Consider the following 122,607-nt stretch of genomic DNA (forward strand, 5'->3'; position numbering starts at 1 on the left):
CATGTTAGGAAGGTCCCAAAAAAGGCCATTTCAAGCAGAACATTGTAAATGGGCCTATGGTGAAATATGTGCTTAAGTCAGTTGATGTTCACATGCGAAATGAGTAGGATAGAGTGTTGGGTTACATTTCGGTTTAGGAATATTTAAAACTAAATTTTCGACAAATTTCACAAAAAAAAACATTTTAATTTAATAAAAAATCAGAACTCTGTTATACCCGATTTGAGTTGAGTTGCATAAGGACATTGATTAGCTATAATTTGCAGGAAAGATTGTTTGGTATTCGAGAAATAAAAACGGAATAAATAACTTTTTCACTAATTCAGGGACTTTCTTTCATTTTAATTTTAAAACTAAGGTTTTTTTTTGTAGAAGAAAAAACAAGCTTGTGTATTTATTGATGATATATTATCTTAGAGAGGTTTATCAATTCAACGAATTTCGATCAACGTTTTTTTATTTCGAAAAAATGATAACACGTGCAAAGAGCTCCTGCAGGTTGGCATCTTTCTGTAACGAGCTTCACAGCTGATCTTGAACGGTAGTAACAGTTGCAATTTAGCTTACAAATATTTTAAGTACAGTAGAAATTAGAATTCACTGCAGAATCCGGTTGGCTTTCAAACGTGTTTGGCTTTAAACACGTACAATATTTCCGAATTTATCATTGATGTTCAAAAATACAAAATTCAAATTAAATGATTTTGTAGCAAATATAATGAGTTGTGTACAAAAGACTTGAATATTTTTTTTAAACTGATAAAACTGCTGCACTTTAACCTAGGCATTAAAGATGTGTAAAAATGTGTGTTTGTGTGTTTGTGCCAAACTGATACACGTGTTTATTTTTTCGTAAAATCTAGAGTTACTTAATACAAAAGTGGTCTTTAAAAAACTTAACTTCCATCACGGAGGAATCCGGCTTTCATTACTTCCTCGCACAAGTACAAATCATGGATGCAGTTAGTTGCGTAAATTACGTAAATGTTAATAATTAGAATAAAAATGATTACAATACAAAATTTTTTAATGAAAATACAGACCGAATGTGGGTGTAACAAAATTGATTTTTTTCATGATGGTGAATTTATTTCTCCTGACTAGCGTACTTTTTTTTACGAACATCAAAACTGTGAACTTTTTGAAGAACGGTAAATTAAGGCGAAACGTCAGTTTGATCGGGGAGAACCAACACTCCGTTGGCCATTTTCGCTACAAACACTACTGATTAGGGCGGCCATTTTGTTTCGGCTGGTTTCCACCGCGTGACGTCGTCGGAGGATTGTGCTTGTCTCTGATTGGTTGCTGAATGTAGTTGTAGGATTTAGTGTGTGTGTATGTGTGTTTTTTGTTCTTTTATAGTCTATTTACACGTGACGCCACTAAAAGGTTTGTCATTGTCGAATCACTTTTTCAACTTTTCCCTGAAAGTAAAGAAACAAAGGTGGGTTAGTTGTGTGGAATTTTTTACGACAAGTTTTACATTGATCTTTTGTTAAAAATATTTTCCCTGAAAGCAATACAAAGATTTCGCATTATTTTAAATCAACTGTTCACTTTTTATTGGTCAAACATTATACATAATAACAATATCTGTAGTTTCTCATTTCTTTTTTCTCAGTTTCTTTAAATATTCTATGATTTTCTGCTTGTTTTCTGTGTCGGCGTATCTTGGTTGTTTTGTTTTTTTCTTTGCTGTTTATCTGCAATATTCCTTAGAATTGTGTTCTTACGCTGCTTGTATGTGTTTTGTTTGTTTTTTTGCTGTCCTACTTTCGCATTGAATTTTGGTTATTTTCAAACAAAACTAACGAACAATACCAATAAGACGAAATTAACAATCAACTGATGGCATTTTTGCTTCAACAAACGGGGGTTAGTGTTCAAGATTATTGTTTTTGTGGCTATTTCCTTTAGTATCCGGAAATAAGTTCAATCTGTTCTCGTCACTTTTTATTTTGGAAAAGTTTAATATGGTGATTTGTGAAAAGAACATCTTTTTTTGAGTTGTTGTTTACTCAATTGTAAATGATTTTTTTCTTAAGTTTTTGCACGATTCTTTTCATTCAATAAGCAGTCAGTGTTACTTTCTGTTTCATGGTTGTTTTAAAGTTCTTGTATGTTTCTTGTTACTCAGAATAAATAAACAAAAGGTCACACGCTGCTGGTATTTGTTAGTAGGGTTTGTCGAGTTTTGCTGCTTGATGGTGAAAGTTTTTTTTTGTTTTGTGTTCATTTTAAGTATTTTGTTGATCAACTTCGTGCATCTAAAAATGTGTTTTCAAATTTCTCTTTACTTTTTTTCTTCGAATGTTTTTTTAAGTTCTTTTCTCTTTTTGTTTAACTCGTTCTGCTGACATTTTTTTTATTTGCTGAGATTGAAAAGTGCTTATTTCATTATGTGGGACTTTGTTTTTGCTTCAGTATTTTGCAAATACCATTTTACGCCTATCGAATGTGTGGTTATCTTGATTGAAACATTTTGCTGATGTTATTTGAAATGTGGTTCCGTGTGTGTGTGTGGGTGAGATTTTAGTGAGTAATGCTATTGGTGGTGAGAATATGTGTGTGAGTGTGAGTCTTACGCTTCCATCAAATTTATTTTATCCATTAGTTCTGCGCAGGGAAACTGCCAAATTTGGTAGGCTTGTTGAATGTTTTTTTTATTTGTTTAATATTTACACTATGTATATTCTCATTGCCCTTGGCGTCAAGAGAACCAAAATGCTTTGTTTTTTTTGTTTGTATTCAGAGCATTTCAAACAGGAAAAATGTTTCGCTTGTTTTTTCATTCATTTAATTTTCAAAGTATTGTAAAATCAATACTTTTGCTTTTCGTAGAAGAGGAACATTGGAGTTTTCGTGTTTTTTTTGTTTTGTGTGTATAATAATTTCAGTGATTTCCACAATTCAAATTGATGTAAAATGAAGTATTTTTGCCCCCTTTTTCAAAGAGTAAAACTGATTTATTTGTTGCAAGTTAAAGTGAAGGTAATGTTAGCCCACACTTCAAAATGATCCACATATCTTTTTTTTTTGTATGTTGGTGCCGATGGAAAGTTTCGAGGTTCATCAACAGAATGCTGTGTGGTGAAAAACGCAGAATTTTCGTGCATTCTGCCAGAACGAGTCCCTAAAACTAAATTGATTCATGCATTCGATTTCTGCAAAAAAAAATTAGCGAAACTGCGACCACAATTTTTCAAAATTTTGGCTTTTGTTCCACAATTTTAAAAATATAATTTTACTCGATATTCCTATTAGCTCTAAGGTTTGTTTGCCTTCTAAATTCATAATATCTTTTTTCTTGCTTTAACCTTACTTAATTTTAATTAGTCAAAGATACCTACTGTAACTATTTTTTTTATTCACTTTTGTGTTTTTTTTTGTGTTTTCAAGGTTGCGATCAATTCAACTGTTTTATACCGTTATTTAGAGGTCTGTAACCTAACATTGCTTTGTCCATGTGTGAAGAATTTTAGTAAAATTATATATTTTTTTCAATGCTGGTAGAAAGATCCCATTTGAAAACAAATCTAAATGCATCTTTTATTTTAAATTCAAACAAAAGAAAATCATCAAAACTTTTGTTTTCTCAAATTAAGAAAAAACTTGATCAAACGATGTTTGGAGTCTGTGTTAGTGAGTAGCTTCGTGTTTGTGTAAGGTTTTCAAACGTGTACGTTTTTTTAAAATCTCAACTAGGTAAAGCGTATTTTTAGTATTAGTTTATAATTTTATTTTCCTTCCACCCCGCGTTCGCGACACGTTTCCAACGCAGTACTGACTAATACTTTTTTTCTTTATTTTATATTTTTAACTAAATCGTCTACAATACCACTTCTTTATACTTAATATTTCGCTAGGTAACGATTCGAAATTATTATTTTTGTTGCCTACCCAAAACTGTATCACCTCTAGCTGAAACAACGAAAGAACGATAAAAGTACACTGAGAGAAAAATGAAGTGGTGAAATTGTTTGCTTAAACCACGCTTCTGTTTTCGATTTTATTTATTTTTTAATTGTTTATCTCTGTTAAATTACTTTTTTATAATACAATATTTACAGTTGAAGATTTCCAACGATCTTCTGTTATGCCTTCTTCATTCTATTTTATGTGTTTTTTTTCTTATTCTCACACACAGTGAATTCAAAAATTTATTTTTTCAACGTGTAAAAAAATAAGAATGTGCAAAACGAAGGCTTCTTTAGGCTTTCGTTTTTTTTAAAAACATTTTTTGGGTCCACAAATCAACTCTGGTTTATGAATTAAGAATAAATACTCAAAGCCAAATTGCTTCCTACCGATTACACGGAGAAAAAAGAGTTCCCAAAATCTTGAACAGGCGTTCATGAAAATGGGAACCACGAACAAAGTGTTCAAATTTCAGGTACTTTTTCAAAATCGTACCATGGGATTTGAACACTTTGTTCGAGGTTTTCATTTTCATGAACGCTTGTTCACGATTTTGGGAACTCTTTTCTCTCCGTGTAGAGTTGGATTTCTGGTTATCATCACTTAAAGCTTCTCTAAATACTGCTCGAATCAAACGAGCTTTACTGTAGCTTTTCAGGAGTTTTGCTAGAAATAAACTCAAAAAGGAATCAATTTTTTGATAAAAGTACAGTCGAATCTCTGGTTTTCAATATCCAAGGGATCATCGAGAAAGAGAAGTACTAGTTTGCAGAAATGAAGGTTCGATTGAACATATATTTTTGTTGATACCCAGCTATGGAAGAGAACATTCACAATGTCCAGCAAACAAAAAGAAAAATGAAAAATCCTTCGAAGCTTCGTTTTATAAAGAAAAAAGCTCTGAAAGCCACGAGAAAGATGAAATATTATAATCCAAGGAACCATCCAGGAAGAAGCAAGAGAATATAGAGGAAAGAAGAGCATCGAAGTAAGCGGTTTGGAGGGACTCATAAAACCATCGACAGATGAAGCAATATTAAGATAGCGAAGATCGACTACCAGAGAGTTGACTGTACACCCAAAGAGGGCCTGGCTGACGTAAATCGTCGCATGCTGTGGGCAACGAACGATGCGAAGACCAATGGCAAGGTGCGCGCACAGCCAACGAAGTATCGTTAGAGCTGTCACTAATACTTTAACCAACAAGTACACAACACAATGCTCACTACCACTTCTGTCTACCGTCTTGGAACGCACCCAAGACTGGTAAATTTATCGCGTGTTTTTGTTTACTTGTAATGTTCGCTATGTGATATTTTGGTTAGTCTTTGTTTTTCGTCTAGTTGCACGAACTAGTTTGCATTTGCTTTGATGTTCTCTGGCATTGTTTTGGTTTTGCGTTTTATTTATTTTTTTCATATAAAAGAGTGCTCCTGCGATGATCGTTTGATTTATCCTACGCAAATCGGCTTTTTTAAGCTACTACCTTAGTTTGATCATGCCTTTGCTAAACTATCACTAAGATGATGGCGTTTTTTTTAATTCATGATCGCAAACGCATTTCTTCAGTGATGTTTTTTACCTACTTGGATTGGAAAAATATCTTACAATGGTCAACCCTTGAGAGATTTCCGACAAGATTTTTTTTTCTGAAATTCTATTTCACGATTCCTTCTTATCAGAAAAAAATCATCAAAGATCGATCAACGTGAGACAAACGTTTTGTACGGGCAGCTGTGGTATAATGTATGGGTTATCTGAATCAATTTCACAAAACTACATCTCACACGCGCGCAAAAATGGGGGTTTTCTCGTTATGCCTAAACTGCCGCATTTTGTAGGTCTCGCTTTTTCTGTATTTTTTTGTGTTTAGTAACTCCGGTCGTTTTCACCTCCAAAGAATGCACGAGATTAACTTTGTTACGCAGTGATTTCCGTCCTTCTTTCTCCCTGTCAGGATTTCGTTCGAACGTGGAAAGAAGTCTAAATTTGTTTAGTTTGTTCAGCGCTAGGATAAGTTCTCTGGTGGGTTTAAAGTTTTTTTCTTCTCATGATCAACGTTCCTGTTCGAAGCGGGCAGGATTCGCTAGGCTAGCCATTTGTTTTTTGTTGTTGTAAATTCTATCGTTTTTTTATCGAATCTGGAGCTAGCTTTCAACGTTGTTAGGTGTTTGGGTCCAAAGTATAAACCAATTTTTAATATGGAAATTCAGGTTTTTCTTCTGTTGCTGTGATTTTTTTTTAAATCGTAAAGTACTTTTTACCGGCATTTTCCATCGTAGTCTAGGTTATCATAATAATCCTTCTCGTTACTTCATGTATCACTACGTTATAACTAAGCTTTATTTAACAATGTCTTAAAGAGTTTTTCTTTAGCAGTACAATAGAATTTATTATTAGTTATAGTTTCGTGAACTTTTTCTCCTTCTCCTGGCAAGTTTCATGTGGCAGCGTAAGATAGAGAAGAAAGATACAAAATGGTTAGGGGTAAGAATGCTAACGATGGTGGCGGATCCTACATAAATACGCTGGAGTGTGTGAGCTGTAATCAATCTACTGTACAGAGCAAACTAAAACGTATGATTGTAATGTTTGACCAACAAAAGAACTTACCAAAATACCAATAGAAAAAAAATGCTTTCTAACGAAATGATGACTATTTGTAAATATACACAGTAAAATCAAATATGCAAAACTGATGATTTTAGCGAGAAATAGCACCGTCAACTGGGGTGAATCAGGACAATGTTATAGAGACTGAAATCTCAAATCATTGGTAGTTTATGGATTCGGACCTATTTTTATTTATTAGCTGATTTTTTCCGTATAAACAAATTATTTAGCAAATTTTTCAATAGAAATTTGCTTTCTCACCGCCTTTCAAGCTATGTTTTACTTAATTTCAGTTGAAAACACTTTTAGATGCTGTAATCACACGTCAAGTGATCATGTGCATTTAAAGGGAATTTGAACTGTTTAACACCTAAACTCCCAAGCTCGAGAAAAAGGGGGAGTTTCCATACAAATTCCCCCTTTTTCTCGAGCTTGTTAATATAGGTGTCAATGACATAAAAAGTTATTCGGACTTTTTGGAAATTGTGTTCACATAAAAATTAATTTTGTTGCATGAATCATACATTTAACAAATATACTTTGAAACTTGAAGAGAATTCCTTTCAATCTGAAGAAAATTTAAAGCTATGATTCAATAACGCTTAAAAATTTATAACTAAGAAATTTAAACTTTGTCGAAAATTTACTTTTTTCAAATAATCCTATTTATAAAGTTTTTCTTAATTTTATTTAATCAACATTTTAAAACGTGAGCAATTCTCCACAAAATCGGAAATGGATTTTATTTGAATGATTGGGTTCAAACTTTGTGGGGGCCTTCCCTATGACCAAAGAAGCAATTTTTTTTATCCTTGTTTCACCCATACAAGTCTCCATACAACTTTTGCAGATGATCATACCAAAATGGTACGTAAATATTCGAAAATCTGTAACTTTTGGTATTGGTACACAGAATTAGTTTTGTCGATCTTGCCGAATAAACTTGAAAAAAATAAAATAAAAATTTTACTGACAAAAAATTTGCCACCGAGACCACTTTTTTGGAAATCTTAATCGGGGACAATTTGCATTCAAAAGATATCTTTTTTGTAGGGAGCGTGGAAAACTGCCAACCCCCTTTTCCCTCGCCTAAAGTTTCCGCGTGGTTTATGGATGGTCCCAAATGTGTTTCTTGTAAAAAATATAAATTTCAGACAAACAAATTTGTTGACTTCAATTTTTAATGTAAAATCATATTTGCAATCGGAATGTACTACTACTACAATTTTTTTGATAAAGGAAACCGTTTTCAAGATATAGCTACTTAAAGTAAAACTTCAATTGAAAAAAATTGAAACACTGCGATTGAAAGAAACAGAAACAAGAAATTGATGTTTTAAAGTCTCATCCAAATATTCCCATATTTTCTAATGCCATTTAATGCCAAACAAAAAATATAGTTTCGAAACAAATATTTAAAAAAAATGAAATTAAGATAAACATTTCTAAAGGGCAAACAATCAATTTTTTGCCCATTTGAAATGTTAGTCTTGACTCCAAAAAAATAAAAAAATAAAATATGCTTTTCGAAAAGATACTAAAACTTATTTTTTTATATTTTTCAGCTTTGAAAATTAGACCATAAATTGCTGAGATATTGGCATAAGAATATATGTGGGATTGTGTGGATGAGACTTAAAAAATCCTCAATGTCTCTTAGGCAATTTAATTGGAAATTTTTTGAAAAAATATTTTCAGGAATGGACACTATTTTGAACAATTGAAAAACGGTAATTTTCAGTTAAAATTAAACTTTAAGTGGCTATATTTCATTTTTCAGCTCACCATCTCACACCAATATTTACTAAAAATTGCATTGTCCAGAAAGCTGTAACTGGCCAGGAACCCAACAAGGTTGGTTTTGGGCTCAATTGTCAAAACTACAATTTATGTATTTTTTGACGGTTGTCCTGGGTTGCTGCATCGTCATTAGTACAATAAGGTCCTCAGCAACGTTGCCAGATTATTTTGTGGGAGATCTGCATTTTCTTGAAAATAAATCAGTATTTTATCTGTATCTTGTCGAATTCAAAACCATAGAAGACATTTTAAAAATTTTAACAGGAGATTTAAGCTTTTGTATCATATTAAAGCATAAATTATTTACTAAATTGTTGAAACATTCAACTATAACCTTTTAAAAAAAATCTGTACATACAGATTTTTGAGATTTTTGGGATCGAAAAATCTGTAAAATACAGATTTATCTGTATATCTGGCATGGCTGGTCCTCAGTCCAGGTGTAGGAGTCGTCTCCCTGGGAAAACAACCTGTCTCGGTAGAGTCGCTGGTTGGCAATTGGACTCATATTCCAAAAGTCATGAGTTTGAATCCCGGGGTGGATGGGAGCTTCGGTGTAAAAAGAGGTAATAGGGAACGCCAAGGTAATGGTGTACACAATAAAAAATAATGTAAATTTGGAAGCTGTAATTTTGGAAGGTTGAATATTACCTCTTTTATGATGTAATTTTACCTCAATTTAGACTGAAAAAGTGACATTACACCAGAAAAGTGGTAAAATTACACATTTCCAGAGGTAAAATTACACCATTTTTCTGACATAAAAGATGTACCCCTTCCCAGATGTAATATTACCATGATTTTTTTTTCTGTGTAGAGCGAACAATTTGATTTGATTTTGACAGTATGGTAGCCCCACACAGAAAAAAAATGATGGTAATATTAAACAGTGAATGGTGACAGATTGTGTGACTTTTGATGTGTATTTGTATTAGAAAGTGTTGAATTTTCATCAGTTTTTGGTAAATTTTCATCAAGTTCACATTTTTACATATTTTTTTGACGAAGAACTTCGTCTTAGGGCTCTATACAGGGTAGCAATCCAAAATTTCGCGAAGCGAAATGAAACCGAAAAATGAAACACCTTCCCCAAGTAGAGGGGAAAATCACAGAAGCAGCGCGGCCGACGGTTTTGATATAAATATAAACGCCACTCCCTCCACAGCATTAGTTTAGTCGGTGGTCTACCACCGAAGCGAGAGGAACTCAGCTCTTCTCGCGAGCGCCAGCCTTCTCTCTTCCCTACAAAACCACGGGAAATTTGAAGGCAGGCTTCAGTCGGTGGTCTACCACCGAAACGAGAGGAGCTCTGCTCCTCTCGCGAGCGCCACCAGGTGGCGTTTTCAGGAACTAGCCTTCCCGCTTCCCTACAAAACCATGGGAAATCTGAAGGCTGGCTTCAGTCGGTGGTCTACCACCGAAGCGAGAGGAGCTCAGCTCCTCTCGCAAGCGCCACCAAGCGCTTGGCAGTAGTGACCACCACCTAGAGTGGCCGGAGGCCCCGGGGATGTTCCGATAAGGGGACATTTGCGGAACCATAAGAGTGGGGGCAATATGGGTATCAAACTTTAGGGATTTTGATACTGGACATGAAATTTGACATTTTGGCAGTATCAAACTTCAGGATTTTTGATACTGGACATGAAATTTGTAGTGACCGCAATCCGGAGTGACCGGAGCCCTCGGGGGTGTTCCGATGAGGGGACATTTGCGGAACCATAAGAGTTGGGGCAATATGGGTATCAAACTTCAGGGTTACTGGACATGAAATTTGAAATTGGCGGAACCATAAGAGTTGGGGCAATAAAGGTATCAAAATGTAGCTGCTCCTCTGTGATGTTGCTGCACGGTTACGCAAAACGGAAATGAAATTAAATCCAGCCTCGGAATCAGAATCACCTCGAAATTTACGAGCGATTACATATGTGTGTGTGTGAGTGTAAGCGCGTGCAGTCCAAAAATCTGAGCCTGCTGCGCTGCCAAATTGTTGGCCGATGCGCCAAACGCAAAACAAGAATCACCGTGTTGGTGTCGTTTCGTTCGAATCCAGATGAATACAACCACATCAGCAGATTTACCCTTCGATGCGAAAGCAAATACGTGTGTATGTACGAGGGCGCGCGCAGTGACAAAAAGAGGGGAAAAGAGGGGAAGTAATAGCGAAGTAGAAGTATAAAAATGCGTTCTACCCTTTCCACTCCACTTAGTTGCCACCGAGATGCTGAACAAGTCGGGTCGGCTCATATCTGAGCCGCAGACGGGTGAAGCAGCAGCAGCAGGGAGAGAGAGAGCCCTAGCAACGCAAATTCTCTCTTCCGGAGAAGGATTTCTTCTGAAAAATTACCTTTATTTTCTAGAGAGAGAGAGAGAGAATCGGAGAGCAGCACCGAAGAGGGCAATTTGTGTGCGAATGCCGTAGAATGACACACCAAATGCCGTAGGATAGCAGATTCAAGAAAATTGCCAAATGCGCGTTCACACACACATACACACACACTCCCGTTTCATGGTACACGCTGATTGGGTTCGATGCGTCGAGTTTCCCTTCCACGGATGTTCGATTGATGTATCTAAATTCGTCACCTGAAAAGGCCATCAAAGACTGCGACCAACTACAGATACACCCGGGGACGAGCAAAACCGCCAGCGGAGGCAACTTTTAGGCAGGGGAGTAAAATCGCTTAACCTAGTAGACTGTGTGAAAATTGTTGTAGCCCTGTTGTATGGGTTAGTACAACGAATCTACTACGAGCTCGTGTAATTGGTCACGGCCCCGGGATGCACAGCTGGATCAGTCAGGAAGCTTCCCCCAATTCGTTCGAAGATTTCGTTCAGCCAGTGGTGGCCAAAACCTGGAGTGGCCGGTGCCCTCAAAGAAGGTTCCCCCGGGGCCTAAGGGGACATTTACAGAACCATACGAGTTGTGGCAATATGGGTATCAAACTTTAGGGATTTTGATACTGGACATGAAATTTGACATTTTGGCATTAGTGGCCACCACCTGGAGTGGCCGGAGGCCCCGGGGATGTTCCAATAAGGGGACATTTGCGGAACCATAAGAGTTGGGGCAATATGGGTATCAAACTTTAGGGATTTTGATACTGGACATGAAATTTGACATTTTGGCAGTAATGGCCACCACCTGGAGTGGCCGGAGGCCCCGGGGGATGTTCCAATAAGGGAACATTTGCGGAACCATAATATTTGGGGCAATATGGGTATCAAACTTTAGGGATTTTGATACTGGACATGCAATTTGACATTTGGGCAGTAATGGCCACCACCTGGAGTGGCCGGAGGCCCCGGGGGTATTCCGATAAGGGAACATTTGCGGAACCATAATATTTGGGGCAATATGGGTATCAAACTTTAGGGATTTTGATACTGGACATGCAATTTGACATTTGGGCAGTAATGGCCACCACCTGGAGTGGCCGAAGGCCCCGGGGATATTCCGATAAGGGGACATTTGCAGAACCATAAGAGTTGGGGCAATATGGGTATCAAGCTCTAGGGTTTGTGTGTTGTGTCTTTAACACATGGTTCAGAATGACTCTTTGTAATAAATTTTATTGTTTGCAAAATATTTCTTGAAAATTGTTCAATGCCGAAAGTTTAACAGAGAATTGATGAAATGATTTCATATAAACTGGCTCGAAAATTTTGCTATTACGATTAGCTGAAGAAGCGTTTGAAAGTTTTAATTGTTATCAAACGTCAAAATACCATCTTTGAGCAAAAATAAATAGATCTTACGAAATAACTTTTTCTTGATTGATTTTGTGGCCAAGAAACGCAAATATTAAAAACTCTAAAAATTTCATTTACTTTTGTGTCCGAAGTTCTTCGTCATGATGGTTATGCCTGTAGGATTACCACTGCACCTTTTTAGGTAAAATTACTCAAAAAGAGGTAATATTCAACCAACCAAATTTTTAACATTCAATAGTTCAATCTTTTGTTTGAGTATGTTAATTTTTACGTTCAACAACAAAAAACACGATTAAAAGTTGTTTCGGATAACTTGTCTTTGATTTTGATGCAAAAAATAAAAAAAAAATGGCAAGACAACATTGGATCAACTATGGTTCCCTTGAAGCGAGCTGTCAGGTAAGATACTTTTTTACAAGAAAGGCCACGAAGTTATTTCTCAAAATTAAATTAAAATCCATTTTAAACGCTTTGTGTTTGTTTATAAATTCCTTGTGCTCAGAAAAGAAAAAAATATTGTTGTGAACAATAATATCAGCAATTTAAGCTTCATTTTAGGACCAATTACACTCAAACCCGATGGTTCATTGCTCCGGCAGAAGTCTCAGCGGTTAGTCGTGTTTTTTCGCGGTGTGTTTGGCGCGTTTTTCACGGCGATTCCGAGGCGTGTGCGAGCGGACAAGCCCGTTCCGGTGGTCAGAGAGGCCACAATCTGGTCGTCGTGGACACGGCGGCGGTGCAGCAGCGGAAGAGGAACGAGTTCCTGCATCCGAGCAGCAGCAGCAGGAGGAGTGAGCAGCAGCGGCCGCGGAGGCAGCTGAGGCGAGAGACGGTCGTTGGTCGGTGGAATCGGCCCCGGAGAGTCGACTGCGGTCGGCGGACCAGTTTTCGGCCAGGCCAGGTCGGAGACAACCCCGTTGTTTACGTGGCTGGCAGCAGGCAGCACAACAACAACAACAAGCGCGCGCAAACGAGCTTCCCGCGCATCCCGCTGCGGGCGGCAGCCAGTGCGGCCAGTTCGGCGGTGAGTGCGAAAGGCGAGTTTTTTGTTTGCTTTTAGTTTTTTTTTTTTTCTCATAGTTTTTTTTTTTCCTGTTAGATTTTTTTTCTCATTTCTTCTGCGTTATTTTAGTCTTATTTTTGGTTTGATTAGTTTTCTTCCGTTTTTTCCTCAATCATGGATCCGACCGAGTCGGAACACGAGGAATCTGATTTCGATTCATCCATTGATGGTGACGAGGACGTGGAAATGAAGGACTCTGTCTCGGGAGTTCCTTCAAACACCACCAACAGGGACCACTTCCTGAAGGATAAGGATGCTGACGGTAAAGGGGGATCCACGGACGGGTCTAAGAGGAAGAAGCGAAAGCGTCCTAAATCAGATCCGAATCCGGTTCCCCCTCAACCACCGATTCCTCCCTTGACTCCAGACCCGATTCCCCCCTTGACTCCAAACCCAATTCCTTCTCCCAATCCAGATCCAATTCCTCCTAAAACACCGGTGCCGAATCCGGATCCAAATCCCCCACCGCTCCTGAATCCTCATTCCCAAAAACCGATTCCTCGTCCTCGTCAGTATCAAGAGGGATCGCAAACGGAATGGGTGGTCTTCTTCCGGCCCAAACAGAAGCCGTTAAACTTTGTACAGATCACCAAGGATTTGCAGAAGCACTATCCTGGGGTGGTCGAATGTACCAAGCTGAACAAGAGCAAGCTCCGCGTGATCGTGAACTCCGCGGTGCAAGCTAATCAGATCGTAACTGATCTGCGGTTCAGCATTGAGTACCGTGTTTGGATTCCGGCCCACAAAGTCGAGATCGACGGCGTGGTGACCGATGACAGTCTGTCGCTTGTCGACCTCTCAAGGGCGGTGGGACGCTTCAAGAACCCTAAACTTCCAGCTGTGGAGGTACTCGAGTGCCGGCAACTGGGCAACGTCACCACCGAGGGTGGCCAGAAGAAGTTCATTCCTTCTGCCTCGTTCCGGGTGACTTTTGCAGGGTCAGCTCTGCCGGACTACATTGAGCTGTACAAGCTTCGGCTTCCAGTTCGATTGTACGTTCCGCGAGTGATGAGCTGCGAAAACTGCCAGCAGTTGGGACACACCAAGACCTACTGCAGCAACAAGAGCAAGTGCTCAAAGTGCGCCGGCCCCCACAAGGACGTGGATTGCCAAAAGCAGGCTGAAAAATGCCTGCTTTGTGGCGGGGAACCGCACAAAACTCGACAGTGCCCAAAGTACAAGGAGCGCGAGGACAAGATGAAGCGATCCTTGAGGGAACGCTCCAAGAAGTCCTTCGCGGAAATCCTTAGTCAGGTGACCCACCCCAATCGCTTCGCTCCTTTGGCGGACGAAGATTCGGGGGACGAAGATTCCGATGTGGAGGTCCTCTTCCAGAGAGACGAGGAAAGTGACTCTTCCGGGCCAAACCCGAAGCGCAACAAGGCTTCCAAGTCCAGAAAAGCCGCTGGCGGCAAGGGTAAGGAAAGTGACTCGTTGAACTTCGAGGAGGATTTTCCTTTCGGTCCGTCGGGTAAGCCCGCTCCGAAACCGACACCGAAGCCGGCACCGATTCCTCTCAAGCCGCTGAAGCCCGTTCCCAAGCTGCCAAAGATCCCCCTAAAACCGGTTCCTCAACCGAATCCGATCACCGATGCCTTCAAAGGAGTCCTTCCTTTTTCCACAATCGTGGAATGGCTGTGCTCTTTCGTGAGTGAACCGACGCGTTTAATCATAAAGCGGTTTGAGCCTCTCGCTAGACACATCGGAAAACAGCTTGCTAGCACGATGCCCCTCTTGTCGTTCATTTCCTTTGATGGGTAATACACCAAAAACGAAAAATGGCATCTCCTTCCTACAATGGAATTGTAGAAGTTTAACCCCCAAGTTAAACGATTTTCAACAATTCGCATTCGAACGGGACTGTGATGTGTTTGCGCTGAGCGAAACGTTTCTTATCGGAGATGAGACGCCAGCTTTCCGGGGGTACAACATCATCACAGAGAGCAGGGCAGGACCAAATAGAGGTGGAGGCGTACTGATTGGGGTCAGGAAATGCCACACTTTTAGAAAGGTCACGCTCCCGAAGCTAGGAGGAATCGAAGCAGTCGCAGTACAGGCCAGGATCAGAGGACTGGACATTTGCATTGTGTCCGTCTACGTTCCCCCACAGGTGTCGTTAACTCGACAAAAGTTGTGGGGTATTGTTGAGCTGTTGCAGGCACCGCGACTGGTTCTGGGTGACTTTAATCTTCACAGCACCGAGTGGGGAAGTCACAAGACAGACCCTCAAGCATATCTGATTCATGAACTGTGCGACGACTTCCAGATGACCCTCCTAAATAGGGACAAGCAAGTTACGCGGATTGCAACACCACCAACGCCAACCACGTCCGGCACGAAGGCGAGTGCCATCGACTTGTCGCTCTGTTCCAACAGTCTGGCAGTTCTCTGTGACTGGAACGTGCTTCGAGATCCTCGTGGCAGTGATCATTTGCCGATCGCTATTCTGGTTAGCCATGGCCCACAGCAATCGACAACGGTGGAGATGCCTTACGATCTGACGCGAAATATCGACTGGAAACAGTACGCGGAGGCAGTCTCCATTGGAGTTGAGTTGCGAGCTGGGTTGGCACCGCTTGAAGAATATGCGTATCTGGCTAATTTGATCTATGACAGTGCGTTACAAGCTCAGACGAAACCCGTCCCGGGACCGTACATCCGAACGCGCCCTCCACTCCCCTGGTGGGACAAGGAGTGTACGGATCTCTCGGCGGCCAGGTCTGAAGCTTATGTGGACTTCTGCAAGTGTGGAACCCGAGTGAACTTCCAAAAGTACAGAGCTCTCGACCGCAGGTACAGTAATACTCTGAAGCGGAAGAAGCGAATGTACTGGCGGGAGTTCGTTGAAGGACTACCAGCAGATACGTCCATGAGCACTCTGTGGCGCGTTGCGAGGGCCATGCGTAGAGGTTCGGTTCCGAACGAGAGTGTGGAAAAATCGGACAAGTGGATATTGGATTTCGCCAAGAAGGTGTGCCCGGACTCGGTGCCGACACAACCATCATTCGACGTTGTTGATGGGAGCGATTCTAATCCTCCCTTCTCGATGGTAGAGCTCTCCATAGCACTATTGACGGGCAACAACACTGCTCCTGGTCCGGACAAGATCAAGTTCAGCTTGCTGAAGAATCTTCCGGACGTCGCCAAGCAGCGTCTGTTGAATCTGTTCAACACGTTGGTGGAGCAGAACATAATTCCGCACGAATGGCGACAGGTCCGGGTGGTTGCCATTCAAAAGCCCGGTAAGCCGGCGTCCGACCACAACTCGTATCGTCCAATCAGCTTGCTGTCGTGTCTACGCAAGCTGCTGGAGAAGATGATCCTCGACCGCCTCGAACCATGGATGGAACGAGAGCACTTACTGTCTGACACGCAGTATGGCTTCCGGAGAGGCAAGGGAACAAGCGACTGTCTAGCCTTGCTGGCCACAGGGATCGACATAGCCCGTGGTAAAAAACAGCAAATGGCTTCTGTCTTTCTAGACATCAAGGGTGCTTTCGATTCAGTCTCCATCGATGTGTTGGGAGTAAAGCTGCGGCGGAGCGGTCTCAATCCGACGATGTGCAACTTCCTCATCAACCTGTTGTCAGAAAAACACATGCACTTTGTGCAAGGTGATCTGGCAATCACCCGGATAAGTTACATGGGTTTGGCACAAGGCTCACGCCTTAGTCCATCCATTTATAACTTTTACGTCAGCGATATCGACGATTGCTTGACCGGAGACTGCACCCTTATACAGTACGCAGATGACGCAGTGGTTTCAATCGCTGCCAAGAAGGAAGTCGATCTGCTAGAACCCTTGCAAGATACCCTGAACAACTTGGCCCATTGGGCAGTTGGAAAGGGTATTGAATTCTCTCCGGCGAAGACGGAACTGGTCGTTTTTACGGGGAAGCATGAACCGCCGCAGCTCAATCTTTCTCTCTCGGGAAAGACTATCGAGCAGTCGGACCACTTCATGTACATGGGTACCATCTTTGATCAGAAGGGAACATGGGGGAAGCACATTAACTACCTGAAGCAAAAGTGCCTGCAAAGAACTAATTTTCTGCGTAGCGTCTCTGGCAACCGGTGGGGTGCTCATCCTTCTGACCTGCTTCGACTGTACAAGACAACGATACTCTCGGTGCTGGAATATGGTAGTTTCTGCTTCCAAACAGCTGCGAAATCACGCTTGTTGGTTCTCCAGCGGATACAGTACCGAAGTCTTCGCATTGTCTTGGGATGCATGCACTCAACTCACAACATGACCCTCGAGGTCTTGGCGGGAGTGTTGCCTCTGCGAACTCGTTACTACGAACTGTCTTACCGGTTCCTGATCCGGTGTGATTACAGGAATAAACTGGTAATTGACAACTTTGAAACGCTGCTGAACCTTCACGTTGAGTCTCGGCGCATGCTTCTATATTATGACTTTATGTCATCGTGGGAGTGGAGCCCGAGCACAACGGTACAGCGCACGCCTCCGTTAACCAGCAGCACCCTGATTGGCTTCGACACGTCCATGAAAGCCGATACTCGCGGTATCCCAGACCATCTTCTGCGGGGAGTTGTGCCGTCGATCTTCGCATCAAAGTACAACCATGTTCCTCCAAACAACAGATTCTTCACCGATGGCTCCAAGCTCGACGGCTGTACGGGCTTCGGTGTTTATCATGAATCTTATCAGCTGTTCTTTAAGCTGAAGGACCCGAGTTCGGTTTACGTCGCAGAGTTAGCCGCGGTTTACTGCGCACTGCGAATCATCGAGACCATGCCACCTGACCACTACTTCATCTTCACCGATAGCTTTAGCTCTGTTGAGGCTATCCGGTCTCTGAAGCCGACCAGGGAGTCTGCGTTTTTCCTCACGGAAATACGCAAGACTTTAAACAACCTGGCGGCTCAGTCCTTCAGCATCACGGTGGTGTGGGTCCGCGCTCATTGCTCGATTCCGGGTAATGAGAAAGCGGACTTGCTCGCCAAGAAGGGTGCTGAGAGTGGAGACATTTTTGAAAGGCCAATTAGCCTACAAGAATGTTACGGTTTTCCGAGGCAGCGTGCGCTTCTGGATTGGCAAACACAATGGGACGGCGACACCAAAGGACGTTGGATGTATTCCATACGACCTAAGGTGCAAAGAAAAGCCTGGTTCAAGGGAATGGACTTGACGCGTGGATTCATCAGAACGATGTCCCGCCTTATGTCGAACCATTACTCGTCCAAGGCTCATCTGTACCGTATCAACATGAGTGATACGAACTTATGCGACTGTGGGCAGGGTTATCAGGACATCGACCATCTCGTATGGGCGTGTCCAGATCATCAGGCTCACAGAATTAAGTTGAAAGTTACCCTCAGGGCCCGAGGAAGACCACCAGAAATTCCGATGCGAGACGCGTTATCTCAACTAGACCTTGATGTTCTCTATCCGATCTATCAGTTCCTCTTAGATTCCAATATATCTATTTAGTTTTTCTTCCAGTTAGTTTTCCTTCAGCTAGTTTTCCTTCAGTTAGTATAACTCGCCTTCCCACAAAGCCGTCGTTTCTGGTTGCACCGGAAGCAAAGCAAGATCGCCCCAGCAGCTGGACACCGAGTTGCGGCTGAGGACAAAACGCAAAGGCCAGCAGAGCCAACCAAGACCCCTACACAATCCCCCTTCCCTTCCCACGCCTTGTCTTTAACATCAATCCCTTCCCTACTAACCCCGAGTAGGCCGCGGGTAATCGGCTCCCCTCCCACTAACATTTACACACAAGATCCTCTGTAATTATTAAGTCAAATGTAATTACAAAAGCCGACTCGGTCCTAACCAGGTCCCAGTACCGAAAAGGACCTAATAAAAATAATTTTATGAAGAAAAAAAAAACCCGATGGTTGGCGACTTTTTCGTTTGACACTTTTTAGTTTGTACCCCGATTGTTTGACAAAGTCAATTTAAAAAGTGACGAAATATCATATACTACTCGGAACTCGGAGTCGCATTTGAAAACTCCCTTCTCTGTTTGTGGGCATTTCCAGTTTCTAAGGCAGGGGGAAAGGGGCGGGGGGTGTACTTTATGGCGTTGGCTGGTGTATTCGAAACCAAACAGGATCATTTCATGCAGGATAAATAAAACAAGGCTAGATAAAACGCGTTTTTTTTCTCAGTGTCCAAAAGTTTATTAGCTTACAAATTTCAACTGGGTCTTCACAAGAGGGAGAGCGCGATGAAAAAGGGGCTGTGAAACTGTGGGTGTGTGACTGACTAAAATGCGAACGTCGTAACCTACTATCTAAATATACGTTTTTAAATGGGTTTTTGTATTGAGTAATAAGGTGTGCAAAAGTTTAACAATGGTTGAGATTTATTTGTTTGTTTGTATTAATACAAAGAACCAAGATGGCACCTAAAGGCACAGCTCTTATATTTACGCAATGTTACAGTCTAACTAGATTTTAGTGTTTTTTTTTGTTTTGTTTATTACAGATTAGATAAAAGTTTGTAAATTTACCATAAAGATGCACATATTGTTCTCTGATACTTGCTAACAGGGTTAATGTTCGTGTGTAATACCATCTAATTGCTAGTATGAACTCACTACTTGGGGATGGCGTGAGGATAGTTTTGGATGAATCGTGCATCTTAAAGGATAGGAGAAGGACACAAGGGCGCGACGAAACTTAACTCCGATAGGTAAAACAAGTTAATTCGGTAAACTCAAAGTGCTTTTTTTAGCAATTTTTTTTTATCAAATAATTTTGTTCTTTGATGGACTCGAGGAAGAGGGAGGAGAAAGGGGTGGTTTGGTTCAAAAAAGAAAACATTTTCAACGAATTTTCATTTGCACGCGGGGACGAATCTAGGATTTTCTTTGACGCAGCTCGGAAGCATTTCCGTTGTGGCCGTTCTTGTGTCTGCAAAAAAGCGGAGAAAAAACAAGGAAGAAAAGAACAAGAAAAGGGTCGGTGTTGGATTTAAATTGGTTTACATTTTTTGAGTGGGGTTGGAGGGGGGGCTCTCAGTGTATGTGAGCGTGTGTGTGCGTGCGCGCGTGAGGACGTATGTGTGCAGCACTACAACACATCACAATTTGAATGGTAACACACGACATACAAGAAGTTAGTTGTTTCACGAAAATTTGTATTAGTTGAGGCAACATCGATTGCAAGTTACTTCAAATCAATTCTTTAAGGGTTAAATTTGGGTTAAAACATAAACATGCAACGACATTGTTAAATTGCTAGCCTGGTTATTCAATTTTATAGCAACTACTGTTAGCTAGCTATAATAAGGTGCACATTGAGAAGGGAAGAGGGAGAAGAGATAAATGCCCAAAACAGAGATCCGGACGAGTAGAGAGGGTTTATAGCTAAACGATAACGACGTCGAAGGTACAACATGACCTCTGCAGGCCGTTCCACGAACTGCGCTCACAGCTTTTGCTGCCAGTTCAAGAGTGTTTGTGTGGAGTAATTTATGGCATAACTCAGAACTAGAGTGTAGTGACTGTGTAATGCATGACTGAAGTAACAAAAAAAGGATGACACAATTTACCACGTTGATATAATAGCAGAACAGAGCAATTCAAGTACACGAACAAAAATGACGATGAAAGTTAAGTCTCGTCAAGAATTTGATCAGTGCCTTGTAGCAGCACTGGGCAAAAGCTTGACAAGACTTACATGGTGGTGTAATAAAGCTATGGTGGGGCATAACACTCTAGAATCGATACTTACTGGTCTGGACTCTGATCGGTGTCGCTCTCCTCGATTTCTGTCTTGTTACGTCTTCTTTCGCATATCAAAATAATGATACATAATACAACAACTTCGGCAATGATACCCACGAATACGTACAGCGCAGCGTATTTTCCTAAAAGTCATCAAAAAATTAGCATAATACATAAAAAATAAGCTACTCTCTCTCTCTCTTCCCGCAGTTACCTCTAATTCTAACGGTTATCGTGACATGGGCCGGCTTGCCGGAGATGTCCGTGGCGTTGTTCCGACCCTCGCAGGTATAGTCGGTGTAGTCGGCCATCGTGACGGCCGAGATGGTGAGCCGGGCGTTCTCGACGCCCTTGTCGTCCTCCTGCAGCTGGATGTGGTCCGTGCTCGCACTGAGGCTTTGGTTGCCTGTTCGTAGAAATTAGGTCAGAAAATGCGATTTTTGCTCAAACAAGCTGATGCTTCTCTTAAAAAAAACCTTCAAAACGAAACAAAATCTATTGTATTCTGATGTGTAGAAACGCAGACCTTTTTGTTTCATGATTGCTAAAATATTATAAGTTTGAAGATCCTTCTTAGAAAAGGTTCTTTGATGGAGGATGTTGTTATTTAATGCAAAATAACTGAAAAAAATATAAGGAAGGCCCTTCCTATTTCTTAATAGCTAAAAAAAACTTTTAAAGTTGGATGTTCTTCAACATTCTTGATGAACATCCCGATTCGGTACAAACGGGCTGACTTGTGGTAACTCCTTGAGGCACCAAATGACAAAACGACAGAGTTTATACATTACGAGAGATCCCTGTGGCCGGAAAGTCTGCCCTCTTACCAATCTTTCCAGTCAGGGTGTAACTTCCGTTTGAGTACAAAGTGACGTAAGCGCATTATTTAACCTTTAACATTTTACGACAGCACAAAATCAACCTGTATAAAACAAATTATCAACCCTATTTTAATCTAAACTGACGCTTACGTCACTTTTTGAAATCAAGAAATCGGATATAGTCGGGTCTCTGCAATTCCGCTACACTGAAGAGACAACCCGCACCTCCCGCTAACAGCTAAAAGCTGTACACTAAACTGTGTAGATGGTAACAGCTTAGTGCACCGGTTGAAAGGAGTTAGGAGAAAAAGCATAAGAAGGAAAGCTTCCGACTTTTGTCCTCGAGGGTGCCTACACTTGTGCTCAACTATAATGCTATGGCGGGAAACTATAACAATCCAAGATAAGACATCACCCCAGGACATGAATGAAGAGTGAGGGATAAAACTGTGAAATTGTTTAGGGTGTAGGATTGCGGGGAATCTGATTGGTTAAGCTTTGAATTTATTTTTTATTTATAGATCGGTATGAGCACACACTTCAACTTTTTTTTATCTATTTTGAAGACATTAAAATATACATTTTCATCTATTAACAAAACAAATTTGAAGACATTTGGTTGTATCATTGCCGAGAAATAGCTACTTGCTACTTGTTAGCAGTTTCAAAAAAACGGGTGCAACGATATCTCAACACTGCCTTGACCTAATCGGCTCAAAATTTTGGTGAAGACTCGTTAACGTGAAGACTTCCATCATTGTCATGATTTTTCGTTCAAAGATATAAATTTTGGGTCGCTTTCAATATTTTGACAAAATTCCTTCCACAAGTTGTTTAGAATAGTGCCCTACACATGCTGATTCCTTTTGGTAACGATTATCCCATTCCTTGTAAAGTTATGGAAATCATCATTAATCAATGATTGCTAAATAGGACGTCAATGTTTGTACCACAAAATAATATAAATTTTGAAACACACTTGCTTTAGATCAAAAATTCCTTCAGTGGCTTCAAGAAGGCAACAACCGGCACATGCTGATTCCTTTTGGTAGTGAAATTCGTTAAACTGAATTTAATACAGAATATTTTAAAGTGATGATCAATTTTCTTCGAAAAGATCAACGGCTTCACCTTAAACTGGTCTTGTGTGCATGACGTAAGCCGATTTTCAAAAGGTTTATTTAAAAAAAAGATAAAAATATTGTTATGTTTTTCAAATAAAAAATCGACAGTTTTAGATTTTTTTGTAATTTTTAAAACAGCTTAATTCAAAAAACTGACTTCGTCATACACACAAGAAATGTCTTGAGAGTTTTCACCTCTAATTTCAGCCAATTAGGTCCATCCCATCTCGAGATATCGTGGCACCCGTAAATCAAGTTGGTGTTTGGGAAAAAACGAGCAAAAAGTTTGACGATTTGCTTTGCGCATGGCTAAATTTTGTTTCTTAAAATCACATTTTCAGTGGATTTAATAAATTTTTTGTAATAAATATAATTTTTGTTTTGATTTTCTGCATGTATGTAACCCATTAAGTGAAAAAAGTAGAATATTTCTGATTAAATTTTAAACATGGAGTGTTGAATTAAAATAAAATAAAATGTCTATCATATTTGTAAAAAAATAGATTGTCAATCTGTACAGTGTACACCCTTTTGAGATGATAATTGTTCAATTTTTTGGGACTTTGTTTAACCATGTAGGATTAAATTAATTTATTCGAGATTTCGCTAATTTTCTTAATTTTAGGTTTATATTTTCAGTTTCAGGAAAAAATCACAAAGCCGTTTTTTTTATTTCACATGATTTTGTGAGTTCAGGAAAAATATAAACAATTTTCACGGAATTTTTCAATTTTGTTTTTAATTTATGAAGAGAATTCAAAATACTATTTCAATCCAAAGTACAAATTTGAGTCACGGCTATTTGAAAAATTTTGAACTGATAAATAAAACAATTTATTGAACTGCTGATTTTCATCTATTTCTGTAAATAAGTGTAAATCGTACAACCAGTTGCACTCCTTTGCAAGGAAATGATTGTCAGAACAAAATTTTCTCATCAATGTTTAGGATTCGTGTTATTTCACGGAAGCCGTGAGTCACGAAATTTGCCCTTAACCTATTTTCGAATTACTCCTAAGTGTATTTAAACTATGATTTTTTTTTCAATTCAAATACTCCACCAGATTTTAAACTGGCATTTCGGAAGCAGTTGTTAAAAAATACATGGCATGCATTTTAGTATTTCAAGAAACACAGAAAATTGATCGTAAATATCTAGTGAAAATAGATTTGATTGTTCATGGTAAATAATGTTACTCAAAGCTTCCATAAAATGCAAATGCAAGTCAGTTTTTGCTTTATAATTATGAATGTCTGTATATTTTGAAATTAAATACAATGAGCAAATTGCATATATTTTCGCGAAAAAAAAAGATTGTATTTAATTTTTGTCCAAATACAAAAATATGTTGAAAAATATCAAAAGCATTTTTTAATTGTTTTTTTTTAAATTATCAATAACGAATGTTAAAAAAATGCCATTAATGAAAATTTGCCAAAACTTTTTTGAAATATTCAAATAACCCTTTGCTGACCATAGCAAACCCACTATTTTACTTCACTAATTTCACTGATTGTACTTTTGGTGAAATTTTTGTTTAGGAAGTTATTAATTTTGGAGATAATTTGTAAGTTAATTTTTACTTTTTAAATCTTAGTGAAATAAGGACAGCCAAATCGTTAATTCAGCAGATAAAACTACTGCAAAATTTCACAATGTTGAAAAATTCATATTTTTTGGAATGACTTTTTTTTTGGGTCAAGGGGTTTTGTTTTGTATCTTGAAGCATTGCAACTTATTACGATCTATCTTTGCGTTAATTTTAAGCACACTCTTAGCGTACCGTGAAATTTCAATGTTTTGTTGTTGGCAAGCGGCATGTTTTTTGCCGTGAAAAGTCATCAATGTTATTCAATAAAATTTGTTAAAAATTTCGATAACTAAGTCTTAGACAAAAATAGGAAATTTTCTTGTCATTTCTTTAAAAAATGAATATATTCATTCTTAATTAAATTCAACGCTGCTTTCACATGAAACTACTTTTCAAGATTGATTTATATTTTAAAAGTTATCCTCATCAATACCACTCTACAAGAAATTTTCTGAACACACCAATTTGAACAGATAACAAAAATCCAAGATATCTAGGGAAAAGATTATTGCATAATCATATAGATATTTGTATGAACAAAATATGAAGTCAATTTTTGAGATTCATGTCAATCGAATAATCGAATAAAAAAGTTAGCGAAAATAGAAAAAAAAACAATGCTTTTGCCTGCCTTACCTCGAGCAATACTAAAGGAAAGAACAAGATTGTCCGTCAGGCCTGGACGCAAACGCAAAATTTTGCGCCTGTCATCATAGCCTGCCAGTCATCGACCATTGAACAAAGCAACCCCTGTAGATTGTTCGACTGACAGTTGATGGAAAAATCGAACTGGCACAGCGTTCTGCGTTCACCACTGCGTCGAACGGACAATCTTGTTCATAGCTTAAGAAACACAAACTGAAAATATAATATTATTAAATAAATATATAAAAATAATCAAAGTACGAAATGTTCGATCTAGTGTCCTGACCACATTCTACATTATTAATTAAGCCTGACTTTCTACGGACAAACCTGGCACTTATCTCTTCCCGGAAGTACAATTTCTGTCTGGACCACACCAAAATCAAAGGTCAACCCCGGTGGACTTGGATAATCCCTGCATGGTTGAGCCGACCAAGTTTCTCTACCCCGCCCAGAGTGGGGTCGTGCAAGGCGTTTTAATTTATGCCAGAAAGTTTGCGTGACTAAGGCAGCACTAAATGCACGAACGTGGGCCGCACCACATGGCTGAGCTTGGGCTTGCCCATGAAAAACAACAACAACAGCAGCGAAAAAAAGCAGGTGAAAAAACAACAAGTGAAAATGGAGTAATTTACAGGTTGAAGTTCGCACTTGGCGAGTTTATAAAGTAGTTTGCGCGGTGGAAGGTGGGTTCGTTTCGCCAGAAGTTTGAAAGAATTTGAATTTAAATCGATTTTTGGCGTTCCACGAGGAAACCTTCAATTCTAATGATTGCCTCAAGTTTAACTCGAAAATGCAAACGAATTGAGTTAGTTAATATAGAGGCGATAAAAAATATGCTGAGAACACATCGCATTTAAATATTTACTCCCACAAACGAATTGTTTATTGTTTGCCCACTGACTTTCACCCTACACATATATAACTTGCAAAATGTGGCAAACAGTGGTCTGGTGGTCTGGGGTGTCCAGTTTACATAAACAACGCCTAATGTTTATCGATTGTTTACAGATTTGGTGTGTCGATATGACGTGAAATGTTCGTGCAACACATTTAAGTCGTTTGATAAAAGAACTCCCCGAGACAGGAATCCACTTTTTTTGTCGATTTGCGATTCTCTTGATATGTGATCTTTGCCAAGTCAGTTATTTTTGGCATTCGTTTAGGCTAATGTTTGCGTTTCGAAAGGTGTTTTGTGTGTACGTGGGAGGTTGGAATCCATCGTTTGTTTTGAGCATGACCATCAGTCAGCTGAAACAGTTGTCGATTGATAGACTGACAGGATCTTCATACAAAATATAAATTCTACTTTTCCCGTGAATCTTCCTAAAAGTATTTAAAAGAAAAAAAAAACAGTTTTCTGTTGTATTTCTCACCAGCTAAAAATGAATAAATATCGTCAAAAGACAACAAAACAGTGGCATTTTTGCTAATTTTTGTCTCAAACGGCATCTGTTCGTCACTCGTCACAACAGTCAAGTGACGATCGTGGTCCGTTTTTTGTTGTGTCCACGACACATAGCAAAAGAGAGAATGGAATCTGCTGGGATGTGCATCCTGCCCACAAATACTCACACTCACAACAACAACACTCACAAAGCGGGCTGCTATTTTTAACTCCAATTATTCCAATATTAGTCTGCGCATCGTTGCACCCCCTCCCCCTTCATTTGATGCCAACCTGATGGTCTTAATTCGGACCTGGTTGCAGGTGTGTGTATTGTTTGAAAATTAATACGAAAAACATGGTACAGTGGAGACGAAAGGTTGTTTTAATTTTTTTTTCTTTGCTCGAAAACGAATATATCAATGCCAGTACCAAGTCATAACAAATAAATCCACTCATTTTACAAAGAGAAGCATCGGAGTATTTTTATGTAAAAAATTAAAGCACTTACCGATAATCCAGGTGATCCTCGGAGCTGATCCGAACGCCAAGCAGTGCAGCGTGAGGGGTTCACCTTCCACCATGTTTGTTTTACCTATTTCTGTGCTTTCAAATTTAACAATAACATTTGCTGTTGAGGGGAAGAGAGAGAAACAAAAAGTAAATTAATTATAATGTTGTGTGGTTTAACACTTTTATTTAAAGTATTGCTACAATTTAAAATGTCAATCATAATGTTATCTGAATGCTCAGATTATACAAAGAATGATTAATTTTTAAAATTGGAAATTGGCCCAATAGTTCATGATATCACCATTATATGACTTAAAAAAACATCATGTTTCCTTGTTTAGGACAAATTCTAATATTTTGGGCAGGGTAAGTCCTTTTCTATCTAATTTTATGTTTCTCAATTTAGAAACAAATTTGCAAAACTTGTTTGCCTAATAAATGAGCCATTCATTAATTCGAATTGAATCGATATTTGAAAAATCTTTGTTAAAAAAAAAGAATTTCATGAATGAGTATTTTTTTACTTTTTCGCAAATGTACTTTTTCTAATATTGACTTAATATCCCGAGATATTACAAGTTAAAAATTAAGACGCTTAGAAAAAAATAATAATTCACAAAATTTAAACATTATGAAGCTTAACCTCAGAAAGTAGCACTTCGTTCAACAATTTTAAAATGCATATTAAAGGATATTTACGATATTCTTCTTATCATATTTTATTAATTTATTATTGTAAACATTGATTTCTTTTGAAATTTTTGAGCTAAAAATGCCCATATGAAAACGGTGCACTTTATCAAAAGTCGTATTAAGTCGATTTCGATTTCAAATTTGTTTGTGCAACTTGAACTGATTTTGAAATTTTGTTTGAAAACATTTTCGTTTTAAATCCAACAGTCTTTTTTTCAAACATTAATGCCTCCGGTAGCAGATTTGGCACCGTTCTAAACTCTAACATATCAAAATTAATTATATTAATTCTGGAATTCAGTATACAATTTTTGCCTTCCTCACCTCAATGAAGAAAGGCTATAAAATCACTCGAAAAATGAAATTCTTTATTCGACCTCGTAGACCTACCTTCATGTATACCTATCGACTCAGAATCAAATCCTGAACAAATGGTTGTGCGTGTGTATGTCTGTAAGTCCGTGCACCGAAAACCGCACACGATTATCTACGGACAGGCTGAACCGATTTGGACACTTTTGGTCTCATTCAATCCTTCTTAGGGTTCCACAAGACCCTAGTTAATATTATGAAGTTTAAAAAAGTACTTCAAAAGTTATGCTTAAAAAACGATTTTAGCTAAACTTCGAAAGATTGTAAAAAGGGTGGTTTTTATAAGAAACCCGTTATGCTATACATTTTTAGAATGGTATTTAAAAGACCTTTCCAACAAGCCTAAAACGTTATTGATCTGACAACCCTATCAAAAGTTTAAAAAAATAACAAAATAACAAAATAGGTAATCAAGAGATCTTTTCAAAGAGTCTAAAAGATTGAAAATCTGACAAGCCTATTAAAAGTTATAAGTACTTTAGTGTTTTCAATACAGTTTATTTGATGCCGGATCTAAGATATTTTGATAAAATAAGTGTTATTAATACACTTTTTTTTAGGCTGTGCAGTGTATTCGCTTTATGAATGTGAGGAAGGCACCAACCACCTAAAGGTGGATTAAGTAACGTTTTTGAATAGAAAGTAGAATAAAAATATCGGGATTATTTTTTCGTGCTTCTATTTTTTTTTTAAATTTCTTATCATGCAACATTGCCAAAGATAGAAAACGATCGAAAAATACTTTTTTAAGATCGGATTTTCGGACTTTCATATGCTCATTTTGTATTGTCAACCCTCAAAACTGCATGAAGACTTGTTTGGAAAAAACAAAAACTGAAAAAAAACAGCTTAAATTGATTGACAAATTCTAATGCAGATAAAAAATTACATAATTTCGAAAAAAATTGCATGGTTCTAGATAAATTCTACTTTATTCAAAATTGGGGGCAAGCAACCTATCATCAATTTGTGACATAGCAATGGCAATAGTAAAAAAAATGGAGCTTCAAAATAGCTAATATGTTCAATCAACTAGACATGTGTTGTAAAAAGTAAAAGGTTTTGGTTTTTAATGATAATAGATTATAAGTTTTCCGAATGTACCTATTGTCCACCTATAAACTGGCTGAAGATTAAAAAGCAAAGTTTCCAGAAATAAATAACCAGAAATCATAGTTTATCGATGCCTCAACTAGCTTTGGTCTAAGGACTTATAGTGATTAGAGATACATTAACACTCAAACGCTCGGGTAGTCATTTGACCCCTATTTTTTTTCTTAAAAATCCCATAACTTTTGATAGAATTGACCAATTTGGATGCTTCCGGTTGAACTTGGTACGTTTACTGCGTTGTTTCCAAAGAAAGTTTTTTTTAAAATAGTATTTATGGTGATTTTCGATGGATTTTTCTTTTCTAAACTTTTTAAATATTTTTGATTTTTAACGAAATTTAAAACTAATGAGACAGTAGATAGCAGAGCCTCGTGGCGCGGTGGTTAACGGCTTCGGCTGCCGATCCCTAAGTTGCTATGGGTCTCGGGTTCGATTCCCGCCTTATCCTCCTGGGCTTCTATCGGATGGGGAAGTAAAACGTCGGTCCATTTGCGTAAAAGAGGTTTTGGGTGACTCACCACACAGAACCTTTGGACGCCTAGAAATCAGCAGAAACTTGCAACAGAGACCACAAAAGACCCGGGGGTCGTTAAAGTGGATTGCTTTGCTTTTGAGACAGTAGTAGGGCAAGTGTTAAAATAATAAAGTTTTGTGAAATACAGATATACACAGAAAATTGAAAATAGAATCTTCTGATTTTTGGATTAACATTTCCATTTCAAAAACACTCATGTATCATTAAGTCTAACGATTGTTCCAAATATTTCAAACTATAATGTTTTAAATAATCAGCAGGGTGACCAGAAACAAATGAAATTTTAGGAAAATCTTAAGAGATGCTTCCTGGCACGATTCTCTAAATAAAAATGAGTAACAGAGACAATTTTGAGCCAAAATTTCCTCAAAATAAGATATGATTACGGAATTTTTCGGCAGCAAGCTTGCCCGAATGGTTGAGGTGTCCGCTTTGTAAGCAGATGATTATGGGTTCGATTCCCATCTGCTCCAACCTTCCATCGGATGAGGAAGTAAAACGTCGGTCCCGGCCTTGGTTGTTGTTACAAAAACAAGCCTGTTCCGGTGGAATCATTGGACTCGCAATCCAAAGGTCGTCAGTCAGTGGAAGGTTCCTTGGAGTAAAAATAGGTTTGGGTGCTCTCCCCATTCAAGCCTTTGGTTTCCTAGGTTCGAGCAGAGACTTGCAATAGAGACCACAAAAGACCTGGGGGTCGTTAAAGCGGATGGTTTTTTTTTACGGAATTTTCAATGCTGACAATTGGTAGCCTTTATCGTTACAAGCAAATGAACACTTACCTAATACATTAATAGTTCTGGACGCGTTCAACACGGGCACACTACACGTGTACACGCCAGCATCGCTCTCGAGCGCCCGGCTGATGATGAACTTCTTCTCCTCCTTGATGATCCTGAAGCGATTATTGAGCGATTCGACGTCGCTCACGTTCTTGCCGTCTTTCGCCCTAAAAGTAGACAGAAGGAATATTTTGTATTTTTTTTGAATTTGTTCATGTTAAAAACCCTTATTTATTAAAAATTCAATTATTAAAATTTCTTCAAAGCTTTAAAAAATCCTAAATATTCCACAAAGTTCATAGTACTGAAGTAATAGTTCTAAACATTCCGCTCTCTTTACAAACTCCCCCTGAAAAGTACAGTGCAATGCTAATGGGATGCTAATTTTCCAAGATGGTGAGAACTCATTCAGCAAGCAGACACCCCGTTAGTCTTGTTGTCGTCGTGTCTCCAGCCCGGCGTCGTGTGCTAATGAATTGAAGTTGGCGCACGTGGTTTTCTCGTAAAGTTTTGCGCAAACCAATTGCAGTGCGGGCAGCGAATGACCGAAAGGTTAAAGCTGCCGGAAATAAAGTAATTAACAACAACAATTGCAGTGACAAACGAGGTTGCACCATGCAAATTTTCTTCTGCTGGAGGGATGGGGGGAGGGAAACTGATTAATGAATGCTAAGCGGTTTCTAAGCACAACTACGACCACCACCTGGAAGGGGACTTGGGCTGGGCTGGGAAAGTTATGATAATTGATGGACGCTTCAACGCGCTGTGAATTTTAATTTCGAGTTTAATTTTGCATGTGCCGTTCTTTCCATGCGGAGACGACGGACAGGAAAAGTGCAAATTTGTGTTTTCCTGCTGTGATTTGTCCCGCTTTAATTAGTAGGAAAAAGTGTGACTTTGCTTTAAGTTTGCCTTCCGGAGGTTTTTAATGGTTCATTAATTTTACACATAATCACACTCATGGTATGAACCGGACTAAATCGTAATTTTTAAAGTGAAGATTCTAGTTTTTTTTTGTGATTTCAACGTATACAAATTGGAGATTATTAGTTTACTTACCAACTTAACTCATAATCTCCCTCTTTCGTGATATTACAACCGAGTGTAAGAGCTTTCGCGATATCGAAGTACTTTAAACTAGAGCTGGGATCGTCGTAGTTGGGATGCAGGATATCTGAAACTGGAGAAAAACAAGAAATTGAATTTTAGCGAATGCAATTTACAATTTGAGCTTGTCATGTGTGCGTTGTGAAGTTGTATGATGTTGTGTTTCAATCTAAAAGAACGACGAACAAAGTTTAAACTAGCATTTGGTATGATCTAAAAGTATTCTTAGATAAGAAAATTTAAGAACTCTTCTGTTCAAAATATGAAAACGTTATAAACCTGAAAAAAGTAAAAGTAAATTTCATTAGCAAAAAAACCCTCGCAAACCCTTTCAAAACAAGTATTGCGGCAATCCGTGTGACAATACGTGCGCACTATTGTCACCAGCTGAGTAAGCAATTTTAAAACAATCATAACAATGGCCATATAATCAGCTTTTCAATTCATCCAGGGCCCCGGGCCTGGAAACAACCGCATTGTGGCACATAGCAATGCCACCGTGGCCATTATCATAACCGTAATCGGTGCAAGGCGCATTTGGCTTATGTTGTGTCGCGATGGCGGTGGGTGGATGCACATTAGTGCAAATATTTGCACTTTGCAACATTAATGTTGAAACCAGTCAGTTTTGAAAGCTTGGCTATCATTAGGGGTACAGAAACATGCGAAATGCGTGCATAAATTGAACGGGAGTACACGTGGAATTTGTCCCCCTCCAGAATAGTTTCCCGAGAGAGGGGATGTCCGCAGAGAATGTCACTGAGTTTGAGTCTGACAGTGGACAATATCATCGACAATAGGATGTAACAGTAATGACTTTTTTTTTTGCGGGCATGTCTGAATACTAAATATGAGCCTGATTAAACGTAACAGGTGCTGTGCATGTAATTTAACTCGTAAAAAGAGATTTGTTTGGTGTTTTTGACAAAGTTGCGTGGATTGGCAAGTCCAACAACTTTCTAGTAGATAAAAAATCCCAAAAATATTCTCACAAAGTTAGATTGTCAAAATCACCCTAATCATGAACCACCCTGATTTTCGACCAAACCAAAAGTTGCCCCTTCCCATTTCCATTTTTCAGAAGACTGAAGACACCAAAGCTCCACAACTTCACAATTTTTCGGAAAATCCGGAAATTGCGCAAGGATTGTTTGACGAAATATGTTTCAAATTAATATCTAGTGCAATAAAAATTTGAACTTTTAAAATTAAGCAATGATTCGGATTCTAACAAAAAATTAATGAATTATTGTAACTTAGGCTAATACAGTTATTTTAAACCCCCCCCCCCCCCAAACAAAATTTTCTCAAAAAAAAACTTTGAAATTTTAACGGTTTTTAAGTGCAATCAGCTGAAATCTATTTAAAGTGTAATTAAGTATGTTGGGGTTTATTCAAATTTCTTTTGATTTTTGAAACATTAATTAACAATGGGAATTTCCAACATTTGATTAACAATGGGCATTTCCAAAATCATAAACTGAGTTTGTAATCTTGGTGATGGAATACTAAACCCTAATGTTTTTCAGATAAACTTTTTTCCATTCTGATTTTTGCCTTCCTCAATGAGGTAAGGCTATAATCCTGCTCTAAAAATGAACTTTTTATTGAGAGCTCAGAGACACACCTTCATGTATACTTATCGACTCAGAATCCAAAACTGTACAAATGTCTGTGTGTGTATGTGTGTGTGTGTATGTATGTATGTGTTAAAAATTCTTGCCAAGTTTTCTCAGCACTGGCTGGACCGATTTTGATCAAACCGGTTGCATTCGACTTGGTTGAGGGTCCCATACATCGCTATTTAATTGTTTGAAGTTTCGATAAGTAGTTCAAAAGTTATATATAAAAATGTGTTTTCACATATATCCGGATCTCACTTATATGCATGAAAACTATGAAAACTATACCCATCGTTGGTTAGGTTATCAAAAGACCTTTCCAATGAGTCCAACACATTGAAGATCTGGCAACCGTGTCTCAAGTTATGACCACTTAAGTGATATTTATGGACTTTTTTTATGCCGGATCTCACTCAGATGTATGTAAACTATGTCGGGATCCATCATCCAACCCATCGTTGGTTAGGTTATCAAAAGACCTTTCCAATGAGTCTAAAACATTGAAGATCTGGCAACCCAGTCTCGAGTTAAGACCATTTAAGTGATATTTATGCACTTTTTGAAGCCGGATCTCACTTATCTGTATGAAAACTATATCCGGATCTATCATCCAACCTATCCTTGGATAGGTTATGAAAAGATCTTTCAAAAGAGCCTGAATTATTGAAGATCTGGCAACCCTTTATCAAGTTATGAACACTTTAGTGATATTTATGAACTTTTTTGAAGCCGGATCTCACTTAAATGTATGTAAACTATTTCCGGATCCATCATCCGAATCGAAAGATCTTTCCATTGAATCCCTGTCTTGAGATATGACAACTTAAGTGATATTTATGTACTTTTTTTTTAAAAATACCGGCAGTCGCGTACTTCCCGAAGGTTGCCTAAGCTATGTCCGGATCCATCTTCCGACCCATCTTTGGTTAGGTAATGAGTCCATAACATGGAAGATCTGGCAACCCTGTCCTTAATTCTGACCGCTTAAGTGATATTTGCGTTTTTTTTTGAGGAATAGATGGAATTTGAGTCCAAACCCATCATATCACCAAATGTTGGTAAAAAGTGAGAAAGGCTCTAACCACATAGGTGGATCAAGCTAGTTTTTATATATTTTTTCACTTATTTCCAGAATTTTTGAATATATTTTTCGTCCAATTTTTTTAAAACAATAAAACAATTTTGCAATCTTTTGAAGGCGTTTTGTTAATTGACAAAATGTTTATTCTAAACAGCATGATTCGAAAAAAGATAATTAGTTAGTTGTCTTTATCTGGGTGCTGAATAGTGGTTCATAAAACGGCCTCAATTTTGAACTGTCAAAGTGGAACCATTTTACTGTTCGCCAAACGTAGAGAGTATTTTATCGATCATTTAATGTTGTTTTTTTTTGCATAAATAAAAAATGTATAGCTTTTAGAACCTAAAGTTGAAGTCGAGACATCTCAAAAAAGTTGACGGCGAGATCTTCATTTTTTTTATAATCATGAATGGAAATTGTTCATGGAGTCGATGCGGTTGTATCCATCCAGAAGCGGTCTTTATTGTTTGATTCCGTTTGAAAACCTACTGGTTTAGTGAAAATCTTCTCTGTTTGTTGGATTAGCTTCGCTAGAATTAGCGATGTTTTTTCGCTGGACCAGAAAGAGCTGCAGGATTCCAAAATCAGCCAGGGAGTTTATCTGCGACATCGCAGAATGACATTCTCGCCCGTAAAAAAGAAAAATCTCTTCTAACCGATCGAAACTTAAACACACGCAAAATTTTCCAGCAAAAAAAGGCAAAAACTAGAAAAAATAAAACACATACTAATGATAATAAAACAACTCATTAAAAAGAATGAAAAAAGTCATGCTTGTGCTTGAACAAGCCTACTTTGTAGATGTAAACAAAGTGATTCCAGGTCTTTATCAACGAGCCTTTCAGCCATACACGCTGGTTCGGCTCGGTAAAAAAAAGGTTTCTCCGATCGGACTCAAAATTTGTCAGGCGGTTCCTTGGCCGAAATGATTAGAACCGTATTTTTTTTTTTGTTTGGCCATTATGGTGATCAGGCCATGTGAGGGTGGTCCAAAAATGGCAATCTCCGTCGATTTTCGCCAAAACCAACTCCGCGACATTTCAACCGATTTTACTTGTCTTGGACGCAAATGAATGGTGAGTAGTTGGCCTTTAAAGAAAAAATAGCTTTGAGTTTCAAAAATCGAGCCTTGCATTTGAAAGACCGCATGAAAACTTAAAATTCTGTTTAGAAGGTCTCAGGACCAGAGAGTCTACGTCTATATATTTTTATCGGATTCCTCGCAAAAAATTACTTTACATATAATAAAGTGGTGAAATTATAATTTTAAGTATTCCAAGATACGATTTTTAAATAATAGAAACTGGGTTTTTCGACCTGCTGCTCGCAAATACAGGAAATTACGAAAACGGAAAGAAATTGGGTACCAAAATTTCCGTAATTGAAAGACACAACTTTTGGTACCCGAACATGTACAGGTCATCGCTGGTTACTTATCAAAAATATATTTTTCGACAAAATCCTGAAAAGTCTGATCTAGGTTTTGGATACTTATTAAAAATATACTGGCCAATACAATTAATACAATGAATTGTATTAAAATTACACTTTTTAACGAAAATTATTAAATTGAAAAAAAACTTTAATAGTTGCTTCTCAAATAACTAAAACAAGCCTCATTTATTAAGTCTTTAATTTATTTCAATAAAAAATGTCACATTTACGTTTGCTTCAATATAAATCCTGCCACCTCTTCCGTGCACTCTGCAAATTATAACCCAGAAGGACCACTTTTTTGCCCAGTGATGCCACCGAGTAGTGGGAAAAGCCCACTCTTTATCGGGGGTGCAAATAATGCAAACGCCCGTGAATATCTAGGTCGTCGTCGTCGTCGTCGTGATTGCTTGTCTTGCGGAAATTTGAAGCAAACACCACACTCTCTCTCTCTTTCTGCTTTGCTGCTGCACTTTCCTTCTGGCATGAAAGCGGCCCAAGCCTAAATTCATTATGCCAAGAGTCTTTTGATTTAATTTGTTTGCTCATTAGCATATAGCATCGTCTAGTTCGAGTCTTCTAGCAGCAGTAGTAGAGGTGGGGGGTACCCCATATGAAAACCTTGACGCAAGCCGGAACAGCAGAGGCTTCAAGTGGGCGGGGGAGCAACATGCCTCTTCCTCCGGAACTTGTTCCACACGGGACAGACAGGAGGGGAGGGAAAAAGAGAGGAAAAAAGATTATGCAGTAGAACGGAAAAACAGGTGCAACCTAAGGCGTGCACACACCAGGAGAGGTCTGAACTTTTCCGAAAAACCTGTTGATACGTCAGTCACTCGGGCCGTCCGGCTGTCAAACTGTCGAGAAGGCAAAACTCGAACCAAAGTTCGGATCTGAAGTTTGAGGCATGTGGCAAGGCAGGTTTGACGCTTGACGTGATTTTCGCTCGAAGCGGCAGGAAGACCCCACTTCAATGGCAGAAAACGAAAGTCTTTGATGGGTGGATGAAGCCGTTGACCACGGTCGATTTGAGCTTCCTTGACGGAACATCGGATCGAGGCTGAATGGTTGAGATTTTTTTGGGCGGGATGGTTTCACAACTGTCTTTGAGTAATGGAATTTACCTAGTGGAAATATACCCTTTTTAATCACTCTAAGCCGTTCGACCAATTTTCATCACTTTTGCCGTTTTCCGCCATTAACACTCAAACGCTCGGGTAGTCATTTGACCCCTATTTTTTTTCTTAAAAATCTCATTACTTTTGGTAGAATTGACCAATTTGGATACTTCCGGTTGAAAATGATCCAGATTTGTCTATATTTTTAACTGTCAGATGGGGGACAATTATGGTCCACTTTTACCAAAACTGCAAGGCATCATGCTAATAAACCTCATTAGAAATGGGACAATTTGTCCTGTAAATACATATTTTGGCAACGGCTAAGTCCGCTTAGTTTATCCTTGTGCAATCTTGATACTATTTAAAGTGAATTTATTCATGATTTGCTCTAAAATTACACATGAAATGATAATTTGGGCAAAAAATTGTGAAAATTGAAAAGTTTTGTATTTATATTTGTTTATTTCTTCTGATTTGATTTGAAAAAAAAGTTGAACACGAAATGTTATAACTTTTTTGTTTATTTACAGTCATCCCACATATTCGGAACACTTTTATGATAATTTGTCAATAGCATGCCAAAAGTAACTTTTCTGTCGACCTTACTATTTTTAGAACCTTCATTTGGACATTATCTTGCTATTTCACTGGTAAAAGTAGGACATTTTGAACAAAAAGCTTCATTCCAAGACTATTTTGTCCAGAGCAGCAAAACACTGCCTCCAAATGGCCTGTTTCATAATTGTGGGATGTTATTGTGCCTCCCACAATTGTGGAACACCTGAATTTAACTGATATTTTCACATAAAAAGTTATCAAACCATGTATGAAACATCACTAAGCTTGAGTTTCATTGGTTTCAGTTTGTGAAGTCATTATTTGGTAATAAATATGTACTCCTGGAGAGATCCAAAGTTTGTTTACATTCGTAAGAAAAAAGTGTTCCGAATTTGTGGATTTCAAGGGTCAAAGTAATTCTTCAAAACCTTCATATAAAAGTTAAAATTTGCAGATGTTCTATACAGCATTCGAAAGATCGCAAGAAAAGCTTTCAAATGAAGGTAAAAGCGAAACATTTAGTTCAATTATCGATTTGCTATGATTTTTTGAACATTGGCCGATCTGGAAACCGTTATATATGTGGGAATGACTGTATCTGTTGTTTGGTTTTGTTAGGCTGTTGCAAATTTTTCAGGAAAAAGATTTTTTAGGAAACGATTTCACTGATTGTTTTAATATGGAGCAATTCTCTCAAGAATGAAAAAGTTTTGTGAAAATTTAATTTTATATTTTTTAATTTAAATGAATCTTTGTGTGTGAAAGTCATTTTGCATCATTGGTTCGTCCGTACAAGTCCATAAAAAGATATTACAATATTCAAAAGCCTGTACCCTGAGTATGGATTTTCTGATCGATTTGGTGTCTTCGACAAAGTTCTAGGTACAGATTAGAATTATTAAGAAAAAAATAGTTACACCCTAAAAAAATACTTTTTTTAAATTAAACTTTTCACACAAAAGAAATAACAACGCAACATAACCATTTTGAAAATTTTAATTTTATACACAATGACAACCAAAAAAATTTAAAATTTAAAAATACTTATTTTTAAGTTTTTTGATAAGGGTAATTCTCCGCCAACTCACACAGCAGTTGCCCCGACCCCTCTTCGATTTGCGTGAAACTTTGTCCTAAGGGGTAACTTTTGTCCCTGATCACGAATCCGAGGTCCGTTTTTTGATATCTCGTGACGGAGGGGCGGTACGACCCCTTCCATTTTTGAACATGTGAAAAAAGAGGTGTTTTTCAATAATTTGCAGCCTGAAACGGTGATGAGATAGAAATTTGGTGTCAAAGGGACTTTTGTGTAAAATTAGACGCCCGATTTGATGGCGTACTCAGAATTCCGAATAAACGTATTTTTCATCGAAAAAAACACTAAAAAAGTTTTAAAAATTCTCCCATAATCCGTTACTCGACTGTAAAAATTTTTGGAACATGTCATTTTATGGGAAATTTAATGTACTTTTCGAATCTACATTGTCCCAGAAGGGTCATTTTTCATTTAGAACAAAAATTTTCATTTTAAAATTTCGTGTTTTTTCTAGCTTTGCATGGTTATTTTTTAGAGTGTAACAATGTTCTACAAAGTTCAAAAAAGTTTTGAAAAAGTTGGTCGTCATCGATCATGGCCATTCATGGTCACCCGCGACAGACACGGACGACGAAACAAAGAGAAACGCAAAAAGTAACTTTTTCAAAACTTTTTTTCGTAAAATCGCGATAACTCGTGATGTTTATAAGCAAACCCCTTATGTCTATATATCAAATTTTTTAATTGTCTGCTCTACAACTTTGTAGAACATTGTTACACTTTAAAAAATAACCCTGCAAAGTTAGAAAAAACACGAAATTTTAAAATGAAAAATTTTGTTCTAAATGAAAAATGACCCTTCTGGGACAATGTAGATTCGAAAAGTACATTAAATTTCCCATAAAATGACATGTTCCAAAATTTTTTACAGTCGAGTGGGAAAATGGGAGAATTTTTAAAACTTTTTTAGTGTTTTTTTCGATGAAAAATACGTTTCACGCAAATCGAGGGGTCGGGGCAACTTTTCCGGATTTCGTGTGAGTTGGTAGAGAATCACCCATAAATATATTTCAGGGTACAAAAAACGGGACATTTGAGCCATAGAGAATTATGGTCAAAATATTGGCGCCGAGTCTTGTTTTTTTTTTTTGAAAAAATCGGATTTTTAGTTTTTGATGTAAAATTAAATATGCAATCGTACTTTACAGATTTGTCTTAAAGTTTAATTTCAATTGAAAAAATCTGTTTTTTTTTCATTATTTAAATAGTGTCCATGATTGTCCTGAAAATATTTTTTCCCAAAAGTTCAGAAAATGTCCAAGAAAAATTAAAGATTGGACTTCCGGTTGCTGAAATACAGCGAATAACAGAAAAATAAACAAGAATCGTGATGTTTTGTTCCACTCTTCAATGGTGATGAATGAAATGAAATGAATGAAACATTTGTGATGTTTTATGATATTTTCGATTTTTTTTTTGAGAACTTTGTAACTAGGCTAACATTTCAAAAGGTGAAAACATTCAATATTACGCCAATCTTGAATAAAGTTAAAACTCATTTTTTTCAGTCTTGTTTTTTTTTTTGGAAAAATAATTAATTTGATCAACTTGTGCCAAATTCTGACATTTTTTGTCATCTAAAACAAATCCATAAATGAGAATTTTCAAACAAAATCATCTGAATTGATAAAATCTTTTGATTGTAAACACGACGGAGGTATATTTTGTTCAAGCTGAATGAAACTAGTTTTAAAAAAAGTTTGTAAAATCAAATAAAAAATTATGATAAATTTTAAAACCATGTTTTTATCAAGGGAAAAATAATTATCAGTTGTCTGCTTGAAATTTTGAAGTAAATTTGCTTATTCCATCACGACACTTGAAATCACCCTATAAAAAGTCAGTTGGCCTGCTGGTGTCTGATCGCTTCGCCAGAGTGGGCGTGAGTATAATTTTAATTAAAAGCTTAATCGAGCGGGCCTTTTTGCTGCTGTCTGCATTTTGAGCGTGAAATCGATTGCGAACCGTTTTGTGGTGGGCTGGCATTCACAACGGCGATTGTCGTCGCTGGCTGCACTTTTGCGCTGCATGCGTTGCTGCGTATATTGCTTTTCAAATTGAAACGGATGTTTTTTTTTTGGTAAAATATTATCTTTTTGATGAAGAAATAATCGAAAAGCTTGCTGGCAATTACGTGGCGGAATAAAGGGGGAGGGGTGCGCAAAACTTTGATAAGCAATTATCGTCAAAACGGGGAAACGTTTAACTCTCGAGCTGTAACAGGTAAAAAAACACGTTAATGAATGTGGGTTCAAAAAAGGTACGTTTATTTCAAAAATAGTTCAATTTACATTACAAACAACCGGGGGAGAGGAAGCGCGCTGTACATTCCAACTTGATATAGCTTACTGGCAAAAATGTAGATCTTTTTGAACGCGAGCGTGCGCGCCAAAATTGGCGTTCAAATTTTAAGCAGATTGTTTTAAAGGGTTGATTTAGAAAAATATACACACATAGTATAGAAGAAAATGGAAATAGAGATAGTAAGAACAACTAAACGAATGCAAGCCATTGACAGTTTCTCAAACATTCAGAGCAGCGCATAAATGGAAAGGGGACGGCAAAATGTTGTGACGCAGGCATGATGTTACAGCAAGTGAGAAATTTGTGTTTTGTTAAAAACAGTTGAAAATGCTTTTTTTTTCGTTTTTTGCTTTGGAAATTGGATTTTGTTTCAATGCTTTTAGACCACTCGAAATTTGTGTTGTTGTTATCCCCTCCCCCTATCAAAAAATCCTTAATAAGTTAAGAAGCGAACAATTAAATATTGCTGAAAATTAAAATTCTATAAAAAAATGATTTCAATCTATTTAAAGTACACAGTGTTAAGATCATTTTTGTATTTTTTATCCTCCTCCTTCATAGTTTTTTTTTTCAAATTTTGAAATCTTGGATCACCGATCGGAAAAGACATAAAACATAAGGAAAAAAGTATTTTCATTATTTCATTGATATTTTACCAATTTTTGGTAGTAGCACAATAATTTATAAAGCATTTTGGGATACTTTTTGCATCAAAATTTTGAAAGTTGAAATTAAGTCCTTGAACAGAGCCGAAGGAAAAAAAGATTAAATTACATTTGTTCCAGGCTTATTGATCAAAAAAAGAATGTTTTAAAGAGATGTGATTTTTTTTATAAACCAATACAATTTCATAGAACAGAACTCCAAAGGTTTTTTATCTTCCTCACTGAGGAGAGGCTATAAAATCACTTGAAAATAAACTTTTCAATTTGACCTCCTAGACAATTTAATTTTTACGTAACATCTATGAATTAATTTCTGAGAAAATGTCTGTGCGTGCATGGGGATGTTGGTCCAAAATATTTACTTCATTTTCTCGGTTGAACGAATTTTGTCCGGATATGGTCTACCCTGCCTAGTTCCAGGTCTCGCGGTTTGGTATTGAAAAATACTATTATGACGGCTACAAAAAAGGGCGATTTTTTACATAACCTCAAATGAGCCGAGAAGAGGGATGCCGTCTTCCTTAAAAGCGGTGTCTGTATATTCTTGACAAAAAGCGTGCAGTATTATTTAAATCAGAAAATTTCTATTTCAGACCAACCTAGTGGTGGATCAAGTAAGCTTTTTAATCTTACAGTTTGTAGAAAGTTAATATAAATGTATTAAACATTGCACTAGACAAAAAATGTCTGCTTTAAAAATGAGTTTTTTTTTAAATTCTAATCACTTGAGAAGCAACGTTGAATATATATGTAGATTTGACTTACTCATTGATTTAAAAAAAAAATCTGTCGGTTAATTTTTTTTTGTGCTTAAAAGGTGAATTTCCAAAGTTTGTTTAGAGGATCAAAATTATCTTAAATTTCTTTTTAAATTGATCAATCTTCGAAAAAATGTACCAAAATTAACGTAAAATTTAGTTTATATTGAAAATAAGCTTAAAATAATCATGGTAACTTAAATTTTAATTTTAATGCCTTTTTTAAGGCTGAAAAACGTTTTTTTTCCGGAAACGATGAGAAATTTCAAAGAATTTTATTTCTTTTCGGCTTTGTTGTTTGAACAATTGTTGCTGAGACTCGGGCTACCAAAAAAACTGAATTAGATGAAATCATGTGTTTTCTAAGTGACAGTCAATATGCCGTCATATTTTTAAATTATCGATAAAAATGGTTAGACTTTAAATGACAAAAAACGAATTCTGTGTGAAAATCTCTTTTTTTCGAAAAATAATATCAAAATTTTGAAATTAAAAAGAGCTTGAAAGAAAAAAATTTTTTTTTTGAATTAAACACAATTTTACTGAGATTTAGAGACCTGAAGTTTTGAGAACTTTCATAAATTCACATAACCTCAAAACGTCGGATCTCATAAATTGGCCTTACCTTATTCGAAGGTATTTGAAATATCTTTCCTATGATGAAATTAAAAATCTTGCAACACTGCCATAAGATATCGTGACTTAATTAAAATGCTCAAAGCTGTTCAAAGCTGGATGTTGTAAATGTATATTAACAGATTCGTTAGATTTTGATAGATCAATTCATTTTGATAGACCTATGCGAAAAGTTATGATTTTTTGAGATCTGGCAGCCCTGCCAAAAAATGAAAAAAAAACTAGTAAGGCTCAGAGCACCTGAGATGAATTGATCTACGACTTTCATCATTTAGTAATTTTGATAACTTGAATAAAAATAAAGTTTGTGCCAATTTGAACAGCTTTCTAAACTATAGCTCGGAAATAACTTTGCTGAGGTTTTTAGTGTACTATTATATGATATTACGATTGAAAATTCTACATTCTAAAAAAAATGGAATATAATTTTCTAATTAAGTTTAAGTCAACTCTAATGTCTAGAAAACATTGTGTAAATACTATCGGAAAAGATGTTTTTAGTCGTAATGATAAAAAATATATAGAAAATCCCACATCTACGTTTCAGATAATTCGTTTCATAAGTACTAGCTCTAAACATGAACTGATGCGCACACAGATGAATAAAAAAGTACCAAAATGAAGTAGATTGGCCGAGTTTGCCAAACAGCAAGAAACAAAACAAAATGCATTTTTCTAGAACAGTAAAATGGAAAGCTCTGGATGAAAGTATGATTGGATGACACTGTCGAATGTTTGAGAAATCTTACAGCTGCATGAATTGTAACGAAAACTTGTATTGAAAGATATGAAGAAAAAACCAACAGAGTGTGTAGAAGCAAAAATAGAAACGGGTTCAAAAACCAATTTGTTTGGCTTTAACTGCGCTTACGAACAAAATGTACCGAACAAAACTCAACTCTACGAAACAAAAAGTTTAGCGACTTTGTTCGAATTTCCGCACGCGACTCGTACCGATTTGCCACTAGCTATAAAAAGTATGGTAATAAGAACTGAAGAGGAGATTTGCGATTGTTTTTGATCGAAATCGAGATCCTCACCGGGCGCAACCGTTGCCGAGTGTTGCTGCTGCTGCTGCTGTTGATGTTCGTGATGGTGGTGGTGGTGATGGCCACCGTGCGTCTCCACGTGCTGCTTCTGGACCGGGGCCAGCGGCATCAACGTGGTGGTCGTTGAGGTGGTGGTGGTGGTGGTGGTGGTTGTTGTTGCGGGGGTTTGTGGGACCGTGACGAGGGCGGTTGTTGAGGAGGTGGAGGTCGTTGGGATGACGGCCGCTGCAATCAGCATGTTGTTCTGGCTGTTGCTACTGTCCCGGATGCGGTCCAGCTGCTTGCCCAAACCGCCGGAAGATGGGGGGCGGTGCTGGTGCTGGTGTTGGCGGGGCGGGGGCTGTTCTTCGCTGTCGTCAACCCGGATGATGCCGTTTATCTCACTTTTGTTCATTATCAACTTGTCGATGAGGCTGTCTTCGAGCGATACGTCCTTGCTCTCGATGACGATGGAGTCCTGCTCCTCGTCTATGGAGTCGTCTTCGTCGATGGCGGGGGGTGCGACGTTATCTTCGAAGAGGGGTGGTGGTGGGGGGGCTTCCTCGATGCCTCCGTACCCGGATGGACCGTCTTCCCGGGTGTCCTCAACAATGGCATCGTTGTCTTTGTCACTATCCGGAGTGGGGTCTTCACTATCGACGACTTTGATGTGATTATTAGCTTTGCTGGTGAGTTGTTGACCTTCCAGTGGCTCTTTGGCTCGATGGCCGGAATCGGGCTTGTGCGAGGCCGCTTTGTCTGTCTTATCGACGTGATGGTGATGATGGTGCGTCTCCAGTGGCGCTAGTGGTCCCGATTCGGGAGTCGATAGCGGATGGTGCAACTCGGCGATTGAAGTTATCAGTGGGGGGCGCATCGAGGTCAACAGCAGTGGCCCCACAACGGGCTCGTCCAGCTTGTCGAGGACGGACTCGGGCGGACCTCGGCGGCCGGGCATCATCTTTTCGCTACCGTCGGTCACATTCCGGTGGACGTACAGCATGTGATAGTTCTTGTACAGTGAGTTGCACTGGTAGCGCCCCTGGTGCTTCGGCAGCGCCCTCTGCACGCTAATGGTGGCCTCAATCTTGTCCCGGTTGCCTTGGGTGTGGGATAGAAAGGGAACCATCAGTAAAACAGTGGAAATTTTGCAACCCAAATGAGTGCGCTTCTCTACAATGCATGGCAAGCGTCTTGCGACAACTATGGATGAGATGTAACTCGAACCATTGACTACCGGTTTGCCTTTTTTGCTCCAACTCGATCCAATTGCTCGACGGTCTGTCAATCGTCAATGGTTCAGCGTCTAAAAATCATTCTGGATGGCAACACTACTGCGAAAGATGCGGTTTTAAGCGGGGTGTTCTACTAGCTCTTTTTTCTACGGCGCCGCGCATTCGAATTCGTACCGAGGGGCGCTAAACTTGGAATCGCCGAAATTTTTCCTCGGCAGCAGCGTGTTCAACAAAGCAAAATGAAGCGAATAACTTGCGCGCAGCAGGGTAATAAAACAAAAACCGTCTCGCAGTCGTAGGTGGAGTTGACGTGCACCTGTTGCTCGGCGGGATCTTTTTTCGTCGGCGTGGGCGTCCCCACAGCTGGGCGCGCATTGTTGGTTTCTCCGCGGACACCGATCTCTACAAATCCGGATCATAACTCATAAAACAAAAACAAGAAACGAGCAAGCACTACAATATCTCCGCGATCCGCGATTCCTGCAAGCCGCAAGCTAGCGCCACCGTACGAATTCTCCAAACGAAACCCTCCCCTGCTGGAGTTCGCCTTAAGTTACCTGCGATGCCCATCTCGCTCTCGATGTACGAGTGCTCGTCCTTGCCGTGGCGGATGTTGCTGTGCTTCCGCAGCGGCTCGCCGTCCTTGTGCCACTCGACCGGGTCGGCGATCGAGATGATGCACGAGATCGCGAACGGTTTGCCGACCTCGGTTTGCGAGTCCCCGTAGTAGATCACCTGGTACAGATTGTTCACGTCCCGTTTGCGACCTTCCGCGGCGGGTTTTTGTTACGGGGGGGTTAGTAAGGGGTAAACTAGGTTAGTGAGGGTATTTCGAGTGACAATTGTTAGAGAAAATCTCTCAGATTCAGATTCAACCCGCATCGCCCCCCGCTCATTGATGACTCAGGTGATAAGTGGTCCGCTGACGTCATGTGGGAATGGAGATGAACGGCGCTCAGATGGGATTACGAAAATGTTGGTTTATGGGCGAACTACTTGTAGTCCCGCGCGCGCGTGTGGGGGGAAAAGGTAAAGTGTTGCCGTAAAACCTCGTTTTAGTTCGCAGTACAGGCGCGGTTGATGTGAGTATAGTGCAAAGCATCAATTATACAGAACACTCGTCTGTTTGATGGTTGCGCCGGCCCACAAATAGTGCACCGTACAGTGCAGTTGCGGAAGAATGGGATCCATTAGTTCCGATTGCGCGGGGTCGAGTCGGGCAGAATTTGAAACCGAACATGCCATTAAGGGTAATTGATTTTGTATTATCGCACCCTACGTGACGTAATTCGTAGGGGTGGTGTGCGACGTTATTTGAAATCAACATTTTATACGAGTTGGGACTCTCGATTAAAATTTCAAAAGGCCCTATCTGCATAGGAAACCCATGAGGGATAGGTTGTTTTGAAAATTTTATCTAGGTCTAACTATTGGCTTACGTTTCTGGTCTCTTTTGTATTTTTTTTATGGAAGTTCTTGGTCCTTTAAGTGTCCAGGTTGGGATGTTCTGGGGCATCCTGGTGGAAATTGCACATACATTCCGAACTCGATTATCAGAAGCTTTTGAATAATTGAATCATGAACATTTATCTTGTTCTATTGAAAAAAAAATCGAGTTCTGCAAATTAGTCAAAATCATGTTGTTGATTGCTTGTCAGATCACCAAATAGATATTTTCAAAATTCATCCACTATCATATGTGCTACTATCTTCACATAATTTATAGTAATTCTAAAAGGTCCCAAGGACATTACTTAATATGAACCATGGCTGGAAAATTGTTAAAAATTCGTTGTTACGTTGGTAGATTCCCAGATCTGATTTCTAGGACACTATGGAGGACCTAGAACATCCCTAAAGTGCTTCACACAGTTCAAAGTGTTTGCAAAAGGTCGCGTAGGCATGATTGGTAATAAATTACCTTCGAATGCTTAGAAAATTTGTTGAATTTTGTTTTAAGTATTCCATATTTTACAAATTTCAGTTTTTCAGGATATTCTAGCTAGGTCATCCAAAAGGCCTTTAATTACCACTTAAACATTTTTCCTAGTTGAGAAGCGCATTCCGTGACAAATCTGCAGAATCCTGATCAATGGTTCTCCGATTTGGCTCAAATTTGAGATTGGTTTGGGGATTAGGGTGGTCCTATCCTTAACAGGGTGGCCCAAAAAAAATGCGTTTTTAACAAATTTTGAAAGGAGCTCCCAACTGAATGTATTTTTCCATGTTTATTTTTTTATTTTTTATGTAATATATCGAAAAATGGTGATATGATATCATTTATTGCTATTCAATGTTAAAAAGTAGAGTGGTTTTTGGATATTTTTTGGGCCAAAAGACAAAGAATATTAATTTTCGTGAATTTCATTTCCAAGAAACAAAAAGTGCGATCAAGATGGGCAAAATTGTCGAGGACCAAAACATTCAACAAGTCTATCCTTTCAATCTGCAAAAAAATCTTCTTCCTGCCGTTTTCCCGCTAAATAGACCACGTTTTTCCCACTAATCTCACTCGTTTGTTGTATTTCAAGAGCACAACTAGAGCCGCATCGGCTGAGTATATAAATTTTACTTTTATTGCTAATTTACGGAACGGATTCCACCTTGGCCAGCGGCAGTGCAAGCGCCAGAGTTGTTTAAGCCATCTGTTTTTCCAGCCACGAGAACCCATTAATTCTGGGATGCCTTGCTCTCTTGCTTACTCTCTGGGAGGCAGGCAGGCAGGCACTTTTCCTGCCAGCTATCAATTCTTCCCCTGCTTTCAATCCCATCAATTTACCTCCCTCCCTCCTCCTTCCAGTTTGTTTGTTTGTTTGTTTTCCCAAACCAATCACTTGTGGTGGGGGCCTCGCGCGAGCTTTCTTTTCTTTCGTTGGGAAAACGCGTCGGGAAAATTGATCGTTAATCGATCTCGGCGGAGCCGATGCACAAATAGAGTCGTTAAATGAAGCTTCTTTACAGTTGTGTGTGCTTCAAAAAATATGGCATAACTCAAAATCACGATATTTTTAAATTCATAAATTCATACAAATCAATTATTCCCTCATTTTCTCCCCACCAAAACGACCTTTCGCTCCCTCGATTTGTGCCACTCTCGAGCCAACAAATTAAATTGCGATTTTAAATTTAGCCCCAGGCCTAAAATAAACCATTGATCTGCTATTAATAGGCTTGCTCGTTGACGGTTGTGCTTTTTTTTTCGTCCAGCAGCTTTGGAGTCTGCTTCCAAAAACCCCGCACCACCTCCCCCCTTCCAACGCTTTTCTGCAGCTTGTTAGAAGCTCGTCAGCTCAAAAGAGGTGGAAAAGTTTATCATTTTTCGTGTTTTCCTTCCCCTGGTGAGGGAAGGGGGAGCAGGATTGCAGAATATCTTGGCAAGGACTCGCTCTGAACGGTGGTCAATGGAATTGCTGTTTATTGGGGAAAGTTTTTCCTCGTTTTTGTGTGTTGGAGATTTAGAAGAAGCACTGTGTTTCTTGGCATGTTTGACATCGTGTGAAATTTGTTGTTGTTCTTTGATAAAATTTAGTATTAAAGCAGTTTTCTAGTATGGCACACAATGGTTTAAAAATTGGAAACATTTTTCGTAAAAACTAAGATTAATTGTTGACATATAGCCGGGATGACATTAGGTTGGATGTAATTTTGGCAAAGTGAAAAACAACAATAATATACGGGCTTAGTGTTATGATGAGATCGGTAGAGAAGTTTTAAAGAAACTCAATAAGTAAAATATAAACAAATCGACAAATGTTCTATGTTTTAAGTAGGATTATTTCAACTCTTTCAAAAAGTCTTTTTTCTATGAAATTGGGTTCAAATCGCAAAACGTTTTACATTTTGGAATTCATTGGAAAAAAAATCACTAAAAGTAGATAAAGATATTTTCCTTATGATTAATATTTTGAACGGAACTCAAAATTCAAAAATTGAAGGCATTTCCAGACAAAAAAAAAAGCAAAATGTGTAAAAACTATACCAAACTTTTTTTGAATTCCGTTCTGATATTTTTATGAGGAAAATTGTCCTAAAATAGTTTTTGGCCTTATTGTAACGGTTCATCAGATATATTTGAAATTTACATGTTTTTTTAATTTTTAGACAAAAACAAAAACCCGGCTACCCGCTTTACGGTACTCATTTCTGCCCATCATAAAAACAGGTGTTTTCCACTCAAGGTAGAATCAAGATTTTTGGTCTAGGTAATAGAGCAATTTTACTAAAAAAGAATTTTGTTGTGGCTTCCGAAGCGAATCCCACTTCGTTGAAAATTACCTTGACGAAGATTTTGTGACGAATACAAAAACGTGTGGAAATTTTTTATGTAAATTATAAAAATTTGAATACTGATGGAAATTTCAGAAATGTTGATTACGAATAAATTAAAATGATCATTTCCATTCAATTATTTAGCCAAATACTCTGAATATAGAGTTATTTTAAAATAAGTTGCAAAAAGAAGTTTTTTTTCAGCACGAATCGTAGATTAATCCATTTTTTTTAATTTCAAAAATTACCCTTTAAATGATATTTTAAGTTCTTGTGTTCAGTCATTGCTACATTCCACACATTAGATTAGATAAGATTAGTCATTGCAACATTATAATCAAATCAATATTGAAAATTGTTACTTTTCAGTACAAACGCCCCCATTAGCGTGGTTCACGTTTCTATGAAAAAGACAAAAGTTGTTATTTTGTCTTGCATCAACCGGAATTTCGTTCTTTTATGTCCCCAGAAGCACTCCTGAAAATTTGAGCCCATTTGGTAAGGTCTAGGAGCTCCAGTTTTAATTTGAAATTTATATGGGATTTTGATTTATTTTCCATGGGAAACTATCTTTTTTTACATTGTATTAGGATTTTTTTTTTATAAATCGATGAAATGACTTGATTCTTATAGTAGGAGATAGGTTTTGAACTGGGGAACAACTTTGTAGAACATACCAACAAGCTAGGAAGTGACCCTTTAAAGATACAGATACTTTTAGATGGTGGCTGGCCCCTTCAAAAGCCACCATCTAAAAGTATCTGTATCTTTAAAGGGTCACTTCCTAGCTTGTTGGTATGTTCTACAAAGTTGTTCCCCAGTTCAAAACCTATCTCCTACTATAAGAATCAAGTCATTTCATCGATTTATAAAAAAAAAATCCTAATACAATGTAAAAAAAGATAGTTTCCCATGGAAAATAAATCAAAATCCCATATAAATTTCAAATTAAAACTGGAGCTCCTAGACCTTACCAAATGGGCTCAAATTTTCAGGAGTGTTTCTGGGGACATAAAAGAACGAAATTCCGGTTGATGCAAGACAAAATAACAACTTTTGTCTTTTTCATAGAAACGTGAACCACGCTAGCCCCCATTTCAAGGACGTCCAAATTTCCCGGGAAACGGGAAAAATATTTTTTGGATCCCGGGGTTTTTTTTTAAATTTGTAAATATGGACTATTTTACAGGTAACACCACCCAATTAAAAGAATTCAGTTTCAACCCAAAAGCCATTCGAAAACATGCGCCATAATCTGCTTGGGTGCAAAATTTGAAGCTATTCCAAAGTTTATTTCTAGAGATATAGCCATATTAGTGTTTTACGTCTTATTTTTACCCTATTTTTTCATATGAATTTTTTGGTTTCGAATTTTGGAATTTCATTTTTTACATCGAAAATGTTTTAAACATTATCTTTAATTAACTACCGCCAACTGTGGGAAATCGGGACTACAGTCTGAATAGGTACAGGAGATTTTAGAGCACTAAATATTGAAATCGGTGTTCTAATCGTTTTGTTCTGCACAGAAAAAAATGATGGTAATATTAATCAGGAAATGTGTAATATTATATCAGAAATAATGAACTTTCATCAGTTTCTGGTGAATATTCATCAGGTTCACTTTTTTACACATTTTTTAGGTAATATCACTCGAAAAGAGGTTCAATCTACAAAATTTTCAATATTCAAAAACTCAACTTTTCTTTGCTGTATATTCCTGTTTCAAAGGAAATCAATAATAAAGATATTTTCAATCAATTATTATGAAAAAATAATGGCTTAAACAGCTGTCTAAATTCGATTCATTTTTCCTGATTTGCTCCAGATGCCAGTGTTTGATGAAAATAATGAAATATGATATGTTTTTCTAGTTTAAAATCGTTAATTTACGTAAATATAATACTAAGTCAAAAATAAATAGGCATTTTTCGGAACATAAATTTTAACACCAACGAAATACAATTCACAAATACATATACAAACAAATATGAATGAAATTTTAATGCTTTAAAATTCTTATCGATTACTAAGTATTCAACTGTTCAGCTATTCCCACAACGAAATCTGCTCGGGCAGACGGTAATAACAAAATTCGTGCCATTTCAGTAACAAATGTTGTAAAAATAACAGAAAGTGTTATGAAATCTTCTTGAAAAATCCATTTTTACATAAGAGTCCAATAACTGTTTATGTTGTCATAACAAAATTTGTTATTGGTCTGATATTGATTGAAAGCCAGAACAACTTGGGAATATTATTTTTTGTTATGGAAGAATATCTCAAACTGTTATTGGGATGATCGGATTAGTTGTTAAAATAGCAAAAAATAATAACAAAGATTTGTTCGAAGAATAACCAAAAATGTTATTAGTCTGTTATTACAATAACAATCCAATAACAAAAAAATAATAACGGCGAATAACAAATCTTGTTATAAATAACATAAAGTGTTATTGGCCTAGTATTTTCAAATATCAAAAAAAAAAAATATTCCCAAGTTATTTCCGTCTGCTCGGGTGACCAAAATTGGACAAAAAGTAAAAATCCCGGCATTCAGGAATTCCCGGTTTTGGAGAAATCCCGGGAATTTTGTCATTTCAGTGCTAAAAATGGAACTTTTCAGCTCTTGTATCGAAAATTATTACAATTCTATTCTATTTTTTTTTTTGGTAGACATATGTAAGCCGTTTCAACGTTCGAGAATGCCAGGAAAAAAAAGTATTTTCACGACGGAAATGCAAAAAAACATATTAGTTTATATTATTTCTTTTATTATTATGTCCGAATTAGATGAAAAAAGACAAATCTAGCAGAATTTATTTTGCGTTTCCTGTCTGTAACACAGTTATTTTGAAACTCGTTTTAATATAGAAAATGAAGTTTAGACAAATATCTGTGAATAAGTACATCGCATTCATTGATGAGTTCATTTTAAACTGTTTCGACGTTTCGAATCAAAATCATTGTTATTAATCGCGAATTGTGTTGATCCAAAAGCAAACATCAGCTACAAATATTTATGCATATTTTATGGTTGAATAAAGCCGCCAGTTTTCCATCAGAACGCGCAGCAATTTTAATTGCTCTGTCTAAACTAGAACGTGAATCAATTCAAAATTAATCCAGGATTCCACTTCCAGTCGTGTAGTGTAGTGGGTCTCGTGGCGCAGGGGTAGCGGCTTCGGCTGCCGATCCCGATGATGCTATGAGACGCGGGTTCGATTCCCGCCTTATCCACTGAGCTTCTATCGGATGGTGAAGTAAAACGTCGGTCCCGGTTTCTCCTGTCTCGTCAGAGGCGCTGGAGCAGAAATCCCACGTTAGAGGAAGGCCATGCCCCGGGGGGCGTAGTGCCAATAGTTTCGTTTCGTTTTTTTTTCCACTTCCAGTCGGTGGAGTCCTCCCCCCGGGAGGGACCCCTCCCAGGATCCGGTGGAGCTCCAGAAATAGTTTTCCAGAGTGGTGATTGCTATCGAACATTTTTGGTTGGTTTGGAAAAAGCATGTCCCGGCCTAATCACGAAACACACAACCCGGCCGGATTCATTCCGTATTCACCAGATGCGCTCCGGTGGCCTGTAAATAATTTATCCTTTCTTTGTGACGAAACTTGAACTGAATGTTCTGTAAGGTGAGCTGCCTTCGCCTACCCACAGGTACTACACAGGAATGGGCTCCGAGAGAGGTTTATTTTGTGTTGAAGAACAAAAACTGGAATCAGCTGCAGGCTTCCGGCTTGGGATTCTTTTGCAGGCTGGGAAGACGTAATTCACCGTTGAATGATTTCAGTTGAGCTTTAGTTTTAGCTAACATTGAATTGTTTTGCAGATATCAAATTTTTTTGTTATAAAGTATAACTGTTGCTTCAACTTTCAGTACAATATATTTTTACTTGTTGTTAACACTCTTGATCTTGCTCCTGGTATGGGACCATCAACAAGATTAAAGTCAACATATTAGGATCTCAAACTGACCTCCAACGATCGGACACCATTAATCTTCCATCAAAATCACGTGCATCATTGGTGGCGGCGCAGCTAATCGTTTGCTGAAAACATTAGCCTCAATTTACTAAAATATTAGTGTGCTCGTATGAACGACTGCTAACAAGCTTCAAGTGTTTAGCTCACGTCAGCGCAGCTAGGCGGCTTTGAACATCGAAAACTAAAGGTGAACCCGGACAGTGATTCTTTGCACAGTTTGGTGTTCTGTAGCAGAACCTTCAACGACCTTTTGCGACTTTAAATAAGAATATCATTGAATAATTTGGAAAATGTTAATTACAATTGCATTTGAAAGATTTTCTTTTTTGATAAAAAAGAATTAAACTACAAAAGGGAATAAAAAGGAGATTAAAATGAAGTTAAAGAGTTAAAAATAAGGTTAACACTGATAGTTTAACCTAACCGTACCTTCCATCGTCACACTGTTTCTTAATTCCCATAAGAAACCAGACCCAATAGTCGAAAATATGTGTGTTTATAAATAAGTTTTATTATTATTTGGCGCTGCTACCGCCGCACGTCTGCTGTTTTCCGAGCCGATGTTCGCGTGTGTGTAAATTTCCACCCCGACTCATGTCATGTTTATCGGCTGATGGTGGCTGACACGTAAGTAAACCCACCCAGCGTGGGTGGGAAAGTCTTGTGTCCCATCGATGTGATTAACACGTACCGGCGGCGACTATCGGATGCGCTCGATCTTCTTGTTGGCATCGTCGTCGAGATTAGGGACAAGTTCGTAGTGGTTGTGTGGTGATTCGGTTGAATTGAACTGTATTAAGCGGGAGGGTAATCAATAAAGCTACATTTCTTGAAGACACGAGCAAGCTCGGTTTGGCACACTGCCGGAAAGGGGCCATCTACAAATCACGTGGATTTTTTTAAATTTCCATTTTAAATTTTAGATATATTTCCTCTTGTGGAAAATTGTTAATACAAAAATGTATGGAGCATGGGTAATCCCGAAGCAACCTACTTCTCACATCCTTTCTTATAGTGCGCACGTAATTTGTGGATGGGCCCGAATGACGTTTTCCGGGAAAAGACATTTTCATTTTGGGTTATTCCGAATGATATTTTTTTATTTAAAGGTTGCCATGTTTTAATCAAGCATTTTTTAAATTATTTTTTTAAGCTTAAATTATGATACTCATGATTCCGAAGTTAAAAAAAAAATAAAGAAAATACAGAGGCAATTTTACAAAGAATCAGCCACTTCTAGAACTTTTTTTTCTGGTCAAAATTTTGTTAGTACTTGCCTTCACATCATTAGTTCGTTCTTAAATACAATTTTGGCGGCTGTAAATACAAAAATGCTCAAAAATTAAAAAAAAAATAATTCAGAACGCCTTTTTCTGATTCACTAACGTCATGATTCGAATTCCCGGACGCTTCGAAACCCGGACACTTCATTTTGTTTTATCAATTATTTGGATATAAGTTCGCATTATGAATGTCAAAACTGTGTAATTTGATGAATTCCAACATCAACTTTCACTTAAAGTTTGTTTGAACGCTGTAGTTAATGCCAAAACAATTAAATACAATAAAATTAGAAGTTTACCAAAAATGCGAAACATTTCACTTGAAATATTTCAGTGGCGTTCGAAGCACCGGGAAGGCAAAGCAGAAATTTATGGTTTCGATTTTCTTAAATTCTAGCAAATTTTTATATAAACTATCGATTGTTTTAATGTTAACAGCTTAGTTGAGACCTAAAGAATGCCATTCACTAACATTTCAGTCCAAATTTGTGCGATTCATAAGTAAAATCGAGTGTCCGGAATTCGAAGCAAAAGTGTCCGGATTTCGAATCAGCTTTTGTCAGTGTCCGGGATTCGAAGCACAACAAGTCATTTTAATTTTCAAATTCTGATGAAAAATTGTTAGAAAAGACATATTTTGCATGCATTCTCTTAAAACTGACTGATAATACTACATCCTGATGATATTTCTTCATTTCCAACTTATTACATGATTTTTTGCCAGCTATAACAAAAATGAAATGCTACTAAGTGTCCGGATTTCGAATCATGACGTTATGTTTTTTCGACAAAATTGATTTATGAATTCTAGAAAAAAAAAGTTATAGTCTTTAATGACAACCATTGTTTATTATTTACATGTAACCCAAATTTTACAACAGAATTTTTGTTTAATCTTTATTTTAGAGTTTTTCAGCCGGTGGCGGCGGTGTACCAGGTCATGATCAAGCTAGACCAAATGAAAAACCTTTTTTATCAGAAATTTACTATAAATTCAAATTATGATTTTAAAAACTCTTTTGACGCGAAGTAGAATGCGCTAATATGCTGTCTTTTTTGCAGTCGACCAGAGTTGAAAAAGCTGACAGACGAAAATTTAACAGTAATAATTGAAATTTAAAAATTTGTAGGATTATTTTATAGTGATTGGCCAGGTCTAAATTTTTTTTGGATAAATTCCAAGATAAATTCTCAAAATATTCGGCAATCCAATATTATATAATTTGCCTTAAACTTTGTAGGTGCCTTCTTTATGACCAAAGAAGCCATATTTTACGTTATTGAAATATCCACACAAGTACATTCAAATTTGACAATTTTAACTTAAAAAAATGTCGCAAAAATAATTTTATAATTAAGATGCAAAATGGTATGAAAAATATACAGAAATATTGATAGCGTGCACCGTTTTTAAGTAAATCCAACTATGATTTGTTTAAAGAAATGTTTTATTTTTCAATAGTAGTTGCTCAAGCCTGAAAACATTTTCTTCGAAAACTTTATTTTACAAAAATATTAAAGATTGGACCTCTGGGTTCTCAAACATACCCACGAAACAAAAAGAAACAGAAAAAAATGGGTTATTTGGTTATCACCCAAATAGCACTAAAATTTTAAATGTCGATATCTTAGCTACTTTTGATCTGATTTTCATAGTCTGACATTGAAACACACGTGAATTTTTCTTTCGAATAGAAATATTACTTAAGCTTGAAGTTCATGACTGAGAATGGCCTAGTAGTAATGCAGCTGCGTGTAAAAGGCCTGGGTGTAAAATAAATTTTGCATTATTTTATGAAATTCTATGTAATATTACACCCTGAAATGTGTAGCTCGTTAATGCTATGCGTTTATCCTTTCATTTCTTCATCGATCTGATGGGCGAGCGGGCGAAGGCGCCAGTTTTTACTGTTGGTGCTGGGTTTGAATCCTGTCGGTTGCAACTTTTTTTTTGTGTGTAGAAAAATTGTACATGCAGTGTGTAATATTAGGTGTTGACGAAGGTGATGTGCATGCTTTTGCATGCGATTTTACCATCGGATTTTTTGCAGTAAGGTTTGGCGCCTTAGTCCGCTCGTCCATCAGATCGATGAAAATGAAAATGACAAACGCACATATATATGAGCTCGACATTTCGGTCAAGTAGGTTTCCTATGTTGTTGGGCTACATATTTCAGGGTGTAATATTACATATAATTTCATGAAATAATGCAAAATTTATTTTACTTTTTTTTTGCTATGTAGGCGTCAAATTTATTAATTTTCAAAGTAATCACATCCATTCCAGCGATCTTCAGTTAAGTTTACTAACATTCCTTCCCATTCTCAGGACTAGTCGAAACTGATCCTTCGGAGAAGTCAACACCGGAAAATAGCATCGCGGCCGTTGTATCAAAACCAATTCAAAGAAATCGAAAGGTACACGCTGGTGTCACGTTTAAAAATAACAACATCAGAAGAGTGGCCCCTCGTTTAATTTACCACTCTTGCCGGTCATCGACGTTGTCTATGGATCGCCAACGTCAGCTTGTCCCATGAGCAGCGGGACTGCTTTCCAAGATACGTACGGCGATGTCTTGCTTCTTGTCACATGACAGGTGTACGTTAAGGCGCAGAGAGATGAAAAAGAAAGAAAAAAAACACTCACAGTCCAACTTCTTGCCATTTTTCGGCGGTCCATGGCCTCTTCTCCGAGACACACACACGGGTCAGTCTCGGCCAGACATGACGCGCGCGCTCGTCGGCGGCACGAGAGTCACAGGAAGTTGGAACGACGCTCCCTGTCCTGGCCTGGCCAAACTCGGCAGACTGAATTGTGTGGTGTGGTTGTGGATATAAATACCTTCCCGCCGTCCTCCGGACCGGCCAGCAAAGCCGTGTCCCCCCACAACGGCAGCAGCAGGTCAGACCAGATGTACACCGTACTAGTCGTGGAGGAGCTTCAGGTGTTGATTTCCACGTTTTCTCCTCGCTCTCTCGCGCCGCTCTCTTTGGACAAATCCCATTACATCACAGTGTACCACAACACTTTCTCCGAGAATTTTCCGACTCGTGCGTGTATTTGTGGAGAAACATTTCCACGAGAGAGCGAGAGACGCGCTTGCGTTTCTGGAGAATGCTCTCCAAAGGGTTCACGCTCTCTGTGGAGAAAGAATTTTCCTCAACTATCCCCTTCGAGAACTCATTCTCTGGAAAAACACAGAGGAATGAAAAATCGCTGACTTGACATAGTTCCGTCTCGTGCTGGCAATTGTCGGTGACGTCACCGTTGTGTCCCCAGCGCGCGCGTTACGGTGAATCCGTGGCGGTAACAACGACAACATTTTCGGGACACGTGGTTGGGTATGGGGTGAAGGGAGGCGGTGAGAGGGTGAATTTGTTTTTCTTTCGTACATAGTGTTGTGTGAGGCTTTGGTACATGAATTCCGGGGGAGAAGAGTAGATTTTGGACTGTCTTTGTTTTCTTGTCGCGGAAGGACGTAGGCACTGATAATGTTGAATGTTTGAGAGTTGAATCCGTGCTGAATTGATTGTGTTAATTACGTAAGAAAAAATGTTTACAAACTAATTGAAAAACTGAAGTAAATAAATCAATAGTTATTCTCAAATTTCTCTTAAAAAATAAACTGAAAATTTTTGACTAATTTCCTCACTACTATAATTAAACAATACCTGCTTATCCAATATTTTAAAAAATTTATGCAATTTAATGCCTTTGTTTTGCATTCAAAGTACGGTCCAGACTCGATTCATCATGGACTGCGATCTCATTTTAGTCAAGTTTAAAAAGTTGATTGCTTATTAAATAACAAAATGCATTTGTTCTATATTTCTTTGCTGCCACGTTGGCCACCATCTTGAATTTTTAAAATTGAAAAGCTTTTTAGCGTTGTTTAAGGGTTGTACACCCAGAAATGGGCATCGGCATACGAGAGGATAAAGAGCACGATTCGGTAGTAAAATGGTACTGTGTGTGGACTGAGAGGATAAATCCCGAAATTATCGAGAGTACTTTACTCATGGGTTTATCTTCAAAAAAAGTTCATCTATCAAAAAAAAAAAAAAATACCGGTAGCGAAACTGGAACCCAATGCCTTCGGCATATTGAACCGTGCCTTTGCCGTGTGGGCCACCATGGTTCGGTGACTAAGTGGTGGTCATTTGTCCATATAAGCCACTCAATGGGATGAACTGTTCCAATGAACGAATGAACACGTGAGAGGACTATACTCTCGCAAAATAGCACTTTCCTCACGTTTCTTTTCGTGAGGACTATCCTCTCGTTCTTTAACTTTAAGTACACCCTTATGATCTACAGTAAAAAGTAAGCCCAAAAATAATATAGATTCGATTATCATAAGTGAAAATTTTCCAAAACCTTCGGATATGGTGGGCAAAACCGCTAGGAGCCGCTCATTTTCGTTCACTCATTAAAAAGAGCGGCTCTTTTGAACGGCTCTTTCGCTATTTTTTCAAAATTTTGATAAAAAGGCTATTTTCAAGAGTGGTGTGATTTTTGTAGTTTTGTAGTTTTTTTTGTTATTTAACTTGTATAAACTCAACGTTTAGGGTTCAATGCTTTGAATGGAAACTAAATTTAAATCTAAGATTTTGGAAAAAAAATGCTCTTAATTTTACAAAATTGCGTTTATTTCTGCCTAAATTGAACAAATTCTGATATTTGGAGACAATATACTGCGTATTCATGTCTACATTCTTATTAAATCGATTAAGTCGATAACAGTTTAATCGAGCACGAGCAAGAGAATTTGTTTTTTTTTTCCCAAAACCTCGTAGGCCATTCATCAAATTTTGGTAAAATTTTCCAAGTTTAGGAGTTTGGAATACTCAAATTTATATTGGGGCAGGGATGGAATAATCGCGAAAAAATCAATTTCGCTTGCGAAACTTTTTCACCCGCGAAAGAGAGAGGAGGCAAACCACGCAAAAGAAAATCGCTCCTGAAATTCTCCAAGAAAATCAATCTGTTGATGATTTTTGTGAATTTCCTTGTCAGCACCATTCCATAATATTTATTTCACTTTGTTTACACACATTGCCTATCTACAAAATGTGACACGTCATTTTCCGACGTGTGACGTTACACTTGCAAGTGCAGTAGTGAAAAAGATGTTCCGCCAAATAATCAAGATGATGATTTTTTAGATTCTTTTTACCGATCTTTCGTGCCATGCTCCATTCGGATTTATTCTCTTGATGAGCATCCAAAGAATTTCTTTTGATGATGATTATTCCATCGCTGCGCTGTATTGAGGTAATGCTTTTTCTTTTTTTTTTTTAATTTACGAACGGTTGTGCAATAAAAAGTTTTTTTTTTTAATTTTTGTTCAGAAAATCATTAATTTTTTGAATTTTAAAGAAAACTGGAAAACTGAAAAATATGAGTTTGATAATTTTTAAGTAACTTGTGTGTGTGACACGTCTGCTGTAAAAACGTGTCACAAGATAGCACAATGCTCTTTAATCTGTTGTTTTTATCCTAAAATACTGAAAGAAATCACCGTGTGACATTTTTGGATTTTTTTTAAAAGCATTGGAATTTATGAAATTGCATTTTCAATCATCAACATCAAATTTGCGGCTACAATTTGTTGGAAATTGGAACAAGATTTCAAAATCATTCCATCTTGGAACGGTTCTTTCAAAAGACCGAAGTTTCAAAAAGAACCGCGACTCTTTTGTTGTCAGCCATGGTTCGTTCGTTCTTTATAGTGAACCGGCTCTTTGAGCGACTCGCTCTGCTTTTGCCCACCTCTAGTGTGGACTGTTATCGATTTGAGGAAAAATCAACTTAATCTTATACGAAAAACTCTTATACATTCTCTGTTAAAACGCTAGGCAAAATGTATTTATTAGGAGCATTGGAAATAAGAGCACTTGACTTTTTTCATAAATCATGGGTTGATTATTTTACTTTTTTTATCTCCTGCTTCATATTTCATAAGGAAATAATTCAGTAATTATGGTTATGTCCTTACCCTGAGAAACAGCATGTAATTGTATTGAGTAAAAAAATATTTGCATATCAGCACGTTGTTCAAAAATGGAGTAATAAATGGTTCTTTGGTAAGGCAACAAGCAAATTTCTAACAAAAATTTTGCTAAATAATTTGTGAAAATAGTGGAAATATCGAGTCCTTAACTTACTAAACACATGAGAATTTTCCCTAACAAAATCAAGAGAAAATATGAAAAACACAAAACTACTACCAATAAAAACATAAACTAAGCAAAAAAAATGCTTATGGATGTATATTAAAAATAAATGAAGAAAAAAAAAGCACAAGAGAAGTAATGTTTTTCGTAAAAGGAAAGTTAATCAAAATGATCTCATGAAAATGAGAAAAAAACGAAAAATTTGGACAGTTGAGGGTTTAACGATTAGGACATTATTTCTTTGTAAAGGTCGAGGTGGTGGGCCCAAACAAATGTCAATTTCCAGAATCAATTATCATAATTTTGAAACAAGAGTTTCACAATAGGGCGTCCAATTTTCCCGGGTTTTGAATTTCCCGGGAAACGGGAAAAATATTTTTGGAATCCCGGGAATTCCCGGGATCCCGGGAAATTTTTGAATCAGTAATAAAATCTATGTTTCATTATATTTGTTATGTTTTCAAGCTTAAAATCATTGAATTAGCTTAATAATATCAAATGGTTACAATCCTCACTTCAATCTAAACAAAGACGACAGTTTTAAAATAGCCTAAAAGAATTTTTTTTTTGTCTTTGTGGTGTTTACAATTTTATATCAACTACTATTTTTAATTCCAGTATGATTAATCATTTGCGAATCAAATTACATAATTCTTGAGTTTTTTTTTTTTGAAAAGGTCCAATAAGCTTTTGTTTTCCATATGTTTATAGGACCTATTCAAAAAAAACTTTGGAATTCTTTCATATTTTTTTTCTTTTATATATATTTTATATGACATGACTAAAACAGCTAGAAAACAAACAACGACAATAAATAAAATGATACCAGTCAATGTAAAATTTTAGATAAGTTTTGAATTCATTGTTTTATATAAAACATATTTTACAAATTATCTTCAAGTTACTACCGCCAACCGAAGGAAAATCAGAATTACAGTCTAAATAGGTACAGGAGATTTTAGAGCAATACATTTGGAAGTACAAATTGTTTTGTTCTGTTACTGTTTCAACCGAAGTAGTCCAAAACGTCATGCAAATATTTTTTGCTTTAATAGCTGTATTTATTCGTTACATTTGTACGTATTTGCCCTAGATGCCGGTGTTTGATTATAAATAATTTGATATGAGATTTACTTTTTTTTATTTAAAATCGAAAATATACGTAAATATATCCAGTTTTTAAAAAAAATAAAATAATAGAGAAAAAATGTAAAGCACTAGGCATTTTGGGGACCTGGTAATTCAAATTATAATATTTTTTCCTTAAATGCCAATTTAATGCTGAGATTTGCTGAATACAAATTTTAATTCATTTTATTGTTCTACTATTTTCACAACTAAATCTGAATTTCCAGACCAAAATATGATTTTTTTTTCAATTTCGGGAATTCCCGGGACACATTATAGAAAATCCCGGGATTCGGGAATTCCCGGTTTAGGAAAAATCCCGGGATTTTTGTCCCGGGAATTCCCGGGATGGACGCACTATTTCACAATATGCTTGAAGCATTATACTGGGAACAATATGCAAAATATTTAAATAATTCATGATTTTATTCATTAAAATATGCTCTATAAAAAAAAGTTCATCAAAAAATGCTCGTTAAAAATAAACATATTTTCAATGTCGAGCTAAATTTGTGAATATGTCTCGATAAAGTAAATGCTTGAACAACTTTTAAAATATTCATGCAGTAAATTTGTTTAAAATCTTAGTAGTACAACTGATTCATATGGAGTTGTGAGAAATTACATACAAGCAGTGCTTACGAAATTTCGACTTTGTGTGTGATAGGTAACAGAACACTCCAATCGTCTGATTTTGACATTCTTCTTTCGTTCGTTTCACACACAAACAAATGAGTGCTACACAGTCATTTACGTCCCTCTAGGAACACATTTGCTCAGAGAACGGTCGATTGAATTTCTACCGAGATTCCGATCATCTCTCCTATGATCGCATTCAAATGACTTCTGTCACGATGGAAGAGAGGAAGGAAGAGCGAGACGAATAACGAGAGAAAGAGCACGTGCGGACGGCTGCTTGAGTGGTGCTCATTTTCCGTTCGTTTCATCTTTGTGTTTTAACGTTCACTGACCGTTGCCATGCAATGACGATCATGAAAGGAGCTGTGTGACAGCGATCAAATTTCGTTTTAGGAAATGATCGCTGTAAAAAGTTCTATCAAATATCAAGCAGTCCCATTCAGTGATAGTCCTCTTTTCAAGCATTGATTGCCTACAAGATACAATGTTTGGCATTCGCATTCGCATCGCATGGTAATCTAAGCGGTTTGCAGACTGGATTTCGTCATGTATGTGTGTGTTGATTAAAGGAAGTTAAAACCAATTCTACCAGAACAGGACAGGACTTACAAGATACCATTTTTAGAGAAACATAGTTTATCTACATGTTCTTGTTGGACTGTAAGTAAATTAAAAATAAATCTTATTTTAATTATTGATACAAGCTTCTCTAGCAAGACACCGCATCAAGTACCTGTTCACAGTAAGAACACTCTCGCACGTGAATTTGCATACTCCCCCACACACAATTACAATCTCCACGAATCGTTTAAAGGTGTGTAAAGCGTGAAAACGTGAAACCCTCGTGAAGAAGTCCTTATCCATCCAATCTGGTGAAACCCCTTTCAACTCTCCATCTCTCTCTCATCGAACAAGTGTGCGTGCGTGCTTGTTCCTCAAGCATGCTTTTGATGTGTGTTTAAAAACGGGAGGAAAAAGTGCGTCCTCGTGCTTTAAACGCTTTTCCGGCATCGACAGAGAATGTGTGCGAGTGTGAACAAAGAATTCATTTTTTCCTTTACTTAGAAATAAGAGAGTTGAAAAGTCAATCCCGTTTCGAACTGTTGCTTGTGTAATCAGCTTGGGGAACACGAACCCTCAACTTTGCCTTCCGGGAGAAGGGTTGCATGTGTCCCGCCGTATGATTACATAACAGGTGCGGGGAGTCCTTGATGCGAGGTCACATGCGGTTGACAATTACGTGAAAGGGGACTTCCAAAAATATTGGGGAATATGCTGGTGTAGGTTAGGTCAGCGCTGCCGTGGTTTATTAGCCAAATTTGTTTTGGGAAGAATCATGAAGCAAAAATTAAAACGGTAGGAAATTTTAGGTCAAGCTCAAATAATGCATTTGAAGCATAATTTTCATAAAACCTTCTAAAAGAGGGAAGAATATTGAAGATCTGGAATCCCTGTCAAATGCCATGGATACTCAAGCTAAAAAATGTTTATTTTCAGTATGCTTCTTGTATCGTACTGATGAACTGATCAGCGATTAAAACACTTGAATTCATGCAGTTGATTTAGTTTATTTAGATTTAATTAGATTACAATAATGTTCTGAACTTCTGAGTAATTTTCATCAAATGATTTATTTTTGAAATTCTGTTTTAGTTTTGCTTATAAACCCCACGTTATTAGTTGCTATAATAACCATTGAAGGTTGTTTTTTTCTGTACCACAACTACCGTGTGGACATTTGAGGCCACGATGGATACATGATGGCAAAAGTGGTTATTGATTTTTCCTCCCCGTTTTATGGCCATCAATGTCATCCTTTCGTCAAGTTTCCACGAGTGGGCCCCCGCTAGTTTCCTCTAAGCACACACTCACAATTCCTACAGGCGGTGGTCTCTTAGGTCATCCTCTTCCCTTTTAGCCGCGGAATGCCTTGCCTCTGCTATTTTGCCTTCTGTTTCTTCAAGGCTCTACGTTTATGTAATGCTTACTATCGACGGTGTGCTAATTCTGTTTCGAAAATCACGTGTCAAAGGAAGTGATTTAGTCAACAGGCTAGCTGGAAAGTGTTATGCAGAATTATGCAAATCAATTACGGAAGTAGTATAACTTTCGAAAATAATGGAAAAAATACTCTTTGTCGACTTTTCTTAAAGTTTTTTTTATACCCTCCTTCTTATAAAAAATTATTGCTCAAAGCATTTTGTCATCTTCTCTGCCAGTTTCAATTCCTCGCGGCTAGACGCGAGTAGCTCGAGCCAAACAGCTGACTCTCCAAAATGTGCGACGTTCCGCGGTGGTGCGACAAACATGAAAAACGATGTCGCCGTAAATACGCGATTGATTAATTTATTTGCCACTCACCGAATGGTGACCATGGTCGTGACAACGCGTCGTCGTGCCAAGGAAAATGAAAACATTTTGGAAACATTGACGGTAGCAGTGCGTGTCACATACAACACAGTGAGAAAAATCGGATTTCTTATGGTCGAAAAATAAGATGGTTTAATATTACCTTAAATCGCATGTAATTTTATCACAATTTATTGAAAAAGTAAAATCACACATAAACAGATGTAAATTTACACGTTTTTGGAGGTATTTTGCACATTTTTTTCTAACACAAAATCTGTCAATACAGCCATTCCACGTCAAACAGGAAGTCTCCAAATCAAAAGTGCTCCGATTTGGCCAAATTTGGAGTGGTGGTTCTTTGACCCAAATAAATAGACCCATATTTTTTTGTTTGGCTCTTAGGGTGCTCCTATACAAAATAGGGTGGTTCAAAATAAGGCATTTTTCATCGATTTTGACACAAAGCACATTTTTCAGAAAATCATATCTCCGGAACGGCTGAACCAATTTTAGAGCGTCACGTTCAAATTAGCAAATGAAATTTTCATAGAACCTTTTCAAATATTCAGCTAGGTTTTTTGAATCTCCGCATATTTTTCCTTAAAAGCCCAACTAATAACCATTCTTTTAAAACGTGGCACTCTAAAATTGATTTGGAGACTTCCTGTTTGACGTGAATTGGCTGAATATTCCTAGATGTAATATTAACACATTTTTTACTGTAAACGTGTTGGTTGTCATGGATTAGAATTTCCACGTCCTTTTCAAAGTTTTATTTGTTTTTTATGTAAGTCTTTGAAAACGTTTACAATTTTTGTCTTCCATTGACTTTAGGGTGAAAATTCGACATACTTAGGTGAAACTAACATAATTTTTCGGGGGAATTTTGACGAAAATTACTTTTGGATTAAATTTTACGTTCGAATGCACAGCGTAAAAATTTAGTTAAAAATTTGAGTTTCAGCAAAATTGCAAAGTTTTTGAAATATGGAATCTTTGGAAGCGTTCACAGTAAAAAAATGTGTAAATTTGAAAGGTGTAATTTGGGAAGGTTGAATATTACCGCTTTCATGACGTAATTTTACCTCAATTAAGACTGACAGAATAGTGGTAAAATTACACATTTTCAAAGGTAAAATCACATATTTTTCCTCACATGAAAGATGTACCGCCTCTTCTCAGATGTAATATTACCATGATTTTTTTTCTGTGTTATTGCAAATTTTAAGGATCAATTTTAAGCTCAGTTGGCAATTAGGGTGGTTCACGGCTTAGGTGTTTTAGAATGTCTTACTCTACAGGATTTTTTTTAAAGGATTGTTTGTACTTCTGGAAAGTCGTTGGGTATGCCAAGCCAACAAACTTGGTTGAAGAAAGCGAAATGGTATCTAAGGAGTACATTTTTTATGTCAGAAAAATGTGTAAATTGACAACTTTTTCGTTGTAATGCCACTTTTTCAGTGTCAACTTAGGTAATATTTCATCATTAAAGAGGTAATATTACAGCTTCCAATTTTACACCTTTCAAATTTACACAATTTTTTGCTTTGTATACTGTTAAATAGAGTTAGTTTGGTAATTGCTAAATTAAATGGTTAAATATTACCCCTTGCTTGAATTAATATTATCTCAAATTAGGCTGAAACAGTGGAGAAAACTTAAATAAAGTAAATTTAGATGTAATATCACCATGATTTTTTTTACCGTGTATATTATAAATTGTCGTGCTAATTTAATTATGAGAATTGATTTTCAGGCCTCTTTTCGAGCTTTCAAAGAACTGACATTTTCTTTTCTGAATCGGTGATTTGGTTTTATTGGTCAAAAGTTACAAGCATTTGCAGGTAAAATAGATACAATTTCAAAACTCAAATATCTCTCAAAAGCGCAGTCCGATTTTTATGCAATAGATTTCATTCTGAAGAGGAGATCAGTTCCAGAAATGATGACCAAAATCTCAGAGGCCTTTTAATTTGAACTAAAAATATCTTCTTTGTAAAATATCAAATTCTCAAGGGAAAGTGTATGGTAACACCCATGAAATCAGAAAATTGTCCAACTTTTTTTTCCATGTAATTGAATCCACTGTAATTTTGCTTGTTAATTATATCCTTAACAAACTTTCTGTACTTCTGTAAGCAATTTGAAAAACCCGTTATGAAAAAAAAACTTTGATGATCTGGCATGAAATATCACCGATTGACTAACATTGCCATTAATTGACAATTGACAATTTCAACGAAAGTTCCTTTTTATTTTTTTTTTGGATTTTATTTTATACAACTAGGTTTATTACTGATACAATTATTTAAAAAAAACTCAACAAATTTCAGTCTATCTGCTTAATTCATTCAACTCTATCAAGCTGCCCAGCGAGGTTGTCTTCTCGGACGTTACCCAAATTTATCGCGTAAACAGACAGTCAGTGTCAATTCTCGACCATCACCGTTCCTCGCGTTCATCGAGCTGTAAACAAACCCCGCGAGAGGTCGTCGTTCGGCTTTATTGTTTGACCGAACCGAGCGTGTGTAAGCGCTCACACAGGATTACTCTACCGAAGTCGCGATCCTTTGTTTGGTTCCCGCGATAGGCTAATGAAACGCCGAACATCGCTGCTCAAACGAAGAAATGTGATGAACAGGGTACACCAATCTGGGGCAAAATCAATCGAACCTAAAAATAAATACACGTTTTTTTTTTATTGGGGAACGTGAAGGCCAGGGAAAGAAATCAGCTGAACCACCCCTTAAACATCAACCTGCTCGTCAGCTCCCCACGAATTGACGAAACGCTGGCAAAACAAACTCCACCACTCTTGCTCACGGGGCGTCGTTCGGGGCGCCCGTGTCAACTTCCGCTCGATTCCCGGTCGATACCGGGCTCTCGATGTGCCTTTTTGGCGCTCCTTTCGCTTTCACCCTGACAGCAACAACAACGTGGCGTGGTTGCCGTTGTGCTATGTTGGTACATTTTTGGATTGCTGGTAACAGATTGAATAATTGTTCGACAGTCTGTTAACAGAACTTGATATTTTGCAACATCAACAATGTCGTCGATGCCTTCTGAGCCACAATACTACTAACAAGTCTTGAATCGACATGCCTTCCAAGCGATGATGTCAAGAAATGGACTTATTTCAATCAACAAGACTCCGTGAAGTCCCCAAATTGATTTTGTTTTGAACTCTAAGGGCAAAATGTGGAAAATGAACACACGACGAGACAGCACAACCACGACTACAGTTGCTCGAGCAGCTCCTCGCTGATGGTTGATGCCAATCACTGTCCTTTTACTACGTGAGGAAAGCATTCTAATGGTGGAGGACCTGCCAGGACGTCGACGACGAGGAGAAAGCACGTCGATAATGTTTAATAAAATATAAATCGATGGCCTTTCCGTTAAAGGTATAAGGTTATGGAGGCCCTTCTCCCCCGGTAGCCTGGGCGAAGGTTGTTGAAACGGTTGCGTTGGGGTTGAGCACTTTTAAATTGGTATTGACACGGTCGGGGACGGAAATAATCGCGTACGGATTGTGGCGAAATCGTGCAGACGCTGGGTTGGGATGAATTTGAACAACAGTTTCAACAGTTCAACTAGTAGATTTTTAAAGAATTCGCAGAATGCTGATTTTGTTCAAGGCAATACTACAATTCACCGTTAAGCAGCCCCTAATAACACTTCCCCCATCAACCTCAGGTCCCATTCCATAACTTAATCAGTCCAAATGGCACACTAAAAGTCGAGTTTCCCTTGAGTCGAACGACGACATTGGCGTGCGGTGCTGCGATAGTCGTCCGCCCAGCTGTGTTCCACGGTTCATAATAGACTTTTAAATTGGATCATTATCAATTACCATTAGCCGTGCGCAGTACATAATGCCGTATAATGGGCGCAGGCTGGCGGGTTTTCCAAGCTTACGAGTGATAGCGAAAGTATATCTGGAGTACCGTTTGATTCGCACAGTTATCAACAATTTACAGCACGCTCTTATCGGTGTTTATGGACACTCTGGAGGTTGATTATTTTGAGCTGGTAGAATCTTGAATCCAAAAGTGGAAAATGGATTCGGAGAACATCGAGCATTGCAATGAAACTTGGCATGACCTTATTCTGCAGTAAAGGAGAAATCGTCTGCTTTGAGGTCGAAACTGTTGAGTAACCCTTATGCATTACAGAAGAAGTGTAGTTCTATAACATAAATGGATACCTGTGTCGGTGAGCCTGGTGACACTCACAATGCAATAGTCCGACTCCTGGTGGGAGTACATTTGCAAATGTTCTTGTCTCATCAATTGAATTTTACAAAGACCACAGACAGAAAGACGTGAAATTCCATCTGATGTCAGGTATCCCTCGATCCATGAGGAGTCGAACCAGCTGTTACATCTGTTACGTCTGTGACAGTCTGTGCGCCCACAGGAACTAGTGTAGCAAGTAAAGCAAAAGAAAAAAAAAGAACCCAGCGTTTTTTTTGCCTCATTCTGATAAGAGTTAAAAATAGCAAATCACTGAACGGAAACTTTTCAATTTACGAGACCGGCAGGACTCCCATTGAGGACACCACCAGACTCGGGGTACTTGGTGCACGAACCAACCCTTGCGGGTCGGTGGGCTAGTTCATTTGCAATACGAATGGGGGGCGCTTCAAGTTGTGCTAGTTTTTTAAAGTTGAGTATCTCGTTGGCTGTAGAGTTGGAGTGAAATGTAAATCGCCCATTTGCATTTCTTGAACATTGAAAAAAAACTGCTTGGCATCAGCATGTCCTCAATCTAACTTTGCTTCTAAATGTCTTATCTTGTCCGTGGTGAAGATTAAACTACGCCATTGCAGTAGTTACGGAACGTGCTGGCAAGGTTAGATAAAAGTAAAACTTGTAAACTGCACAGTAGCAATACGAGTCAAGCCTGCATGGTATACAACGTTGTTACTACCTTGTGGTATTGCTGCAGATTCTGTAGGCAAATGTCGTTGTTCACCTTGACTTGGATGCTGGAGGGTAACGAGCTGTGGAATCGTTGACACAATTTATCGCTTTAGTTGCTTCTGCAATTGTAAAGATAAAACTGCTACTATTTACTCTCGTAATGGTGTGACTGTAGCTGCTGTAAAACACATTTTACGTGTCGCTAAGATGTCATTCGAAATTTGTTTGCGATGTTGAAACAACTTAAGATCTGTTGATTCCTCAAAAGAATTAAGGACAACCCTTGCGTCACATCTTGCCTAGCAATTGCTCTTCGATGACGTTTCAAGAGCGCCTGGCAACACTACTTTCTACAGACTACATTTCCTGTACTCTCGAAAACTCATTGACGACAATGAGCAGTAAACACAGCTCCAAGAAGCGCTCCTTCACGCGCGATTGTGATTAATGAGATGACGTAGCAAAAGCTGCAGCAGCGCTAGGAGGTGTCATTAATACTGCTGAAAGCTGGCTCTCTCGAAGCTCGTCCTAGTCACTGTTGCATAACTCGTAACCGCTGGAGCGTGTGCAATATAAGGTTCGCGGAAGGAAGCCCAAATCGACTCACAAGTGAAACTGGCGAGGTATCGTTTTATTTCGAACTTTCGCCGCGCCGCGGCGCCACCCTCGTTCAACCTTTTTGTTGTGCCTGAAGGCACAAACAAACAGACGTATACATCTCCTTCAAAAATCAACAACCAAATTGAGTTTGCCTTAAATTCATCAAAACCGGATAAAAATCCGAACATTGTTGTCACTCATCATTTGAAAGAAGTTCCGATCCATTCGATTTATCTTGTCACACCCTGAAAATTGCAGCAAGTGCGACAACTAGTCAAAGGGATTTCAGGTCAAAACTCGTTTGACACACGTACATGCCCGTAAACTGTAAACATTCACAATTATAACTCGGCGACCAAATTCAAACAAATTTCGGAACAATGCTCAAAAAGGTCAGCCAAACAAAACGTGTTTGTTATTGTTTACATAGCGGGCTTTGGTTTATGTTTATTCAAGGTCAAACATTAAAACGCGCTTTTCTCGAAACGTCATGTTGATTTGACAGATGTTCGAGTAGTGCGCGCTTTCACACCTAGATGGCTCTAGTGAGGAGTGATTTTTGTTCTATTATTTAACTCTGTTTATCTGTGGTCGTGCTGCGGAATCTCAACGTTGCGAGGATGCGATGACGGGAGTTCAAAGTTGCGCACCAAGTTGAGAAGGAATTTCTGGCCCCCAACAATATGTACGGGGAGCTGTGTTGTGCTCGCTTTCGATAAAATTGGAAGGATTCAGAGCATGAAAATTATCCAGCGCCGACATCCGCCGGGAGACCGGTGGTAGCATGCGAAAGGAAATCCGAGCTTTTTTTTCTGTCCCGTTGCAAGAGGCAGCCAGCCTCCGATAAGACGTTTCCGGAGGGAGAAATGGATTTGTGTTTCCTTTTTTCATGCGATTTCCTCGGAGTATTCCCAGGTTGTTTGAGGTTTCTGGTGGAGAGGGAAATTGGCAAGTTTTGTCGATTGTAAAGGCCTGCACTTCGAGATAACTTTGAAATTAAAAGTGTAATTAGTGGTGGTTCGAGAGAGTCTGGACGAGATTGGTGCAAAAGTTGTTATTGCTTCGATTATTTGTAGATTTGTAGAGCTCCATTGTATTCTCTTAATTGTGGTTTGAAGATATCTAAGATTTGCTTCCTTATCTGATCAAATGTGAAATCACCTATGGAAATCATCAACCAACAGTTTAACAAGCCGTCAAAAACATCCCGCAAAGTTCAGCATCGTCAGTGTCAATTCACCTGTAACCTGCAACGAGAGTTCCGACAGTTTATTGTTCCATCTAGCCACCGTCCAACTTGGTAGCCGCTGGGCAGTCCAACGCAGGAGGACTCGCCAGATACACGTGCCTCCATCAGTGATTGCCAAGGTGAAGGAAATTAAACCGTAATAAATCATTGACGAGCCTTTCGGGCAGCTCGAGTCCGTACAACCGCTGCTGGTAGGGATGCTCAAGTAGTGGCTAAACCTTCCCTACACGGCTGGTACAAGTTGCCACGGAATCCCAAAGTGTAGCGAGTGATGCAACCGGAAGCGACGGTCGCGAAAACGGTCGACCATTATCCCATACAGGTTCGTGGTGTCTGCTATCGAGACCTGCCATCGTGGCTTCCTCGAAACGAACGCCAAGGTGGAGGTTCCACCCGGTACAAACTCTCCTTCTTCAGCGAGGAACTGATTAATTAAAGACCTACACACACAACAATGTGGTGGGGTGCGCTCCGGAGCTTGATTAAGGATTGATGAGCTACCTTCTCCAGCTGGGCTAGCTTGGAAAGTTTCAGGTTCAGGCTCGGGGCGTGACGTCGTCGGACAAGGCCGACAACTGAATGAAGTATCGATTTTGAACAGAGGGCGACGGCTGTTCCCGGGGCTGCTCCGGTGACACGGTAATGAACGTTGTGATGTAACCCGTATACGTTGGCGAAAGTGGATTGTCACGGAATGTGGCCGGGGTGATGTCACCGCCGCCGCCGCTGGGGGGTGGATCCACTTTGGTAAGCTTAGCGGAACGTGGATATTTGGAGCTGCTTCACAGTCGGCGGGTTTCGTCCTCAGAAGTGGGTTGGCAATAGGTCGTCGAGAAGTTTATTGAGCTGAAATTTTGTAATATTCAGAAAAATTGAGTATCGTTGTGCCATCATGTCGCACGTGCATTTTAGGCCAAATTGAGTTAAGAAGGCCATTTTGTGTAGCTTTCGCAGATCCCCGAAATTCGATTTCAATCCTGAGATATTCAACAAAACCCGTCAAAACTCGGTGCAGTGCCGTTATACCCTTCAAGTGCGACAACTGATCAAGGGAATATAATCAGAGGACGTTTTGTCACATGTAAATGCCGACAAAAGACATACCTTTTTGATTTTCGGGAATCCGACATCCAACTCCAACCAAATTGTGGGTCAATGCACGGAGCGATTAGCCAAACAAAACGTGTTTGTTATTGTTTACATTGCGTGCTCTTGTTTTTGTTTATCGAAGAGCTGTCAAATAGACCATTTCGTCACTGGTGTGTTAACTTTTTCCACGTGCATTTTCAGCCAAATTGAATTCAGAGTGCCATTTAATGCAGCTCACAACGCCTTACATTTTGACCTTCACAGATCCTCATAATTCGATTTCAATCCTGAGATATTTAATTAAAACCGAAAAACACTCAGTGTATTTTTATCACTTTTCACATGAAAGAAGTTTCAGTCTTGTCGTGCAAGCTTGACACAGTCTGAAAATTGATGTAAGTGCGACAATTGGTCAAAAGGATTTCAGGTCAGAACGCGTTTGACACAAGTACGAGCTCGACTACCGTAAACATTGTAATTATAACTCGGAACCCCAGTAACCAAATTCAACCAAACTTCAGAACAGAATGGTCAACCAAACAAAACGTACTTGTTATTGTTTACATTGCGTGCTCTCGTTTTTGTTTATTCAAAGTCAAACATTAAAACGCCTTTTTCTCGAAAAGTCAAAAAGCGACGTACGTCAAGTTATGACAGCGTCGATTTTCTGTCTAGAAGGGCCGCGTAGTTAATATTTCCAAATTGATTTAAAAATCAATTTTTAAACCTTTTTATCGTACAAAGGGTCATAGTACTCAACAAATTTAGCTGTATCGTTGTAAACAATAATATCAGCAATTTAAGCCTCATTTTAGGACCCAATTGTGGAAAGTTTTGTACTTCATCCTTTTTGGCTTTACCGTTTTACTACCATTTTGAGAGCTCTTTCCTCTCAGTTGACTGCTGCGCGTTTTTGGGCGCTGGAAATGATTACCCCAGCTCTTGTTCCAGCTAGACGTTTCAACCGAGAAATGAATAGCTCCACCTACATCCCAAAGTTCAAAGAGGTACCACCGAGCGCGCGCCCACCTGACCACAATTCCATTATTACAGTGTAATTAATTACAACCGTATCCCAACGGGGATCAAAGAGGACCAAACCAGCCCTGGTTGGCCGAATGAATAATTACCCACAGATGCCACCCCGACGTTGAAGGTGGTCCGAATTGGGCACACAAAACTACGGGTACCTGTGATTTTCAATTCAATTACAATTGCCGCTGGGAGAGAGTTAAAACGACCTGTTTGGGCGGTTGTCACATATCCGGCCACGGCCTCCATTACCTGACGTCACAAACTCGGGAGAGGCGAAGTTGCGGTCGCCGATCAACATTGCATGCAAGTGGTACATAATTCATCACTTTCGTGCGAAAGTGCGATGCAAAACTGTGGTTTATGGGCGCTATTTATCCCGGGCGAGGGTACCGCTTTGACCTATCGTGCACCAGCTTGATGAATATTGATGTAAATCGGTGTTAGCTAATTGAGTCGCAGTCCAGGAGCCTTACGATTTTATACAATGTAGCAAATTCTCGGAAATTTTTCGGCTCTGAATGAAAATGCTTCATGGAATTTGCACAGTAACTCCGAGCCAATTTTAGGAAAGCGGCCCTTCTGGCCGGTTCACCGAGTTTAAATCGATACCCGGCAGGGGGTGGGGAAAGTCTGCCCTGGCACATTTTGGGACTCCAAGTGGACCGGTCGGTTGTTCTTCACCATGTTTGACCAACTGTGGACCATTTAATGAACAACTCAGCAGTAGGCAGTAGCAGAAGCATAACTTTGGGCTGGAGTTCTAAAATATTGCGGTTGCGATTTTGGTGAACAGGGTGGTCCGAAGTCACCTTTAGTACGCAATTCAAGATTTCTGCGGATCGCAGACTGGATTTCGTCATGTAAGCGTGATGATTGTATAACTCGGATCGCCTAAGAACTGATAGTTGGCCACCAAAACATTTTTCAAAAAGTGTTGTTCTACTTTTTTAAAGAGGATTACAAAGAATTTCCGTGGAATCTCTAATATATTTGGACGGAGTGTCATAATTTTAGTTGTGATTCTCAGTTTGAAATCAAGCTGGATTTGTGAAGCAACAAATAAATGTTTTTTTTTAAAGGATTATTCAAAAATGAACTTAAAATTATATGCTTTATTTTCCATCAGTTGATTTGTTTGCTCTTTAAAATCGAGAAAATGAAAAAGTGACCACCCTGTACTCGCTACAGTCCCTCACAGGTTGGCCAAAAAGCACCAGAAATCACAATAAATCCTTCTGGTGCAAAACGCTCATATGTGCACATCGTGGTCCGCTGCATTCTCAACTTTCAACTGATTGTTGGTCTTCCATGCTGTCGAAATATTGATGCGGGTGCAAAACTGGACCAAAAGAATGGGCACACACCAACGAGTCAGGTGATCCCCCGGATTGTGCACAGCGCAAAACCGCGAGTGCACCATATATTGACTGACATCGGAGAAGAAGATTTGCATTTTGAGTGAAAGCGGATTCCGCTGCATTCCGCTGGCTTTAGTTGAGAATCCCCAGAAATTGAATCTCTGGGAGAAGATTGGATAATACCTTCCGAACAGCAGCATCTTCTTCCAACCTGGATTCCGTAGCGCTGCGGAGCAGAAGGTGTGAGCTGACCGCAAATTTTGAACGATTGCCAAGAAGTTGTTCTGGGAATCACACACAAAGGACAAACGATTGCAGACTCCCTGCTTCCCGATATGATTGTTTTCTTTGGCAAGCTGTGCACCAGAAGCTAGAGAGAATCAATTCGACTTCTGTATATTATTGATTGCTCCCCTTGCCCCAACTGTGTAGTTGTGGTTGAAGTGCACCTCCGGGAAATCCCCCTGGCTGAAAGTTTGTGGGATTCGCCGCAATTCGCCCCACAATTGGCAAGAAACTGTTCATAATTGAATAGCTAAGCGCTGGGATTCGCGGGTCGTGCGACTTGTGCCACGTCCAGAAGTCATCCATTATCATTAGAGGATGGAGGTCACAACCGCTGACGTCGGCCTCATGATGGCCGGATCATCCGGCATCGATTAGCGACCACAGCGCGTCTGTGTGTGTGAATCCCTTGTACGTGCGAGTTTCCCTTCGGGACGAACGCCGTCGTCCTCTCTGATGTAAGCAAACGTGCGGACGACGCCTCTTAGTCTGTCCATTTTAGTTTCGCTGTCGCATGTACGGGTTGGGTCTTTGGAGCTATTTTAGTTCTGCAACCCGCTGGATGCTGGGTAGCAAAAGTCGGCGCCAGCTTGAGATTTTCCCGTAGGATTACATCAGCACTAGGTCCCGACGTCAAGGTCTCGGAAGTCCTAAATCAATCAAATCTTCTTCAATGCAACGTCGGTTTGTGAAGCAAGTCAGTTCAAATTTTGTGTAATATTTGTAAGAGGCACAATTGCTAATGAATATCGACTGATTACCTCCAACCTGAAGCTCGCTACAAGTAGCAGACCTTTACAGCAGGTATCATGTTTCGGTGGCTTTCGCAACTAGTGCGTAATCCTACCACCTCGAGCTATGCACCTCCCAGGACCGGTTCCACCGCAGCAGGTAGAGCTCGCAAATTTCCGCATAATCAATGAGTCAATTATCCCACCGACACACGACTGCGTATGACGTCCGAGAGACGCTTGGAAACCAAGTGACAATGACGTCAGTCGCATTTGTAGAATTTTCTTTGTCGCTCGAACGTAATTCTTGAAGTCGCGACTCGAAAGTCGTCGGATCGCATTTGTTTACACCGGTCGGGCTGCGCGGTTCAAACCAGACTCGGGCAACAAGTTCATACCGGCTCGTAAATTGTCGCTGCCGCTGTTGGTCACACAAGACTCAGTGGCCCGACTAAAATAACTTGACCCTCGTACAAGCACAATACGCAGCGCGGCACGCAGCAATCATCATAGATCACATTTCATTCACACAAATTCTGGTTGTACTTGTGGCGGGGGACATGCAACGGAGATTCGGAAGGACATCAGGACAGAGGTTGATGTGCTTTTAATGGTCTGATTAAACGATACATTTGGATCAAAGGATCATTTCTATGGAAATAAGTTTGACTACTTTTTGTCTAACAAAATATATTTTTGTAAAAATAATACAACAAATTCAGTTTACTGAATCCCAGAATATCCACTGAAACCTACCAGAAGATCGTACCTTCAATACTTTTCAAAAACATTCATTTTCTTTCTTAGAAAATCTCATCCCAAAAAAAGCACCTCAAAAGTATTCTACAGATACATAAAACAAAACAGTACTCCTTCAAAAGATTCCCACAATTCAATGCCATTATGAAGCAAAAATGTTTTGATACTCTTCCAATTCGATATTGTTTTTCTAACCGTCTGCGAAGAACAACAAAAAGTCCCCCACCCCCACCTTCCTGTTTGCCCACTTCAAAAACTCAATTCGATCAAAAGAAAACGCAGATTCGAATTGGAAAATCGTGTCACTCGTGCTGCGACAACCAAGAAGAATGGGGAAAATTCGCAAATGAGGCCATTTTTCGCGCTAGGTCAGAGACAACAACAACCACCACAGCGGCAGCGGAGAATAAATGAAAATGACAACTTGTGTGGTGTGGTCGTCTCCTCTATAGCCCACATATGATTGTGATTGTAAGGGTATGTTTTTTTTCGAGAAGCACTCTGTGAAATGGCACCAAACTTTGAGCAAAATGACACGGACGCGCGTGGTAATGCTCTGGGCACACAGAAGAAAAAGTTTAATTTTGGAAGGTTGGAATTTTGGTTTGGTTACTTCTCTTTTGAGTAAATTTATTAAAGAAAATTGTAAAAATGTGAACCTGATGAAGATTTATCAGAAACTGATGAATATTCACCAATTCCTGATGAAATATTACACTTTTTTTTTGACACAAAATCTTTCAACATTTCCCGATGAATATTACCATCAATTTTTTTTCTGTGCATGTGACGAGGATGGCTGAGAGGGGGAGGAATGCTTGGTGGGACGAAATGGAAGGGAGGTTTTTTCTTTGGATGATTCTTGGAATTTTCTAAATGAGAATGTGTGTTTGATGTAGGGTGTCCTTTAAAAGAGTCACGTGAGAAATACTTTTGAAATGATAAACATGATAATTCACGTACATGATTTAGGTTTAAAATATGTTCAAGAAAGTTTCAAAAGTATCAACATCGTCTTCCAAGTATCAACATAAACAAAAAAAAAGTTTTTTTTTGTTAATATAGTCAACTGGCTCAGTTTTAAGAAGTCATTGTAAAAAATCCACTTCGGATAATCGAATTTTCGGATAATCCAATCTTCGAATAATTGAATCGTGACAAAATATTTTGGTATCAATGGTCGGCACACAAAGTTTCCATACAAATCTGAGGGGTAGGTTTTACAAAAGTTCCATGTAAATGTTTAAATATCTGTATCTTGAGAACGGAATTTCTGAACGATTTTGTCTTGCCAAAGTTGTAGATATAGTCAAGAACAATTCGGAAAAATAGCTATTTATAATATCAATAAATTACACATAAAAATCTCTATTTTTACATGTTTTTAGAAGATCAAAAAACAACAAATCGCAATTTTACAGATTTTTTCAATCGAATTCATTTTTTTAGAATCTCAGAAAATTTCTCATAAATAAAAAAAAGAAGATTGGAGGGCTGTAAAGATACAGCCACATAAAGAAACGTTATGTGAATCGATCAAATATAAAAAAAATAGGTTCGATGGTTCATTAATGCACAGGTAAATGCATCACGGCACCATCATCCCTTACAAAACGTTAAATATTATGATCAGTTTACTAAGCAGGTCTCATCTGATATTGATCCGATTTCCAATGCAAAAAATGAAATATTCGGATCTTTCTGATAAAAATATTGCCGAAATTTTAAATACACGACTTATATTTACAAAATGCTCAATTTTTCATCTAAATTGACCCTCAACACTATTTTAATAATATTTTTTTCAAAAGATCAAAAAAAGTAATGAAACATTTTTGACTTTGAAGTTGGGCAGAATTACAATTTAGTTTTTGAATATTTTTAAACCTTTTAAACCATCTAAACCATATCCTCAGCATTCTTTAAAAAAATCAAAAATTACCTTTATTATTAATTATTTTACTGAAAATGCTTATAACACTGAAGATACTTTTGATGATGTTTAATATTTTCTTGGAACAAATTATAGCTGTTTTATGGTGAAATTACTGACAGAACCCGACAATGCAGGGTGTCTTCCGATTCATTTTCGTTGAGAAAAAACATGAAACTATAAGAGTATTATAATATTTCTATTTATCTATGTTTTCATAAGAATAGTTAAGTAACTATTGAAACTTTTCAAAGTTGGTTGAAAACTACCTTTAAAACTTCTCTACCAAGTTCAGCATAGTTCCATACCATTTTGTTTGCAAAGAATTTTATTTTTCATTAGGCAAACGAAATCTCCAACCTATCAATGTCACCCGGTTTACGGTATTGAGCGGCAATGGGAACTATCAATGGCAATGGAAAAAATCGAAAAATTGTTTAATCTTTGTTAGCATCAAGCACTAGAACATTTTATTTCAAAAACGATGCTATTTATCATAATTTCTATAACCAGGACTGAGCTCTAGGTGAGATTAGTCACCGAATAACTAGTTAAAAAAAATAAAATATTGAACTCGCCCTCCCTAAACAATTTGGCGCCCTCAGCAAGTCCGAAGAGAAAAAAGCGAAAAATTGGCCGATTTTTGCCGAAATGCGAAATTTGCCCAAAATTCTGAAAAGAAAAGTTTTTCTATGTAATATTGTTTTGGCGGAAATTGATTTTTGTGTTAAAGGGTAAATCTGTGAAGTGAAAAAAACTGAACTAGAGTTTTAAGTTGTGAAATGATTATTCAAACCATTTTCTAATGATTCTGACCACCATTGGCAAATCGGCTATTTTTCGAGATACTTTTTCAAAATGGTCGCATATCGTGAAACATATCAAAACACTTGTAATAAGATTTTTAAAATGTAAGAAGATGTGAAAATATCAGATCCTTAAGTCAATCTGAAATTCTGGTTTCATTCCTATAAAAGTCAAATTTGTCAAACTATAAACCACAACATTTCTATTACGTAAAATTTTGATCAAATTTGATAAAAGTTGATTCAGGAAAGTGTTTGTAAGTATTTTTGGCAAGTAGTGGTTGCATCTGACTTTTTTTCAAAACATAGGTTTAACCAATACTTCTTGAAACCAAATTATATTTTTTTGCAATTCCGTTATGAAACTACTTACTTTTCCTGTCATTCTTGAACGACGAAATAGCCTACTTTTCTGTACCAAAAATAACAGAATCGAATAGCAACACTTTTCAAAATAAATGCTGATAAGTTCTACTATTCAGCACTCAAATGGGTGCTGAAAAGTTGAACTTTTCAGCACTTGTTTCGAAAAGGAACACTTTTCAACATTTTTTTTATTTAAACGATTTTTTGACAAAATACATGACAATTTGACACAAAAATTCACTCAGTGTGTGTTTTTTGGAATTGCAAAAAATGTTGTATGGAACTCGTTGCAAAACTTGATTTTTTCAGCACTCTTCGTATTTATCCAACTCGGTGAACCTCGTTGGATAAATGTACGACTCGTGCTGAAAAAATCCTCTTTTTGCAACTTGTTGCATAAACTACTATTTCGACATTTCTTTTGAATTTTCCTAATTTTTTAAAACCCCTTACTCAGTAGATTTCCCCGAAGTAACTTCATTTTAGGACACCCTAATGGCAACATAAATAAACTTGGCCAACGTTCGCGATATGGTGGCACCAACGTTTATCCCCCTCATCCTCAAGGATACCATAATCCACCCGCACGTGTATGTGTGTGTGTGTGCGTGCCACACGTGTCTTTTGCTTCGCAGAGGTCCATAGCGGACCACCACCGCTCCATTCCGTAGGAGGTCATTAACGGCTTTTCGCGCCACTGATAAAACGAGCTGCTGTTAAGGGAAATAAGTTGTATGTGTGTACGACTGTTTATGTGTTTTGTGTGTGCGTGTGTGTTTTGCAATTCAATAGGTTTTTCTAGGAATAAGCATAACGTTTAAAAGGAGGGGACATGTACCTGTTTGTGCATTGACTAGTGATGCTAAGAATAGCACAAATAGTGGCGAATATCGTGAAATCAATTTGCACTCCATCTTGGCGATTATCGACCCGATTTCATGAAAAAGATGAACTGGTCGGCTGGCTGGCGTTGCTGCTGCTCGTTTTCGGAAGAAGAAGCGACCGTAATTTTCCACTCGCTGGTCCGCTCGGGAACTCGGCCAAAGGCGCTAGCTTCTGGCCGCTGATTCTAGCTGGCACTTCTCCACGCGACGACGACGACGGTCTAGGAATGATGATCCACTTTGCTGCTCCACTTTTCCTCGACTTTACGTCTCACGCGGTCGCGATATCCTCTTGTTTCACTCACACACTCACTTTTCCGAAACTTTTCTTCTTCGCTTTCCCGCAAAACAGCCGAGCTTTTCCTCTTTTTTCTTCTCCGGCAGCTTGGACACTGATTTTTTTCTATTGATAATTTTCAACGACTTAATTTATTCCTCTCTATTTTTTCTTCTTTTTTAACTTTTTTCTTTTCTTCACTTGGCTTCGAGCGGTAATTAAAATTAACGCATATACATATATTTACAGGAATAACCGAACCGAAGAAGGAAAATATCACTCTCACGCTAGAATTTCATCTATTTTCCGACGGCGGCGATGTCGTTTAGGAGAAAAATAGAAAATTGGATGCTATTAATATTTCCGAAACTGACACTTTTTTGATAGTGGAGTCTTGGCCCTGTCACTCTCTTGCTCTCTCTTCCTCTCCCTCTCTTTCTCCCTGACACGCGCACACTTCCTCTCACCCTTCTCTCTCCCGTAGGCGCTTTTCCACACTGTTCTTTTAAAAAGAAAGGAAAAACACTAGGGAAAAACTATTTTCCTCAACCACCCACCTCGTCGTCGTCCTTTCCTCGGAACCAACCAACAAAATTCAATTACTCTTCCCCCCGCAGGAAAACTACGTAACCAACCATTACTCCGTTTTTTTTTTCGGCGAACCCCGTCAGAGTTTTCCCAGCCAGTTTTTCCCGGAGGTCATTCCGCAGACCCCAGCGGATGCTGCTCCATTACGCGCTTATTTGGACCCCAACAATTTTCCCACATACACGCACACGCACACACACACACGCACGGCGCACGTTTTCGTGAAAATCGCTGTCACGATGCCGTCGACCAGTCGTCGGAAAATTCACTCGCGGACTGAAAACGGCATTCCGGAGTTTTTCCACAATCGCGTGCGAGTGGCAACTCACTTTTCCGGCCACACGTGTGTGCGTGTGGGAAAGAGCGTTATTTTGAGAGAGCGAGAGAAAGTGGGAGATAGTTTTCCCTTGGATTTTCCTTGGGCAAGCGGGAAAGTCGCGTGTGAACTTGGCGCTCTCGAAAGGGTCGTCCAGCAGGGCCAGTGTGTGTGTTGTGGTTGTTATTATTCTCGAAGAAAAACAGTTGGGTTTTGCGAGAGCGCATTCATCGGGTCGGTTGTGTTATGGTTAGAATGTTCTCAGTTCGTGTGAGAGGGGCAAGAGTGTTCATTGAGAATTTCAGTGGAGCCAGAAGGGCTGCATTATTTTTTGATAATACTTTGACACACTCTTTAATCTTTTGTGGAGACAATTTGGAACAGTGGAGTGACAATTTGGAGTGACAGAAAATTCAATATGTATAATGATTTGTGTTTTTTTTGGCTGATTTTAAACGTACATCCAACAAATTTGTTCAATGTGACGACGGTCCTACCAAATTTTACACACAAAAGCCGCCGAGTTTCTAAACGTAGCCCTTTGGGTAGGAGTCTGACTCTTTACCAGCGATGGAAGAATCATTATCAAAAGAAAATCTTTCAATGCTCATCAAGAGAAAAATCGGGAGGGAACATGGCTCTCCTCTCTCACGCACAAAAAATCGGTAAAAATAAACTCAAAAAAAAAACATCATCTGGATTATTCGGCGGAATGATTATACCGTCTAATGCCTGAAAATTACCTGTCACTATTCGTAGATGAACAATGTGTAAACAAAACAAAAAAAAATACTTTATGTGGTGCTAGCTATGAGATTAAAAAAAAAAAAATCTTCTACTGATTGTTTCTTTTGCGAAAAGTTCGGGAGCGATTTTTGAACTCTTTTTTTCACCTCCCTTTGGTTGTGATGTAGTGGAACTAACGAGTGAGCTGTTGGACTGCTAGGATGGCGAGATAATCTTATCATCCATTTGCAGCACTTCTGCCGGATACTTTCTCATCGGCGTCTCATAGACAGATTTATACTTAAAAGAAAAATCTAAAATTTTCGGAAATGGAACAATCATCACAAAAACAGTTTTACTGAGCACTCATTCAGAAAGAAGTCCGAAAAACTAAATCAAAGTCTCTCTTCTCTCATTGGCAAAAAATCTGTTAAATTAAAACTCAAAGAATCGAAACAGAGATTTTCATGAAAAATCGGAGCATTTATTGTGAAAATAGGTAAAATATTAAATAAAAGAAGAAGTGCTAAGTGAATTAACACAAAGATTTATTAAAGTGAAGTTCAATCATTGTTTTTCCTTTAACAGATCAGACACGATTTTTTCATAGTTTTTCATTACGACTCAAGGACGTAATAGACTACGACAGACATACAAACTTTTTGACAGTTTGCCTGCTTTGTTTGTTTGCCTGCAGAAACGTCAGCCTGCATACATTTGGCTATGTTTTTGAGTTTGACGCAAACAAGATTTCGAATGTGGCAACCTTTCAAACATAAAAAAGGGCGGGTTTGTTTGATCGTTTGCCATAGTCTAATAGCTCCTTAAAAAATTGGAGGCGAAAAGTTTGAATTCTGAAAAAATTTTGATAATTCAAGGTAGCCCCCAGATTTCGAAAAGGTATTTTGTTTATTTATTCACTTCTCATTATTAGTTTTCAATGGTTTTTCAAATATTTTTCAAAATAGCTGTAAATTAGTGAGCACTTTTAAACAAAAATAAAAACATTTTATCATCATAAGTTCAGTTATACAAATTCAATAACAACAAACAATGTTGGCAGCTGTCCATACACAAATGCTACAAAATATTCCAAATTGATACCAAATTGATTTTTTTTCAACGATTTTGTATTTACGGAAAACTGTTTATTTTGGAAAAATATAACCGTTTTTTCTATCTATATATATAAAAAATTTCGACGGTTTTGTTCGAACGCAAATCAGTTCAATACGGAGCATCGGATCGAGGTGCTCTTTGTTGCGTTGGGTTTGTGAAAGTTCAAGGAAGGTTCTTACGTCAAAAAATGATAATTTTGGCCACTCTGGAACCAATTCCGGAAAATCTGCAGATTGCATGGAGAAAGCTGCGTAAAATCAAATTTTGATCACAGGAGGCTGAATTAGCAAACAAGCAAGAAACGTCAGGAAACCAAAAAGGGGCAGGACGAAGTTTGCCGGGAAGAGCTTGTTTTACATAAAATCAGAATTGCACAAAAAACATGTTTGGATGAAATCGTTTACTTCACATTTCCATGAACATAAAAAATAAAGTCTTTAGATCATTTTTCACAACAAGAACTCTATGTTTGCATTCATGTTTATCCCCCGAATAACACAGAAAAAATGCTGAATTTTGGAAAGTTGAAAATTTGGTTGGTTGAATATTACCTCTTTTTTGAGTAATTTTACCTTAAAAATTTGTAAAAATGTGAACCTGATGAACATTTTCCAGAAAGTGATACAATCCATCAGTTCTTGAAAAAATATTACACATGTTTTTGACACAATATCTTTCGTTTTTTTACAAAAATGCTTCTCCAAATTGATAAAAATATCTAAAATTTTAATAGGTATTTAAATAACCAAAAAAAAAAACAAGTTTATAGAAAACAAACTGTTATTCTTTTGTGACCATCGTCTTTCAATGCTAATTGCTCTGATTTTAATCTCCCACGCCAGCACTCAATGACTCACTCGCTGTGTACGAGTCTGATCGATTGCCAATCGGGTTCTTGGAATGTTGTGCGCTATCGCCAGACCGAGTGTCGAACCTCTGGGGACTGGCTCACATGATTCACTACTCTGCTGGTGGAAACTATCAAAACACTAAAACGTTCGCACACACTGGCCGACGGATTCACACGCACATCTGAAAGTCGCATGTACTGAGCTATTGTGTGGCGGCCCCACAATCCGTTGGAAACTGACAACACTGGGTGGTCTTGGTCTTAGTACACATATCCATCACAGAGAGCGAGCGAGGGAGAGCGGTTGCTCAGTGCTTAGAGGACGAAAGAGTGAGAGAGCGAGAGCAAACATATACTACACACTATAATGAACACAAAATGGCGAACAATTATGTATATTTTTGGGGTAATTTTTCGTGGCGGCGGGGCCTTTGATGTCCTGACCCGGGACACTAACGGGGGTTCCGGAGATAGTTAGCGCGATTGATCACAACACTTTTCTTCCAGGTGATACCGTATGATGCACTGTCCGTCACCGTTTGACAGGTGAAAAATCGGTCACTCGCACACAACCCATACACGCACGTTCACGTTCAGTGATTGTCGCGAGAGGACACACTGGCGAAAAAGTACCCTCCGGTTGACGGTCCTCGATATCGATCTGAAATTTTCCTAACCTTACACACAAAATCACTGCTTCACTGGCTACTGTTCTTGGGCCTGCTGGCAATCTGGCTGTTCGTCACGAACTGCTAGACACAATGCTCATTGCTTCGAAACGCTCGGTTGAGTAGTTGAACGACAACTAAGATCCGAACTTGAGCCCGAGCGTGACAAAACTGGACTAGTGACTGTCGTAGCTTGCCCTGGGTTTCCAAGGGACGAGCAGCAGCTGACTTGCTTGGCAAACACTAGCCGTTGCGGAGGCCTACTAGATTGAAGAGATTCTCGGGCTCAAGGAGACACGGCAAAGAAATATCTTATCAAACCGCACAAGATGTCACTCATGCAGTGATACCTGCATACAGTATTTGCTGCCCGTGATAAGAAGACTATCTGTACGGTATTCGGTGCTGTATTGCGGTCGTTTTGCTGGGTGATTACCCGTATATTATCGCACGGCCAATTACGCCAAAGTCGTAAAGTACCGAAATTATTTGACAATCACTAGAGGACAAATGGTAATGAATTCAGAGCCCGACTCGACATGGTACATGAAACACTATCAACCGGACGTATCCGTGCTCCGGTGGTTCCGGAAACACTAGGCACTACACAAATCGTCCACCCAGCAAAGGTCCTTGGTTCTTCATCGATCGCTGTGGTGACGATTGCTCATCCGCACTGATTCACACACGGTTCCCCTCAGTCGGAACCAGAACCCATCAGCCTAAAAAGCACACACTTACGACACGACGGAACAACCGACACCGGACTGCGAACCGCGATACTGCTGCGACCGACGATACGGATTTGGCTCGAGTGATCGAGAGGAGTGAAAAATTTTCAATAATTTTTTGACAGCCAGCCAAAACTCCGTCCGTATAACACACTCACTGCACGACCCACCAGCACCAAGACGCGTCGACGGAACCAACACAGCCCTGGACGAACATTCAATAATGCACGGCGTACACGGTCATAATGTATCGCATCGTGCCAAAGAGGAAAAGAGAGAACGTGTCGAAACATGCAGGGGCAGTTCGCAGCTGTAGTGGTGCCATCATGAGCAACGTGACCCAAAGTATCGACTGTCAGTGTCAGCACAGCTGACAGAAAAGCGTAAACACGGCCGGAATCGAAGAACGTAACGCAGGAACCATAAAATGGGAACGATTGAGTCATGGATGTCGTCAGCAGCGGGATAGCAGCGCAGTGCTATAAATGTTGACGCAATGACCGTGATAAAACGGATACTAGCAAGAAGACAAGAGTGCTTTATCTCCTGTAACTTTATCCGGGAGCTTGTGATAATGGAATACGTGTGTGAAGACTTCGTATTCTTATCGCTAACAACATGCTTTGGTTATGTGCTGCGGAAACACAGTCAAACATTGAAGTCGTGCTTTGTTGTTTTTTTTTATTTCAAGTTTTATACTGTTTTACCACCTCTCCCTCCTTCCTCTATCTTGGCCTGAGTCGAGGGGTAAAAAGTTTGAGAGTTTAAGTAATACTACGTTGCCCCTGAATTTTGGATTAATTTTATTATACATGAAACGATGGTATTTTTGATCAAATATGATGCTGTGCAATTTTATTTTATGTGATAAAACTTCTATTTTTTTTCTAGTACATACATATGAAGTAGTTTTTTCCTCAGTACACCCAAAATTCAGAATCGAGATAGTCGTTCTCTCAAAATTTATTGAGGGCTCAGTGCCAAAATCGATAGAATAATGGTAGCAACTCACACCATCATAACAAATGAGTTCATTCGTTAGTTGAATCAATAAATCTCCAACAAGTGTCATACATCGACTTCTGACTTCTCCTTGGTCACCAAGCTGTGGTGGCCGAGGCAGCTAAGTCTTTGGATTGGTTTGTCAAAGGTTTCTGGTTCGATTCCCGTTGTCGACACTTTTGGTTTTTTGTTTGACGGATGAACTTTTTTTGCAAATGAACCTCGAGAGAATAGTTTTATCGCCCATCTCGAGCTGTATTCTCTGCGTCCGTGAATGGTACCACTATTCTCTCGACTCGAGACCATCATTCTCTCGGACTAGCGCTGCCAGTTTTGGGTGTACGCTCTAATACTTTCTTATTATTATCATTTTGTTTTTCTTATGAACTTTTGGATGCAAATGAAAAATCAGAATGATTTTCAGACATCTATTAATGAGTTTCATAGAAAAATGCGTTCCGAACAAACATGATTTTGAATAAGCAAAGAAAACATTGAAAATAATTCCAAGCTGCATTCATTTGAAAATTTTCTGAAAAAATTGTATGTGAATTCCAGGATTCTACAAATCTTGGGTGAGTTTTCAAAAAGCTGTAAGAGCCATCGTGACCTCCAACACTGATTTTCGTTTTTTGCGAAATTGAAACAAAATTTCATTTATTTTTAATTATGGGCACTTGAAGGACGTGTAGATGAACAATCTCACATGTTTTTGAAATTGGTTTATCGTTAGAAGGTCGAACACCGATACAAAAAGGGCTTCGTTTACCAATGGCTCTTACGTCCTTTTGAAAACACATCCGAGAAATCATAATTACCTAAGGAGCATCAAATGTGTGCAAATAGGCAAAGTATAGTGTATATACTGTTTTGCCCATGATTTTCATACGTTTGAAAGAAATGAATGAAAGAACTTTGTTGGTTTTTTTTAAATTTGTGCACAATTTAAGCATTTGATTTTATTTTTATCACAGTACAACTGATTATTGATTTGTTTCAATTGTCCTGTTTGGGCGTTGTTACTTTCAAGAAGATTACTGCTACTAAACCAAAGTAATTGTTTCCATAATCCGCTAATGCACGTAATGCAGTTTAACTATTCAGAGTTCGCATCCAGGATGTAAACGACCAAGTAGTACACCTTCACCCACATCGTTCCATCCACGTGGTGTGGGCGGGAACTTCCTCAAAGTAAGCACCAGTTGGCACCGGTAGTTGTCCATCCCATCATCGTCGTCGTCGTCAGCATCCGACCAACTTTTGCCCAAAGGACCTGTGCTTAGAACATCAACCCGGTCCCTCGAAACGCAACGCAACGGTTTTGTAACACAGAACAACCTGCAACCCGCCGGAAGCGAAAGTGCACACCAGCACAAAAGCGTCCCGGACCCAGGTTCGACGTGCTTGGTCTGTCTGTCTGCAGGCTGGCGGCCTCCCGGTGTTGTTGGTGGAAAACTGCTGTAACATGGAACGTGGTTTTTAGACTGCGTGGTAAAGTTCGCTTGGGAAACGGTGCTTGAAAAGGAAGTTATTTCGTTAAAAAGTTATTTTATGAAAATGGAAATTTTTTTAAATTACGGAACTTCTCTTCGGGACCACCGGGGGAATTTGTTTTGCACCATTAGTTGGGCCATATAATTTTCTATACAAATTTGGGAACTGTCCATACAAAAATGATGTTTGAACATTCAAAAATCTGTTTCTTTCGAAGGAACTTTTTGATCGTTTTGTTGTCTTCGGCAATGTTGTAGGTACAGTATTTTTCTGAAATTAAAAATATTGGTCGTATTTTTCAATGTCAAAAAGAAATTGCAATCGAAAAGTACTGTAGTATTTTTTTATAAAGTTCATCGTTTTCAAGTTATAGCCATATTTAGGTTAGTTTTTTTTTAAATATTCGCAGTTATAGATTTTAAAAAATAAGTGCCCATGTTTGCCCACCTTTGAATAAAAATATTTTTGAAAGGCAGAGAAAATTCTCTACTTTGAACTTTTTGAACTTTGTTGATACGACCCTTAGCTGACCCTTAGAGATAGATTTAAAAACTGGAAAAGTGATGTTTTCTCAATCTCACCCAAACAATCCATTATTTTCTTATGCCGAGTTTTTGAAGAAAAACTTTGATTCTTGAAATTTACAAATTCGGGACACTTTTTCCTTAAGGATGTAAACAAACTTTGGTTTTCTCCATAAGTACATAATTTTAAGAAAATAATGACTTCACGTTATGAAACCAACGAAACTCAAGCTTAGTTATGTTTTATGAATGGTCTGATAACTATTTTTTTGTGTGAAAATATCAGTTTAATTCAGGTGTTCCACAATTGTGGGAGGCACAATAATATCCCACAATTATGGAACATGCAATTTGGAGGCAGTGTTTTGCTGCTCCGAATGAAATAGTCTTGAGATGCAGTTTTTTTTTTGTTTAAAAAGTACTACTTTTGCTAGCAAGAGAATGTCCAAATAAAGGTCCTAAAAATAGTAGGTTCGACAGCATTGATGGATTTGGCATGCTATTTACAAATTATCACAAAAGTGCTCCGAATTTGTGGGTGTTCCGATCATGTGGGATGAGTGTACTGTTGATAGGAATTTTACAAAAAATATAAAAAAATCGTGCCCTGGCATGCTAAATATAATTTTTAATGCAGGAAAATTCAATTCAGAGTGTTTTCAGTTGATTAAACTCCTATTTCCATTAAAATTTTGAAGATTTTTTGAAAAAAGCGGTGCTGAACATTGTAATTTCAAACGAGCCCAAACAAGCTAAATAAAAGCATTGAAGATTGTTTTTGCGACCAATATTTCAATTTTTTTTAATTGGTATTTATTCAATAAATCATAACCAGGGATGGAATAATCGCAAAAAAATCAATTTCGCTTGCGAACTTTCTTCACCCGCGGAAGAGAGTGGAGGCAAATCATGCAAAAGAAAATCACTCCCGAAATTCTCCAAGAAAATCAATCTGCTGATGATTTTTTTGTGAATTTCCTTGTCAGCACCACTTAATAATATTTATTTCACTTTGTTTGCACACATTGCCCATCTACAGAATGTGACAGGTAATTTTTCGACGTGTGATGTTACACTTGCAAGTGCATTAGTGAAAAGGATGTTCCACCGAATAATCAAGATGATAATTTTTTTTTAAATTCTTTTTACCGATCTTTCGTGCGCGAGAGAGGAGAGCCATGCTCCTTTCGGATTTGTTCTCTTGATGAACGTTCAGAGAACTTCTTTGGATGATGATTATTGCATCGCTAATCATAACTCGGTCTAAGATTTTTTGCCCGTTCTGTAAATTTCAGAAAAGTTGGAATTTTATGCACGAGCAATTCCAGCCCAAAACAGGAATTTTTTAGGTACTTTTTTCTCGGCCCTCTCCGATTCCAATGAAACTTTGTAGACATGTTATCCTATGCTTATATAAGCCATTTTTGTGTATATGGAGCCAGTTACACTCGATAATGACATTTGAGAACGGCGCAAGTGTTTTAAATATTTTTGTATTTCGTAATTTAAATATTGCTGTATCTCTATATATTATTTTTTTTATATCTGTAAGCCCATACATCCAATTGAAATGTCGTCAAAGGCAAACTTATGGGAAATTGGACGAGCTTTCCGGTAAAAATATTTTCGAGACTGAAAAATCAAGTCTGTCATATAGAAATTGCGAAAAACCATCAAAAAACTATTTTTTCAACATTTTTATTTTTAAACCCGCTGTAACTTCACAATGATTGGACTTAGGACAATGGTCAATATGGAGACTTTTATGTAAAATTGTCTGGAAAATAGACTCTCGTGTTTGGATTTTGAAAATTTTGATGTTTAGAGCACTTAAAAAAAACAGTTTCAGTAATTGATTTTTGTATTTTTTCTGGTGAGTTGCTCCATCCTGCATTTTCGTGAGTCTTTTTGTAACATCTTAGGCTGTTTTCACAAAAATTTTGAACAAAAAAAAAATCGTGGGCTCACCTTCAAATTTGACTTTTAAACTTAAAAATCTAAAAATCTCATTAAAGTGGAGCGTTTTTTTCTTTCAATGTAGCCCGTGAAAGCCCGTCAAATTTCCTGCAAGTTTGTCTTTGAACACTTTTTGATACAATGCATCGGCTTCGAGAAACAGAGATATTGAAATTACGAAGTACAAAAATATTTAAAACCCTTCTCAAAAGTCATTATCGAGTGAAACTGGCTCCATATACACAAAAATGGCTGATATAAGCATAGGATAACATGTCTACAAAGTTTCATTAGAATCGGAGAGGGTCGGGTACAACCGATTCCCTATTTGACATGGAATTGCTCGCCCCCTAAAACATGTCACGAAATAAAAAAATAGTTTTTTTTAGCAAATAAATTTTTAGTGACATAAAGTGAAATTAAAAATCACAAAATTTTTATACCGTGCTTAATTTTTTTCAGTGTAGTTTTTATTCATACCTACAACTTTGCCGAAGACACTAAATCGATCAAAAAATTGTAGAGTTTTTTCAAAAGGACCTATAAGCTATTGTGTTTCATATGTATATAGAACCTATTCAAAAAAACTCTAGATATGTTTTTTGAAACATATCCACCTATGAATCTTCCGTCGCCCCGAGTACGACTTCTCCACGGATGCGTAAATTGAGTCCAAACATCACGACGAAAACGGCTCACGGACGACAATGGCGTTTAGAAATTACAACACTAAAGTGTGTGTGTGTGGTGGCAACAGCAACAAAGCATGGCAGCTGCAGCAAACACAAATGCAAACGCGTACACAATAGTGTGTGCAACCCCGCCATGAACCTTTTTAATATTTCCCCAAGTGCCATGCAGAGTGGCTGTCGAATCGAGTGGTGGGTAGTTAGTTGTGGTCCAAGGGCTGGAGGGTGGAACCACCAACTATTTACATGACTTTGTGCTGTCAGAGTGAAACTGCAGCAAGCAACATCCGCCTGCCAAAAGGTGTGCGATTATCTGGTGTAAAAGGATGTATTAAAACTTTACGTTTTGCGGGAAGGAGCTGCAGGTTGCTGCGACGAAAAGACCACCCCCTCTTTTAGGTGTGTGGGTGTGGTTGTGCTTTACAACAACAGCCATTGTAAGCTTACTCCCTTCAGAGCCAGGGCATCAGGGCACGTGTTGGATGGTGCTTCCGGTTTTTGGTAAGTAATTGATAATACCTAATTTTGTGTGGAGTGGAAAATTAATTAGAGCGGCGAGGGTGTGCAAATTCTGTTTGGAAATTGTTGTCATATTTTGAAACCAGCACAATGTAGTCAAGCTTGAAAGATTAGCTGTCACCGTTATTGGATTAAGGACAGAATTCAATTAAATTTTCGATGGGATATAACCTCCATTAGAATTATTGACAATTTCAGCGTTTAGTATATCGTCACCGTCGTGCTAGCTTGTCGTATGTGCATTTTGGGCCAAATTGAGTTAAGAACGCCGTTTTGGGCATTTTTGTCACTTTTCATATGAAAGAAGTTTTAATCTTGTCGTGCTATCTTGACACAGCCTGAAAATTGACGATAATTGGACAAAGTGATTTCAGGTCAGAACGTGATTGACACAGGTACGAGCTCGGCTACCGTAAACATTTTCAATTATATTTCTTGACTCCGGCAACCAAATTCAACCAAACTTCGGGACAATGCAAACAATGGTCAAACGAATAAAACGTGTTTGTTATTATTTACATTGCGTGCTCTCGTTTTTGTTTATTCAAGGTCCAACATTAAAACGCGTTTTTCTTGGAACGTCAAAAAGCGACATACGACAAGATAGCACGACAGCGTCGATATTAGGTAATCTTTTTTTTTAATTTTTCATCCTATGTAGAGTTTTTCAGCCTGCGGTTGATTTTGGTTGACTCAACAAAAATTGATATCTGATCGAAGATATCATAATTAATTTAAAATTTAATTTAAAAATTCATAACGTCGTGGATAAATAAAAAAACCATTTGAAAAGAACGAAGAAGTTCGGAAAAAATATGCCAACGGTTTTCTAAACGATTTATAATATTTAAATGTTCAAATTGACCTGCTTTATCTAGCCATCACCAGATGACTCTCTCACCTCACATTCATCCATTTCCCCTTACAAATTTCCCTTACATGCGCACTGCAAAAGTTTGTTTTTGTTCCGTTCATTCATCTATCCTTGCGGAGAGTAAAATCAAAGAGAAAGAGCAAATTTCCACTATCATATGGTCCAAAACCACGCGGAGATTTCCAAACTCTCACTCTCACAAGCACTGATCTGCTCAACTTGGAAACTCTTCGGGTTTTTTTCGCTTTTCCAGGCTCCTTCTCACACAGCTAGTAGGTAGTGGGCAACTCTGCTTGTTTTTCATTCCATCATTGTGGCACTGTTTTCGGTGCGGTTGGTTAGGGGGTGCTACAAGCTAGATGAAGTTTGGTTTGTTTGGGATGTGGTTTCTATTTTTTTGCTGGTTCTTGGTCCTTTCTTCGAGTTGTGCACCGCGTGTATCAGTTTGTACTTGTAACCTGGTTTTTCTTAGTTTTTCTTTGATATTCTTGTTTGGTTAGGTCATGATGTTGCCATCGGTCAACTGTTTTTTTTGTTTTCGATGGTATCGTCCGAGATCGATTTCGACCCCTTCCATTTTTGAACACGCGAAAAATTACATGTTTTTCAATAATGTGCAGCCTGAAACGGTAATGAGATTTTACATCTGGTGTCAAAGGGACATTTATGTGAAATTGAACGCCCGGTTTGATAGCGTACTAAAAATCCCGCAAACACGTTTTTTCATCGAAAAAAAAAAAAACATTAAAAAGTTTTAGATACTCTGCCATTTTTCGTTAGACCGTTGCAAATATTTTTCAAAGTTTATGTCGCCCCTCCTTAAAAAATGGTCCAAAAAATCAGGGGACAAAAAATATTTTTCTTAAAAATCATGAAAGTTTCAATGGAAAATGAAGTCTAATCAACTGCAAACAATCAAAAATGTCCTATTCTGAATTGGTAATCATATTTAGCATGTTTGGGCTCGTTTAAAAAAATATTTAGAATTTTTATGGAATACCAATGTATATCACCGCAAAAGGTTTTTTTTCTCGCATAAATATTTTTTTGTCACTACTTAGAAATTTTTGAAACTATTGATTGCAAAACAACTGGACGGATGTGTAATGTATTTTAAAACACTTTTTTCATTCAAATGTTAAAACCGTCGCTTGCAGTTTCAATTTTTTTACTTTTTTATTCTAATTCCCCCCTCCCCCCTCCCCCTCCCACGATTTTGGTCAGAGTCGAGGGACATAAACTTAAAAAAAATTGAAACGTGCCATTTGGTGGAAATTTAATGTACTTTTTGAATCTATATTAACCCAAAAGGAATATTTTTTTTCTATTTATAAATGGGTAATTCTCTACCAACTCACACGAAATCGGGAAAAGTTGCCCCGACCCCTCTTCGATTTGCGTGAAACTTTGTCCTAAGGGGTAACTTTTGTCCCTGAACACGAATCCGAGGTCCGTTTTTTGATATCTCGTGACGGAAGGGCAGTACGACCCCTTCCATTTTTGAACATGCGAAAAAAGAGGTGTTTTTCAATAATTTGCAGCCTGAAACTGTGATGAGATAGAAATTTGGTGTCAAAGAGACTTTTATGTAAAATTCGACGCCTGATTTGATGGCGTACACTAAAAAAGTTTTAAAAATTCTCCCATTTTCCGTTACTTGACTGTAAAAAATTTTGGAACATGTTATTTTATGGGAAATTTAATGTACTTTTCGAATCTACATTGACCCAGAAGGGTCATTTTTTCATTTAGTACAAAATTTTTCATTTTAAAATTTCATGTTTTTTCTAACTTTGCAGGATTATTTTTTAGAGTATAACAATGTTCTACAAAGGTGTAGAGCAGACAACAACAAAAAATTTGATAGATAGACATAAGGGGTTTGCTTATAAACATCACGTGTTATCGCGATTTTACGAAAAAAAAGCTTTGAAAAAGTTGGTCGTCGTAGATCATAGCCGTTCATGGTCACCCGCGACAGACACGGACGACGAAACAAAGAGAAACGCAAAAAGTAACTTTTTTAAAACTTTTTTTTCGTAAAATCGCGATAATTCGTGATGTTTTTAAGCAAACCCTTTATGTCTATATATCAAAATTTTTGTAATTGTCTGCCCTACAACTTTGTAGAACATTAAAACACTCTAAAAAATAACCCTGCAAAGTTAGAAAAAACACGAAATTTTAAAATGAAAATTTTTGTTCAAAATGAAAAAATGACCCTTCTGGGTCAATGTAGATTCGAAAAGTACATTAAATTTCCCATAAAATGACATGTTCCTAAATTTTTAACAGTCAAGTAACGGAAAATGGGAGAATTTTTAAAAATTTTTTAGTGTTTTTTTTGATGAAAAATACGTTTTTTCGGAATTCTGAGTACGCCATCAAATCGGCCGTCTAATTTTACATAAAAGTCTTTCGAACACCAAATTTCTATCTCATCACCGTTTCAGGCTGCAAATTATTGAAAAACACCTCTTTTTTCGCATGTTCAAAAATAGAAGGGGTCGTACTGCCCCTCCGTCACGAGATATCAAAAAACGGACCTCGGATTCGTGATCAGGGACAAAAGTTACCCCTTAGGACAAAGTTTCACGCAAATCGAAGAGGGGTCGGGGCAACTGCTGTGTGAGTTGGCGGAGAATTACCCAAATAAAATTTTTATTTTATTTTTTTTGGTTTTTTCTGACTTTGCAGGGTAACTGTTTAGAGTGTAATAATGTTCTATAAATTTGTAGACCATACAATTTCGATTTTATGAAATAATTAGTATTGATTCAAAAAATCATAACTTCGTTTAAGATTTTTTGCACATTCTGGAAATTTTTGAAAAGTTGGCATTTGAATTTACCGTTTATATATTTTTTACAGTGTAGTCATTATCCAACCTTGCCGAAGACATCAAATCGATCAAAACATTCCTTCAAAAGATACAGATTTTTATTTTTTTTATTTATTATTTTTGTACGGACAGCAGCCAAATTTGTATGGAAAATTATATGGACAAACTTATGATGCAAAATGGCTTCTTTGGGCATATCAAAGGCACCAAAAAAGTAGCAGTCGGATAAAAAATTACAAAAATCAAAATAAAAAAAAACTATCGATTTCGTAGTAATTGCTTTGCTAGCAAATTTTATATGAGCTTTTTTTCTATTAAAAGGACCATTTTTTTCTTTCCTTGCACTTGATGATATTTTAAAACCATAGATAAAAAATAACAAAATATCAGAAGAACAATCCCAAATTTATAGAACTTGGCTTTTTACACAAAGTTTCCATTTGAAATGGTTCCTCTAGTTGTTACAAACTCACAATCCACTACTCCACACATTCTAACACAATTAGAAGCACTCCAGCTGGCCACATTTGAGTGTATCTACGTTTGCCTCGAAAATAGTGCAGCATATTCATATCATCTGCCACACCGCCGGCGGGGTTCGTTCCTTCTAGCCGCTCTTGATTACTTATTTAAACGCTTGAGGTGAAAATTCTGGCTCGTCTGCCAGTTGTATGAACACACGATGCTGTGGAAAAGTGTAGATTTTCCTGTGCAGCCAGGTTTTCATCCTGAGAGAGGTTACAAAACCGCACACGTGTGCACTGCTCTTGTTTTTGTTTGTGAGTGAGCTACCACTACTGACTGGATGAGGTTTCGGTTACCGAGCTGCAAGTGAACAAAAATATCAGGTGTCGATCCTCCTAGAAGTACGAAACGCTTATTTTTTTCTGATTTTTTTTAGCTTGGAATTTAACAATATTAATTTTTCAAAAAAAAAGTTGGGAGTTTTCAGTCAAATAAAATAAATAGTTATAAAAAACCAACTCATTGACTCTAAACCCAGCATTGTTGAGCAAGACAATAAATATGCAAAAAAACATCCTTAAAGCTATGCATAAATCCTTTTCGTGTATCCCCTCATTCATGTTGGCTTCTGCAGGCCCGGAATCCGGTGTGGAGCATGCTTCCAGAGCTGCAAAGCCAATGCCAAGTCGGAAAGGATTGTGGCCGGGGCCAGCGAGAAAGGGAAAACCGAGGATGAAATACTGTGAGAGTATTTTTTCTAATTAAAAACAGCTGAAAATTAATCGCTTGTCGTACGGATTCGCCCCGGGCGCGGAAGCAAACTTGCAGGTTGCAGACTCTGGTGCAGCGTTCAGAGTGTGCCGGAAGTTCAATTGTAGGTATTCAATTATTCTGTGCAGGAATTATTGGAATTGAAACTAGACTTCAGTGGAGAGTCGGGTTGCAAGCCAATAAATTAATTAAGTTCCACACACATTTGATTCTCTTTCAAAAGAATTTCTTTTAAAGTATATGGTAAAGCCATATAAAAAAAACAATGTTTTTTTTTATGGAAAATAAGTTTGAGTTTCAAGTTATGTAATGGAATGGTTTTTCCTATGACATCATTCAACTGATCAATCACAATTCCCATCCAGATGCTCCGTGTCAATCCGGTGAAAATGCAGATCCTCACATGTCAAACTCGATTCCACGAAATCCGATAACTGCGCTACCCCAGTCGCCGGGGACATCAAGCTGGAGCCAACAGCATTAGCCGGTAATCCTTGTGCATATCCGTTTGTCATTCCCAGATCACCCACATAAATATCTGTGAGCGCTAGGAGCCGACTTATTTCTTACACTTTGAAGCCTGAGATGGTGGATGCTGTCGAACGGAATCGCATTACACCTTCCATCTTCAGGGAAGTCGACGACGCCCGACGGTAAACTACTGAAGCACAAACGGACGATAACGATGAAAATTTATGATCGATTTTCGCCATAGCCAGACTCCTCCAGGCTCATCCCACCTCGGGTGTAGTCACCACCCGAGACGCTCAGAACTTTCCGCAGAGGAATGAAATTCTGAATGCCATTTGTAAACTGGATTTTTTTGAATTTTTTGTTTGTTCAAAGAGATTCTTAGTAGAATAGATTATCACTTTTTGTTAATTTTTTGATAGTTTGTTTGGATTAATGAAAGGTTTTTTTCAATTCAATAATTGCCTTACGGTTTTTTCCTTTGTTACCAAAAGTATTATTAAATTGTATGGTATTATTCGTTTATTTTTGTTTTAGTATTATTAAATTGTATGGTATTATTGGTTTATTTTTAATATATAAGAATCACCACTGCATGAACTAACATTTCAAAAGTAATATTCTCATGGAGTTGTTATTTGCCAACTCACACAATATTGGAAAAAGTTGCCCCATTGCCATCTAATTGGGCGTCCCATTTTTCGCAAAGTTTTCTTTGACCTGAAATTTCCAAATCATCAGCTGAAAATTATTGAAAATTTTTGTTTTTGAATGTACAAAATTGAAAAAAAAAGAAATCATTTGCATTACATTTTCCATACAAACATCCTATAGGGGCTGGTCATACAAAATGGGTAAATGTATGAATTTCTATATCTTGAGAAGGAGGGAGCGGTCGTGGCTGAATGGTTACGGTGTTCGCTTTATAAGCGAATGGTCCTGGTTCGATACCCATCTGCTCCCAACGAGAAAGTTCTGGACTCATTGAATTTGGAAATTAATGAAAAAACATGAAGCTCACGGCGGGGTTCGATCCCCTGTCCTTAGGATTGGCAAGCAAAATGCTTTCCATTTTACCGTGAAGCATTGGTAGCTTGAGTAGGACTTAGACTGATATAGTTGAATCCAAGAAACGGACGAGAATAAAACTGAATGCAAATTGAATATCAGAACATACAAGAATGCATTGCATTGCATGCATGCAGGCGCATTTGAAATGAACCTACATAGGGACGTGGCGTTACATCGTACTGCCACCTGGTTTTTTAAAGCGCAAGAGTGGAAAAGTGCTGAGTCATCGTCTAAAAATAGACGGCGTCCTATCTCGCCCAGCAAAATGAAGTCGATAAAGTAGTCGGTTTCGATGAGAAAAAGTGGAAAACGTGGTCTAAAAATAGCGACGCCATCCCCCTATTACCTCGCTATAAATAGCCTGGGCGACTGATAGAATTCATCCAATAAGAGATGAGAAGAATTGAAAGCTTTCTCATTAGAAATGAGAACACACGAAGAATTCGAACAACAATGCAACGGTCGCTTAGGGTGGATCCTCAGACCATTCACCTTCCCAAAAACCATCCAACTCCAAGCGAAACTTTCTTGGGGACACCGTGCGGACTTGCCCTTGATCCCTTAAACAAGTGGAGCATCAACACTTCCCGTCTTCCAAATCCCTTTCCTTGTCCCTGGTGCGCGGTGGAGATGGGAGCGGCCGGCAATGGACGGCTGCCATGGTGGTGAGAATCTGGTTCAGGTGGAATTGGTTCTATTCCCAATTATCGATTCCTAGGCAACTTGGGCTTAGACAATCATCACATCACATGGTGAAAATCCAGTCTGCAATCCGCTAAAATCACCGTCTCCTAGCGAAGCGAAGCAAAATTCTATATCTTGAGAAGGGACCATCCATAAACCACGTGGACCCTTTTTTCAAATCTTAACCCCCCGTGGACAATTTCAATTTTGTATGGAGAGTGGACAATCGCCATACCACACCCCCCTTTTGGGTGACCACGTGGTTTATGGATGGTCCCGAAAGGACGTTCTGATTCATTTGGTGTCTTAATTTTTTTCAATATAAAAAATCTAAATCATTTTAGCGTAGTTTTTAGCTCAACAATCAACAATAAGACAACTTCAAAAAAAATCTTGGTTCGATTATCCAAAGTTTTGATTATCCAAAGCGATTTTTTTCCGAAGCCTGGACTGTACTTTAAAAAATCTGATTTTTTGTATAACTTTTTAGCACTTCAAGTTTACATTTCAAAAAACGTATTTTTTAAATTTTCGATTTTTTATATGTTTAAAGGGACTAAAATACATCTTCTGAGCCATAGTGTGTGATGGGAGAAAATCTGGTTTAGGTGAGATGTATTTTTGAAAAAATAGAGTGTTTTCAAAAATGTCGAAAAAATTGCAAAAAAAAAACCTAATTGAATTTGCAATCGATGCAACATTACGCGTTATCAGCGATGGCATAATCATCGTCAAAAGAAAATCTCTGGACGAGAAAGAGAAAAAATCCGAATGGAGCATGGCTCTCCTCTCTCGCGCACGAAAGATCGGTAAAAAGAATCGAATAAAATCATCATCTTGATTATTCGGTGGAACATCTTTTTCACTTGGGGAAATATACCTTTTCCAATCAAACATCTTCGTCATATGGAAAGTTTGATGCTCGATTAAAGCTCCAAAAATACTATTTAGGTTATAAACTTACCAGCAACAGCACCGCCTCGAGTAAGCACGCAAATGTATGCTACTTACTGACCAAAAAGATCAAATTGAATGCACTTTTGATCATAATTTCTATTTTGCGAGACCATTTCTTATCATTTTGTTGGCACACACAGTGACACACGCGAGAAACCCTCAAACGCTTAATGAATATCGCCAAAATCAACCTTTCACATTCGCTAACTTTTTCACGGCTCTTTCGATACAAAACTGCCCCCAACTTTCGGCAACGTGTTCTTTTGCACATTAGTTAGTCACTCACTTGAAATATAATCCCAAAACATGTAAATAATTGGCAAGCGTCATCAAAAAAACAAACGCGCAATGTCTTTTGACGTTTGACTTTTGACTACCCATTCTAATCGAAGGCTGAAGAAAACCAAGCGAGAAGCGAAGGCGAAAAAAAGAACAAAGGGTGGCCTCCGGCATTCTTGTTTGATTAGAATACATTTTGGAAATATTTTTTTCAAATGCTGGAAAAAAAACTTTTAGGAAAAGTGAACATAAACAGAAATGGTCACAAAAAGTTGCTCTAATACCGTTTTTTTTCTTCAAAAAATCGAAATATTGGTTGCAAAAATCATTGTTTTTTAAAGAAAATTATACGGATTAGTTCTGTGAGACCAAGCGAGGATTTTAATTGAAATTATCCCTAAATTAAAGATTTAAAATCCTCAAGTTACACTGTAAACCGTTTCCAGTCCACCCCGATAGAACCGGGAACCTACGCCAAAAGCTCTCCCGAATCCTCCCAACCAATATTTCTTGCGTGTATGACGATGATTCTGCCACTGCTGCATGCTGCCGGCGTCAGTTTCGCGGTGGGAATCAATAGTGTTCGGCTCCTTTATGTGTGTGCCTGTTATTGGCAGCATCCACCGGTAATGGCGACGACGACGTCAAGGACGTGCGAGGTTTTTGAAGACTGGAACTGGAAGGAGAACTGGCGGGTCGCTCCACCCAGACATTCCGGACTGTGTGTGTGTGTGGGTGAGGTTTCCGGAGTGTGAGGGGGCTCCTTTTACGCTCTATTTCGTTGGCGCGGGAGAAGTAAAAGCTTGAAATTGATTGAACTGCTGCTGTGGGAACTGATATCCTGCGTAAATGATGATGGCTAGACAGAAGCGCTAGGGTAAGTGCTTGAGAGATTTTCTCTATTTTCACGATGTCGGGAAAATTGCACGGATAGGTTTACTGCTTTTACTGGCAATGAGTAAACAAAAATAAAGTACATGCTGAAGGCTTCTTCTATTTTTATTTTATTTGATAGAGTACATTGAAAAAAAAGTGCAACATTCAATCAACCGTTATTTATATTTTTGAATCTGTCAGACAAGGTCTCCATAATTAAAATACGTGAGCATTAGGGTGGTCCAAATCCGGACTTTTTTGGGGCTACCCCCTGAAATCAAAGATTGACCCATCACTAGGCTAAATTCCAAATTTGAGCTCATTCTGACCACGGGAACCCCTCCCTCCAATCGCTTAAAGTTTGTATGGGAAAAATCGTCAAAATGTATGGAGAAAAGCAACTGTTTTACTTTGTTACCTGTGGAAGGCACCATAATTATCCGATTCTTATCATTTCTTAAATGTAGAACCTTTATTAAATTTTGAACAACTTTTCCGAAGACACCATATTTTTAGGATTTTTTCCCGCGAAGTTATTAGCGCCCAAAACTGACCCTTTTTGCGCGGCCAGCTGTAAGGGGCTACCTAACAACGATGTTTATTTCCAATTCGTACACGCACGTGCTCTCTCTCAGGTTCAAACTCTCTCACGAGCTTGCTCGCCTGCCTGCCTGCCTGCCTGTTTACCTACAAGCGCGCGCTGTTTCTCTGTTTGGACTTTTGTCGTCGTCGTCATTTTCGTTTGCTATCCGCTGCGCTGCGTTCGTGGCATGTTTATTATAATGTTGAACTAAAATACCAGGTTTGTTTTGAGATATAAAATTTAATGTAATATGTGATCAACAAAAGATATCATATTATTAGAGCGTGTGAGAGAGAATACAAATTTGATGAATTAGTTCATACATGAATCGTCATCTGTTCTGATCCAAACCTAATTGCAAACGTTTTGGATTTTAATTTATCGGCTTTTGTTACAAGAAATACCATGCTGTTTTTTTTAGATAAAAAAGGAAGGAATTTTCTTTAGATTTTTTTAAACTGAATCCAAATGAGTATCTTAAAGGAAGGCCGCAACTGCAAGATCTGAAGGTAGTTAACGATTGTGCAGAAAAAGATGTTTCCTGAATCGAAAAATTTACAGGTAAACTGACAAAAAATGATAAACAGTTGCAATATTTGTTGCAGGTGGTCTAGGAACATAGAAAGAAATTTCCAGAAAGAATAAAAAAATAATTTTAGGGAGTATGAATGAAAATTTGCAGCAATAACTGTAAAATTGTCTTGATTTGTACTCAGTATATTTTTGTCAAAGCAAACTACCTAAAGGAACAACATTTATATTACCTGAAGAGTTTTTTTTTAAATAATTGAATCATTATCATGTTTCTTTAGCATATACGAAAAACTGCGTGTAATGCTTGGAAAAACAAACAAACCCTGTTCTCATGACACTTGTTGTAATTTTTTAATCGAGCCTAAGCTGTCTTTTCTTTAAAATATTTTTTTCAGCGCAGTTTTTTTATTTTTGTCATAATTTAAGAATTTATATGCTAAATATATCTCAAAACAATCCTGCTATTTTAGTTGAAAATTATAATAAACATGCCAGAAACGCAGCGCAGCGGACGGCCGGGAAAACGACGACGACGACAAAAGTCCAAGCAGAGAAACAGCGCGCGCGCTTGTAGGTAAACAGGCAGGCAGGCAGGCAGGCGAGCAAGCTCGTGAGAGAGTTTGAACCTGAGAGAGAGCACGTTCGAGTACGAATTGGAAATAAACATCGTTGTTAGGTAGCCCCTTACAGCTGGCCGCGCAAAAAGGGTCAGTTTTGGGCGCTAATAACTTCGCGGGAAAAAATCCTAAAAATATGGTGTCTTCGGAAAAGTTGTTCTAAATTTAATGAAGGTTCTACATTTAAGAAATGATAAGAATCGGATAATTATGGTGCCTTCCACAGGTAACAAAGTAAAACAGTTGCTTTTCTCCATACATTTTGACGATTTTTTTTTTACAAACTTTAAGCGATTGGAGGGAGGGGTTCCCGTGGTCAGAATGAGCTCAAATTTGGAATTTAGCCTAGTGATGGGTCAATCTTTGATTTCAGGGGGTAGCCCCAAAAAAGTCCGGATTTGGACCACCCTAGTGAGCATGCATAAATAAATGGTGAATTTCCGAGGTTTGAAATTACAAAAATATTGTCCTCAGAGTTTATTGATGGACCTGAACACCTTTTACAAAGTTAAACTGTTTACCGATTAACCAACCCAATTCAAAACCTCTGATTCCCACGGGTTGATTAAAAAGTTCAGCCTAATTCCCAGACTACTGCACATCAACGCTTGGTTCCATCGAAAAACCTCCGGTAAGGAAAAGTTTAAGCAGTTTCATTAAAAACTAAACAAAGGTAAATACTGAAAGCTCCGCTTCAGAGAATTTCATCACACGCAAAAGTAAACCAATTGAAGCATTCTCAGCGCAGAAAAGGGGGGCACGACATTGGGGAAAATAGTGCTCTAAATACGCTCCCCCTCCCAACCATCATCAACACACAAACACATTTCGCTTTCCCTCTCTGTCTCTCAAGCGCTGTTCCTGGCGCTTTTCTGTCTCGCACTCATTAGCCAGATAAAGTTCCTTCCTGGGGCCGGATGCTCACATGAGTGATGTCGATGATGGTGATGATAACGCGAATGGTAATGTTTCCTACTTTGCCAACAGCCACCCACACACTCAACAGCAACAGGAGCAAAACTGGAGAAGCAGCTTTTATTTATCTAGGCAGAAGTTGGCCCCGGTGTGTTTAGGGGGTTACCCTAATTAATTCTTCAATGTCCAAATGAATTGTTGCAAAAAAAAAACTTCATAAAAATAATGAGGTAAACCAATCACGTAATATTGTTTCGGGGCCATCCATAAACCAAGTGGACTCTTCAGTAGGAGTTTGGGTGGGGTCGCTGGAAATGAAAATAATTCTAAAATTTCAACCACATTGCCAACGTTGTTCAATGATGGCTTCTTTCTATCAAAATTACTATTAAAAAGATATTAAGTCTAAAAAAGTCTACTTGATTTGATTATTCCCAAAAGTGAGATTCTCTTTGGAATTTCAAATAAAAATCAAACAATCTTTTCAATGTTTACATATTTGACAACATCGATTGGCTATCAGGATTTCTCCCTGTGTACAACTTTATCGAACAAACCAAAACTTAAAAAATCGAAAAAAGTAATTTTTGTATATGAAAAACTGTTTTTTCATTAGCTTCAGGCTTGATCTGTGATGGACACTGAAGAGTAATTCGCTACGAAATCGGTTTCTTTTTTAAATTTAGCTTTTGTATTTTTGAATCCGGCTCATATTTATGTGAGGCCTTCGGTATGTCTAAAGAAGCCATTTTGCATCATTAGTATGTCCATATAATTTTCCATAAATATTTTCGCGAATATAATTTACTATTCAAATTTTGATATATTAAAATTCAAAAATCTGTATGTTTTGAAGGAATTTTTGGATCGATTTGGTGTCCTTGGCAAAGTTGTAGGCATAAATGAGAGCTTCACTGAAAGAAGATACACAGTAAAAACGTTTTGTTGATTTTTAATTTCACTTTTTTATACTAAAACTTGATTTGCAAAAAAATGCAATTATTTATATGTTTTAGGGGAAATCAAATGTCAATTTTTCATAAATTTCTAAAATGTGCAAAAAATCTTTAACCGAATTATCAATTTTTAAATCAATACTGATTAAAAAAAATCGAAATATTGATCGCAAACATTTTCAACTTCATTTTTCGATCGATGTAATATCGAATTTGTAATCAAAAAGGACTGCAGTAAAATTTTGATGAAGTGAACAGTTTTCAAGTTATAACCATTTTTAAGTGAGTTTCTAGAAAATAGTCACTGTTAATATTTTTCAAATGAGTGCAAATGTTTGCCCGCCTTAGAAAAACATATTTTTAAAAAGCTCTCTTATTTGCTTTTTTTTTGAAATCAGTTGACGACCCTTAGTTGCTAAGATAATGCAATGAAAAGATTTAAAAACTGATGTTTGCTAAGTCTCACTCAAACAACCCACCATTTTCTAATGTCGATATCTCAGCAACTATTGGTCCGATGTTCAATGTTAAAATATGAAACATTCGTGAAATTTTCCGATCCTTTTGAAAACAATATTTTCATTTTTTATAAATCAAGACTATCACTTCAAAAGGGCGTAATATTGAATGTTTGTTTACACTTGAATTCTAATTTTAAATGATCAGCCTGCAAATGCATAAGAATGTTTCTTCGAATAAAAAATATCATAGATGGGTCAATTTTCGAAAACGTACCAATGCTGTTTTCTAGAGGAATCTTTTCAGGAAAAAATATTCATCGCTACTTTCAAATTTGTCTTATAGGACATTTTCAAAAACATTGAAATATTGTTATAGAAACTAATTGGAAACATTTTAATAAATGTTCAGGAAACTTGTCAAATAATGCGTTTTATGTGTCTTTTACTCATACAAATGTGCAAAATTAGACAAAAAACGTAACTTAATCCACCTTTAGGTGGTTGGTGCCTTCCTCACATTCATAAAGTCAATACATTCAGTAAAAATAGCAACATGTTCAACAAATCAACTTTATTACTCATTTCTTTTAAAAGGGTTCACAAATCTTAAATATTTCTGAATTTTCGCTCTGCGTGTTATGGTTTCTCTTCGTTTCGAATTTTTCATCGTGACGTTTTACGGTTCGCGATTTTTAGGGTCTCGTGGCGCAGGGGTAGCGGCTTCGGCTGCCGATCCCGATGATGCTATGAGACGCGGGTTCGATTCCCGCCTTATCCACTGAGCTTCTATCGGATGGTGAAGTAAAACGTCGGTCCCGGTTTCTCCTGTCTCGTCAGAGGCGCTGGAGCAGAAATCCCACGTTAGAGGAAGGCCATGCCCCGGGGGGCGTAGTGCCAATAGTTTCGTTTTTCGTTTCGATTTTTAGACTTTCCGGCGGGACAGTTCCGTGAAAAGTTCTTTCGGTAGTGTAGTGTTTTGAGTGGTACAAGAATTCAGACGGATTTTTGCAGGTTTTCATGTGATTTAGGTGTTGTGAAGAAGTGACACTTTGAGGAGAAATCTCGGTCACCGAACGGAGTTTTTTGAATCCATTTGTTACATTTTGGTCAAAAATTTCTGCCGATACAGGAGGTGGCCTTCAAGAGAAAATGGGTGGATTTTCCAAGTTTGTATTGTTGTAAAGTTGTGAAAATTGCTGAGGAAAATGTTGAAGGAGTTGACTCGAGAAGTCACCGGATTCGTGACGAAATAGTGACTGTAATCGCTGCTGGTTTGACGGATGATGCTTCTTTTCGGGTGAGAAACTTCCAATTGGAAATATGGAGCAGCCGTGACTGACTGGTTACGGTGTTCGCTTTGTAAGCGAATGATCCTGGGTTCGATTCCCATCTGCTCCAAACGAGAAAGATCAGGAAATATGAATTTTTGAAACTCTTAACATGAACGAAACATTAAAGTCGTTCGAACCGGGGTTCGATCCCCCGTCCTTTGGATTGATAGAATTAGGAATACTACAATTACAAACTATATACGTGCTCGGTCTTTGTCCATTTGACAAGGACTCGGAAGTGCTAAATAACGTTTGAATCCGATTGATGCAAACGTTCTTTAGGGCGGGGCTTGTCGATTCAAGCTGAAGTACCTCGCGCACGGCTAGCCTGCGTAGAAATGGGTCACCGAAGCTCGGCAGAGCTAACAATTACCAAATGCCTATGCGAGTTATTTGCATGTATAGAATTTAAAATCTAAAATACATGGATACAACTCAATTTGTAAGAAGCGACCACGTTGTCCCGTTTGGTTGGTTGCACACACACACATACACACGCACACAGATCTTAAATAATTCTGGCTCATCGGCAAGTTCTGATAAAAAAAACCTATCCAACGATAGTTAGCATGGATGATTCAGGCAATATTTCTATCACAATATTTAAAATCCAGCCTCCAAAAAGTGTATAAATAACACTTAAGTGCTAATTACTTTTGATAGCGTTGTCAGATCTTCGATGTTTAAGGCTCATTTGGAAGGTCTTTCGATTCGATAGCAAATTGCAATTATTGAATCAGATTAAAAATGAAATCTTTAATTTTAAAAATCACGTTGAAAATTGAAAAAAGTGACATTTTGCGAATTGGTCAGGCATAAAACATCGTTTTTTTTTAAATTTTCGAATAAAAACTCATTCAAAATTCATCTAATAAAGTTTTGGAGGTTGGCTAAGTATGCCAACCGGAACAAGTCCCAAATTTCTGCAACAAATAATTTATGTTACATACAATTTCACATTTTTTATAATCTTTTTGAACGTTAGATCTATCAGAGTTCAGATATCAAATCGATCAGAATATTTTGATATTTAGATATTTTGTACACTTGAATTCTGAAATTAAATTATCAGCCCGCCAAATTGATGAAATGTTCTGACTTAAGAACAGCAAGAAGAACAGGTCAATTTTTGAAAACGATAAGAATAATATTCAATGTGGCCTGGCTTTAAAGACGTCGTCATTGAATGCCCTGTTCAGTCTTGTTTGAAGTTTCCGCAAACTAAAAATTGAAAATATTCATATCGTGACCCCTTAACTTTGCGGGGCAATTCGCAGCAAAATTCGCTCTGGTACATCATTAACATCAGCTGCTGACAGAGCGCCACCCTGGGCTGGGAAATGGCAATACCCACGAGCGCTTTTATGTGTTGGACGGAAACCTGTTTTGAAAACTTTCACATAGTGCGATAATTTTCATTAGAAATTTAATTAATTTTGCCCTCCCCATCAAAAAGCGCATTACCATGGGGCGCACACCTCTTTTTTTTTTTGTTATTTTTGGTTGTGACGATCTATCAGATGCTTGTGTGTGCGGCTCCTGTGTGAGTATGTTGTGGCTTTGGACGGAAAATTTATACCAAACTATACGGAAACTAAAATTAAAAGACCCGTAAAATAATTATTATGAAACTAGGCGCCTGGACCCGCCTCTCCTGGCTCACAATTTTCGGGCGGAAATGGACCATAAATGATGGAAAAGGTGAGCGTAATTGGTAGTGTTGTAGAACATCAAAGCGATAAATTTACGGTTACATTTGATGGCTTAATCTCGCAAATGAAATGCAAACGCCCGTAAAATGGTCGTTAAAATTGTCACCCGGGTAAGGGGCTTCAGTTGGGAGATCGTTTAAAGCTGAGCGAGATATGGGGCATTCCTTAGTAGTAAACGTTTGATTTGAACTTTTTATTAATATGTGTAACATATTTTAATTTTGATATTAGTATTTTTTAAATACCATGCTTTGTTTTAGTGACTCGTTTGAAAGATTGTTAAATAAGTAAACATTTAAAATTTTGAAACACTGTTTACAAACAAATGATAGAAGTTATTAAGTTGACCAAACCAAAGGTTTTAATTTTTTTTTCAGATTATTAATTCACAAGTTTTTAAAACATCATTTTATATTGTGAAAAAGTATTTCTTGAAATAATAAAATAGGCGTTTCTAAAATTAGTTTTTTTTGTTTCATTGTAATATAAGGCTGAGCTAAAGAAAACACTTTGTAAAAAAGAAGGACTTTTTAAACATTTATGTTGTAGTTCCAAAAAACGAAAACGTTGATGATCGAACCAGTTAATGGCGTCCAAATTCGAATTCACTTGAATGCAATAAATTTCGAATGCAAAATTGTTGCTGTCAGTTTACGTTTGCACGTTGCCAGCGACAACCCACTCGCACATATTCGCTTTTGGGTTCGTAGCATCTTTCTTTTGGGAATTCGGTCCTGCATGAATCCAGCCATGGTGGATGCAGAAACCATTACAGTTTTAACTTTGCGTAGGTTGAAAGGTTGCACCAAACGAAACAGGATGCAAAAATATATTTTAGTTAAGAAAATAAAAAGAGGTAGTTACACAAAAATATAAAAACTGGATCAGAAAAAAGTTTGTTTACAATCGAACCCAATTTTCAATCCAATGTTGTAACTTGTAACGGTCCTCAGAAACTCATGGACAAACTCCCAAAAGCAAACGAATCAAAACAGATTGGCCCTGGAGAGACCAACGTGCGGATGCAATGCTCAGCTGGGCGAGAAGACACTTTTCATAATGTTTGCATCCAAAACTCTTTCCACAATTCGTGCTTTCGTGCTCGGTTTGCACTGTTTCTTTCCACAGATGCGTGTGATGCTGGATTTGGGGCTGGAGTAGTAGTACCTACTTTGACCTTTTGGCTTATTTTTTTAAAAAAAAATTAAATCTCTGAATAGTGGAAAACGTAAATTTTGTTTTCACAAATTTAAAATCAAGAGTTGCCTAAAGTACATACTGTAGGTATTTCAAAAGTTTAGATAGAGCTGGCAATGTCTACTTTCAACTTTGTGCGAATTCTATCCAAAATAAACAATGGACTGAGAAATCGCCATAAAAATGAAAATGAAGTACGAGAAGTGGATATTTATTCGAAACCATTGTTTTTAGTTATGCTACACAGTTAAAAATCATTTTAATATTATATCGGGGATTGGTAAAAGATTTTTTTGTTAAGATTTTTAGTCAGAATAATAGTAAAATAAAATAGGTCTCAAAAAAGAAAACTCAAACTACCTGATTATATGCCAAGCATTGCATCTCCGTACAAACCTGTTACTTCTTTCATGTCTCATAAACTTTATCTGAAATTGGCAATCGTTCTCAGCCAAGTGCCAACAACGTGTGCATCGACCCAGTGGAACGCACTTCGCTCGAACTTGCAAACTTTCCAAAGGACAGCAAAATCAACCAGAAAAAAACCAACTCTCGCAAACTGCATTCCGATTGCACTTTTGCAAGCACCGTATCGACAGTTGAAAGTTGATGAGGCAATAAATTTCCTCCCCGAAAGTGCGCGCTTCCCGATAACGGGAAAGGGAAAACCACGGAAAATTGGCGCTAAAGGGGTTGAAACTTGTTTTCCCCTTCTTCCGCCCTTTCAGATCGGTATGATGGCACGAAAAAGAGTTACGCGCCCTGTAATGGATTCGAAATTTGCAGCCACCACCGCCGAAACGTCAGGGACCTGTCGGAGGGGACTCTTCCTCTTTTGTTCACCATAATATTGGAAAGATACCTAGTTTCTTTTTCGAACTAGTCGTCGACGACGTTGCAAGAATTTTGTGCTACTTTCAATTGATAATGTCGAGAAACTTTCGCCTCGTGTCTTCCGGTGGCAACGCAAAAGTTCATATGGCGACAGGGTTTGGGGTTTGCTTTCTTAGATGAATGCCGATGCCACGGAAAAGTAGATTTTTTCGGAAATTTTTACTAGTGATTTTGCTGACCATTTCTCTTTTTAAAACAGATTGGATCGCTTACGAAACTTAAGAAACAAATTGACTTTCGATGACTATCAATCAAAAAAGAACAAAGAAAATATTTAAAATAGTCATTCTCATGCTTAATTTGCTGAACTTTTTGATAAAAACGTTCCACACGGGTCCCGCCCGTGTGGATCAATCGGACCGCGCACTGGACTAACAATCCAGAGGTCGCTGGTTCGAATCCCACGGCGGGCGCTCTAAAATTCTTTGTGTAAATATGGGTATTCGGCGCCGTCGCTCCGTGCCATACTTTCATACACTTAGGAGCCCAGGGCGGCGAAGTCCTTGTAGATAAAAAGGAAGACACTAGTGGTTGGTACTAGCAATGGTGGCCGACAGCTATAAAGTCAACTTCGTTTTTTTTGATAAAAACAATTTCATGTGGTTGAGTTTTACAGGTGACCTAGAAAAATTGCTCAAAACTGGTCAAAATTATTACCGTCAACTAAGGTGAACCTGGGCTACATTCTGAAAAGGGAAAGCAGTTATAAGAGCATTTTAGTACTTGGAGGTTGCAAATATTCCCCCCCCCTCCCCTTTAAAACCGGCCCAAAAAATTTGAAATGCATTTCCCTGCGTTGATTATCATATTAAGCATGTTTTGGATCGTTTAAAAAAGTTTAGCATTTTTTGTGAAATTCCGTAAGGCAAAAAAATCGCAAAAAAAAATTTCGTCAATACTTTGATATTTGGAAAACCAATGATTTTTGCAATCATTGCATTGCAAATCATGTAAAAAGTATGTAAAAAGCATTTCAAAACTCTTATTTATCCAGATTGTTGTTGGCTTGATTTTTCAGTTTTACACCCCGGAAATAACACAATTCGGAAAGAGTCAACTTTAGTTTACCAAGTCAAAGCCCTAACCATCTCGGCTTGTAATAATTTGGTTCAACGTAACAATAGGTTTCCCATACGTCGCATACTGTATTAAAAGAATACGATGTATGGGGAATTTACACAGCTAAAAAATCAGATGGTAAAATCGCATGCAAAAGCATGCTTAATACCTTCGTCAAAATAGACACTTAATATTAATCACTACACAATTATTGTAAACACAAAAAATGTTGCAACCGACTGGATTCAAACCCAGCAGTAAGAACTGGCGCCTTAGCCCGCTCGGCCATCAGATCTGAGTAATTCTCTGAGATTTCGGTCATTCGATTTTATCTGTATTTTTTAATCGGGCTGAAACTTTTTTCGTGCCTTCGGTATGCCCAAGAAGCCATTTTGCATCATTAGTTTGTCCATATAATTTTCCATACAAATTTGGCAACTGTCCATACAAAAATGATGTATGAAAATTCAAAAATCTGTATCTTTTGAAGGAATTTTTTGATCGATTTGGTGTCTTCGGCAAAGATGTAGGTATGGATATAGACTACACTGAAAAAAATGATACACGGTAAAAAAAATTGGTGATTTTTTATTTAACTTTTTGTCTCAAAACTTGATTTGCAAAAAAAAACACAATTTTTATTTTTTTTATATTTTTTTATATATGTTTTAGAGGACATCAAATGCCAACTTTTCAGAAATGTCCAGGATGGGCAAAAAATCTTTGACCGAGTTATGATTTTTTGAATCAATACAATTTTTTCAAAAAAATCGAAATATTTTTCAATTTCATTTTTCGATGTAAAACTGAATTTTCAATCAAAAAGTACTTTAGTGAAATTTTGATAAAGTGCACCGTTTTCAAGTTATAGCCATTTTATATAACTTTTTTCAAAATAGTCGCAGTTATTGATTTTTTAAAAATAGTGCCCATGTTTGCCCACTTTTGAAAAAAATATTTTTGAAAAGCTGAGAAAATTCTCTATATTTAGCTTTTTCGGACTTTGTTGATACCACCTAGCTGAGATATTGCCATGCAAAGGTTTAAAAACTTAAAAATTGATGTTTTCTAAGTCTCACCCAAACAACCCACCATTTTCTAATGTCGATATCTCAGCAACTATTGGTTCGATTTACAATGTCAAAATATGAAACAGTCTTGAAATTTTCCGATCTCTTCAAAAAAAAAAAATTTTCAAAAATTTAAAATCAAGACCAACATATCAAAACGGCAAAATATTGAATGTTTGGTCTTTTTGAAATGTTAGTCTTGGTTTAAAAATTTTGAAAATATTTTTTTCGAAAAGATTGAAAAATTTCACGAATGTTTCATATTTTAACATTGTAAATTGGATCATTAGTTGCTGAGATATCGACATTAGAAAATGGTGTGCTGTTTGGGTGGGACTTAGAAAACATCAATTTTCCTGTTTTTAAGCCTTTGCATGGCAATATCTCAGCAACTATGGGTCGTATCAACAAAGTGCAAAAATGCAAAATATAGAAAATTTTCTCAGCTTTTCAATTTTTTTTTTCAAAATTGGGCAGACATGGACACTATTTTTAAAAAATCAATAACTGCGACTATTTTGAAAAAAGTGATCAGTCGTGTGGTGTTCGTTGGATCGATTGAAGTGTGAATCGACGCGCGCGAGCCCGCAGGAAAGTGGTAGAAAGTTCTCGAAATCATTGAAAAGGGGGTCGCAGTGTGCCTAGAGAAGTTGGGCCATCAGTCGTGTGGTGTTCGTTGGATCGATCGGAGAGTGAATCGACGCGCGCGAGCCCGCAGGAAAGTGGTAGAAAGTTCTCGAAATCATTGAAAAGGGGGTCGCAGTGTGCCCAGAGAAGTTGGGCCATCAGTCGTGTGGTGTTCGTTGGATCGATTGAAGTGTGAATAGGCGCGCGCGAACCCGCGGGAAAGTGGTAGAAAGTTCTCGAAATCATTGAAAAGGGGGTCGCAGTGTGCCCAGAGAAGTTGGGCCATCAGTCGTGTGGTGTTCGTTGGATCGATCGGAGAGTGAATCGACGCGCGCGAGCCCGCAGGAAAGTGGTAGAAAGTTCTCGAAATCATTGAAAAGGGGGTCGCAGTGTGCCCAGAGAAGTTGGGCCATCAGTCGTGTGGTGTTCGTTGGATCGATCGAAGTGTGAATAGGCGCGCGCGAACCCGCGAGAAATAGATCGGGAAAGCATTGAAATAGAGATTCGCGTCGTTGAATTATATGTTATATTTTTATTTCGTTTTGAAAGCCCATCCCATAGCATCGTTGCTCGGATGGCACGCCGGCGGTAAGAAGTTAAACATAATACGCGATTGAGGAATTGATAAGTCCTTCTCAAAGCGTCGCAACTCGGTAGGCAGCGATAATGTTTCACTTTTTGGTTATATCATCTTACAAAAATGAATCCTGATCTATCCTAAATTGTACATCACCGAATAATACGTTAATTCAAAATTCATTTCGTTTTGAAAGTCCTTCCCAAAGCATCGTTGCTCGGATGGCACGCCGGCGGTAAGAAGTAAAACAATACGCGATTGATAAGTCCTTCTCATAGCGTCGTAGCTCGGAAGGCAACGATTGTTTAACTTTCTGGTCATATCATCTACCAAGATGAATCCTGACCTTCCCTTTCCTTCCCCTACTAACACAATTCCCCCACTTCCCGTGATGCTTGAAGGAGATGCTGTGGATTCAACGGTCTCATGCGGTGTCAACAGGTATAGAGCGGCAAACTCTGTGTCTGATGAGTCTGCAACTTCAACTATCGGACTAACATTCCTACCTTTGTTGAACTGCATCTCCTTGGGGGGGCGCCGGTATTGACTTAAAGCAGAGATCTTCAGGGGTTATACAGTGAGGATGATTAGCTCCCACTATTCATCTGTTGGTTCATTGTGTAACTTCAGCTGATCCGTCAATAACGGAGTAGCAGCTCATTGGCAGTCAACCATGCTCATGCTCATGCTCATGCTCAACTGCGACTATTTTGAAAAAAGTTATATAAAAATAGATTTAACTTGAAAACAGTGCACTTTATCAAAAATTCACTAAAGTACTTTTTGATTGAAAATTCAGTTTTACATCGAAAAATGAAATTGAAAAATTTTTGCGGCCACTATTTCGATTTTTTGAAAAAAATGTATTGATTCAAAAAATCATAACTCGGTCAATGATTTTTTGGCCATCCTGGAAATTTCTGAAAAGTTGGCATTTGATATCTTCTAAAACATATAAAAAAATTGTGTTTTTTTGCAAATCAGGTTTTAGTGACAAAAAAAGAAATAAAAATCAACAAATTTTTTTAACCATGTATCATTTTTTTTCTGTGTAGTCTATATCCATACCTACAACTTTGCCCAAGAAACCAAATCGATCAAAAATTCCTTCAAAAGATACAGATTTTTGAATTTTCATTCATCATTTTTGTATGGACTGTTGCCAAATTTGTATGGAAAATTATATGGACAAACTAATGATGCAAAATGGTTTCTTTGAGCATACCGAAAGCACCAAAAAGTTTCAGGCGGATTAAAAAATACAAAAATTAAAATTAAAGAAAAATGACCGATTTCGTAGAGAACTGCTCATCTATGAAAAATGGAAAGGATAAACGCATACATGGAGCCTAACATTTCAAAAGGGCACATAATTTATGTAAACAATAGGGGGATGGCGTCGCTATTTTTAGACCACGTTTTCCACCCTTTCTCCATCGAACCGACAACTTTATCGACATCATTTTGCTGGGCGATATAGCACGCATTCTATTTTTAGACGATGACTAAGCACTTTTCCACTCTTGCACTTAAAAAACCTTCGAAAGATTTGCCGTGCTAAGGTTTGATTTGATTAGTATGATTAATTTCATGATTAATGTAAGAAACATACGATTAAGGCTTGAAATTTCGCCATGCGCAGAGTGAACTGTCACACTTTCTGAGCGTTTTTCTTTCTCAAACTCCGAGTTGATTTACGGGTGCTACGATATCTCAAGATGGGATGGACTAAACGCATGACCATCCGTTTGAAAAGCGGACAGTGTAATCACTCGACAACGCCTGCTGCCTCATGATCACATCGTAACAAATTGAAAAAAATGAACAGATTGCTTTTGAAATTGAACGATTTGGGTCAAATTGAGTTTATGATAGACATAACAAAACAATGTAATTGGGCCAAAGTTGAAATCTCGATTAAATTTTCAAAAGGCCCTATCTGCATAGGAAACCCATGAGGGATAGGTTGTTTTGAAAATTTAATCTAGAAATGATCTGAGCAGGATAGACGCTTTGTTTACACTTCGAAATTGACCCATTTTCATCGTTTTGCTTGATTTCTGCCAGCGATGGAATAATCATCATCAAAAGAAAATCTATGGATATTCATCAAGAGAAAAAATCCAAATGGAACATGCTCTCCTCTCTTGCGCACGAAAGATCGGTAAAAACTTACTTAATCTACCTATGTGGTTGGTGCCTTACTCACTGTTTACCAACAATGGGTAATATGAGCGGTTTGGACACATACTTCAACTATTTTTTTTAGATCCAGAAAAAATAAGTACATAGATATAACTAAAGTGGTAATAACTCGATATAGGGTTGCCAGATCTTCAATGTTGTGGACTCGTTGGAAAGGTCTTTCAATTGCCTAACCAACGATGGGTCGGATGATAGATCCGAACATCGTTTACATACATTTAAGTGAGATCCGGCATCAAAAAAGTACAAATATATCACTTAAATGGTCATAACTCGAGACAGGGTTGCCAGATCTTCAATGTTGTAGATTCGTTGGAAAGGTATTTTAATTGCCTAACCAACGATGGGTCGGATGATAGATCCGCACATCGTTTACATACATTTAAGTGAGATCCGGCATCAAAAAAGTACAAATATATCACTTAAATGGTCATAACTCGAGACAGGGTTGCCAGATCTTCAATGTTGTGGACTCGTTGGAAAGGTCTTTCAATTGCCTAACCAACGATGGGTCGGATGATAGATCCGGACATCGTTTACATACATTTAAGTGAGATCCGGCATCAAAAAAGTACAAATATATCACTTAAGTGGTCATAACTCGAGACAGGGTTGCCAGATCTTCAATGTTGTGGACTCGTTGGAAAGGTCTTTCAATTGCCTAACCAACGATGGGTCGGATGATGGATCCGGACATCGTTTACATACATTTAAGTGAGATCCGGCATCAAAAAAGTACAAATATATCACTTAGATGGTCATAACTCGAGACAGGGTTGCCAGATCTTCAATGTTGTGGACTCGTTGGAAAGGTCTTTCAATTACCTAACCAACGATGTATCGGATGATGGATCCGGACATCGTTATATGCATATAAATGAGATCCGGATATATGTGAAAATACATTTTTATACATAACTTTTGAACTACTTATCGAAACTTCAAACAATTCAATAGCGATGTATGGGACCCTAAACCAAGTCGAATGCAACTGGTTTGGTCAAAATCGGTTCAGCCAGTGCTGAGAAAACTCAGTGAGAATTTTGGTCACATACATACATACACACACATACACACACACATACACACACACATACACACACACAGACATTGGTTCAGTTTTCGATTCTGAGTCGATATGTATACATAAAGGTGGGTTTTCGAGCTTTCAATAAAAAGTTCATGTTTAGAGCAGGATTATAGCCTTACCTCAGTGAGGAAGGCAAAAAATCATCATCTTGATTATTTGGCGGAACATCTGTTTCACTACTACACTTGCAAGTGTAACGTCACACGTCGAAAAATGACCTGTAACATTTTGTAGATGGGCAATGTGTGCAAACAAAGTGAAATAAATGACTTTAAGTGGTGCTGACAAGGAAATTAAAAAAATCATCAGTAGATTGATTTTCTTGGAGAATTTCGGGAGCAATTTTCTTTTGCGTGATTGCCTCCTCTTTCTTTCGCGGGTAAAAAAAATTCGCAAGCGAAATTGATTTTTTCGCGATTATTCCATCCCTGTTTAGTGCTAATGTTAATATGGAATGGTTAAAAGTAATAATATGAACTAAGATGAACATCAAGGTGCTGATGAGTCAATATTAGTATAGGTCAGAATTATAGAGAAAATTAAAACAAACAAACTTCAATGATTATATATATTAGGGTGGGTACGGATTTTGAAAAGTTCTCAGATTAAGTTCTGGTGTGGTTCCCCTTGTAGGGCATACCCATTGGGACTCTCACGCCAAATTTCAGCTCATTTGGCTGAAAACTGGCTTGTCTCAAGCTGGTTCAAGTTTACATGGAAATTACTATGAGAAAATTTGAATTTTCGTTCATTCGCTCCTACGGGCCTGGGGAAAACATGTAGAAACTTCTAGGATGGCTAGAAATAAGCGAAATCGTCTGGAGAACAACTTTTCCTAAGAGACCAGGTCGATTCGTTCAACCCCCATCGAGCTCAACGGCAATACATCCGGGGTTTTCGGAACCAACGATTTTCCCCAGAAAAGCGTCAAATTTTCCTTAGCATGCTATGAATGCTTGATGAACACCGCGACGCCACATGTCAAACAGCTACCACGTGGACTAGAATCGCCTTTAAAAAAATACTTTTTATGTTTTTTTGAACTATAGAATTATCATTTATGGTGATCCTGATACTATTTAGCTGTATTCTAAACCTCCAAATATGAAAAAAAAAACTGTTATGGTGCAAATTATACAATCACGTGGTAGCTGTTTGACTAGGGACCTACATAGGGAAATGAAATGTTCTGGGAGAAATTTCAAACACTCAAAGTCATTCAAATTTAAGGTTGAAAAACCTGTAGTTTTTCTTTGGTGCTGGCACTTTTCTTGTACCGAACAAGCACAAACATAACAAAAACTATCAGATCAACAAAAATTTTACAATACTTTTGATTGTTATAAGTCTCGTTTTTTTGCCAAAATGATTTTAAATTGATTCCGACCTTGTTCTTACATGACCTTGTTGCTCGATTGGAACCCCGATTTGACAGTTCGATTGGAACCCTGAGAGTGACATTTCGCCTCTCCATATAGGCTCTCTATGTTTGACATGTGGCGTCGCGGTGTTGATCGGCATTCATAGCATGCTAAGGAAAATTTGACGCTTTTCTGGGGAAAATCGTTGGTTCCGAAAACCCCGGATGTATTGCCGTTGAGCTCGATGGGGGTTGAACGAATTGACCTGATCTCTTAGGAAAAGTTGTTCTCCAGACGATTCCGCTCATTTCTAGCCATCCTAGAAGTTTCTACATGTTTTCCCCAGGCCTGTAGGAGCGAATGAACGAAAATTCAAAATTTCCCATAGTAATTTCCATGTAAACTTGAACCAGCTTGAGACAAGCCAGTTTTCAGCCAAATGAGCTGAAATTTGGCGTGAGAGTCCCAATGGGTATGCCCTACAAGGGGAACCACACCAGAACTTAATCTGAGAACTTTTCAAAATCCGTACCCACCCTAATATATATGTATCACTGGACTGATCAATTGATTTAAATTCAATTTGCCATCCACTTAACTTCCAGTGTCAAAATGTAACACCGTCTTCGTCCTTCCAAGGAGCAGACTACAATCGTGAGTAGTGTGTGCAAGCAATTGGTTGAATGTCACTTCCCTGCACCGTACCCTTTTCCAGTAACCTCTCCGTTAAACAGAGCGCGGAAGAAATGTTTCTCAATTCGGCAACTTTTCCATATCAAGGTACAGGAAAAACCTTTGTTATCGCGCACTTTCCACGGTGGGAAAAACTTGCAGCATCTTCGGCGCTGTAAGTAAGTTTTCGCGCGCGTGTGTGTGTGTATGTGTTACAAAAGTTTTCCCTCGTGGGAAAAACATACAAATAAAACGGTTATGATGTTTCCGCCTGCCCGTCTTTATCGTTGCGGTGCTGCATTTTCCCCGACATTTGTTTATGACTTTGGTGCGAGCGCGCGAATAAAAAGTGCCAACAAGTTTTCCACGGTGAGTTTTTCCTACCAACGAAGCTTTTGTTATTGTTGTCGTTACTTTGCAATTGGGTTTATTTGCAAGTTTCGACGTGTTTTTCTGGCCGCCAAAATAAAGCGGAAACGTGAGTGAATCGTGATCGGTCTCTTCCTATGCTGAGGGGGATGGGGGAGAGGTCTGGTTTGCCATGGCCCTGAATAATTCATGTGGCAAACGAACGAGAGTACAGTAATAAATCGTGATAGTCCACAATCGTGGTAGTGGTCGTGAGGAGCAGCAGCAGCAAAAAAAAAACTAACTTAATCCACCTATGTGGTTGATGCCTTCCTCACTTTTTACCAAAAATGGGTATATGAGTGGTTTCATCATTTTTTTAGATCCAGAAAAAAAGAACACAATGTATAACTTATGTGGTAATAACTCGATACAGGGTTTTCAGTTCTTCAATGCTATGGACTCATTGGAAAGGCCTTTCAATTACCTAACCAACAATGGGTTGGATGATGGATCCGGGCATAGTTTACATACATTTAAGTGAGATCCGGCTTCAAAAAAGTACATAAATATCACTTAAGTGGTCATAACTCGAGACAGGGTTGCCAGATCTTCAATGTCTTGGACTCATTGGAAAGGCCTTTCAATAATCTAACCAACGATGGGTCGGATGATGGATCCGGTCATAGTTTACATACATTTAAGTGAGATCCGGCTTCAAAAATGTACATGAATACCACTTAAGTGGTCATAACTCGAGACAGGGTTGCCAGATCTTCAATGTCTTGAACTCATTGGAAAGGCCTTTCAATTACCTAAACAACGATGGGTCGGATGATGGATCCGGACATCGTTGACATACATTTAAGTGAGATCCGGCTTCAAAAAAGTACATAAATATCACTTAAGTGGTCATAACTCGAGACAGGGTTGCCAGATCTTCAATGTCTTGGACTCATTGGAAAGGCCTTTCAATAATCTAACCAACGATGGGTCGGATGATGGATCCGGTCATAGTTTACATACATTTAAGTGAGATCCGGCTTCAAAAATGTACATGAATACCACTTAAGTGGTCATAACTCGAGACAGGGTTGCCAGATCTTCAATGTCTTGAACTCATTGGAAAGGTCATTCAATTACCTAACCAACGATGGGTCGGATGATGGATCCGGACATAGTTTACATACATTTAAGTGAGATCCGGCTTCAAAAAAATACCTAAATATCACTTAAGTGGTCATAATTCGGGACAGGGTTGCCAGATCTTCAATGTTTTATATTCATTGGAAAGACCTTTCAATTACCTAACCAACGATGGGTCGGATTATGGATCCGGACATAGTTTACATACATTTAAGTGAGATCCGGCTTCAAAAAAGTACATAAATATCACTTAAGTGGTCATAACTCGAGACAGGGTTGCCAGATCTTCAATGTCTTGGACTCATTGGAAAGGCCTTTCAATTACCTAACCAACGATGGGTCGGATGATGGATCCGGACATCGTTTACATACATTTAAGTGAGATCCGGCTTCAAAAAAGTACATAAATATCACTTAAGTGGTCATAACTCGAGACAGGGTTGCCAGATCTTCAATGTCTTGGACTCATTGGAAAGTCCTTTCAATTACCTAACCAACGATGGGTCGGATGATGGATCCGGACATCGTTTACATGCATATAATTGAGATCCGGGTATTTGTGAAAACACATTTTTATACATAACTTTTGAACTACTTATCGAAACTTCAAACAATTCAATAGCGATGTATGGGACCCTAAACCAAGTCGAATGCAACTGGTTCGATCAAAATCGGTTCAGCCAGTGCTGAGAAAACTCAGTGAGAATTTTGGTCACATACATACATACACACACACATACACACACACATACACACACACATACACACACATACACACACACATACACACACACATACACACACACAGACATTTGTTCAGTTTTCGATTCTGAGTCGATATGTATACATGAAGGTAGGTCTAGGAGCTTTTAATAGAAAGTTCATTTTTAGAGCAGGATTATAGCCTTACCTCAGTGAGGAAGGCAAAAAAGCTTTTTGTCACAACTAGAGCGTGATCGCTAAAATCGAGCTCAGTATTTGGATATGCCGGGGATGTGCGATGAGCCAAGAGCAAAGTTTAGCAAATCGAAACAACTGCACAGAAAAAAGTAGATTGTGCTGTGATGTAAAACAGATGAAACGTGATTGTAGTGCGGTTGATATAGTTTTTTGCTAGTTTGAGAATGATCCATAGAACGCAAATGTGTATCCGATTTCCAATGTTGGAAATTAGTTTTTCATAAAAAAGTGATTCGTTTAAGGGAGAAGGTTTTAATTTGAAAATTTAGCTCTACCATCCTACGTGAAGGGACAGATTTGAACTTTTACTATAGTTTAGATTTTTTAATAAGTTTAACTCACAAATAAATTAATAAAAATAAACTTGCTTTAGTGGTCACATTCTCCTTAATCATTTTTTGCTTTTGTACAAAAGCTGTATGGTGGTGCCGTAGTTTTTATTATGTTTCATGTGGAAACAAGTTTACGGATTAAATTGTATTTTGCCTGTGGTTGTCAACAAGGCATTTAAATATAACCCCTTGTAAAACTGAACAAACTAGTTATACCGAGAAAAAAAATGCAATTTCAACCAGAGTGTGTTTTGTGCTGCCTGCGTCACTGGCCAAAAATCGAATCCATCGAGAAAATGCTTTGATGCTACGCTTCCAAACGTTTTGCCTTTCTTAC

The 122,607-nt window shown here is 38.1% G+C and overlaps 1 protein-coding gene across 12 annotated transcripts; it reads right to left on the bottom strand.

The window, feature by feature from the left end:
* Positions 1 to 386: 386 nt before the first annotated feature.
* On the bottom strand, positions 387 to 86,301 carry LOC120416275 (uncharacterized). 12 transcript variants are annotated; one of them, XM_039577989.2, is made up of 10 exons: positions 86,160 to 86,301; positions 80,829 to 81,450; positions 45,579 to 45,788; positions 43,799 to 44,887; positions 31,436 to 31,556; positions 30,377 to 30,543; positions 26,883 to 27,002; positions 21,017 to 21,208; positions 20,810 to 20,945; positions 387 to 1,424 (listed from the first exon to the last, which is right to left on the bottom strand). In XM_039577989.2, exons 2-10 carry the CDS (start codon positions 80,902 to 80,904, stop codon positions 1,406 to 1,408), a joined length of 2,130 nt encoding a protein of 709 aa, XP_039433923.1. In that variant the 5' UTR covers positions 80,905 to 81,450; positions 86,160 to 86,301; the 3' UTR covers positions 387 to 1,405. The 12 variants fall into 12 exon arrangements, with proteins under 12 accessions (XP_039433923.1, XP_039433922.1, XP_039433919.1 ...); XM_039577988.2 differs by lacking the exon at positions 387 to 1,424 and adding an exon at positions 2,066 to 6,348; XM_039577985.2 differs by lacking the exon at positions 387 to 1,424 and adding an exon at positions 19,495 to 19,987 and having other exon boundaries at positions 80,829 to 81,277.
* Positions 86,302 to 122,607: the final 36,306 nt, after the last annotated feature.

The sequence above is a fragment of the Culex pipiens genome, chromosome 2, assembly GCF_016801865.2.
Source record: "Culex pipiens pallens isolate TS chromosome 2, TS_CPP_V2, whole genome shotgun sequence".
In the NCBI taxonomy this organism is placed as follows: domain Eukaryota; kingdom Metazoa; phylum Arthropoda; class Insecta; order Diptera; family Culicidae; genus Culex; species Culex pipiens.

Bases quoted from the DNA above. Each gene is read 5' to 3' on its own strand.
- LOC120416275 (XM_039577985.2), bottom strand. From the start codon at position 80,904: ATGGAGTGCAAATTGATTTCACGATATTCGCCACTATTTGTGCTATTC. The intron at 45,789-80,828 runs GTACATGTCCCC...CCGCCGCGGAAG, and splicing joins ACTAGTCAATGCACAAACAG to GTCGCAAACGGGACGTGAAC. The intron at 31,557-43,798 runs GTGAGGATCTCG...GTTTTTCTCCAG, and splicing joins CTCGGCAACGGTTGCGCCCG to TTTCAGATATCCTGCATCCC.